The sequence below is a fragment of the Bidens hawaiensis genome, unplaced genomic scaffold, assembly GCF_021521415.1.
Source record: "Bidens hawaiensis isolate Kalapana, Puna unplaced genomic scaffold, B.hawaiensis_p1.1 tig00033876_1, whole genome shotgun sequence".
NCBI lineage: Eukaryota > Viridiplantae > Streptophyta > Magnoliopsida > Asterales > Asteraceae > Bidens > Bidens hawaiensis.
Window position 1 is genome coordinate 110 of NW_027495839.1, and position 107,936 is coordinate 108,045.

General features: G+C 38.0%; 7 protein-coding genes, 4 non-coding genes and 3 pseudogenes across 12 annotated transcripts; 4 read left to right on the forward strand and 10 right to left on the reverse strand.

The window, feature by feature from the left end:
- Positions 1-15,475: 15,475 nt before the first annotated feature.
- LOC143585512 (putative L-type lectin-domain containing receptor kinase S.7 pseudogene) lies at positions 15,476-17,512 on the reverse strand (annotated as a pseudogene).
- A 1,973-nt stretch (positions 17,513-19,485) lies between these two features.
- LOC143585521 (uncharacterized) lies at positions 19,486-26,111 on the reverse strand. The gene is made up of 9 exons (XM_077067290.1): positions 25,829-26,111; positions 23,211-25,051; positions 22,230-22,892; positions 20,924-22,118; positions 20,432-20,778; positions 20,169-20,351; positions 19,808-19,953; positions 19,627-19,718; positions 19,486-19,556 (listed from the first exon to the last, which is right to left on the reverse strand). Exons 1-9 carry the CDS (start codon positions 26,010-26,012, stop codon positions 19,525-19,527), a joined length of 4,683 nt encoding a protein of 1,560 aa, XP_076923405.1. The 5' UTR covers positions 26,013-26,111; the 3' UTR covers positions 19,486-19,524.
- Positions 26,112-33,938: 7,827 nt separating this feature from the next.
- On the forward strand, positions 33,939-36,891 carry LOC143585513 (nicotinamide/nicotinic acid mononucleotide adenylyltransferase-like). The gene is made up of 9 exons (XM_077067284.1): positions 33,939-34,024; positions 34,203-34,276; positions 34,556-34,641; positions 34,831-34,914; positions 35,199-35,283; positions 35,447-35,526; positions 35,785-35,886; positions 36,582-36,640; positions 36,738-36,891. Exons 1-9 carry the CDS (start codon positions 33,948-33,950, stop codon positions 36,835-36,837), a joined length of 747 nt encoding a protein of 248 aa, XP_076923399.1. The 5' UTR covers positions 33,939-33,947; the 3' UTR covers positions 36,838-36,891.
- An 824-nt stretch (positions 36,892-37,715) lies between these two features.
- LOC143585522 (uncharacterized) lies at positions 37,716-40,693 on the forward strand. Its single transcript, XM_077067291.1, has 3 exons — positions 37,716-37,775; positions 37,988-40,028; positions 40,214-40,693. Exons 1-2 carry the CDS (start codon positions 37,716-37,718, stop codon positions 39,866-39,868), a joined length of 1,941 nt encoding a protein of 646 aa, XP_076923406.1. The 3' UTR covers positions 39,869-40,028; positions 40,214-40,693.
- Positions 40,694-41,978: 1,285 nt separating this feature from the next.
- Positions 41,979-48,768, reverse strand: LOC143585514 (uncharacterized). Of its 2 annotated transcripts, XM_077067286.1 has the most exons (12): positions 48,739-48,768; positions 46,511-47,055; positions 46,368-46,401; positions 45,061-45,143; positions 44,615-44,674; positions 44,223-44,327; positions 43,847-43,927; positions 43,683-43,766; positions 43,093-43,582; positions 42,802-42,914; positions 42,525-42,555; positions 41,979-42,407 (listed from the first exon to the last, which is right to left on the reverse strand). In XM_077067286.1, exons 2-12 carry the CDS (start codon positions 47,051-47,053, stop codon positions 42,253-42,255), a joined length of 1,779 nt encoding a protein of 592 aa, XP_076923401.1. In that variant the 5' UTR covers positions 47,054-47,055; positions 48,739-48,768; the 3' UTR covers positions 41,979-42,252. The 2 variants fall into 2 exon arrangements, with proteins under 2 accessions (XP_076923401.1, XP_076923400.1); XM_077067285.1 differs by lacking the exon at positions 48,739-48,768 and having other exon boundaries at positions 46,511-47,266.
- Positions 48,769-55,207: 6,439 nt separating this feature from the next.
- Positions 55,208-61,204, reverse strand: LOC143585515 (ABC transporter C family member 3-like; annotated as a pseudogene).
- Positions 61,205-67,673: 6,469 nt separating this feature from the next.
- On the reverse strand, positions 67,674-71,339 carry LOC143585523 (uncharacterized). Its single transcript, XM_077067292.1, has 3 exons — positions 70,953-71,339; positions 69,677-69,712; positions 67,674-67,748 (listed from the first exon to the last, which is right to left on the reverse strand). Exons 1-3 carry the CDS (start codon positions 71,337-71,339, stop codon positions 67,674-67,676), a joined length of 498 nt encoding a protein of 165 aa, XP_076923407.1.
- Positions 71,340-72,615: 1,276 nt separating this feature from the next.
- On the forward strand, positions 72,616-72,803 carry LOC143585528 (U2 spliceosomal RNA). The gene has a single exon (XR_013144556.1). It is a non-coding gene; the product is annotated as a U2 spliceosomal RNA (small nuclear RNA).
- Positions 72,804-76,549: 3,746 nt separating this feature from the next.
- On the reverse strand, positions 76,550-77,983 carry LOC143585516 (two-pore potassium channel 1-like). Its single transcript, XM_077067287.1, has 2 exons — positions 76,882-77,983; positions 76,550-76,755 (listed from the first exon to the last, which is right to left on the reverse strand). The coding sequence occupies exons 1-2, from the start codon at positions 77,772-77,774 to the stop codon at positions 76,566-76,568; spliced, it is 1,083 nt and encodes a 360-aa protein (XP_076923402.1). The 5' UTR covers positions 77,775-77,983; the 3' UTR covers positions 76,550-76,565.
- A 1,275-nt stretch (positions 77,984-79,258) lies between these two features.
- Positions 79,259-79,454, reverse strand: LOC143585525 (U2 spliceosomal RNA). Its single transcript, XR_013144554.1, has one exon. It is a non-coding gene; the product is annotated as a U2 spliceosomal RNA (small nuclear RNA).
- A 1,769-nt stretch (positions 79,455-81,223) lies between these two features.
- LOC143585530 (U2 spliceosomal RNA) lies at positions 81,224-81,392 on the reverse strand (annotated as a pseudogene).
- Positions 81,393-82,253: 861 nt separating this feature from the next.
- LOC143585527 (U2 spliceosomal RNA) lies at positions 82,254-82,449 on the reverse strand. The gene has a single exon (XR_013144555.1). It is a non-coding gene; the product is annotated as a U2 spliceosomal RNA (small nuclear RNA).
- A 1,791-nt stretch (positions 82,450-84,240) lies between these two features.
- Positions 84,241-85,966, reverse strand: LOC143585518 (small ribosomal subunit protein uS10c-like). Its single transcript, XM_077067288.1, has 3 exons — positions 85,767-85,966; positions 85,626-85,676; positions 84,241-84,666 (listed from the first exon to the last, which is right to left on the reverse strand). The coding sequence occupies exons 1-3, from the start codon at positions 85,959-85,961 to the stop codon at positions 84,355-84,357; spliced, it is 558 nt and encodes a 185-aa protein (XP_076923403.1). The 5' UTR covers positions 85,962-85,966; the 3' UTR covers positions 84,241-84,354.
- Positions 85,967-87,005: 1,039 nt separating this feature from the next.
- Positions 87,006-87,199, forward strand: LOC143585529 (U2 spliceosomal RNA). The gene has a single exon (XR_013144557.1). It is a non-coding gene; the product is annotated as a U2 spliceosomal RNA (small nuclear RNA).
- Positions 87,200-107,936: the final 20,737 nt, after the last annotated feature.

Genomic DNA, 107,936 nt, shown 5'->3' on the forward strand with positions numbered 1-107,936 from the left:
ATTTCTTGCTAATGATTGTCACCAACATATGGCATTATTTTGTTGATATGCTTACTATGTGGAAAGTATAATTGAAAATGCAATATATTAATTATTTATTTATTGTAGTGAAATGACTAAATATTAGTTGAATATCACATTTTGACATGAACTATTATGACACTAATCAAAGTGTTTAATATATTGTTATTAAGTATAGAGCAACTAATGTTTGAAGGTCCACTTGCGGCACCAGAACTACGCCTGTTTTGACTTTTGTAGAGAGAGAAAGAGTGAGTAAAAAGGTTGTTTCCATGTCGTTGTCGGCGGCTTACCGGCCTTCTATGGCGGCGGTGGCGGCTGATGGAGCTTGACTACGGCTGTTGCCGGGTTCTATTTTGGAACTCTAGGCGGCGGTAGTAAGACGGGGATAACCCTCTCTGGTGACTTTAGGTTTTGATCTGACCCTTTTCACATTTGGCTGCTTTGATTTTGGGTGAATATGCTTACTATTATTTACTTATTGTGACCTCAAATGCGGTGCACATGAGGCGTTCGATGAAATGCATGTTTATCCGTTGGGGTTTAGAAGGGCTGTGATGTTTTTCTGAGCCTTTATTGTGAACATTTGCCGAATTAGGTACGCTGCACATAAGACGGAATGATTTGATGATCCTGTCACACCTTTTGGGTCTACGGGGCAATGATGATGATGATGATGATGATGATGATGATGATGTGAAGAAACACTAACCGGACCCCGAATAGATTACAAGTAACCTGGGGGTTAGATGTTTCCCACGAGGGGTTAGACCCTTTGAAGATGGTTCTTCTGATAACCTGCAAAATAGACACCGTGAGCTCGTCACTGAGAAGGGGGGGGGGGGTTCCTCCTTGTGACCACCCTCTGGCGTGAGAATCAGACTAGATTGCTCTTTAAATATAAAAGTATATTAAGAGATTGCTAGAGCAGATATCAGGTATAATATGATGATAATGTGATAAGATATGATTATACAAGATAAGATGAGATGGTCATACCATTTGTGGTATTTATAGCCGAAGGTAGGTTTCCAAGGAGGTATGGCCGGCTGCAACAGTGTTCCTGTTCACCAACAGTAGCCTACGCACGTGCCCTGCTGGTAGTTGGTGGGTAGGTAGTGGCTGATAGCGACTAGGCCTGCTGTATACTATTCCTTTTCCAACTGTCAGCTACGCACGTGGTATGACAAGAGTTGGTGAGTAGGCAGTGGCTAACAGTGACATACAGTGTAGGAGCATGCTGCTCGCCATACTGTTGTCTATAAGCTGTCGTATCTTTAGTCAGATCTTTTTCCCATACCTCGTCAGGTACAGTACAGAAGATCTTCCTGTATCGTACGGACTGGCTTATTTGGGCAGGAGTATTCCCCCTCCCGCCCTTGTGCGGGATTGTTCCCGGCTTCGCTCATTCCTTCAGGTGACACTGAACGATTGAGAGCTAAGTGCCTTGTGCGTGTAGCCTTGCTGCGCGGGTGGCCTTCCCTAATGGCTTGTATCCGAGGCTGCGGGGACAGGCGGAGTCCTTCACCATTGGAGGCATTTCCTGCGGGACCAGCTTGCGTACTGCGCGTAAGGACGTCACGTCTCTGAGCATGGTTGGTCCTGCGGATCCAGTTGGTTTCTGCGCAGACGCCTCTCTTCAAGGTGAGTCTTGCGGGTCCAACTGGGCTCTGCTGGGACCTACCTCTTCAAGTCCCCCCAGTCCAATGTTCTTCTCATGCGTGTTTAATAAAGTGAGGTGAACTTTTGGACTTAAGCAAAGGGGTTTTGAAAAGGGTTTTTTAAGGTTTTCCATGGGGATTCTTCCCGCGGAAGTCCTTGTCACTTGCAGAAATTCCCGAGTTTCCTGCTTGGTCTTTGGGTATGATGCGGGTAGGTCTGTAACCTCCTCGCAAGTCAGGAGCGTTGAGTCCCACTTGTGTGGACTCTCCATGAGGTTTGGTAGTTTTGAACATAGTGATCAATTATGTTAAAACCACCAATTCCATCCTGGAGCTTCAAACAACGTAGTTCCCGACGTTCCCGCTATGCGGGGATGTTATTTCCGTTTCCGCAGGCATTGCCCAGAAGATCCTTCTTGGTTTCAATTCCCAGCGGAGCGCTAGGTATGTGAAGGGTTTTGCCTTAACACTGTACCAGCGCTCGTCTTACGGTTACTTTACTTCCAAGGTATTCCTGGCGTCAATTCCCTGCGGGTGCTAGGTATGTGAAGGGTTTTGCCTTTACACTGTACCCGCACCCGTCTTATAGTTACTTGGTTGCCGAGGAATATTTGGCTTCAATTCCCTGCGGGTGCTAGGTACGTGAAGGGTTTTGCCTTTACACTGTACCCGCATCCGTCTTACGGTTACTTGTTTGCCAAGGTTTTACTTGGCTTCAATTCCCTGCGGGTGCAGGGTTTTGCCTTTACACTGTACCCGCATCCGTCTTACGGTTACTTGTTTGCCAAGGTAAGGGGTATTTTCCCGCTTACTTTTTAATATTTTCAAAATTTGAATTTTGAAATTCGAAGGGTTGGTGGAAAGATAGGAACAGTCCAAACCTCTGAAACGTCGTGCGACGGTTTCTTCTGACTGTGTCAGGACGTGCAGGAAGTTATGGTGACGTGACAGTACATGGTCATTCCAGACGCTTTTCAGGTGCGTGGGCGCGATTTTTCGGGCGCGTGGCCGCGAAATTGCTGGCACACGTCCTGTCAACAGCTGTTGCCAGCCTGCTCTTTGCCACGTGTCATAGTTTCATTGCACCTTCGATTTCTCTCTCCTCCGCATTAAATTCACCGCATTAATTGCGATTACTATATAAAGGGGGAGAGGGTTCTTTGTAATCCACACTTTCACCCTTCTTTTCTTCTTCTTAGTGATTTCCGGCAAATACTCCCCTTTTCAGGCAAGCATTTTCCCGAAATCGTTTTCTTCTTCCTCTGCAATATGTCTTCCCATGATGCTGAAGCTGTAGCCGATGATAGGAGTACTGCTGGCGAGTGCCAGTGTGCTCTACCTGTCGATCAGTACCAGTATGTCGTCAGGAAATTCATGCTTGAGTCTCTCGAGCCTGAGTTTCCTGAACCCCACCAGACTGTGTACGATGCCCCCAGTGGCAAGATCGGGGTATATGCTGCATTTTTTGTTTATGGGAACCTTAGGTTCCCATTGACAAAGTTTATGTACCGTGCCTATCCAGGACACGGTACATAAACTTTGTCAATGGGAACCTTAGGTTCCCATTGACAAAGTTTATGTACCGTGTCCTGGAGAGGCACGGTGTGCACCTAACCGAGTTGCATCCGATGGCGATTGCCAAGATCCGGCACTTCGAGTGGGTGTGCCGGATTCTGGGTATTGAGCCCTATGTGGATCGCTTGATGACCTTCTATACTTGGAGGTGCATCCAAGGGTGGTACACCCTGACGACCCGTATTAAGGGTTTGAAGATCTGCGTGACCGAGCGCAGTCTCCGATCGTGGAAGCGGGAGTTCTTCTACATTTCTGCCCGCGCCATCCCTATTGCCATGAAGTTTAAGAAGGGACAAGCGCTTCCGAGCCTTCACGCTTCCAGCTACCAGGAGGCGGAATGGTTCGCGAAGATATCCCGGGTCCAATCTCCGGTTTACCGGTTTGCGGAGTCCGGGATGGTGATGCTGGGGATGAGCCGGGTATGGAAGGATGCGTCCCGGTTTCCCATCCTTCTTGAATACGGTTTGAACTCTATTCCTTATGGTATGTCTTGTCTTTTTTGCTGATATGAGTTTGTCTTCTAACTGCTTGTTTTCTTTCAGAGGGGAACAATTTGGAGTCGCTCCTGTACCCGCGGGAAGCTGACGGTCCCGTGCGGGTGGGTACTCGTGCTCTTGACGAGAACGAGTTGCCCATCCTGGAGCAAACGGCGGATCGGTTTGTGGAGGTCTATCCGCTGGGCCACGAGATCCTGAGCCAACGGCGGCCAGGTAAGGCGATACTCTATCCTCAACCCCTCAATGCTGTACCCGCTGCTGGAATTCCTTACATCCTGTCTTCTTCTGAGGAATCCGCAGATGGTCCTCCGCTGGTGCGGAAGAGGAAGGCTACCGGCGGGAAAGGAAAGGAGAAGGTGGCCTCCACAGCTGATCCAGTGCTTCTCTCTGACACCGAGTCAGATAGTGAAGAGGTGGCGGGGCACCCCGGTGGTGAGAAGACCACTGCTCCGGAGGCTACGACTGTTACCTCCGGAGAACCAACGATGACGACGGTGACCGGCATCAAGAGACCGGCTCCATCGGGTTTGTCCCCGCCTGTCCGTACGTTCAGGCTCAAGAAAACCCGTAAGTACAAATATCCTTGTTTTTGTAGATTTAACATACTTCATAAATTTATTGTTTTAACACTTATCTTCTTGTGCAGGCGTGGATGTTGACGCATTTCCGGGTTTAGCGCATTCGAGTACCTCTCCGCCGATGACGGTAGGCTTGGTCAGCCTTCCTGAGGCGACGACCCCGGCGCCTGCGCCTGCTTCCGCTGGATCAGTTGCTCAGTCCCCTGAGCCGACTGTTCCAGCCAAGATGACGTCACCGCCGGTGGTAAGTGCGATATTTACAGCATCTTTCACCGAGCCGGCGGTTACGATTGCTGCGGATTCTGCGGCAGTGACTGCGGCGGCTGCCACCATGCCCCCGCCACCCGGCACCGACGGCCGGCCCATCAGGTACGCATGGGAGTACTCGCCAATCTTTGCCACCTTCCCATCTGCCTGACCTTTTGGATGGGTTTCCTTTGGGTTCAGGTGATGGGTTCGGCGGCTATCGGCCTGTTATAGACCCTACAGGTGCGTAGGGTTCCTTTGGCCCTTTTTCACTTTTATTTTTTATCATCTTTTCCTAACTGCTTTTTTGTTTTTGCAGTGTCGAATTCCAATGAAGTGTATGTTCCGCGATGGAACATACGCCGAGGAACAACCCTTCGTACCCCTGTGGAGTGCGTGGAATGGGCTCGCCACGCTGCTCCCCATGGTGCGTTGGGGGAAGCCATGGCTAGCTACCAGGAGGGTAGGCTAACCAATGAGCTTCGGGTTCTCCAGGCCCGGATGCAGCCACGCGTCGAGCTGCTTTGTCGTGAAAACGACAAGTTAAAAGCAGCTCGCGCCAAAGACGTATCTCAAGCGCGGGCTCTTCGGGAGGAGAATCAAAAGTTGGCCGCAGCTGCTGCGGAGAAGGAGAAGGCCTTCAAGGCCCTCGAGGTTGAGGTTCAAGCGCGACTCGAGGCCCGCTCCAAGGCTGCCCAAGCTGTTAACGAACAGCTTCGGCTTGCTAAGGAGACTGCGAGGAACGCGACCGAGAGGGCCACCAAGGCTGAAGCCGTTGCTGAGCCTTTACGCGTGGAGAACGAGGAGCTCAAGGCCAAATTAGAGGCTCTCCAACGTGCTCATGATGCCTTGGCAATGGAAGATGCCAAGAAGCTTCAAGAAATCCTGGACCAGAGGGGCGTGCTTGATCACACCGAGCGGAAGCTTAAGGGCGTTGAAGAGGCTGCTGCGAAGGAAGTGCTACTTGCCAACCTTAACAAAAGCGCAGCCGAACGCGCCTGCACCCAAGCTCAAGCCGCCCTCCAAGAAGCTCTGGTTGCCAAGGAATGGCTTCTTCGAGAGGCGTTGCCTCAGGTATGTTTAGCTTTGCGTCTTCACGCTTTCCTTTGTACATAGAAAAGGTGTTTGACACTTGTATATTTTCTTTGTAGGTTGTGCATCGGGTCTTCTCAGAGACTACTTACGATGATGCCATGAGCGCAGCCCTCAACGCTTCTCACGAGGATGGGGAACGGGCCGGCTTCCTGCTTGGTCTAGGGTTCGTTGAGAAAGGCTTCCCGCCTTCCAACTTCCCTTTGTACAATGTTGATACTGAAGCCATATACGACCAAGCAGTAAATCAATACGCCACCTTCCCGCATCCAGTGGTGGAGAAGGTGAACCAAGTAGCTGCTGCTGATGATGGGCTAGCTATCCTCAAAGCTTTCCTTGAACTGCCACGCTCTACCGATGGGGCTGGTCCAAGTGGAAGTGGCCCTGAAGCCTGATCCTGAAGATCCCTTCCCACTGCTAGGATAGTTTTAGCTTGTATAGATTTATTTTCTTCTTTTCGTAGGCGGGTAGTTACCCGGCCATTCTTGTAATAATTCATTTGTGAAATATAAATCTTTTTACGTATAAGATTGTTATTTCCTTCTTTGGGTTCCTTGCTTTATAAACTTATGACTTGCATACTTAGTTTAAATTAGCAATTTTCCAAGTGTTTAGAATAAGTTAACCTGTTGAACGTGGTTGATAATGGGTTAAAGTTTTGCTTCCTCTTTCGTGATTGTGCGGGTAGAACCGTCACTTGCACTTAGTAGGATGGCTAAACTTTAACCTTTATCTGACCTGCGTGTAGGTTTTCCTCATCTTTTGAGGATAAGTTATGTGACATCTGCCCGATCCGACCCGACCCAGGTACCCGTTTCCCTTATCCGATCTCTTTCTTTTATGATTTAATATTTATTTATACTTATATTTTACTTTTAATAATAATAATATACTTTTCCTTCCCGCCTCTCTCTCTCTCTCTCTCTTTCTTTCCGCCGTCCCCTCCCTCTTCCTTCTCTCTTTCCGCCTTCTTTTCCCTCTTGTCGCCGTCCCGCCCTTACGCCTTGTTTCCCTCTTTTCTTCTAACTCTTTGCTTATCCTTTGGTTCTTCCCGCCTAAGGATGTCTGCAGCTCCACGCGCCAGACTCCTTACATGGAAGCCTGCGTGAAGACATCTTGTTCCTGCGATGCGTGAAGAGAACTCTTCTCGCAGCGCGCTAAGAATGCATGTTCTTCCCGCAATGCGCTAAGAATGTATGTTCTTCCCGCGATGCGCTTAGAATTCCAGGTTCTTCACGCAGCGCGCTAAGGATGTGATTCTTCCCGCAGTGCGCTAAGGATTGTTGTGCCAGCCTTCGCGCTCGCGCACTCAGCCTTCTCGCGCTTGACCCTTTAGTCTAGTCCTGTTTTATCCAGCCTGTATGCTTTTGTGTTGCCTTTTCTTCTGAGCTGTTGACCTAACCTATCTAATGTCTGAATAGTTACTTTCGGCGCAGCATGCGTACCAACCCCATTGGTTGATAGAAAAAGTGACTGACATAATCTTTTGAGATCTGCTTTTGCCATGCTTGACCGTACCTTTATCTGAACCGCCCATGCCTTTTTACTGTTCCCTGACAGCTTTATCTTGCCCCCTGCAGCTGCCATATCTTTTGATATCTTTTGTTATCTTTTGTTTTGTCTTGTTCTGTTTGTCTTGGAATCTTTTCCCTTTTTTTCTGGATTTATGTCTCCTAGGGTTTCTCTATAAATAATAGTATTATTTTTCCTAACACTACACACACAAAACACTTACTCTCTCCTGTTCTCTTGCCCCTTGCTCTCTCTGCCGTCTTCCTCTCTGCCTCCGTCTTCCTCCCTGTTCTGCCCTGCTTTTTCGGTAATATATATATTATATATAATAATTTACTTATTAATTATGCTAACTCATAATCAAGACTTAAAACCAATCATTAAAACAATAATCTTATTTATAGGTTAACTTGTGCTTGTTTAAAGTTGGTTCTTGCTTTATCTTACACCGCATCGTTTATCAAGTGAGTAATCTCGTACCTAATCCCTTTTTGCTTTTAATGTTTTGGGATGTTCATGTGTTCATACAAACTTAGAGTCTTAAACTTGTTTATGAACTTTAGTCGCGCAGTATCCCATGTGTTGAGGACGTAGACTTGGCTGTTTATTTGTATGTGTGGATCATTAACCGTCTTGTCGGTCTATTCCGCAGTTTTCATGGTACCATTAGATGAACACGGGAGAACTATCGTTTATGATTTTCTCTTTTGTTACACTTGCACAGTTAGTCTTGTTTGTGAGCTCAATTGTGAGCACTGGCAGTCTTGTCTCTTAGAGTTGGTCCCGATCAGATTACACCCTTGTTGAAAACCAGACATACACATGTTGCGCGCAGATTTATGATTATCTATGTATTGTATTAAACTTGATTTCTCACCAACACGCAAGTGTTTGACGTTTATTTTAACACATGTTCAGGTTTGCAGTAGCTGTTTTGGAGCTTGTGGACACGTAGGAAGTTTTTACTTTTGGACCTAGAATTAAAATGTATCAAGACAAGTTAATGTTGTTTGAATGTTATAATTTATAATATATTGATTTATGTTTGATTTATGTTCTTTATTTTCCCCGCTGCGCGTGCGCGATAAAATGTGTATTAATAAATATTGACACCAATAGTGTCGCGAGTAATGAAGCAATATGTGGCGCCCCGATGTATAATCCGCCTTTGGTCGGGGTGTTACAAGTTAACCTTTGAACGTGGTTGATAATGGGTGTGAAGTTTTGCTTCCTCTTTCGTGATTGTGCGGGTAGAACCGTCACTTGCACTTGGTAAGATGGCGAAACTTTACCTTTATCTGACCTGCGTGTAGGTTTTCCTCATCCTTTGAGGATAAGTTAACCTTTGAACGTGGTTGATAATGTGAAGTTTTGCTTCCTCTTTCGTGATTGTGCGGGTGGAACCGTCACTTGCACTTAGTAGGATGGCAAAACTTTACCCTTATCTGACCTGCGTGTAGGTTTTCCTCATCCTTTTGAGAATTTTGTTTTGAACCGTTCGACGAGCGGTTGTTAATAGGTTAGTGTCCAGTTTCCTTTCATGATTCATGCGGATAGACCGGCACTTTCATTTAATGGAATAATTGAACTCTTCCCCTTTAACAGACCTGCGTGAAGGTTTTTTCCTGTTATTGGGTTTGTGCGGGTAAGACCGCCTTCCCACGTAACGACTTCACGTAATGTGAATATCGTTACCAGTGTTGCATAGTTAAACCGTTCGACGCGCGGTTGCTGATAGGTTATTGTTCAGTTTCCTCATTATGATTCGTGCGGATAGACCGGCACTTTCATTTTTGGGTGCTGAACCTTTCCCCTTCAACTGACCTGCGTGAAGGTTTTTTCACATTATTGGGTTTGTGCGGGTAGAACCGCCTTCCCACGCAACGACTTCGCATAATGTGAATATCGTCATATTAGTGCAGAAAAGTAAAATCATCAGCTTCGATGTTCTAAAGAGAATCATTTCCATTAGAAGTGGCTCTTGGCCTTCTTTACAAATTGGAATTGATTTACATGCAAACTGTGTAAATGAGCTCCCTTCCATGTTGTTGGGATGGGAGTGCCATCGAGCCGATACGCACCTGGTTCGGGATCTCGTTCTTTACGCAGCATGTAGTCTCGATATTGAAGCTGGAATTTTTATTCGTGTTTTCCCCAGCTGGGGTTCTACACGCACCCGCCTGCTCAGCCTTTATTGCGCCACGAGGTGCGCGAGCGTCCCATCTCTGACAAATGCTTCAACCATGTCTTTTACGTCTATGCATTCTTCAGTGTTGTGGCCTTTTGTCTTGTGAAAGTCACAGTATTTGCTCCGATCAGCATCGTGACGATGTCGGATTATTGGAGGCTTTGGCCACGGGAGCTCTTCAATGGCGAATATCTCAGTGACGCTTTTGGTGAGTGGCGTCCATCTGGAGTTTCGGTGCGGCTGTACATAATCCCTTCCGCCCAATCGATGTTGCAAGCCGGATGTGTCAAAGTTTACCCTTGCCTGCCAAATCCCTAGCTTCCGCTTTTTATTTAATCGGGCGGTGAGGACATTGTCTTCTCTCGTCTTCTGAGTGTAGAGGTTTGTGCTCTGTGGGAGATCTCTACCCAGTTGCTTCTCCGTTTCCGCATAGCGTTTTGCTGCTGTCATGATGGCATCCCATGTGGATGGCATACCATCTTTACCCGTTAGGGTGCGGATGAGCTCTGGGTCATGCGCGCCCTGGATGAAGGCTGCGCGAACAAGATCTTCGCTGATATTGCCCAAACTTAGCTTCTTTGAGTTGAAGCGAGTGATGAAGTTTGGCAGAGATTCATCTTCTTCTCGTATGCATTTGAGGATTGTCCATTGCTACTCGGTATACTTCCGTTGCTGGCTGAAGTGTTGGCTAAACTTCTGCTGGAAGTCTGCCCAGTCGTAGATGTGGTTGACCGGTAGACGATCAAACCAAGCTCTAGCAGCCCCAACAAGCGTCATTTGGAACATGTAGCACCACGTGGGTTCCGTCCAATTGCTGACGGTTGCCCCTGCTATGAATCTGTTCAAATGATCGTCTGGATCAGATATACCGTCATATGTGCCTATGTTAGGCATTTGTTTGGCACTCCTTGGGGCGATTGCTTCCGCAATGTCCCTTGCAAATTTGGACGTTCCTGCATTTGCAACGTTTGGTCTGAACGTTTTGGAGAAGTCTCGTGGACTTCTACTTGTGCTTTTTGGTTTGAAGGCTTGTCCAAAATGCCTTTTCGGTTGGGATTCCATTTCCTTACGCTTCCCTTTTGCCCTATGGCGAGGGTTCGCGTCGGAGTCGGATTCCTCCGAGTCATCCTCCCAGTATTCGAATTCGTCGGCCTGTTGTATGGAACGCAAGCGTTCGTTCAACTCGGCCTGGAATTCCTTTTGTCGTGCCTCCGCCCATGCCTTGACTTCATCGAGAGTTTGGCGGGGGAGTCTTCGTTTCTCAACCTGGGTATCAGTGGATCCCAGTAGGCGATCATTTACTGCACTTGCCCCAGCATGAGTAACTGGGGTAGTGTTCGTAAAATTTACTTCACTTGCCCCGGCTTGGGTAGCCGGGGTAGTGTTTGTAAAAACTGTGTTACCGGTATTTCCCCCAGTAGCTGGGGTTGTGGTTACCGGAATTTCTCTAACCATCTTTGTAGAAGTTTGAAAAAACTGGAGAAAAATGTAGTTCTAGCTTTATGCACGGATGGCGCCAATGAAGAAACACTAACCGGACCCCGAATAGATTACAAGTAACCTGGGGGTTAGATGTTTCCCACGAGGGGTTAGACCCTTTGAAGATGGTTCTTCTGATAACCTGCAAAACAGACACCTTGAGCTCGTCACTGAGAAGGGGGGGTTCCTCCTTGTGACCACCCTCCGGCGTGAGAATCAGACTAGATTGCTCTTTAAATATAAAAGTATATTAAGAGATTGCTAGAGCAGATATCAGGTATAATATGATGATAATGTGATAAGATATGATTATACAAGATAAGATGAGATGGTCATACCATTTGTGGTATTTATAGCCGAAGGTAGGTTTCCAAGGAGGTATGGCCGGCTGCAACAGTGTTCCTGTTCACCAACAGTAGCCTACGCACGTGCCCTGCTGGTAGTTGGTGGGTAGGTAGTGGCTGATAGCGACTAGGCCTGCTGTATACTATTCCTTTTCCAACTGTCAGCTACGCACGTGGTATGACAAGAGTTGGTGAGTAGGCAGCGGCTAACAGTGACATACAGTGTAGGAGCATGCTGCTCGCCATACTGTTGTCTATAAGCTGTCGTATCTTTAGTCAGATCTTTTTCCCATACCTCGTCAGGTACAGTACAGAAGATCTTCCTGTATCGTACGGACTGGCTTATTTGGGCGGGAGTATTCCCCCTCCCGCCCTTGTGCGGGATTGTTCCCGGCTTCGCTCATTCCTTCAGGTGACACTGAACGATTGAGAGCTAAGTGCCTTGTGCGTGTAGCCTTGCTGCGCGGGTGGCCTTCCCTAATGGCTTGTATCCGAGGCTGCGGGGACAGGCGGAGTCCTTCACCATTGGGAGGCATTTCCTGCGGGACCAGCTTGCGTACTGCGCGTAAGGACGTCACGTCTCTGAGCATGGTTGGTCCTGCGGATCCAGTTGGTTTCTGCGCAGACGTCTCTCTTCAAGGTGAGTCTTGCGGGTCCAACTGGGCTCTGCTGGGACCTACCTCTTCATGATGGATTCTTGGCGTTGCAAGTGTGGTGCCTGGAAACAAGCAACGAACTTTGCAGCCATGAGTTTCATCTGAGCCTACATCCAACTGTTTAGAAACCTTCGGACTTTGTGATGATGAACAAAAAATATTTCAATTGTTGTTTGCTAAAACAGGTTAGTGTGTGGACCCCGAGGTTCAAATGAACACAACATTTTTTGATAAACATTGTACTTGGAATAACATTATTGTTGTTATTGTGGTTGCTTAAAGTTTGGAGAAGGAAGTGTGATTGATATGGTTTTGAGACCACACCAAGCTTGACCATTTTTGTGTTCTGTGATGAATAGTGCTTATGACATTTTTTAAAAATTGGAATATGACATGATGAAAGTATGTACAGATTTGCTACTTTAAGATTTATAGTTTTTTCGTAGCCGCGGCGGCTGTTACTTTGTGTTATTTTTCGATTGTCGTTTGAAGTCTTTATCTAGGCTATGATGACACTCCGTTATTAGGAATGGTGGCGTAAGTTGCAACCATAACGGAAATATGAGCCATAACTAATATAAACCACATTTCGTGTTTTTTTTATAGTTTTATTATATATTTGTTCTTTTCATTTATGTGAAACAACAAACATTGAAAACTTTTAAATTATTTTGTTATTTTTCAAAGACATTATGATCAAATTCAAGAAGATTCGTTTGACTCCTGATCACCATGATCTGAGCTTCGGCTATGGTTTCACAACCCCTCACAACACAGGGATCGAAACACTAGTTGTTATTAAGTATAAAGCAACTAATGTTTGAAGTTTCATGAATTTTGATGTAACTAAATGTAAGAACTAAAATGTAACTAAATGTAAGAACTAAAATCATATATTAAACAAATGTTGATGCACCAAACATTTTTAGCCAAAACAACACGAATGACTACCTTAACTTCCACAAAGATGATTAACAAAAGTACAATAATTCTCCTTACTAGTAATGCTGATGGAGTGGTGGCCACAAGTGCCTTGAAGGCAATGGCGGCGGTGAGGGGATGATGATGGTGGTGAAGTGGTTGCAACGATAATGGGATAGGTATTGAAGACAAACAATGGTTATGGGTAACTGTCAGACCCCGAATCCCGGGAATCCTACAGTTGGTAATCATACAAGAAACTTACAAAATTCTTAAACTCAAGACAGTTCATTTCATTTCAAAAACTAGTTCAGAGTATAAATCAGCGGAAAAATCATAATTACTAAAACAAGTTCCCAAAACTCGGAAATTATGCCCAAAACCAAATTTAAATATATTTAGTAAAAATTGAAAAGAACAATGTTTATTATTGAAACTTTCCGACTAGGTATGCCTTCAACCGTCCAAGTAGCCTCAAGCACGTCCAAGCGGTAAGCATCCTCCTCCTAACCTGAAACTCACACTAACATACACACAAAGTCAGCTTAAGCTAAGTTAGTTCAAGTTTTTAATAATTGACATTTATATAAATCATTCCAAGAGTTTAATAACACGGGATATGAACAGTTAGGCCATCATAAAACAATAAGTAGTCATACTTATATATATCTATATAATCACATCCCTATGAATAACATCCAAGTAATAGCATCAGGGTCGAGCACACGTACAACCCAAACACGTAACATTCCATCCAACGTATGCAAACACAAAGTAGGCATACGCAAACATCCTTAGTCGATAACGACTAATTAACATCGCTAATTATTGACCATAAAATAACACATATATAAACATACATCCAGACATACATAAATATCATCCCAAGGCATACTCTATACAAGTAAGCCCATGCAAAATAGTTTAAACGGTTCATCAAGCAAAATCAGTTATGTGTGTATGCTAGCCCAAACTTGAGAAGAGTGAAAAGGGGCATCCTGAACTCACCTGACACGAAGCACCAAGTCACCACGAGCTAGAGGGCCCCTAAGTAATTCCACAACTCATGCGCTGTCGGATTACATAGGATAGTTACTAACGACACCGAAGGGACTCGTTTATCCTACAAGGCGTTCTAATATGGTTCAAGTTACCTAAAGCCTCGACCTCACCAAGTTCGATTAAAACAGCCCCCGGGGCCTTACATTTACCAAAACGACCCATAGTTACTCCCGAGAACAAAGAATTCCCAAATTACCTCCGAAAGCATTAGGTGGGACTAATATGCGCGTTTAAGAGTTGTTTAGGCAATTAACATCCAACTCAGCCCCGTGTGGACCCAGTATGATAAATTCACAGCTAACAAGTCCACACGACGCTACTCGCAAGCACAACGCACCAACTATTCAATAAACGCGAATACTTGTTGTACCGACCCGTTTGAGTAACCGACAACCAATTCAGCCACGATAGGCCGATACTTATAAAAGTAACTTTCCAATAGCCCGTAAACCGAACTGAAGTCACCTGAACTGAATTGGTCGTTAATTACTTCAACACTCGCGTTAAACGCAACAATTCACTATTCTAGACAACCGAATACCAACTTTCAATCTACAACTAGTTGACCAATCAAACGAACACCAATGCACATGATTTTAAAGTATGTTATACTAGACATACCTAAAAAGATTTTGGTGCAAAAATCTCAACCAAAACAGTCCCGAAATTGATCAATTGGACAACCACCCGGTAAGCCTAGAACAAGCGATTTAACGATAAATACGCGAGATATAAAGATGAATTAAGATGTAAAAGACTAGAAGGGATGTAGGGTTAACCTTGAATTGAAGTTTGGCACTTGGAATTGGCTGCAAAAAATGAAAATTGATGGCCTAGCTGTTGCCTCTTGCGCTAATCGAACTAGTGAAGGAGGTTATGGTTCTTTTGTTTTATGATATAAAACACAAGTTACACACTAGTCCCTCATGTATGAAAAGTGGAACATCTTGGGTGGAAAGTAAACAGATTTTACTTACAGAAATGACGTGAAGACCCCCCGGGGAAAGACGGATAATCCCGAAAGATATACATACTCTACATAACTCAAAATCATTGAACTGAAATTAACGGGCGTTACAGTAACCTATTTGGACTTTTTTTAAATCAACTAGTTATATATAGTTACTCCTATTGACTCGTTAGCTAACATGAGGAGACCTGAATTGACATGTTGACTAACGTAAGTTGGCCCGAATTAACTCATATATAATTCATTTTTCCACAAATCAACCCATTATTTAGAGATTGCTTAATGATTGTCGTCTATAAGACCAACTATGAAATTAGTTTCAAAAATTTTAATGGACTTGGGTTGTATAAGGTCGAAACTGTTTACATGCATCAAAACCGAATATGCTAGCACATCATACAATCTTTAAACTTTAACAATTAGTACGGTTTTAGTTGCTATAAACCTGAAGCTATTAAAATTATCGATTTGCTTAAACGTGTAGTTAAATATTTTATATTTCAAGCCAGTTTTTATATTATTAACCTAATAGAGTTTCTACTAAGGCATTCCAACAAGGTAACTTTCAACTACACATGACCATATAAACTCACGGTTATACTATACATGAACAACACCAAACCAAATCAAAGAATAAACCCAAAACCAATACACAAACTTGCTAATCTTCAAACTAATCTATACGTATCTCAAACCTACAATCATCACCGTCTTTTTCTTCATGTTCACCATCTTCTTTCACAAGATCATCAACACTCAACGGCATACTAGCCGAAAAACTCACCTTCGGTTTCACACTCGGGACCTCCATCTCGCCCACCTCCCGGTTCAAAACTTGCAACACCCGCCTCATCGAAGGCCTCATTTCGCTCCTCGGGTTCACGCAACTCAACCCCACCATCAAAAGCCTCTTCCCCTCTTCCTCATCAAACTCCCCATTAAGCCGCTTATCGACCGCACCCAAAACCTCCCCTTTCGCGTGCAAATCCCAAACCCAGTCCACTAAATTCACCATACTCACTCCCCCGGTTTCCTTCTCAATCGGTCTACGACCGCAACAAACCTCCAACACCACCACCCCGTAGCTATAAACATCCGTTTTATCAGTCGCTTTCCCACAATGTAGATACTCGGGAGCCAGATACCCCGCAGTCCCAGCCGTAAGAGTGGACACCGGGCTTTTATCATGGTCTATTAACCGGGCCAGCCCGAAATCGCCTAACCGGGCATTTAAATGTGCATCCAACATCACATTACTAGACTTTATGTCTCTATGGATCACCAACTTATCACATTCTTGATGCAAATAAGCCAAAGCCGAAGCTAACCCGATTGCGATATTATACCTATGAGCCCACTTCAAAAACCCCCAATGTTTCGGGTCCTGATACAACACACTTTCTAAGCTTCCGTATGGCATTAAATCGTAAACAAGTAACAACTCGCCCCGTTTGACACACCACCCAAGTAACTGGACAAGATTCTTTTGGCGTAGGCCCGCGATAGCCGATAACTCTGCGAAAAACTCGGTTTTCACCTCCCGGGACCGCAAGGACCGTTTCACGGCTGCAGGTGTACCCGATGATAATATAAAGGCTTTGTAAACGGTCCCGAACGAACCGTGCCCGATGATACGGCTCGAGTGGAAGTTACCCGTCGCGGTCTTTAGCTCTTTGTAGCTAAATTCTCTCGGTTTTCTTGTAACTTGTTCTTTTATGTTCGTTTGTGTTTTAATTTCGTGCCATTTTTTAACCGAAATGTACCCGAAAACGAGAAAGCCCGCGAAGATGAAAACCGAGCCCGTTACTTCAAGACCAAGCCCGAGCTTGTTACGGTTATTGTAACGAACACGAGAAGTGTTCGGAAACCAAACTGGGACGGTGTTGGTGCTAACGTTATGCGGGTTATCCAACCGTGGAACGAACCGTTTGATCCCGAACGACTTAAAGCTCCATCTTTGGATCGAATGCGTCTCTTTACTCCCTTCTGTCGATCCCGAGAACCCGACATACATAAGTTCTTGAAAATACACCGAAAGATCGATCGACACATTCAAAATCGGGTTCTCGGGTTTGAAACCCGAGCGGGTCAAGAACACTTTCAAACTCCTCTCATCATGATTGTAGTCAATCCAAGAACTAAACGAAACACCCGTTCGTAAATCGATTCCCACGGTACCACAATCGGCCGTCGCAATCGAATTCAAGCTATCGATATCCAACCCGACATGGTTCCGGTTCGGGTCGTTAAAATGCGGGTCGAGTCGGGTATCGAATTCGATCGCAATGAACTTATTTTGTGTCAATTGGGAAGAATTCACCAGACCCAAGTACCCGCCGGGCGACCCGAGGGTCCGATTCTCGGGGGATATGAAGAACGATAAGCCGCCGCCACCCGAAGGGGATAACGGGTTGAGGGTTGTGATTGAGAATGAGAAAGCTGTGGAGAATGAAGTGGTGGAATTGGTGCGGGTGTCGGAGAAGCGAATTGGGGTGGTGTAGATGACGGTGCCGGAGGAGGAAGATGGGAAATCGGAGTCCAGGGCGGCGGCGGTGGTGGTGTGGTGGTGGGAGTCGCCGGAGAAAGTGAGGTTTTGAAGAGGGAGAGGTGGGAATTGGAAGGAGATGGTTCGTGGGTACGCGGTTGATCGGTTGATTATGAAGCTGAGTGTGAGGATTGTGAAGAGAGTTAGAGGGTTTCTTGAGTTCATGGTGGATTACGGTGGTGGGTTTAACCGGTTTGAAAGAAGGATAAAAGCGGGAGTTAGAATATATGATAGAAATACTAAAACGACGCCGTTCTTGATTAATATTGTGGTTTGTGGAAAGGGATGATGACCAAAATGCCCTTCTACTCGTTAACGTCGAAAAAATCTTCTTTCGACTTTGCTTATGAATGTAAATTTAACTGTTTTCGTCTGAAAATTTTGAGTCTGGCCCTTATTTGTGGAAATTTTATATGTATTGTCACCTAGCGTTTTCGTCCAAGCTTCGCCATTGCTTTTGACTAACAAATTCTCAAAATGTTCACCCTAAAACTCATTGACCCGGTCACTTTTTAATTGTTAAACGATGTGACTGTTAACTAACCAGATTCCGGCACGCGTTATAAAGCTAGCGGGCTGTTAAACTTAGACATCTATGCCTTTTGTTGTATTTGTTTGATGGGTGTTTTGTTCGTTCACATTTCTTCTTTTGTGATTTGGGTTGAAACCGACCGAACTGTTTGAACCAAGGCAAATCGTATGGTTCGTCCCTTTGAAATTTATATAGTTCGGCAAACTTTAAGAAGCTGGATTCAATTGTTTGGCCAACCATGCATGTCTAGGAAGGGTTTACGTAAGTGGAACCAATCGAGTTTCGTTCTCTTTTATGTTTTCAAAATTTGTGTATGCAATACATAAAATTTCAAAATATTTATGAACCAAATCAACTTTCAAAAAACAATTAAAGACTGGGTTTCAGTCTCACTTAAGACATAATGAAAATATTAGTTGTTAAAAAAAACTAATGAAAACTGATAATCTTGAAGAAAATCTATCCCAAAATGTTACACCATACCAGTCCTCTCAATTCTCCAATATGTTGTACATTTTTCCAATACTATAGTTAGTTAGTTACTGATCCCATGCATTTCTTTTCAATCTTCATCGAAAACAGTTGTACACAGCAGCAAGCATCTCTATTACAAACTATTTTGAAATAGCAGAGAATAATGTACATTCTACTCTATGATCAATTTGAAAAAGGGTATGAAATATTAAGATAGGTTTAAAACTTCAATGCTATCTACTAGTTTGCAAACTTAGAATATCACATGTTGAAATGTTTTTGAGATTCTACTGGGACATTGTGTCAGTAACATTTATTTAGAGGTGTGCATGATTCGGTTTGGAATTTTTCGGTTTTTTATTTATCTTTTATGTTTATAGTTTCTAGACTTTAAACTTATAAAGATTGATATATATTTATTTAAGCTTGGAGTTACTTATTGTCAACACTTATTACATCTCTCTGGTAAACACAGTAGATCATGAGGTTTGTCACAGTGTCATGGAACACCCTGGGTTCAACAACACTCCAACTGTGCCACAATCAGAAAGACTACATGGTTCAAACACGCTAGCTCCGTTTTTTGTAGCCTCAAAAACATGTTTGGGAGGTTATGTGTTTTTACTTTATAGTACAACTGGAAAAACAAGCTGGCATGTCAGGCAATGTAACAGGTCATTTAAAAATGGTCAATTTGGTTCGGCCCAAAGTAGGCTTTGACAAAAATGGGTATAGATCAAAACGAACTATTTTAAAAGTTAGAACTTCGAATGTGTTATAGATTCGTTAACAAGAATCATGGTCCAAAACACCAGTGGCCAAGATTATGTCAAATGGGAGGATTTATTACACTCATAACCCACCCAGAGAGAATCATTTCAGGAAATAATTACATGCTAAGAATCAGTCATTCTCGTACATTCCTTTTTCACATCATTCAGCAAAAAACATATTTGCTTACCAGCATGAAAACTAGAGACAGAACCCACAATAGCATATGCTTGGCACTAGAGCTGCATATGAATTTGTAAGCACGGTCATAATTTGATACGCACAATAATAAACTGCCGGGTAAGCAAACAATGTCAACGAAAAAAAACAAACAAACCCTAGTGAAAAGGAAAGCTGATACCTTTAATTTCCAGCTGAGTAATTAATTAGCTTAGGTAACCTATTTTCCCTGTAGCCTTCGAGGCAAGAGAACTGCAAGCACATAATCATAAATCATGGTTATCATACATCAATCAACCCTACAAAATATTGGATAATTTACCTTCATCCATGTTGCAAAAGCTATCTGCAGAGAAGATTGATTCAGGGTTGAGTTTCTGTTGTAGTGGTAGAACCATAGCCACACGATTTTTACTGCAGAAAGCAAGTGAAACGGAATATTTACTTACAACTTCACTTAAGGATTTAATGATTAAAAAATATATAAAATTTAAGTTACTCACCTGGCCCATGAAGGAATAAACTTTTTCATGGGCTGGTCGTCCTCTTCATCATCGTCGTCATCAGAACATTGATAAGGAGAAATATCGTATGACTTTTCTTGATTAGTCAACTTCACTACTGGTGACTTTTCATGTACATTTGTTGCCTATGAAAATAAAAAAAGTTCATCAGTGTAGGAAATTAGGCATTCTAGTAAAAGGCGAGATACATTATTAATTTATTATAAAAGAGAATCCCCACATTTTCAAAATTTGTAAATTGTTTATGTATTAAATAAGATTAAAAAGATTATATCAGTAAAAAATGTAACTTCTTTTAAATAAAATAATTTACACAACTTTTGGTCAGCTTCATTCTTACCTTATCTTTCTCACCACAATCATTGGAAGCATCACGAATTTCAGCAACAGATTCAACTTGCTGGACAACATTTGCTAAAATTTTGTTTGTCCCGAACTCGTCTTGTTTTTTAACACTACTTTCATTTGCATTCTTATTTTGTCTCAGATTTTCAGATTTCTTCTTGTTTTCAGCATTTGCAGCCTGTGACAGTATCAATACGGTAAGTATTGAAAGTTGAAACAATGAGCACAAAAAACTACAAGAATTGTAAGAAAACTAACATTTTTGGCATGTTTATCAATCTCCATTTTCCCAACACGTGTTTTTTCAAAGTTTAGTTTTTGATTTTTTTGTGCTTCTGCAACAAGTTTTCGTTTTTTAGCCACTTGCTTCTTCTCTTCTTCCTCCCTTAACCTTTTCCTTGCTGCTATGTCAGCTTCTTTTTTCTTTAATTCTTCCTGCTTCTTTATCAAATTTAATTTCATTTGCTTTGCGTTTTCTTTCTCGATTCTTGCTCGTTCAAGCTTCAATGCTTCTTTTCTCATTCTTCTTTCGTTTTCCTTCTCTTGATCACGGCGCCTTGTGGCCTCTGCAGCCTCCAAAGCCTTCACTTTGATGTCTCTTTTCACTTCAAAAAAAGTTTAATCATATATCAGGACATGTTAATCATCAAGAAAATACAAATACATAAAAAACAGATAAGATGTAAGTAAATTGGTCAAAACTTCCACCTCTATATTTAAGATGTAAACAGATAAAGATACAACTTGTACCTGTGCCAGCTGCTGCTGCCTGTTTCTGTTGAACTAGTGAAACAAATGATGTCATATTTGATACAATATTGTTACGTTTATTGTCCTTTTGTGATGATCTGGGTATTCCACTTCTCATAATGCTCTTAGTTTTACTAATTTCAGATAAGTTCCCCCGAGTACTAGCACGTGTAACAATTGATGAACTACGGTTATTCCCGTCATATGTACTTGCCTTAAACCCATGATGAATTTTAGGCTTATGTTTGACTTTCTCACGAGTCCTAGAAATACCAGCCTCTGTACTGACTAAATTTGAACTATATGTATCTGAATACTTGATGGATTTGGTACCATGTTTTGCATGCTGAGACCCTACTTCAGGAACTTCAACCGCCACCTCATAATCATTCTCGGTTCTTTCAATTTCCATTTTGGGAGAAACCTTAACTGAATTTTCATTTTCTACTATTACATTTTCTTGAAGTTCATCATTCACCTCCTCTATATTTTCATTTTCTTCATTACTGTTCGGATCTTCTTCAATTGGGAAGCATGTAAGATCAGGATTTGAACTCAATTGCTTCTCTGAACTACCAGAACTTGATCCTGATCTGTCCCATAGTTTTCCAGTAGGAGACGAATAAGGGTTTTTTGATTGCCAGTAAAATGGAGTACCATAATTAAACTTTTGATGTTGTGGCAAAACAGAATCAATTTCAGTATCATCTGTTTGTAGATGCTTTCTAGAATCTTCATCAAGAATCCCTTGATTCCCATCTGCCATAAATCCATATAAGTCTTGAAACTGATGTGAAAAATGAGACGATGGTGTCTGCATGCTTGCAGACTTACAAATCTGCTCTATGATGCTAACTCTTTCCATTGTGGTACTTGGGATTTCCAGTGTGTCTAAATCTATTCCACCTTCATTATTCTCAATATTTAAATTCCCAATTTCCTCACCTATGAAAAAACCCTCATAGACAGGTCTAATTTCATCAGAGGCCATAGTTTTGTCATCATTTTGTGAAGGCTGAACTGAGTCATATGAAGACACCCTTTCAGAAAGGTTTACTACAAAGTTATTATTTTCAGTAACCACAACATCATCATTGATGGTTGGACTTACAGGCCCCACATCTGCAGTTGGTTCAAACTGTTTGAGTGTGTCAGCGATAGCTGTGGTGTCATCATCCACTTCAGTAACAGTTGCCTGTGAATACATCACAGAGAAAGTTTGATCAGAATATGATTGCAAAAGAGGAAAACTAAGTGTATTTAACTGAAAAACACGAATAAGTTGCTATCAGTGTAGCATTATTACCTCTGCAGCTTGAAGCGCATGTAAGGACCCTGTCCCTTCTGGCAAATCACAAATGATCTCATTATTAAAACTCTTATCGCGGCTCCGAATGCCATGTGATTGGGAGAGGTTGATCTTTTCAGATGAAAGTATTGAAGCAGATTCCTCAACGGAATTTAAATCATTTTCAGGTTCTGCAGCTTGAGGCTCATGTACTGGCTCTGTCCCATCTGGCAAATCACAAATCATCTCATTATTAAAACTCTTATCGCGGCTCTGAATGCCATGTGATTGGGATGGCTTGATCTTTTCAGATGAAAGTATTGAAGCAGATTCCTTAACGGAATTTAAATCATTTTCAGGTGTCTTCAGATTCAAATGAATAGCATCTCTTTGAATAGGTACCCTAAATTTCCGGGAATCTGAAAAGCAGTTTGGTTGGTACTCAACATTTTTCTGCTGGTTCAAAGGGCATGTGTTAAACTTGGCAGAATTCAATTTCATACTAGGAACCTTTAAGTTTGTGCCATCTTCAAAATCCTTGGATATTGAAGAACCAAGATCTGCATCAAAACCCTTGTTTCCTTGTTTAGTCAAACTTGAAATGAATGATGACTTGCTATTTGGGAATACAGGTATAAAAACACCAGAAGCAGTTTCTTTCCTTTTATGGCTAAGATCACCCTGTCATAAAAGAAATGTATCATGTGAACAATGCTGCTAATAGAAGAAAATAAACATTAAATGTCATATTTTAAAGTGCATCAGAACTTTGATAGCTAAATCCAAAAGTATGGTGAACAACATAAATTCATGTATTATAGATAACTAGTATACATTAAGCATAAATAAATAACACAAAATTGTGGAGGATGACAAATAATTGGTAAAGCCTATACATGGTCTCCAGCCAAACATCAGTATGTAATAAAATTGAGTGAGTTGCTGTATTGAACTGGGTTTGTTTGATTTATAAAAAACTACCATATCAAGTAAAATTACCTCTTTGATTTGCATATTTAATGAGGATGTGTGATCTTCCTTCAAATGAGATTTTCCTGAATGCGTCTCTGTATTAAAAACACTGTCGACTTCTTTGGAAGATATATTTACCTCACGTGTTACATCAATATCATCATGTAGGGAAACCATAGAGTCGTGCTCAACATCATCCATCATCGAGTTCACATTCGTTTCCAAACCATTTTTTATCATCACATCTTTTGCACACCCATCAGTGTTGTTACAAGACTCTGTCCTTGCAGCTTTTGGGCTGCTTGACACAACATTTGCATTTGGTAATTGCTGCTCAAATAATTTGCCACTAGATTTATGATCTATTGATGATGCAGACTCCTTTAAAGGATAGCATTCCAGTCCCAACATTACATCTGACTTTCTCTTATTGGAAAGTGGGCCACCGATTTCATTTAAACCACATTCACCGATTTCATCAAAGTTAAGTTGCTTTGGTTTAACTTTCATACAACAGTCTGAAGTGACCAAATCCAACTTAATACCAGAATTTACAGGCTGCATTACAACGGATGCATCTATTGGCCCGTTTCGCACAACAATTTCAGCATTTTCTTGGTTGTTGCCACCAAATGAAGATCTTTCAATATCTATATTGGAAGAAATGACTGGCTTCAATACCCCTCCGCCTTCTTTTTGATTGCAGGAAACTGATGTGCCCAAATTTGAAGACTTGTTTATACCACTAATCTGTTGCCTTGAACTTCTAGACCTTGTCGTTCTCCCACTATAGGGCATATTTTGGATTTCTGTGCCCTGTTTCTTCCTGGTTCTTGATTTTTTGCCAGCGTAACTTCCCAAGCAGATATGAGAAAAATTAACACCATTAGCATGACCATCTTGTTGTGATGAATCACCTGTCGGCTGCACCTTGATACCACCATCTAAATTTTCCTTATCAGAAGATGACCCTTTTTCAGCAAGATCGTTCTCTAAACTTGGGTTTTCATAACAATTGTTCGGTTTTGTAAGTGTAGCACTATGACTGGTTCTATCATTTGCTCTGCCACCCTTCTCTTCTAATGTCATAGAAGTTGATCCAATGATATCATTGCATTTGTCCACTTCTGAATGATCCTTGTCTTGAGTGACTTGATGTAAATTCGAGCCACCACTAAATGAAATATGGGTTCTACTCTCAATACTTACACAACTTTTGGCAGTCGTTTTCCCACTATTGCGAAGCTCCCGAGCTTTTTGCCGAGACTTGGATCTCTGAATTCTAGCAAGTGACGTATCTGGTGCAGCATAAATGCTTGTTATTCTAGCATCTGTCTCGTTCTGAGGAGATTCCACACTGTCATCATGTTCAGCAGCACGATTTAAGCTACACATTGTGTCATTGTTATGACACTCGAGTGGCAAATCCTGTGCAGCATGTGTGCTAGATACTCTAGCATCCACCTCATTCAGAGGGGATTTAACATTGTCATCCTGCTCAGGAACACAACTTAAGCTACCTACTATTTCATTATTATTACACTCAAGTGACACATCTGGTGCAGCATATATGCTTGATACTCTAGCATCCACCTTGTTAAGAGGAGATTTAACACTATCGTCTTGCTCGGGAACACGATTTAAGCCACCTATTATTTCGTTACTGTCACGCACGGTAGTTGGTTCATTGCTTACATTGACAGCTTTGTTAGGAGCATAGTTATCCACACACGTTACACTTGATAACCGTCCTTTGCCCCCAGCAGCAACAGGTCTGGTAAACAGAGAGCATCCACCAGTTGAATATCGAATAGAATGTCGTGGAGGTCGAAGTAAGAGTCTAGAAATGATCTTCTCTTTCTCCAACTCTGCAAAAAAAACACACCACTTTTTCACAAACTCATAACACTGTTGCATATATAATACACAGAAAGATAAAGGTAGTAAGATACTCATAGTAACCAAACACCAGTGTCGGAAACATCGGGACTAGTCAATGCTTAATTGCTAACAGGCAATCGATCCTAGTTGGCCAAAATTGCAGGCGAATTTCCGGACAAATTTTGTAAATTCCAACTAACCTTTGTAAATTACATGTAAAAATGTGTGTGTGTGTGTATAAAACTGAAAATTACATATAATAATGTGTTTGTCTGTGTGTGTATCAGTGTATATAACTGAGAATTACATATAAAAGTGTGTGTGTATAAAACTGAAAATTACATATAAAAATGCGTTGTGTGTGTATAAAACTGAAAACCAAATATAAAAATTCCAATCCGATTAATTGCTAGTCCCCACCCCACCGGCTGACTAGCGAGTTCTACAACACTGCCGCCAAACACTATCCACTTTAATTTCTACTTTAGCAATTCCGTATAATGGCCGACTAGCGCCTAGAGATTAAACACACTATCAAGAAACCCCTTTTCACCCAAACAAACCAAAAACCCTAAAAAAAAATCAAAACCTGTCCTCTATTCAACACCTTAACCCATAAAACACTAATTATCATCTCCTCCCTATAGCTTCCCATCACATACACCAAATCCGACCATTAAAAAAAAAAACCTAATTTGCAATCTACTAGTTCAATCAGAAATTAACACCATACGTGTACTTAAATTGAACAATTGGATGGTTACCATTGGGATTGGAAGACTGTGAAATGAAACTAGGGCTCAGAAGACATGGAGGAGGTGTGATTCCGTCGATTAGGAGTCTGGAAGCGAGTTGTTGAGTGTATGAGTCAGCTTGCTGCTGCACTTTGTCGATGATACTGTCTTTGCGCTCGTACATTTGAGCAATCATCTTCTCCAGCGTCGACATGTTGACCGGCGGTCAACGGAGTCCGTCAATGGGGCGGTGATTGTTACGGGTTGTGAAGCGCCAATGGAAATTCAAATGTTTGCATCTCGAATCTGGGTTTGATAAATGATAAACTAGTATAATATTTTACGGTCGTATTTAATATTTAAATATTAAAAAAACATTATATTCAAAATCTTAACAGCCTGGTGCCGCTTTGAGTGGATATCGGCAATCAAGTATTTAAGCTAGGCCTTATGAGGTTGTTAGTTCGGATCCCGAGCTTACCCGGTTTTTGTCTCACTTTGTGTTACGTCTGAGAATTCTGCTCTTGTGGCGGCACAACAGCAGTCAATGGCAGTCGGTGGTATGGTTTTCTGAAAGAACGCTTAAGTCAAACTCTAAAGTCAACTAGGACGGGTTAAAACAACATAGTTTGGTCAGAGTGGGGCATCGAGGCTCTCCAAATTTGGAGAGTGCGGTAGCCTAAATACAAGAAAGTTGTCATTCTAAAAAAATAGATAACTTGTTGTAATTGGTTGGCGTTGAAATCCACCACTTGTAGTCTGGTGGTAGGAAGACTTAGGTTTTCTAGTGAAGATCCAAGCTCGATCCCCATTTGTGTCATTTTTTGTAGATTATGGCAATGAAGTATTTGAGCTACGCATTTGTGCGAAGGTTGGGTGGATTATGACAATGAAAGACTTGAGTTATGTCTTGTGCGAAGGTTGTTAGTTTAAATCCCAATCCCAAGCGAGATTTTGTCCCACCGTGTGTTATGCAAAGAGTTCTACTTTTGAGTTGCTGTCACACCCCAACCAATGCAAAAATGTCGGGGTGCGAACCGTGGTTCATAGCTCGCAAAGTATTATCATACAATATAAAATATGACAATATGTAATTAATTATTTATTTCAAAATTCGAATAAAGTGCACAAGTTTCAAAGTATGACAATAACAATTCCAAACAAATAAATAATCTCAAACTAAATGATAGAACAAATATTCTTTATTTTATTTTCTAAGTCTTTCTATGTGTTCTTCACCTAGCTTCAAATCGACTAATAACCTGCATATGCGTAGAAAATAAACAGAGATTTGTCAACAACACATGTTGAGTGAGATGATCACCTGTTTCGACACTAATAATAATATATATAATAAATAGTAAACGATAAATACACAAACAAAATAATGTGAGTAATAATCAATCAAACCATGAGCAAATAATGTGTCAGTTGACCGTTGCCTTGCGAATTGGGCATTGGCTACTATGACTATCATACAAATGTGATTGTCGGTTGACCATCGCCATGCGAATGGGATTTGGCTACTAAGACTATCATATAAATGTGATTGTCGGTTGACCATCGCCATGCGAACGGGCTTTGGCTACTAAAACGGCGTATGATCATACTTACTGCGATATATTATGATGGACCTCTCCGAATGCGATAAAATTAACACTTAAACAAACAGCATTTAACATTTAATTGAAATACACACAATATTTATGTTTGTGAGTTTGTGTATATATATGATATAAAATTATGAATTAAATACGCATATGTCCCCAAAATGTTTGAAAACAGTAAAATAAAGGGGAATGATATCTCTCACCTTATTACTTAGGCGAGCGTACGAGAAATAAGAGTAAAAACACGATTAAACGAACGAACCGTCCTTTAACGTGCTGACTGAGATAAACCAAACATACCTGGAACTTAGAGATAATAAACTATGATTAAAACCGAGAACATAGCCACTGTAATTGATCCAAACGGATGTCTAAAACTCCGATTATGAGATATTTAACGTTTTAGCGATCCGGTACTTACCAGAATCCGAACAGCGAGTCGGAAGTCGGGTTTTGGTCAGTAGCCTTAAAATCTCGAGATAAAAATAAAAGTCTTCTGGACCGAAAGTCGGTTCCAACCAGAAGTGATAGAAATCGATTGGTCAAAGTTATTAACCGATACGCCCTTAAACGGGTTTTAAGCGAATTGACCCATCAATACCCCTCAATCTCATAAATTGATTGAGGGTTATTGATAAGTGAGTAATAGTAAACAATTCATCAGCTAACAACTTACCCGGAAAATGCTTGAGTTGATGGGAAATCGAAGTCAAAGGTCAGAAAGCCGTCGAAGTCAAACTGTAGCTTGTAAACTTCGAGAAATAAAGCAACACAAGAGTGTAAACGTCGGGTTAAGGGTTGGTGACGGCTGAAATATCAATGTTTCAGTAACCTCTAGGGTTCGGAATGATGGTTTGTTTATATAGTTAGTAGGGGTGAGCAACTTAACCGCCATAACCGTTGAACCGAACCATAACCGACATAACTGAACCGATTTTAACCGATAACCGACATAACCAGTAGGTCGGTTAATAAATTTTTAAAAACCGCCAAATACGAGTCAATTTTGGTTAAAGATAATTCAAAAACCGCCATAACCGAACCGACCCATTATTTAACCAACAATATGTTTGGGACTAACTTCCACCAAACATATTATTGGATTATATCATTTTAAAGTTTTTGGTTCAACGTTTGTTATCAAATTAAGTTGAATTTCATTGTTCGATTATATAATATCATTCTTTTTTTGAATATTTGGTATTAATATTTAATATTATGGATCATATACTTTGTAAGATTATGTCATATTGTTTTTTTATAATAATTAGTGCCAAACTTTTAGGCCAATTACATTGTTTTGGTTACGGTTAACCGACCCATAACCAACTTACTATAATCTAAAAAATCGATTAACCAAAAACGCTATAACGGGTCGGTTATGGTTATGGTTATCCATTAACCGACATATCGGTTATGGTTATGGGTTTTGGCTCAAAACCGCCAAAACCGACCCATGCACACCCCTAATAGTTAGTATATCAACTTGTTGAACAAGAAACCAACTTGTTTTGGTAAACGAATAACATATTAATGACGAATCGAGCCTTGTAATCTTCGATATATCGATCCATATACAGAGAATGAACCTAGACGTTATTCCCTCGTATATTAAATAACTTGTTGCTCAATTTCGTGAATTAGGGTCGTTTATGGAAAGATTTAGCATTAAACGAGGATCGAACCCAAATTTGGCTAATCTGAATGCGCTTCGCGCCGCGCGAAGAACCAAGGGCTCCTCCTTCGCGCCGCGCGAAAGGGGGGCCTTTTACTAAATTTCCATTTTTGGCAGTTTTGGTCCCTGAAGTTACAAATATGCATTTTAAACGATTTTAAAAGTTTTTAAGAGCTATTTAGCATAAATGAAAGTTATAAAATTATAAACTAAATTAAAAAAATTAATTACAATTAAATTCATGATTTTATTGATACGAAATATCCGAATTACATTCCCGAATCGGATAAACAAATACGAATACGAGTACGAAGAATCCAAGATGTTACGGTTACTTCTTGTGCGAAGGTTGTCAGTTTAATGCTGTTATGCAGAGCCCGATTTACCCTTTTATAGGCAAAATTTTGAATTCATCGCGTATCATGATGACCATTTTGAATGGTCACCGCGTAGCGCGATGACTCTGCATAACCAAGTAATCTCTTTAAGAGAAGACATATATTTACTCATCTATCCTATAGTGGATAGGCGCCAACTTTTCATTACTCATCTATCCTATACTATCTTGTCGGTAATTATTAGATCTAGGTATGCTAACCCTAATATTCTATTATGCCGATTTAATTATCTTCATTGCTAATTGATTGCTCACAAACTAGCCTAGCTCGGCTCGTTTTGACTTACAAGAGCTCGAGCTTTTGAGGTTTTTATTAAATTTTTTTTTGAACTACGACTTTCCATTAAAAAACTCAGTCACCAACTTCTGCTAACAAGCAACTAACAGAAGCTGGTTATCACAGAGAGCAACAAATTACATTATAGGTACATTCCATTTTAACCAATCTATATCCAAATCTTAATCCATAAATAACTTAGAACTTTAATGTCACCAAGGATGCTCTCTATCTTTATTGGTCTGTTAGAGAAAATGTTGTTATTCCGGGCCTTCTAAATACACCACCAAGCGACCATAATAATAGATTGCACTATCTTCCTCTTGTGCTCTTTTTCCGATACATGTTTATGGATGTCAAAGATGTCCTGAATTGAAACTGCGAGGATGGGAGGAATGTCACACCAAGAGCTAATGCTTTGCCATACAACCGATGCTACATAACAAGAAGTGAACACATGATCCACAAAATCTCTCGACGCCATACAACAGCTACAGATATCTGGCCCGACAAGGATTTTTCTTTTTATTAAGTTGTCTGTCGTGGGCAACCGATCTTGAAGTGCCCGCCAAGCGAACGCATTCACCTTCAATGGGACCCAGGAGTTCCACTACAAAATTCTCATTGGCGGGAGGGGAACCGCCTAGTATAAAAGCTTATTCACCGAAGCTAACAAAAATAACCCAAATTTGTCTCCGCCCCATTTCCATTTGTCTTCACCTTCTTTGAATATGAAATAAAACATCTTATCTAATAATCTCATCAACTCGCTTACCGTAGACTTGTCCATAGGGGGCTTCCTCCAATTCTAATTCATCATGATTACCCCATCCTTTTGTTTACATCTATTTGCCACTAGACAACCTTTTGAGGCTTCCAAAGAGAACAAGTTAGGATACAAATTTTTAAAGGGTGTCCGTCTAACCAAACATCCAATTAGAACCGAATCTTTAACCCATTCCCGACTAAACCTTTGATTTCTTTAATCAAAGAAACTTGAGAAGACGCAGGGAAATTATCAATTTTCGCAATGGTGCCCCAAGTACCATTTAATTTTTTGTTATAAGGGAGAGCTGACCACGTTCTAGGGGTATGATGTATAGACTCTATAACCTTTCTCCATAACCTACCTTCTTCCACTTTATTCCTCCACCACCACCTAGCCAGAAGAGCTAGATTTGAATTTCTATGCGAGCATAAACCCAATCCCCCATTCTTTTTTGCTGAATTCACACGATCCCAGGTAAGGGTGGCAAAACAATCCCATTTGGGTTGTCTTGGGTCAATATGGATAACTTTTAAAATTGAGATGGGTCAGAATGGATCAAAACAATTTTGTAAGAAAGTTAAGATGGGTTGGAAAAATGTTAGTGACTTTTGGTTATAGGTTAGAATGGGTTGTGTTTATGGGTTATAATAGACTAAAACAAGCTTTATCCAATTGTATTTCAAACAAAACACACAAAACCGAATATAAACCGAGAAATCGAAACCGAACATATGCCGAAACGACTGAAATGAAAAAAAGCAAAATCGAAGCGAAAAAAATAAATAAACTGAACCTGAACCGAGACAAAACCGTTTTTTTTAACGAACGAGGAAGATGGGGAAAACATTTTAGTTTTTTTACTTTTTGCGTTTTCGATTTATATTTTGAGTTATTATTTGTTTATTAAATTTTTTGAATATTTTTTGAGGGGTTTTTTAACCCTTTGTATTTTAACCTTTACTTAGTTCAAGATGAGGGTTAGCTTTACCCATCTTGACCCATATCCATCCTACAAAGAATGAAAACGAGAAATCAAAACCAAACAAAAATCCGAAAACATTGAAACCGAATAGATACCAAAATGAAAAAAAGCAAAAATTAACCAAAAAAAAACCGAGACAAAACCGAGTTTTTTTTAATGAAATGAGGACAACGGCGAATACATTTTAGTTATTTTACATTTTGCGTTTTTGATTTAGATTTCGAGTTATTAATTTTTTTGTTATTTTTTTAAGGGGTTTTTCAAACCCTTTGCATTTTAACCTTTACTTGGGTCAAGATGGATTATCTTTACTTATCTTGACCCATACCCATCCTAACCCTCTATTTTAAAAATCCATCCTGACCAAAACCCATACTAACCCATCACCCAAATCTAACCCAACCTACTCATATTGCCACCTCTAATTATTCCCAGGCAACCCAACTAGTCTTTTTGTTAACATTGTTTTCACCCCACAAAAACTTTCTTCTCTTTGTCTCCAAAATCTGAATAATCTTCACCGAGGCTTGGTAAAGTGAGAAATAGTAGCTCAGGAGGGTCTCAAGAACCGATTTTAACAAGGTTATGCGACCACCCATGGAAAGTGTATTTGCTTTCCATGACAAAAGTTTTCTGTTGAACGTATCGAGAACCGGTTGCCAACTATTAATCTTCTTCATATTTGCTCCCACCTTAATACCTAGATAAAGAAAGGAAGCTCCTCCGGAGCACAATGTAACACCTCCGCTATCGCCTTAACCTCTTGTGAAGGTACTTCAATACCGAACAAGATAGATTTACTAAGATTTATATTTAGCCCGGATAAGAGTTTAAAAACTCTTAATAGCCTCGCCAGAACCAAGATATTATTCGTCGACCAATCACCTAAAATAAGGGCATCATTTGCAAACAAAATGTGAGAAAAAAGCGGGCTGACATTCGGAGATTGGAACCCATTAAATACTCCCATTTCACATGCTCTATTTATCATTACTGTCAAACCTTCCATAGCTAAGATAAAAAGAAATTGCGAAATAGAGTCACCTTACCAAATACCTCTCGAACAATTAAATTCAAATGTTGGCGACCCATTAACAAGCATAGAGGACCGAGCTGAGGAAACTATCTTCATTTATAAACAATTCCATTTTCTTTATTTATTTTGAGAAAAACCTGAATAACCTTAAACAGGCCATAGTTCGGCGTATAGGTGGGCAAATAAACCGGTTAACCGACCCGACCCGAAAACTGAACCGAAACCGAACCGGTTTGAAACCGATCATGTAGAAACCGGTTTGGAACCGATTGAAATTTTAGGTTCGGAACCGGTTTGTAATTTTCTCCACAAAAACCGGTTAACCGAACCGAAACCGGCCAAAACCGGGCAAAAACCGATGAAAACCCTAACCGAAACCGGTCGTACTATGGTAAGAAACCGGTTTCAACCCGAACCGAAACCGATCATAAACCAACAAACCAAACCGGTTTTGAATTTTAAACCGGTTTATGCAGCTCTGGTTGGGCGTCAATATAGTGTGAAAGTAATACATACAAGTCCAAAAGAGTTCAAAGGGCCCAAAGAAGACTTTTTTTAGTAGACATGCATGCCCAAAAATAAAATGGGATTGCGGCAGTTTGATCATCGGTTGGAGATCAAGGTGTGTAGCGATCATCGATTAGCAGGCCAGGCCAGGCCAGGGGAATCGAAATCGAAGGAAGGTATGAGCTCTATTTGTTGACCTAATTTTTCTTGCAATATTGAATCTGCCAATCTGGTCTCTGGATAGTCCAACTGTATGATTTCAATGTTAATGTAGTATTGATGATATATTTGATACACTACTTTTGTTTTGTTTTGTTTATTTTATAACAATTGTATTCGTATTGAGGTTTATGGCTTTATGATATATAACTGATGAGCTTATATTATAATGAGGAGGCCCAAAAATTTGTCTCCTAAGTTTTTTATGTCATTCTCGGAGACGAGCCTGAACATGCTTCCCGTACAAGACTCGTGCCTGGGCTTGGTAACTAAACGAGTTTTATTTGAGGCATGGGTTCGATAAGGCTCTGCTCTTTTCAAGCTTTTTATCTATTCGATTATTTTCGAGTAGCATTTGAGTGGCTCGTCTCGTTCGCACCCCTATTTGGTGCTACTGCAATTTGAATAAAAGAACATTTTCAATGTAAATACGAGTCTGGTCATAAGAAAAAGGTAAAAAAAAAGTTAAAACTAAAAGCTTCAATTGAATCAAAAAGAGGATCTTACTAAAGTTGTTAAGGCCGGGTTTTTAGTTCCTTTGGTAGTTGATTAGTGACATAAATTTAAAGTTATAGATTACATATTTATCTTATGCTAATTCTGAAAGTTGCAATGATCACTTTAAAATGCATGTTTTTTTGGTCAGGTATCAGGAAGTAGGAATAAGATTTGAGTAAATGGACATTGCTTTGCCACGCGATAAGTTATCGTTAGAGTTCGTGAATCAAGATGGCTCATCAGATTTTAGCACAAAGTAAGTTTCACCACCTCTGCACTTCATTTTTCACAGAGATTGCAATTAATAGTTAGCTTTAGTCAAATTTGAACTTTTGAATATTGGATTGTGAATTGTGAATTGTGAATTGTTCTTTTCTGAATAATGGCAGTGCACGAACAAATATTTTTTTTTATCTTCTATCACACTTTTGCAGGGGGCAAATGCATGTAGTTTTGGTATCAACTGGAAGCTTCAATCCTCCTACATTCATGCATTTACGTCTCTTCGGTATGTGTTTGTGGCTGCTAGTTTTTGTCATATGTTTGTTTTAATGTTTTTCAGAAATGATTCTAGGTAACATATAGACAACTGCATAGTTTAAGAAATTTTCCTTTACATGTTATGCATTTACTAGTTTTTTATTTTTACATTCCGAGCAAATAAGCTGTTGTGATTTAAAGTTGTAGAAAATTGGAATAATATGTTTACACAGGTCCAGAATTGCAAATTAATATAATTTGGAATTTTGGATATATACTAATCTTATTGTTTTTTTGGCATGCTTAGAATTGGCAAGGGATGCACTTAACTCAAAAGGATTTCATGTTGTTGGAGGTTATATGTCACCTGTAAATGATGCATACAAGAAAAAGGTATTTGATTTCTTGTAACATTACATTCTCCGTACCGGAAAAAGAAGTTTTAAGACATTTAAAATGAAAAGGAAAACCTAATTTGCTTCATGTATTATTTGTACTTATAATAAAATTAGTTCATTGCTCTCCTGCAATCAAATATTAAATAATTGGAGTGCAAGAGCTGAAATTTTTATCTTTTCTCAGGGTCTCTTACCAGCTGAACACCGTATCTCAATGTGTCAACTAGCTTGCAAAAGTTCTGAGTTCGTAATGGCGGATACCTGGGAGGTTTGCCTCTCTCTCTCTCTCTCTCTCTCTCTTACACACACACACACAAAGTGGTTAAAAATGTTGAAAACAATTCTGAATGCTTAAAGAATTTGATGTGGTGTCACAGTGTACTCATTGCAATGTGCTTTTAGGACTAAACGTAGAACACATCCCTTTGTATTGAACAGAGCACACGTGGTTTTGATTCTTGTTTCTTTGAAATGAGGAACTTTTTTGTATAAAGCCCTCAGCTTAATTTTTTCTCTTATGTTTATTGATGCAGAAATATTTATTTGTGTTAGGCAAATCAAAGTTCATATCAACGATCATTAACTGTGTTATCAAGAATCAGGAGCTTCTTTTGTGATAATGGGCTGATACCTAGTGGTATGCTAGTTTTACTTGTTCCTTAAATTGCCAAAATAACTTAATAATATGTTTAGTGTTTTGACCAAATTGTCTTTCCAAAACTAATAACTGTCGAGTATAAGAAGGTTTAAGATTGAAATATCTCTTGCTACAAACACTAATGTTGTTCATGCAATTGTAGCATTATTAAAGGTTATGCTTGTTTGCGGCTCTGATCTGCTAGAATCTTTTGCCAGACCTGGAGTTTGGATACCTGAACAGGTAAAATTCTTCTGCATATTACGCTCTTTTGTGGAGATGGCACAAAATATTAATCGGATAAATTGTGAATCAGTTAATAGAAGTTGGTGATTGTTAGATAATCTTACACTAATTGTTTTCCTAAATCTGATTATCTTGACTCAAAACAAGCAGAAAATCATAATCATAATCACTTTTTGCCAAACACTGTTATAATAGACAAGCACATCCGTATGAGATTACAAATTCATGATTTTCATGACCATCTGTTCGTTTCAGGTTAGGACTATATTCAGAGATTATGGTGTGGTTTGTATCCGTAGAGAAGGTCAAGACATTGGAAAAATCATCTCAAGTGATGAAATCTTGACAGAATACAAGGTAAACCAGTTGACATTCTGTAACTAGAAGGGTCTCAAATGAGCCGAGCTGCCTGTGAGCTACTTGAGATCTGATTGATAAAAAGCTCGATACGAGCCAAGATTTTTTTGAGCCCGAGCCTCAAGTAAAGCTTGCTTAGTTATCAAGCTCAAGCTCGGGCTTAGTATAGGAAGCTCGTTTAGGCTTGTCGAGCCTTAACGAACCTTGTGTATTTTTAAGTTTTACCTCTTTTTGACTTCTATGTATTAATTTCACACTGCATAGCCAAGCTCGAGCCGAGCTTTGACTCGTTTAAGGTACTACACGAGCTTAGGCCGATCTTGAGCTCGTTTAAGGGTTTTCTCAAAATAAAAAAACTAAATACAAAAGCGTATGTAAACGAATTAAAAAATAATAAACGAGTCGGGCCCGAGCTTGAAATCATGACTCACGGATCGAGTTCGGCTCGTCTCGGCTCGGCTTTTTTATAGATAGACTCGCTACTCATTTAAATACCTTTTATGTGACGTATTTCATCATATTAAAAGGAGATTCAGTCGAGAACCATCCATTAATAGTAACCAAACGAACCACTTTTTAGCTGTTAGATCATATTTCTATTAGTGACTGATATCTCCCTCTATTCAGGAGCGTTTTAATGTTTATCATCTGAACTCACCCGTTAAGATATTAATGTTGTTTTATAAATCTTGCAGAGTAATATTGAGGTGGTGGATGAAATAGTACCAAACCGTATCAGTTCAACTATAGTAAGGTAGTCATTAAATTCTATACTTTCGTTTCTATTTTCGCTCTTAACACGTACAACTAACAACTTAATTATTTAACAATGTTTGTTTACGTAACTACAGAGATTGCGTTTCACGGGGTTTGTCGGTGAAATATTTGACGTCAGATGAAGTTATTGACTACATTAAACGAAACCAACTTTATACCAACACTGCATCTTGACTGGAAGAAAGCTTGTTAGGTGGTTATATTCCTTTGAATAATTTCAATGTGGTTTGTGTTTAGGTAATAAATAACCACTGTATTATGTTTTCTATAAAATAGTGTTTTGTTCGGTTTTGATTTGGTTATAAACCATGGATTGTGTGTAGAATGATAAAATTATTACATTTAAATCTACCGATCATAATCATTTTTATTGTTTCGTGTAGTGGATGTCTTGAACAAGGGTGAATATTTGTTTTATTTCTAGTTTTTTTAAATTATTTTAAAACTCATAACAATTATTCTATAAAATAAAATCATGAAATTTGTTTTGTAGTCTTTTTATTCGACAATTTGTATAAACTTTAGTACAATTTGTTAAAAGAGGGAGATTCAATATTGAACCAATTATGGATTGACAACTATGAAAACATATACGCACTTCAAGAGATGTTCATTATAAAAAATAGAAAGTTCAATTTTGATAATGTATAATACAATTTTAGTATGATGTATAATCTATTAAAAGGAGAAAATTAAGACTTGTAAAAAAAAATTAAGCATTATAACATATGCTCTCAAAAGTAAAAAACCGTTCCACGACACCACTCACCAGTGTCCTCGCCTTGTCCCTCTTTGAAGAAAAAACCACTTATCTTCCCTCATTACAAAGACTTTTTATGAATAAAGACGTCACTTTTCCCATCTTATTCACGTCAGCTCATCGACTACGTCTCCTTCGCTCTTTTTTACGTCAGCCAAAAAAGACAATTGTATACTCTTATACTTTTGTCATAAATCATAATCCATACTTTCTGAAAAGAAAAACATTAATTGCAAAATTAAATAAATATGGACTTATTTAACTTATTTTAAGTAAAAAAAAAATAAAAAAAATGAGAGTTCCGGATACAAACATTTTCCATTATATTCCAGAGGCGACAAGTGTCCTTAATGTATCGGCTTATCATTATAAAAAAACTAGAAATGAATAATAATAATAATAATAAAATTTAGGGTTTTTGTAATTTCTAAATCTCAAACTCAATCGATCCAATCCATATCTTTCAGTCTCACCTTCTTCAAGTTTCTGGTAAGCTCTTCCAGTTTCACCCTTCAAATCTAACTTCTTTCATTCAATTTCATGATTACTTCGTTTTAGTTTTAGTTACAATTTAGCCCTAGAATTTGTGGGAAGAAGATGGATCAAAACGAAGCCATAGGCGCCGTCGTAGACGAGGGTTTTCTTGGGGAGGAAGATGATGAGGATTACGAGGATTTGTATAACGATGTTAATGTCGGTGATGGGTTTCTTCAGTCTGTGAAAAAAAATCAAGATTTAGGGTTCAAGAATGAGGATGAAGTTCAAAACAAGTCCGACCCGGTTCCGGTAGATGATGTTGAGGGTAAGAACAATGATCTTGTTTCTAGTAAAGGGAATTTGAATATAGGGTTAGGAGGAAATGAGGTTTCCGGTGGTCTTAGAGTTGAATTAGGCCAGTCGTCGGTTAAAGTCGGTGAAGCGGAAAGCGGGCCCATGAATAATAATAATGGTATGCAAAACATAGGGATGGGACAACAACAGCAGCAGCAGCAGCAGCCGCACCATGTAGGCAATGCTGGCGGTGATGGTTTAGCTGCACACGGAAGTGGAAATGGTTACGGAAATGGTGGTGGTGGTGGGATGGGTATGGCCGGTGGTGGTGGTGGGGGAACGATGCTTTTTGTGGGAGACTTGCATTGGTGGACGACTGATGCTGAGCTTGAGTCGGAGCTTTGCAAGTATGGTCATGTGAAGGAGGTTAAGTTCTTTGATGAGAAAGCTAGTGGGAAATCAAAAGGGTATTGTCAAGTTGAGTTTTATGATCCGTCCGCTGCTACAGCTTGTAAGGAGGGAATGAACGGGCACGTGTTTAACGGTCGTCCGTGTGTCGTTGCGTTTGCGTCGCCGTTTAGTGTGAAACGGATGGGTGAAGCGCAGGTTAACAGGAACCAGCAGTTGGCTCAGGGTTCTGCAGCTCAAGCTAAGAGGGGACCGGGAGATCCGCCTGCTAAACCAGGTGGTAACAATATGCCTGCTGGCGGGAGTTTTCAAGGTGGCGGTGGTGATAATAACAGAGGATTTGGAAGAGGGAATTGGGGTAGAGGTAATGGTCAAGGTGGGATGGGTGGGCGTGGGCCAGGCGGACGTGGCGGTGGAATGGGCGGACGTGGTGGGATGGGTGGGCGTGGTATGATGGGAAACGGGTTTGGGCCACTACCTATGATGCATCCGATGGGTCAAGGGTTTGATCCTTCTTTTGGAGGCCCAATGGGCCGAATGGGAAGTTATGGTGGTTTTCCTGGTGCACCAACACCGCCATTTTCGGGTATGCTGCCTTCCTTCCCACCAGGTTTACCGGGTTTGGCACCCCATGTTAACCCGGCGTTTTTTGGGAGAGGAATGCCTCTGAACGGGATGGGTATGATGCCAACGGTTGGTGCGGATGGGCCCAACATGGGAATGTGGTCAGATCCGAATATGGCTGGGTGGGTTGGTGATGAACATGGTGGCAGAGTAGGTGAGTCTAGTTATGGTGAAGAGGCCGGTTCTGATCAACAATACGGTGAAGGTAGTCAGGATAGAGGAACTTGGCCCAATCCAGCAAAAGAAAAAGATAGAGATCATGAACACGGGTATGAGCGAGACCCGCCAAAAGAAAAAGACGTGGTTTATGAAAACGAGTGGCCCGAAAGAAGGCATCGAGATGAGAGGGATCGTGACCGGGAGCGGTCACGTGACAGTGACCGGGACAAGGAACGTGATAGGGAAAGGGACCGTGAACGGTCACGTGACCGGGACCGTGGTAGGGGCCGTCATAGGGATGAGAGGGACAGATATGCTGATCACCACAGGTACAGAGAGGCTGAACCAGAATATGATGATGAGTGGGATCGTGGGCGGTCTTCGCGGGCCCATGGGAAATCAAGAATGGCTCAAGAGGATGAACACAGGTCTAGATCTAGGGACGCTGACTATGGGAAGAAGCGGCGTGTGGCTGCAGAATGACAGTTTGTGGTGGTACTTGGTTATATAAAGAATCAGATCCAGAAATCTGTGGAACTCAAGCTTTTTATTTGTGGTTTATTTGCACTCAGGTGGATTCGTTCTGAACTTAGTGACAGTTATTCTCTATATCAAGTTGGTGAATGAGGTCTTCTTTGAAAATGTAAGGTACCAACTTTATACTAGACCATTTTACCTGTGCTAATATTATAAATTTGCTGATAGGTTTATTTTATGCTTTCCTTACATATTGTGAACACGGTTTCTTATAACCTCGTCATCTTATTATTATGTTAACAGATAATAAATGTATATCAGGCTGCTTCAGATGGTTTTTAGCATTGGTAGGTTTGATAGGGAATTGAAGCTGTTCAGAGTTGTGTTTGCTTTTGAGATGCAAGAGAGCCCCGGGGTTTGAGCTACGGATATACAAGTGGAACATTGTGTCATCTTATTAATTAGAGTATGTTTGGAATTATCATGTATTTGAAACTATGTTGTGGCTTATGTTTGTTTGCCGATTAACCTAGACTATATGCTGTGTTTGAATGTGAGTTGTGTTAGGATTTTTGCAGCTTGTTTTGGAGGATTAACCTCCCTTTCTGGGTGGTTGTTTTGTATGTATTTTTTTGTTGTATTTTTCGGTTTTTTTCTGTATCTGTATGTATATATGATGCCGGCTTGTGGCTCTTAGGTTTGTAGAGAGTAGTAGTGACTAGGCTTAACTGACCACTTGAATGGGATGTCCACATTGGAATCCCATGGTGTACATTTGGTCAACCACAGTATGTATATCTTGATATAGATAATCAATCCCACTGTTGATTATGTTGCTTTTTAAATTTTAATCTGCCTGCTATAGTTTTATAAATCTGACAAACAGGGTGGTTAGATAATGTGGACAAGTCAGAAATGGTCGTCTAGGAAATGGTCATTCTGGTTTGGATTAGAACGAGTTTTGTTTTGACAAATACAAGTATTGGTCAAAAAAGGTTCTGGCGACTGACGAGTTGAATGAAAGCCTCTTTTTTAAGTCTGAGAATGCAAATATCAATATTTTTTATACAAAAGAACTTAAACAGAGTTTATATAGATGATGTCTGGTAGAGATGAAAAAAAAACCGGTTCCGGACTTGACCCGACGGTTCCTACCTGGAACCGGACCTGACCCTACCCTACCCGCTGGTATAAACCAGGCTTTGGGTTTACCCCCATAACTGTATCCGGAACCGGTGGAACTGGTTCCATCAATACCCGGTCAAAACCCGACCCGAGCCAACCTTACCTAAAACCCGAAAAAAACCCGGTGGAACCGGTCAAAACCCGGTCGAATACCCAGACCCAGTTTTGACTTTTGTTGACCAACCCGGAACCGGTTTCCTGCCCGGATCTGATTCCTGAGAATACCCGGTTTGTGTACCTCTAATGTTTAGTGTGTTCCCATCTATTCATGCACCTCTTGTATAGAGTCTTGACTGTTAGTGGCAAGATGGTTTATTTCTCTATGTTTGTATAATTTATTAACAAACTTGTCTATTTATATCAAAACAATACACTTATGGTTTGTTCAATGTCACAACTGATCTAGACTTTTATTGTTAGCTAATGAGAACATCCAAAGCATTTAAAATGGGCAGACTATGGATTGTTCGATCTCCTTTGGATGCTTTCTCAGTGATACAAATGTGATTGGGTGAGTCACACTTTAAGTAGCTGGCTGGTTTGAGTTTGTGTCCGCATCTGACTTGAACCTCGTGATTTAGTTCGTCAAACGTGGAAACTACTACCAAAAAACTTCGCAGTATCTAGAAAATTTATCCTTAAAGATCATATAACCAATGTTTTAACATTCAATTTCAAGCTCACTTCCTTGCTTTAGTCATGGTTAAATAGACTTGTACAACGTATAAATGATCAAATCTCCATATCCACACCTTACCGTGTTGTATAAGACGAGAAATGGGATCCATGCAAGAACACTAGATCACCACACTACGAGGCCCTAAATAATTCTCTTTTTCGACAAATTGTACAAACCATAAAACATGATGAACCAATTCCCATCATTTACACAACCCTGAATAAAAGGTTAGCCTTACAGGTTGTTGGACATGAACACAGACAACACAAGCATTTGAGTCTAAAAATATAAACCATCAACGGGTCAAATTATGAGAACATACAGGCAAATTATCCCATAATTTATACTCTCATGACACGTATTATGCATAAAAAGCACAACTACCATTTACCACTGCACTTCTACTCTTCTTCTACCTCTACAGTGAAAACCCTAATCAAATAACTAACATTAAGTTACATGTTTATACCACAAGCAACAAGAAAAACAAAAACCTAGTGAAACGAAAACGGTTTTTTCTGCATGCTCAGGCCTTGACCTCTTGCCCAGATGCTTCTTTTCCAGCAGGTTCCTTTTCATCCTCCTCGTCTTCAGCTTCATCAGCTATCTTGGATAACTCTTCCTGGATCATGAACTTTATGGATGCCTTTCTTGATGTCAGATCTGTATTAAATCTCTTGGCTGAAACAAAAACATTACAAACAATAAAATCAAAACCAATATTGACTGATCTATTTTATAAATGGATGGTCAAAATTGCCACATCCACTAATAAATAAAGGAATAGAGGATGCTTACTGAGCAGCTTGACAATAGCAGTAAAGGTTGCCTGCAAAACACAAATAGTGCAAAACTTGTAAGAGAGACAAATACTGGATTTTATATATTGCATCAACCTCGAACCCAAATGAAGCAAGGACGGATCATGGAACAACCATGTGCGCTATTTTCTTTCAAAACTAATTCTCAGGAAAAGAGGTGTTTTGTAACGACATCACCCACAAATTGTGAAAAGTGAAGACTAAAATCATTATGCGATTAATCTGAGTGAAAATTATTGGTAACAGATTCTCACCGTATTGAAGTCAACTTCCTTAAAGATCTCACAGATTGCAGTTCTAAGGTCACCATCACTTATCTTCTGTTTTTCTGATTTAGGCTTCGCTTTCTCTTTCACCGTCCTTTTCCCTTTGTTAAAAAAAGTAGTTATCAGCATATAATGAATAACCATATGCCTTTAGATATTTATTTGTTATTGACTGATTAGCCTAGCGCAACATTTGACCCGAACCCGTTTTCCCAACCCCGCCCATTTTGCCACCTCTAATAATCATGGTTAAGAAAAAGACGGAAACATGCAGAGTACCATTTTTCTCTTTCGGGGCAAGTTTCTCTTCAACTGCATCCTTCTTGTTCCTCCTTGAGAAAGTCTTTGTACCAGAATCAGTTTGATCCGCAACTTTAGAACCACTTATAGAGTTAACTGGTTTCTTCTTTTGAGGTGAGCTGCTAGTCCTTTTGGATTTAGTAATTTCTTTCTTCTCTTTAGGTTTCACACCCGATTCCTTTTTGGAAGATTTAGATTTGGTTGAACTTCTTTTGCGTTTCTTACTAAATTCTTCTTCAGATTCAGATTCAGATTCAGATTCAGGTTCAGGTTCAGGTTCAGGTTCAGACACATCTTCTTCCTCACTTGCAATATCCTCTGATTTCTCATCCTCAGATTTCTCAGTAGCACTGTTCACATCTTCATGTTCTTCATTGTCCTTCTCATCTTCATCACTCTCTTCTTTTGAATCATTAGTTTTGGCCGCCCACTTCTTGTCCTCTTCAGAAATGCTTTTAGTTTTCTGCTTCTTCGCAAACAAATTAAGATGTAATCTATTGTGATTACCTTCAAAACATGATTATAACTTATAACTATTGTTAACAGAGCTTATATTTTATAAGAGATACCTTAGATGAGCTTTTTGAAGGTGTAGCCTCAGAGGTAGATATGCTTTTCTTGCTTTCACTCTTTTGTTTTTTACCTTTGGTCGACTGAATAACATGACATATTATAAGCAGGCAGTGATAAAAGTTAAAAAAGAATACTAAATATTAAAACTTAAAATGCAAACCTGCTCTTTCTCTGCAAGCAGCTCACTAGTTGTGGCATGAGGAGTCAACATAAAATCAATCAGCTTTACCACAATATCTTCCTGATTTTTTTAGCAAAACAAACATAATGTCATACTATGTTTACAAGAAAATATGAACTTCAAACAGCGCCAAGTTCAGCCTGAATCTTTTTGAACTTAAATTAGTAATTGCATTCAAGAAAGAGTGATGGTTTTTAAAAGAATGTTAAGTTGGGATTAGAGCAAAAGCCATAAAATTAAAAGTGTTTTTATCTTTTTTTGTCACAATTACCCCTCCTCTAAGAATTGCATCAGCAGCCATGTGATGAATAATCAACATTAAATTTATACAATAACATACAATAACTAAAAATACCTTATTAGCTCTGCTGACTGTCATGTCAAGTATATCACAGAACTCCAAGAGCTTCTCTTTATTAAGCCTGTCAAGCTTTTCTTTAACTTTCAATTTATGTTTTTCCTGCAATGACAGTAAATGTATCACACTCAACACATGTCATGTATTTATATCAAATTAGCTTTAGAAGCAACAGATCATGCATATTTTTCTAATGGAATCACATAGTGACACACAGTCACATCTCTGAATTACTACGAGTTTGAAAATCAATCCATCTAATCTTTTAACCTTATTGTGGTTCTATTTATTTTTCTCTACATATACATGCTTAACCTTGTAATTTTCTTGAAGTTTAGCCAGTGAGAAAATGAAACCAACATTCTACTGTTAGATGAAATGATTATTACCTCATTTTCAGGCCAGACAAAGCCAGAAAACTGCAAGATATTACTCTTGACCTGCGCGGCCTGCAATTTTAATCCAACGCTTAATATTAGGTATCCACACATTTATGGTAGCTCACTAAAAAATAATATCAAGATCAAAGTATAGCAGCATTTAGTTTAAGCCCAGAAAATACACAAGAACATCAAAGAAAATGAGAGCTAATATATCTATATAACTATTAAAAAATGCTTCCAAAGTCCATACATAAAGAAAGCTTATTTATGTATGCGTATGACTAACTACAAATTATATGCATGATTCAAACCACCGATGTCGGGGCGTTTCTACTTCGTCATGATAAACATTAAGCATCAACAGAAAAAAAATATCAAAGAAGATTAAAAAAATAATACCCCTAGAAAGATCATACAGATTCATAGATATTCATGAGCTGAAGTTCAATTACCTTTCCTCTTCTCCCAAATAAAATAGTATGGAGCAGTTTGAGAGTGTCATCAACCACCTTTATCTTTGATAGCTTGTATGAAACTGAAAAGTAATACAGGATTTAGACAGGAAACCCAAGATATGCAGCATATGAAAAGTATATACACATATATAAGTTAAGGCTAGTGGCTTTGTACACATATAAAAATGATATAGTTAGGTTTATCTCAAAAAATAATGAAGCAATTAACCTCACTATCCATAGCTCCATAACTTCAAATTTCAAACATTTTATACATGCCTAATCCTTATGAATCACAAGTTCAAAGAGTTCACATTAGTAGTTAATAAGCTAAAAAGTGAAGTCAACAGCTTTCCTCCCAACCAGTACTGTTAATATTAAAGCCCTAACAAGTGACTGAATCAATTCAACCCCGAAGCTGTTACGCTTCTGAAAAGAGTTCAGCGGGCCGTGCGCAGTAACTTTTCGACGCTGAAGAACTATAACTTTGTTTTCAGTAGGATCGGTTTTGCCATTCAAAAGGGGGTGGCGGCACAACTTGTTGCCCACTTACATGCCCCTCTGTTGTAATTGAATCCTTTTGTTCAGTATTAGCCGATGCGTATACAATAAGTTATATAAAAGCATATCTTTTACATTTTATATCACTTTAGATCAAAAGTTTTCCTAACAGCAAATCAAGGGGTGTTTAATGCAATAAGAAAATCATCATCATCATCATCATCGTACTCAGTATATCCCACCAATAGCAAAGCTATAGTAGGGTCTGAGGAGGGTAAGATGTAGACAGCCTTACCTCTACCCCATAAGGATAGAGAGGCTGCTTCCGGTGAGACCCCCGGCTCGATAGTAGTTTTGCATCAAGCCTTGGACATAAGGCACATAGCACTCAATCATCGGGACACCGGCTGATCGGTGCATGTACCCTTGTCTTTCGGCTATCAACGCCACTACATGATGCCTGATTAACCGTCCGTCACTTTTAACGTTATTTTCACGAGATTAGTAAAATAACGTCAAAATTAGTGCAATTTCACTTTTGCCCACCCGAGGGTTCACACATATATACATCATATGTGCGAAAGACAATGAAAAACAATAAGAAAATGAATAAGAAAATGAAAAACAATAAGAAAATGAAATTGCTTATACACATATATACACATATATACATCAATAAGAAAATGAATAAGAAAATGAAAAACACATATATACATCATATATACATATATACACATATATACATCATAATGCAATAAGAAAATGAAAAACAAAAATAAGAAAATGAAAACATAAGACCATACCATTTGGAATATCTTTCAGTACAGTACCACGACCCTGCAGACCATTATAACAACAATAAATCAGTAAAAGTAGAAAGATTTAATTGAGTTATTTAAAGACAAACAACAAGAAAAGTCTTGAAATTCAACACGAAAACATCCACCTTTAAAATATGGAATTCCTTGGTGGCGTCATTCTCAATGACCGCAACCAGTCGTTCTACAGATTTCCGTACCCGTACTGGCCGTTCAATTGTAGGAGCAACAGGAGTTGTCGATTCCTTTACTTTTTTCCTGCTGTTGCTTTTTTCTTCACCACCCTTCTTTTTTGCACCTTTTTTCGATCCCTTCTTCTTTGGGATCTCTTCTTCCTCTTTTGAATAATCAGCTTCTGTATTATTATTATTATTACTATTATTATTATTATTATCAGTCTCCTCGTTTGCATCTTTCTCGCCATCAACTTCCATTGGCTCACCCTCAGGTTCATCATTTCCTTTATTTTCCCCTCCTTTATTATCTTTTACCTCTGCTTCTTCATTAACATCATCTTCTTTAGTTTTCTCATTCTCATTATCCTTTACATCTTCCTCCATCTTTTCAACCGCCTCCTTTTCCCCATTCACATCATTGGCTACTTTCTCTGGAGAGACAGTACCATTCTCCACCGTCTCCGCAACTTCAGAAGTCGCACCTTCTTCCCCCATAACTGAACATCTTATCACAAACAGTTAATTAAAAGCTCATCAAGAGTCAGCACTCAACCAGGCAAGTTCAGTAAAACTATAAAACTAGTCACCTTTAACAAATCAATAACATCAGCCGCATGCATCAACACTCAAACAGCAAAAAGCTGCCTAAATAACTAAATCCTAAAAGACAAACCCTAAATATCATAAACCGAACAAAAATGTGCACTTCAGCTAAAATACACATGCATTGATCTACATACATAGTTACAAGTCGCAAATACAATGATCTCAGATCAACACATGCACACACATAACTGTCTGTGAGTCCAGTAATCGCAATATGCATTCCTGTTATTTATAAACACAAATGTGCATTAAAATTATGTAATTATGCCTTTATATAGTTACAAATCAATGAAAGGTTCTTGGAACAAAGGCAAAACCCAAAATCACTTACATTAAACAGATGAATTCCTGTATGAGCATCAACCGCGCTAAACGGATCATCAAAAAGATGAACATTGGAATCTTGATATAGAGCCCGTGCAATTTGAATTCTCTGCTTCTGACTACCAGCCAAATTTAGTCCTTGCCCACCAATAACCGTTTGATCACCAAACGAAAGAACTTCAATGTCTTTCTTCAAAGAACATGCTTATAGAACCTTCTCATACCTCTCTCTATCCATCTACCTACCAAACAAGATATTTATCTTCAATCTTCCCACTGAGTATCAATGGAGATTGATATACATATGCGTTTGATCAAAGATATCAGGATTATCTTCAATCTTCCAACTTCCTGATATATTTGATCAAACGCATATGCATATCAACTTCCATGGATACAAAGTGGGAAGATTGAAGATAATATCTTGTTTGGTAGGTAGATGGATAGAGAGAGGTATGAGGAGCTTCTAGAAGCATGTTCTTTGAAGAAACATCTTGAAATTCTTTCGTTTGGTGATCAAGCAGTTATTGATGAGCAGAGACTAAATTTGAGTGGTGGTCAGAAGAAGAGAATTCAAATTGCACAGGCTCTATATCAAGATTCCAATATTTATCTTTTTGATGATCCGATTAGCGCGGTTGATGCTCATTCGGGAAGGCCTTTTTTCAAGGTACCTGAATTTGGGTTATCATTTATGTTCTAAGAAGTTTTTGTAGTTTTGAGAGTACATAAAGGTATAATTATTGCATAGCTTGAATGCACATTTTGTGTTTTTAAATAACACGAATGCATCTTGCACCTTCTTCCCATAACTAAACATTTTACCACAACCCATTAACTAAAACCACATTATAAGTCTAGCACTCAACCGGCAAGTTCAGCAAAATCATAAAACTAAACAAGTCACCTTTATTAAATTCAATAACATCAACCACATGCATCAACAACACTCAACCAGCGAAAAGCTGCGTAAATAACCAAATCCTAAAAGACAAACCCTAAATACCATAAACCGAAAGAAAACGTGCACTTGAGCTAAAATACACATGCATTGATCTACATACACAGTTACAAGCAGTAAATACAATGATTTCAGATCAACATATGCACATATATAGTAGTATAACAACGAAACTATTAAACAAAACCCTAACCGAATAATAATACAATTGAGACGTATTAACATCGAATTAAACCATGTGCTGTTGCAAATAATAACTAATACAAGTAAAATTGAAAAAAAAACGTACATGAATTAGGGCTGAGTTAAAGGTTTTTGGTGAGAAATTGGACTCGCGTTGAGAGTGAAAGTGAAGTGTGTTTGGACTTGAAACACGGAATTTAAAAGCAGTTAATTAATTATGTTGCCATGTCACCAGTGAACGGCTGAGATGTGGTTGGTATAGAAAACGGACGGTGGATGTAACCGGCAACCGGAGCATCTTCCCGTTGTTGTTGACTTGTTTATGTATGGTTTGTGGTTCACTGACTGCACTCACGAGTGAGTCACGTGTTGTTTTAAATCATATGCAAAGTGTATGATTTAAAAAAAAACAAATACTTTAACGGTCACGTTGGATCACCAACAGGCCACTAACCCACCCATTTAACTTCAAGAGAAAATCCATTAGGCATAGGTTATTCTCACACCACATAGGTTATTCAGACACCAGGTGCCTCTATACGAGTCGTATAGGGGGCTATACGAGCAGTATAGGGCAGAACTATGTCATAATGTGTCGGAGCGTGTCTCGGTCTATACGGGTCGTATAAACCTTATACGGCTCGTATAGACTGAAAAAGCTATCATAAAGTGCGTTTGTCAATTATACAGGGACTATACAGCTCGTATAGCCCCTATACGAGCCCTATACACTTGTTAACACACCATGGGGGTGATGTTTGAATATAACGACCCAATCCACTATATAACACCCTATCTAGGGGTGTGCATCTCGGCAGACCGACCCGAATCGGGAAATGACCGACCAGGACCGAAACCCGAAAATCATATATACAAGAACCGAAGACCGACCCGCTTGACTCACTTCGGATATCAGGTACCCTCGGTTTTGGCGCTTCGGGTAGACCGAAAAGGACCGACCCGATGGTGGGAATCATCTCAAGCTAGCTGTTAATGGAGTTATGGTAGAAGATGGGGTGGAACTATTTGATGACCTCATAATTTTCACTATATATGGACAATAAAGAGAAGATAGTTTGTTGGGAACATAACTCAGTAATTTGTAGAGGTAAAAGACTTTTTTTTTACCATCTTTTAAAGTTATAGGCATGCATCTTTATGATTCCCAAAGCACTGTAATGATTATATTTTATCTTAATTACTAATTATATTTTATTACTTGTGACTTTTTATTTTATGGGTAAAGAAATGCTACTTATTTCACTTTCTCTTTTCAAAATATAATATATTTTTTCTTTCACTTTTCAAAACAAAAGGCCATGTCTCCTCCGTTCATGCATTTGTACACCTTTCAGAGTTCAGATAGTCATGGAAGAAAGCTAACAATTGGAAATGGAAGCTTGTGATTTTGCATCTCAGGTCGTTCATGTTGTTCCTGCAAGATTAAAGTATGAACCCATCGGAGCAAAACCTTATCAGCGCCGTCACCAAGAGCCATGTAACCATATATGACCTTTTAATATCGGTCTCTCTCAGTTAGTTGGGTTTTCACTGGATCTGGGCCCGAACCCGACCTGAGACCGAGTACCTGCAAATATCAAGACCGAAAAAAAACGGGAAGTGTAGGGTTGGTTCGGGTTCGGTTATTTTAGGGTCGGTTATGTTAGGTTTTTCGGTCTGGGCCTAAATCTGTACACCTTTAGCCCTATCCACTATAGATGAGAAAATCCACTGGTCATGAAAACCCTATTTATTTATTTTCATAAGTGAGATTTGAGCCTAAGACATTTCCCTTAAATTAAAGTTTTTAGGCGTCTCAAATCAACAACTTTGACTGAGATCACTAATTTGTAAGGTTTTTTTAACGACTAAAATATAGGGTTTTATTGGCTAGTATAAATCATAATTATAATTATAATTATATTATTATATAAAACTATAATACATTAACCACTAACCGTCTAGTGTATTGGTTAGATTAACTTGATTCAGAACTCATTCTAACTTAACCTTTAATAAAAATAATATCTCTCTTCCACGTATGCAACACAACTTTAGCTTTTATTCTCATTTATACTTAACCTAAACCAATTTTTTTATTGCATATATCTTGTTTTGGTTTTAATTTATTCGATAAAGTTTATTATAAATCACAAAAATGTTTATTTTTACTGTAACAATATTATTTTAAACATAAATATTATTAAAAAAATCCAACAAACCAATAGAATGTGGACAAGTGACAAATAAGATAATACCATATTTCTATAAAATTAAAAAAAAAACCTCTTATTTAAAAAAAATATTTTCAATAAAATTTATATCTGAATGTTCAAAAAAAAATAATAACTAACAAAACCGTGTTTTCAGATACTAAAAGAATATACACTTCAATTTTATTTCCAACCTAATAACTTATTCAAGTTTTAACACAACAAAATCTTACAAACTCGTATTAAAAATTATATATTTGAAAGTACTCCGTTTTTAATAAAACTGATATCATATTGTTCATAAAAAAAAAACTATACGTTTTTTGATTTTTCTAAAAAAAAGTTAACTATATGCGTAATTAAACAAAAATCAAAATATATATGTAAAATAAATTGTTTAGAATGAAAAAGGAAAAATGAAAACCTTAGCCACTAGCAAAGTGCCATGTGACGATAAAGGGGTTGTGTGACCTGGATTGTACAAACGACCAAATTGTGGATTGAAAATTAAATTTTCTATTTTTTTAGTTGAAAAGGTAAACAACCCAACATTGGTAACAAATAAACATAGTGTTAAGGTCTTGATTGGTTATTTCATAGACGTAGGATTGGAAGATTTAAATTCTTGTATATGTGCATAATGATGGATCTAGAAACTTTTTCATGAGAGTGGAAAATTTTTGGGGTTGGATGTGCTAAATATTAATAAAAAATGGTATCATTCGGGTCGGGTCGGGTCGAGTCAGATCATATAATAAATAGATAAAACTAAATTAATTTCAAACGCACAATACAAGTACGTTAATCGTAATTAGAAATACAGCATCTCTATAGCCGCTCTCTACAAATTTCTTATGGAAACATAGCCATTACACTTCATGGCAAAACTAGAAAACATTAACTTTTTGTTAACAGTTTATTTTTTTTATAATTAAAATTGTTATTCATAAATCACTAATAGAAATACAACATATCTATAATCTATCTCAACGAATTTCTTATAGAAACATAGTCATTACACTTAGGTAGCGTTTGGTATGCAGGAATGAGAGGTGGAATGGAATGGACCATTACGAAGGAATGAAGAAAAGTGTGTTTGGTTAGTTAAAGGAATGTAATCACTCATTACCTTGTCCATTATATTCCCTCTAAAACACCCCAAATTCATTCCATCCACCCCCTTTGTTTTTTTTTCATTCCATCCTCTCTTTCACCCTACTCATCTCCATCACCCTCCCACTATTACCATCGATCACCACCGCCACCCACCACCAACGCCGCCACCTCCACCACCAGCCCCACCCCCGCCGCCGTTGACCACCGCCGTCGCCTTCAACCACCGCTGTCTCCGCCGACTACCGCCGCCACATTAACCATCCACAACCACCACCGCCACCCACCATCACCGCAACCTACCCACCACCTCCCACTACCACCACCGCTAATACCCACCACCGCCCCCTTCTGTTATCGCCAACCACCGCCACCGCCACATCACCTGCCACCGTCACTGACCACCGCCAACCACCATCACCAATCGCCTCCCACTCTCGCCACCGCCTCCCACCACTACCGCCACCATCATCACCTCCGCTTACCTCCAATTTTATTTTATTCCCTTTTTTTTTGCCTAACAACATTAATTAATTATTCATTTCATTTTTAGCTTTATAGATGGTAACCAAACAAGACAATGGAATAGTAATGATCCATTCCAATCCTCCATCCATTCCATTCCCTTGTCCATTCTATTACCCCATACCAAACAGCTTCTTAATGACAAAACTAGGAAACATTAACTTTTTATTAACAGTTTAATTTTCTTATGATTAATATTCTTATTCGTAATTTTACAATTACTATAGGCGGTATTTAACAAATCTAATAAATGTAGACATTTGGTTTGATTTTTTTATTTTTGTCTTTTTTTGATTTTATCAAACATCGTTTTAAAAAGACATGTATACTTGAAAAACAACTAGTTACTAGTCCTCGCGTGTTGCGCCGGTGATCTTTCTAGCTTACATGAAGACCATAATGATAAGTTTTACATAACTGATTGACCTAGGAGATAAAAAGTTATATACAACTTAGCAATTTACTAGAAATTTATTTCCTAATAACTTGGAATGTGAGGCTGAGGGGTGTGGGGCTTCAACGGGGGCGCTAGAGCCCCTCCGCTCGCGCCCCCAGGCGCTAACACCACACCACCAGGGCGCTAACGCGAAAAACAATGCAGGCGTGAGCTGGTTAGCGGGAGAAGAGAGAGAGGAGCACACCTTTTGAGGTATTTTGGACCGTTGGGAGCCGAGAAAAACAAAAAAAAAATATATTTTCTATATAGGTTTACGGAAAAGAGCCGTTGAGCTCATATTAAATTAAAAAAAAATATTTTTTTAATAATATTTTGAGGTATTTTGGACCGTTGGGAGCCGAAAAAAACAAAAAAAAAATATTTTTTCTATATAGGTTTACGGAAAAGAGCCGTTGAGCTCATATTAAATTAAAAAAAAATATTTTCTTAAACTATAAATATATACCTTTATAAAATATACTTCATTTCACAATTATACACCTTTCCTCCTAAAATCCTCTCAAAACTAACACAAAAAAAATGTCGTGGTACTCGTCTGATTCCGACTCCTCCGAAGAGGATGATTTGCTTCTTCATGTAGGGGGAGTTTTGACCGCAACCGTGGTGGATCTCTTGCAAAATCAAGCCCATCAACCTCGAGTCCAGAGAGTTAGAGCACCACCTCGTGATCGTGATCGATCGGGTGCTAACGATACTTTAATTAGGCATTATTTATTAATGTGTGTTTTTTTTAATAATTTATGAGTTTTTTTAATAATACTTTGTTTGAATATATTTATAAAAAAATAAAAAAAAAATTCGCTGGAGCCCCTGCTGGAGCCCCTCCACACCAGGGCCAGGGGCTCCAACGGGGGCTCCAACACCCCCCTTATCCAGTTTCTCTCTCTGCCACACGTCATAATATTATTGGTTGGAGCCCCCATTAAAGCCCCCATTAAAGCCCCCCACACCCCTCAGCCTGATTGAGGAGAATTTAAAGCATGTATAATTTATTATTGTCATAAAATTTCCTATTTTATACATTACATGTATTTATTTTACTTTTAAGTTTTAAGTACGTATCATCTTAATATTTTCAGAACTACAAGATCGTCTAACATACATGTACATTGTGTTTTAATTATATACATTTACACAATATAGTAATTCTGTTACTATTTCATAATAATCCTCTGTTAGTGGTAGTTTTATAAATAAAACCATTACCAACACGCTGGCATATATATTTTTGTCGAATTGTCGTTGATGGTATATCCTAGAGTCAAGGCTCATCCCTATGCGACAGTGAAGTGTGATATTGTATTGCAAAATGTAATAGTATATTAAAATGTAATCAATTAAAAAAAACTTTAATCATTTCAAAACCTGAAGGGAATCTATCATTTGAAGGCTTTTATCATTTATTATTTCCTGGCCATCATAAGAAGACTCCAATCAATTGTCATTCATCGTGGAATATGATGAACCTTTAGGCTTTAGGTAGCAAATGGTGGCATGTTCAACAATAGTACCCTATCTTAGGGGTGTGTTTTTAACTGTACCCGAATACCGAACCCAACTTGAAACGACCCAAGGCCCGAATAAGTTGACCCTAATGTACCCAACCCGTTTAAACTTCTAACTCGAACCCGAGATGAACTAGTTGCCGAATAACCCGAACTAATAGCCGTCAACTTAAATATATACTTGAGTGGCCAATCTCTCCAAGATTAGACAAAACAAACTATGAAAACACATGCATGATGGTTTAAAACCATAGATGTCATAACTTTTGTACAACAAACAGATTGTTTGTAGTTAACATTTGAAAGTACTACACTTTTAATACATAAACAGAATCATTTTATAAATGTAACCAAATGAAATTATCACTTGTTTCATTTAACAACCAACTTTCAACACACATCAACATTCAACGCTTCCAATATCCTTGGATGTAGGCGGCTACAATGAGGACTTGCCAATCTACCGCCCGTGCTAAAAGAAGACTCCAAGGCAACTAGAGCTATAAGGATCTCGAGCTATCCTTTGGAGTATCGGGTACTTCAAACCATTAGTTTTCCACCATGCTAGTATATCCAGATCTATGTTTGGTTAGCAAACTTTCTCTTCAAGGTAATGGTTAAGCTCCAACATATTTATCCGGTAATCGGGCCAGGCCTCGCCTAATCACATGCCCGTACCTGAACCCAATTTTTAGTCTCATACCAGATTACCCTACCCGGATGTTTCGGTCTGACCCATTTCACAGCAGTACCTGCAAGGCTCTAAATGTTGGAATTAGATCTCATGCTATACTCAGCTACAAGCTTTGCGAATGAAGACGAATTATCTTCTAGCAACTTCGTTGGAGAGTCATATTCGTCAACCAGACCTGCATACAGAACAAAAGCACACATATAAACACTTTGACTCGATAGAAACGAGAGCCACAGTCAACAGAATTATACTAACCGTCTTCTAGTACCAAAACCATGTCACTATCAAGCACAGAGGAGATCCGATGCGCAATCATTATCACAGTTGTGTCAGTAAAGTGTTTCCCGAGCGTTTGCTGAATCATGGCATCAGTTGCAGTGTCTACTGATGCGGTAGCTTCATCAAGAACTAAAACTTTGGTTTTCTTGAGTAGCACGCGCCCGAACACAGCAGCTGCCTTTGACCAACACTCCAGTTCCCTCCATTCTCGGTAACTAATTTTATATGAAAACTAACAAGTAAATATCATGTGATAAACTGACAATGTAATGTGTCAAAATGGGTTAATGCAGGTCAAAGCAAATTAATGGGTATGTTGGGTTGACCGGACCTGGTGAATCAAGCCTTCCTTCCTTACTCCTCACTTCGGCTCCAAGTTGGCACTTATCGAGAGCCGTAGTAATAATAAATATTTTCAGATTAGCATACAATATGGGGCTTGAATGCATATATGAAACTAAACTTCTGTAATTCAATTACCTCCCAAATTTTTTCATCTCTATACTCTTGGGGATCCATGTTGCTTTGAATAGTTCCTTCAAACATGGTCGGATCTTGAGGAATTATGCTCAATCTTGATCGGAGGTCATGAAGTCCGATGGTGGATATGTTGATTCCATCTATCAGAATCTGTCCAGCTGCTGGCTCCACAAGGCGGAAGAGTGTTTGTATCAAAGTAGACTTACCGCTTCCGGTTCTTCCCACAATCCCACTTTTCTTTCCGCCACTGAAAGTGCACGTAATACCTTGCAACACAAGTGGCAAATGTGGCCCGTACCGAACCTTCCAAAAGAAAACCATGAAATTCAATAACAAAAACAGACTAAACGGTTCTGGTTAGATGAACACCTGAAAAAAGTATGATTTAAGTACCTGCAGATGACGTATGCTAACTTCTCCTTGTGAGGGCCATTGATCACCAGGCCTATTTGTTTCTATAACAAGAGGTGGCTCGCTCGGAATAGAAGAGTACTGAAATATTCTTTCAACTGAAATAATCTTGATTTCAAGGTTGGTAAGAGCGTATAATATCCATCCTTGTAGATTACTCAAAGAAAGCCCGTATGTAACAGCCACTCCCGCGATACCTTGAGCATATAAACCAGAAGCTTCTGTCCATCAAGTATTCTTCATTGTAGATCAATATAGTATGCATAAAGAAAGAACAACTTACTTGGATCGATGGTTCTCTCGGGGATCAAAACCAAGAAAGTTAAAAATGCAGCAAAGGTTAAACAAGACAGCATATCTACACGAAATCCTAACCACTCCTTAGCTGCAGTAAGATGAAACTTCGGCCTTGAAAAATCATCATTTAATATCAGATTCGTGTTCTGGAATAGGGATTGTTGATCAAAACTCCGGATGGTTGTTGATCCTGATACTGTTTCAGCAAAATTTTGTATCACTGGACCTTTACAAACTCCAGCTAGCTGTGCCATTTCTCGTGCTGAAGGCAAGTAATAATATTGTAGCGAGATGCACAATCCTGCAACCAGAACAAATATGATGACCACCTCCCAAGCCACCTGTGACATTACTGCAACGACACCAAGAATCTGAACTACAGCGAATACAAGTGATCCAAATTGGTCAGGAACATCCAAATCCACCATACTTTGGTCTGTAGATGCCTTATAAATATAAAAACGCCATTAGAATAATTGCAAAATCTGAAAAAAAAATTTTCATGCATATATTTAAAAAGTGTGTGAAGATTGCATATTAAAAGTGAGAATACAACTGCTTACTCTAGTCAGTATTCGTCCGCTTGGAGTAGAGTCGAAGAAAGACATGGACGACCGGAAAATCGCCAAGTGCATTTTGCGGAAGAGAACTGTTGCTGCCTTATATGAAAAGGTTGCAACAAGCAGGCCTCTAGCAAGTATGCACAGTGAACATCCAACTGCTAAAGCTGCATAAACAATTATCAGGGTTGAGCCTGTAACCGAGGCTGGATCACTTGGTGACCCTGAAGATGCCCAAGCCATCCAATAATTGCTTATGATCTCTAGCGTTTGGAAGAGACCTTGTGTCAATATTATCAATGGTACTAGTGCACCACCATAAGCCATTGTTAGGTATTTCCAGTAGACTGAAAAACCCACTCTTCCTTTTTCTCGTTCTTCCTCTTGAACAAGCTGTTTTGAACCCGAGGCATCATCTGCTTTACCATTTTGACCATCATTAGTGTTCTTCTTGGAGCTATCTGTTTGTTCTTGAACAGTTGTCTCCTTGGAATCAATGGCTGATAATGCTTCTTTATGTGCCTCTACAAGGTCCATAAAATCGCTTCCTGAACTGAGGATGTCATTATACTTTCCGGCTTGCATGATTCTTCCATTTCTTAAAACCTGATTGTGATGACAACATATTACACAACTAGACTTTAACATATATGAAACAATGGATTGCCAAAAATATATTAACTTCAAACAACCATGATCTATTTTACCCAAGTAGAGTTAGTGGGCTTTTGACCAATTTGGCCCTAATATCAGACCAAACTCTATCATACAAACTAAATAAAATAAAAGACTTAGATGGCTAACCAGGACGAAATTTGCAGCAGGTAAGAACTCAATTTGATGTGTGACATAAATAACCGTCTTTAAGTCCAGTAATCGCAATATGCATTCCTGTTATTTATAAACACAAATGTGCATTCAAGTTATGTAATTAAACCTTTATATAGTTTCAAAACAATGAAAGGCTCTTGGAACAAAAGCAAAACCCAAAATCACTTATATTAAACAGATGACTTCCTGTATGAGCATCAACAGCACTAAAAGGATCATCGAAAAGATAGATATCAGCGTCTTGATAAAGAGCCCGAGCAATTTGTATCCTCTGCTTCTGACCCCTGCTCAGATTGATCCCTCGCTCCCCAATAACCGTTTGATCACCAAATGAAAAGGTTTCAAGATCTTTCTTCAATGAGCATGCTTCTAGGACCTTCTCGTATCTCTGTCTATCCATCTCCCTTCCAAACAGAATATTTTCTTCAATCTTTCCACTTTGAATCCAAGGAGATTGAGCTACATATGCCTTTGATCCTTCAACTTTCACACTTCCTGATATCTTTGATATTTCACCCAAAATACAAGACAGTAAGCTCGACTTCCCTGACCCAACGGTCCCACAAACCGCAACCCTCATACCATGATTCACTCTGAGGTTTATATCTTTCAAAGTCGGGCTAGAAGATGCATTTAAATCCCAAGAAAAATTACCATCTATGATCTCAACAGCACTTTCAGAACTGCCTAGTGCAACCTTATTAACAGCACTAGAATCAATGTCGTTGAGGCAAAGATATGTGGCAATTCGGTCAAGTGAGACTTTCATTTGGAAGAACACTGATATAGATTTGGGAAGATTGTAAATCGGCCCTTGAACTATCTTAAAAGTTGCAAGTGCAGAAAGTACTTTCCCTGATTCAAGGGGGATGCCAGCAAATAAACATGTTGCAAAAGTGGCCACAGCAACAATAATTGGAGCACCCCAGAAGATAAAAGTAGTCACGGATAAAGTATATGTGCACTTCTTCAATGCACCTTCTTCTTCATCTCTAAGTTTGATGATTTTGGACAAAAACTTCATTTCCCAACCTTGAAGTTTAAGAATCCTCATATTTCTTAGGATTTCAGAAGTTGATTTCATCCGTTTATCTTTGGACTTCATCAAGTCTCTTGAAGTTCTTCTTGGATGTTTCCAAGTGGAATATTCGCCAACAACACAAGAATTGTGGCGATTAATGAAGTGATGAAGGCTAGTCCTAAATTTTTGTACAAAAGTGCTAATCCAACACCTACCTGCACTAGTACTAGCCACAAAGCATGCATATGCCAAACGAAGGTACATATCCTCTCAACATCAACAGCCATAAAGTTTATGATTTCGCCACTCGAGTTCCCTTGCTTTGACTGACCAGAAATGGTCATACCCTTTTGGTAAATCATGGCAACGATGGCGGATCTCGCCCTAATTCCGGCCTGCTGGAGCTTGAACCACCAATGTCGTTGTGCTAAGCAGCTGATAATTTTTGAAATGACAAACGCAACCTCCAAAACAAAACCTTGGTTTTCATAATGTTGATATCCATTCAGATATTGAACAAATGTGTCTATGAGGTAAGGACCAACATAACTAGACAAAGTATACGTTAAAGCAAGCACACCCGTGATCACAACGTCTTCCCACATAATGCAGAATAAGGCTTTTGAGAGACTAAATGTAGTGATTTGATTCTCCCCATTGCTAAAACCAGGGCCGTCTTTGAGAATTCACGTGCCTCGGCCGAGCTGAAAAAATATGCCCCCTTAAACCTTAACGTACTAAGTAATGTAAGCGCATTTTTTATACGCGGATTAAAGTTATAGCGATAACATAACAATTATCGAAAAATCATGGTATTAGAATGAGTATATGACATACTTAAATACTTAATAGCTAATGGATTTGTGAAGCTCTCCTAACATTTTTTATAACAAATTGGTGAATCAATTCTTCATAGTTTATGCTCTCTAACGTTCCGTTCTCGATAGCTATCATCACCAACTAGTTGTTGGGGGCATTGTAGATCGTAAATAAGATTTCAATAACTATAATTTCGAAAAACTCACTTATGCATATGCTACCATAACCGTTGGTGTTCAAAGTTGACTTTTAGTTATCCCGACTATATATTTTATTTATTTAACTTATATTGATTAGTTAAAAGTACTTGGCCTTTTTCAATTTTGAGTGGGCCTCTAAGTCTTTGTGTAATTAAAATAAAAAATTGGTCTAAAAGGTGTTTGAGTGTTATAAAAATATTGGGATTATAAACATTCGGGTATTTTACGTATATACCATCGGGAATTTTTTTTAAAATTGTGCCCCCGAGAAAAACGTACCCCGGCCGGTCGCCCACTTGGCACACCCCAAGAGCCGGGCATGGCTAAAACACTCTACTTTGTTTAACAAAACAGGAAATACTTCTCCAACCTTATCAATACTTGCAATTTGAGGGACATCTTTAAGGTCTAACGGCCTTTTGTTCCCTTTTGCAATTAAAGAACTCACCCAAGAAAATGTCAGCAGGCTAAGGAAACTTGCATTTTCATAGGTTGACGCAATTTCACCGCTAGACACACCAGCATTCAAAAGCAGTTCTTCAAGATTATGAATTTGAGACACTTCTTCTGGTTTGTGGAACAACCCCACAAAACAAAGAAACAAACCCATGATACTAGACACGGAATCAGACACAAAGAACATAGAAATTGAATCATGGGTTCTGTTGTAATAAACATAGTCTACCACAACGAGATAACAAGAAACTGAAAAGAACAACACCCACCAAACCCTTAAAACAAAGGGGTATCCTGTAGACGAATTCGAAACAAATGTGTGCAAATAAACCGAAACAAAGGACCAAACAAGTGTTCCAAGAACAACATGCAGAATGGTCACACTGTTTCCAACAGACCAGCCATTTCTATACCAATAAATAGTACTAGCTTCCAAGATACACAAAACAAGATTGAACAGTGAAAGTGCAAGAGAACATAAAAGAGCTTGTTTGTAAAACAAACACCTAGAAGCACTCTGTGTTGGACCCACAGTTAGATCAATTCCAAATCTTTTGCAAACCCAAGAGATTAATATGAAAAACAGGACACAAATTGTACAGAAGCAAAACACCCATGTATAAAAATTGGGTTCAACAAGAAATCAGCAGTAGCAGGGTTCATCAGAGACTCATAAAGCATACCGAATCTTGAGATAATGTAGATCGCCATTGTTTATGGAGCAACTGAGTGTAGTAAGATGTTCTTGATTTTGATCTTCTTGAGATGTAGGAGACTAACAGAGGCTCATAAAGCAGGATGGAGTGTTCTTTTTATAGTAATTTTCCGTTAAGGAAAAGGTGGTGAATAGAGTGTTTATTTTTTTGCATTATTAAGGTATAAACAAGCTGAGCCGAGTCCGAGCTTGGACTGTTTTTGATTTACGAAGGCACGAGCTTGGCTCGTAACGAGCTCTTTTCTAAAGCTCAAGCTCAGTTCGTGAGTTTTCTTTAAGCTCGGGCATGGCTCGTTTATTATTTTTTAAATAGACATTTTTTTATTATTTTTATATATTTTGATGAAAACCTTAAACGAGCCTAGTATCGGCTTGAGCTCGGTTGTGAAGTTTTAACTTAATATATAAAAGACCAAAATAGGTGAAACTTAAAAATATGCAAGGCTTGATGAGCCTAAACAAGCTTCTCATACAAGGCTCGAGCTCGGGCTTAAGAACTAAACGAGCTTTATTTGAGGCTCGGGCACGGCTCGTTTTGAGCTTTTTATTGATCCAAGCTTGAGTAGTTCGCGGGCACTTTAAACCCCTACTTGTATAGAATAAGGGTTCATGCCATCATACTTTTTCACAAAATATGCTGATGTTGTTTTGACAACAAAAAAAAGTAAAAATTTGAGAATTATTGACTAGAACGGCGTTTAACCAAATTCGGATGGTCGTTCTGACTTCTGACCCACTGGGATCAACTTTTATAATTATTGGTTGAAACGGTCGTTCTGACCATATGCGGTCAAACTTTAGAAATTTTGGGTCAAAACGACCGTCCAACCTCCGTTTAAACGACCATTTGAAAATTGAAACAACCTGATATCAGATGTCACATAGTGTGTATAGACTACAGATGGGCCATAGGATAATTAATTAATTACCATTTCAAATTTTAACTTTGAATGCAATGACTTGAACAAGGGTAGACAAGGGTTTCTAAAATAAGAAATGTTGCTACCAAACTCTAATAATATCATAGTCCCATCCCATCTCATTCATAAAGTACTAACAAAAGCTGTCAAAGGACCCTCTGACCGGTCAAAGTACACAGGGATGAAAACTGAAAACAGATGAGTGAACCTGGGATGACCCATATTTTTTCTCCGGTATGACCGAAGCAGTGGCTGCAGGGCGGTAAGGGTTAATTTAGGTTAACTGAATGCTTTTAAATGAAACTCGGGAATACAGTGTTACAGATAAGCATTTGATAATAAAATGCACAACTTTAATTATAGTTTTAATCTTTATACATTTGAAAGGGCGTAACGCATTTTTCTTTTTACTTAAAACTAAAACAGATTTGCCATCACACCAAATGATATGGGTTTTTTAAATACTTTTGTTTTATTTCATATTTTTAAAGGCTAACAAAAGCAGTTTATTAAAATAACATACCAAATACAAGAAAAGACGGACTAGCAAGAAACTAGCCCACCACCACAACCGACCAAACCTCCATAAAGACTAACCTACTACACTTTAAATCTACTCCGGTCCTTTCAAGATTACAAACACTTTCTTGATCTATTTTTAATCCAAAGATAACTAACACCTTTAATTTAAGAAAATGACAATCAGCTAATTGATTTCTTTTATTATCATACCCAATACATATATGATTACAAAGAAAAAGAAAAAAGAAAAGAATAACAAACTTTCCTAATACATGTTTAACGTGACAAGGAAATAAGAATATGTTTAGGAGATAATTAGGTAATATGATCCTGGGTATGATTTCATAATATCTTCAATATTAATGTCACTCACTACATTATTCATCGTAATTATCATACCATTAAAAACCATATTGTTTCACGCCTTCCATAAATACTACAATTAGACTAGACAACTAGTGTTAAGCTCCCACGGTCCCACCCAATTCGATCATTACCCTCCACCAATATTACATCCCAACATAAATAACATAAGCCTGAATTCTTCCACCTCCGAAACTGACCTTGGCACCCTCATTCTTTTAGTTTATTTATTTACATTTTCAAGTAATTTATGATTTATTGATTTTTACAAAGTTTTACGTTTTTTTTTATCTTTTTATCTTTTATATGAGTACCATATTATAATATAAAAATTAAAAAAAAATTAGTGGTAAGCTTAATATTTGAACCTAACCCTTATAAATAATATATTTTTCTTTTTAAATTGGATATTAAATTTTAGTATATCTCTATTTTATAGGATTTTCATATCAAATAATTGGTAAGCTTAAATTTTTAATTTCATGAGATGTTATAACCCGTTTAAGAGCTATTTGGTTTTGGTAACACTCACAACCATGAATTTGGGTTAAATCAATGAGAGGCCTCCATTTAAAAATCAAGTACTCTGATGACTTCCATAAAAAGGGATAGCAACCACATCGCGACACATAGGATTTTATGATTTTCGTTTATATATATTATAGATATCATTCATCTTTTCTATCCTCACTTGAGATGATTGTAAATAATAATTTGACTCTTAAAAAAAATATGAAACATGTTTTTTTAGAGTGGTTACAATCATTTCTATCAACCAATACAAGTCCTCATTAAAGCCATTTTAAAAGCTTGGTTTCCCCTTGTATTAAAGATTATTTTTTTTTTAAAAAAGTTAATTTTTTAAGTAGGCATGCCAATTCATCTAACTAAATTATAAAAATAAAAAAAATAAAAAAACCACGTCAACATCTCCACTAATGGTGTTAGCTGTTGATTAGCGAGGGGGTGATAAATACAAATAAAGTGAAAGTTGGGAGTAGTGAGAGACAAAGTCAAAGTTGATAGTAATATTAAATTAAGGGAAAACACTATAGAATAGTAACCAAGCTTCAAGTTTGTTCTAAATAAGTCACTCATATTTTGTTTTGTCCCAATCAGGTCACTCAACTTTCAGTTTGTCTCAATTAGGTCACTTGAATTTCAATTTGTGTTGTAAAACGAGAGGGACAACTACAATATTACCGTAAGTGATACATTTACTGATAAAACATAAAAAAAAAGTTGGTTTTAATAACGTTTAAGTTATTTATAAACATATAATATGAAGGTAAAAAAGATAGTATTAGAACAATTATTGAAATTTGAGCTAAAATTGACAGTTGAGTGACCTAATTGAGACGCATTGAAGGTTGAGTGACCTAATTGAGACAAAACTGAAAGTTAAGTGACCTAATTGAGACAAAATAAAATATGAGTGACTTAATTGAAACGAACTTGAAACTTGTTACTATTCTACAAAGTTGTCCATATTAAATTAACCAACGAGTGAAAGTTGAGATTATTAAAAATCAATATCCCTTAATTTAATTTATTTATAACAATTGAGTGATAGTTGAAGGAGAGTTTTCTCACTACACAACTTTTTGCAAAACTCTTCATTGCTGACCAAGACGCCACGTGTTACAAAAAGCCTCTGTGTGGAGAGTTTTGACTACACATGGTATGAGTATTGTTGCTTTTTTTCCCTTTACCATGCTTCTTTTCTTTTTCTTATATATATATATATATATATATTTTTTGGAAATTCCCATTTTTTCCTCTTTGTAAATAGAGATTAAAAAAATTAAAAAAAAATCCTCCAAATGAATTTAATTCCCCAAATGAAAAGTTCGTCACGAGTAAATTCGAAAGCAAGGCTAGTAGATTTCGCAGCCACTTAAGAGAAGACACGCGACACCAATCTACTCATCCCCACAATTTTGATATCAAAGTTTACTCACACCAATCTACTCGTCCCAACAATTTTGATATCAAAGTTTACTTGCCCCCGTTAGATTCCATACCAATCTACTAGTTTCTATGTCTTTAACTATAACCAACTCGTCCCATCCCATGCATTCTTCCCTGAAACCTGCACATCAAAGGAGGAAAATGATAATATTGTAGTTTGTTATTGTGTAATGGAAAGACACAAAAGGAGCTTATGAGTATGCTCTGTTTGATTGTGGACGACAAGGTGTACCTTTATCTTCAATTTGGTAGCGGCGAGTATATTGGATTACGAGCAGCGACTTGTTTGGTGCCACACGCCCTTATCTAAGTGGCTGCTAAATCTACTCGTTCTCCTAAACAATTTACTTGGGCCGAGCAAAAAGGAGAGGACATGTCTGGAATTAAAAGGATCTGAGAGATTATTTTTGAATCTCTCTCTTCAAATATGACAATTATGGAATTTTCCCTTCCTTTTCTTTTACACATTTACCCAATATACGAAACACTTGTTGTATATCTAATCTAATCTAATCTAAGTATTCTAATAAACAAAAATAATAAAGATGATGTGTACTAACCACAATCATTCCTAGCTTTAATTTCCCTCCTATTTTTCTAATCTCTATTCTCCTAAATCCATGTTATCCATAGGTCATGAATTTTATTTGGTTTAATTTGTATAACACATCAGTTCTAATCAAATATATTATAATTTAATTAATTTTGAAAATCATGCTATCTAAAATTCAAATTTTGAATGTTTCCAATAACTTTCTCCCATCTTTTATATTGTGGTTATTTGCTTAAAATAATTTACTTAATTATAGTAAGTATTATTTAATAATATATGTTATAATAATGGTGGGTGTTGTAAACAAATTATGTTTCTTAGTTGATTTCGAAATTACTTAATATGCATATTCGCTGATTTGATTTCAGTAAGAGCTTAATGTGCATATTTCTTAATTTCATTTCACAATTTATTTTGTCTTTCTTTAAAATAACTAACCATATTAATTTTTATTATTTGAAAAGTCCCGTGTATTACACGGGTTCAGACACTAGTATAGGATATGCTTAATTTCCCGCTTTTTATGGTTACACATGTAATGATGTAATATGTTCTTATTGACGTGAACTTGGTGTTTAACTGTTGGGTTAATCTGGGGAAGTCGGTTATGGGCCATGCAGACAGGCCAGCAGAAGAATTGCCCCATGTAGACCGAGTTATATCAGGTTAATCGTGAACGTTGGGCTAGTTGCTGAAATAGAGGAGACGTTTATTTCTTTTGCATGCCTTTTGTTTTGTTATTGACTAGGTTATTGACCCGTGCATGACACGGGTGGAAATATTGAAATTTTCGAACAAACATTTGTAATTTGAAAGGGCAACATAAGTTTTTATATTTTATTGGGGACAGCGTACTTTAAGTTGTAAGTAATATTGGTATGAAAACAAATGTTGTGAAATATAAAAATAAACCCGAATAACATTTATATTACAATCTTTGGAAACATAATCAAAAGTTGATAATGCAAAATTCATAAGCTACTAAAGGCTTCCTTATAAACCATATTTCTTGTTTTATTTATAACTTTGTCTTCCTTGTCTAATATAATGATTTTAACACGGTCTCTACTTTTCACTCTTAATAAAGCTACATAAAGTTATCTATGTGTAAACACTGGTTCTTTAATATATATGCAAATCTTACTAAAGATTGGCCTTGATTTTTGTTAATTGTCATTGCAAAACAGACTACAACTGGAAACTACATTCTCTTCAATTTAAATGGAAGTTTTTTTATCTGAAGGGGTTAGACCACTATGAGTTACATAGTGTAATAACCAATATTAGTATCTGAAATAACTTTTACTTCAATAGAAAGCCTACCGAAATTAATTACTCGCAATCTAGTTCGTTACACAAGCCATTCTTCTGATCAATATTCCTTAGTAACATTATTGGCACACCGATTCTTAATACTAGCTTATGAGTCGAAGTATTTTTGGTTTTGTTGATTTTATTTAGCATAAAGTGATTATGAAAATTTTAATTCAAATTTAAATATTAGAAAAGTAATTGGTATTATCCCACTTAAAAGCAAAAAATTTGGTTTTTTATATGGACCTCATCTAAATTTGTGAATTTTGTTGCTAAGTATGGAAACAATATAATTAAGTGAACCGAATATAAGTAAAAAAAATTATGGAGAGATATCTTTGTGGCTCTAATTAACATAAATTGATTCGAATATACATCTTAATTAAACCATGTATTTTAATTGGTTTTAAGAAAATAAAATAGTATTGGATAGATGAAAATAATGTTCCATATCATTTAAAAAAAAAAATACAAAAAAAAATTATGAAAACATACATTCAATATTATTAAAAGTCTGCTTGTCAAAAAGGTAAAAAGGTATAATGTAGTTCACAATAAATATATTAAAAATAGTTTAAAATTTTGTGTTACAAGTACCTAAATTTTAGTTAATAACAAACTAATTTGTATTTATTTTATATAACTTATTTTAGTTAATAACAAAATAAATTTAAATACAATATACTGTATTAATGCTTTTAAAATAAATGTTACCGTTCAAAATGCTAGTAAGTGGTTTTCTTGGCGCTGAAACTGCACGCTTACAAAAAAATGCATTATTAGAAAAACATTGAAAGGATAACTAAAAAAATATCAAAATGACTAACTATTTGAATTACTCTTCTTATTGGAATATGCTGATTGACCAAAATTATGGTTCTTTAATTGTGAAGACATCTGTAATAAAATATAATATGGTTAGCATATGAAAAAGATAAACAACATTTGAAAGATATAATTTGACTGAAAAATCAAAATCAAGACAATTTATTCTTATTTCCATAATTTCAATATGACCGCATTACATTTTTCATCCTCGGCCTCCTTTAATCATTTCTGTTTGCTTGAACTCACCTCACCATTACTTTGTAAATTCTTGATTCGAAAAGCTTTTAAGAGTTTTAAATTAACTAATGTTAGTAGCCCCTTTGTACCTAAAATAATACCAAACTGGTCATTTTAATCATTTGATTATGCATGAAACTTAATTTCAAATGTACACAAAACTCCACATTTTAACCAAAACTTTGTACTATGATCCAAATCTGATATGAATAATAGAAACTTTGTATAATGTGACACTTTGTTGGCTTTTTTACCAAACAATCAACATATTAAAAAGATCATATATGTGTTGAGTCAAAACTAAAGTATGACCTGCAGATTTGACTTTTAAAACAAAGAAAAAGAAATGTTTATAAAAAAATTTTACATTAAGAACATTAATGCTTGGAATTCCATGTCATTAAACATATAATTCAAAATTAGGAAGTAACTAATTATAAACTTTCAAGATTTGAATTACTAAATCAGCATAATAAATTGTGATTAAGAAATATTAGGAAAGCCAACTCAAAATTAGGAAATAATAAATAAAATTAAAATGCTAATAAAATGTGATTGTGTTAAATTAAGTAACTAATAATTTATAATCATAATCAGTTACCGTATTACCAGTATAATAATATGATAATTTAATATTCAAAATTAAAATTACTAAAACCTATGATTGTTAATCTGAAAGTGCACTAAAAAAATCACATGATGAGGTTGCGTTTTATCTTTCCTAAGCAATCCTTCATGGCCATTTGCAAATCCCTTAGTGTCACCCTTTTATTAAATATATATTATTAAAGGGGGGAAATTAAACAATAATAATAATATAAAGAGAAACAACAAGCTTTTACTCAGTTTAACAATGTTAATCCCGTGTTGAAACCTAGCAATTGCAGTTTCATTCAAATTCAAATGAAGTAATTCCGTAATAAACTTGGCTCATTTTATGAGTTAAATCAATAATTTTAAAATGAATATAACAATTCTCATAAAGTCCTGATTTTTTTATATGAACCTCAAGTTGAAACACTGCATGAATTTCAGTCAAATTCAAATTGAGCAATACAATACCAAATTTGATTCATTCTAAGAGTTAATCATTAAATTAAACATGAATATAATAATTGACATAAAGTCTTCAGTTTAATTCTATTTCAGCTTTGCATATATACAATTACCTGTAGAAAATATAACGAAATGTTCATGTAAGCTAAGTAGCACGGGTACAGCAACGATACGGCAAAAAAAATATAAAAAAAATACAAATATATTAAACAAAGTCATATATATATATATATATATAATTAAAATGTAGTGTTACAAATGAAATATACAAACTAGAGAGACTAGATTAAAGAAAAAACACCATTTTATGTAAAAGTTTAAATGTTTTAGGATTAGATTCATACAAGTGAAACATAAAGGGTTTAAATGTAAAGAAAACCTAAACTTAGTTTAAACCTAAAAACCTAAAAAATGGTTAATAGCCTTCACATTTAGCTTGTATCTTCTTCCTTCTTTTTCCTACTGCTCCGGCGCCGGAATCTCCGTTTCGGAGACTTCGAACACGCCGTACCCAAAGCCTAGATACGTATTACATCCCGTCCCTAATTTTTGAAAGCGGCCGGGAAACGTTTCGGCGGCGTTTCCGTCCCCGGTTCGTCCCCAGGACGGGGACTCCACCTCCTTTGGCGTTACGGTGCAACATAGCATGTAAGTTTACAACCCAAAAAAATAATGAAAAAATATAAAAAAAAAATTCAACTTACAATAGCTACAATTTTCAATTTTCCATATTCATAAATCTGCATCAAATAAAATTCAATTTACAATTAGGAATTAAAAAAGAATAATAAAATTACAAATATAATTCAAATCAATCAACCCGCTAATGGAGATTTTGGAAGCTCCAAAAGTTGTAATTAATGGAAACATATATTGAAGCAAAGGTTCGTGAAATCCGTTACATACCTCAGATTTTCGATGATGAATTTGGGCACATGTCTGATTTAGTCTAAATCGAAAATGTAATCTGTGATTCAACATAAGGGTTTGTTAAAATAGAGTGACCAATGCTAGAATAGAAGGATAGAATCCAGAAATCTTTTAACATACCTGGTGGAATTGTCCGAACGACGGTGATTTGTTGAAGAAGCTCTTAAATCGATTGAGAGAACAGTTCAATTGAAAGGGAGAAAAGGTTTGTAATATGATGTTTTAACATGACTTGATTAAACAGTCAAGAAGGAAGTCGAAAATAATCGAGGGGTGAGAGATTAGGGTTTGAATTTTGTGAAACGGTTTATTGACATTTATTTAATATTTAATTTTTGATTTTATTTTTGAATTATTTAATTGTGAAGAAAATCTAACAAGGCTTGATATATATGGAAATAAAAGGGATTAACCAATAAGAATAGACCATTTGTTCATAAATCCAATTTTTTAAATAGAATATATAGATATATAGATATAGATACGTTAGTAAGGCTGTGTGCTATGTGGGGGGCTTCGAAGCCCCTCCACAGTGCCACGTCAGCGCTACGTGGGCACTGGGGGCATCGAAGCCCCAGGGCATAATGCCCCTCTATGGTGAGGGGGCTTCGAAGCCCAACCTTTTCTCTTTTTTTTTATAAAACAAAAAAACCAATACAATAATATATAATACAATAATAAAAAAATACAATAATACTAAAATACAAAATAAATTAAATAAAAAAACATGTAAAAAAATTAAAGCTATTTTTAGTCGTCGTCCTCGCCGTCATCTTGCTTATTACTCCAAAGATGTTCAACCAAATCCGATCGAAGGCTGAAATTCATTTTCCTTTTTCGTGTTTTTAATAAATTAGCAAGTTTCTCATCTTCGTTTAGTGTACAGATCGGCTCTGGCTCATCGTTGTATTCGCCTTGGCAAACTGCTATACCCGAGTCCTCCAATATCATATTATGCAAGATAATGCAAGTGTACATTATGTTTCTTAACTTATCCATTTGTAGAAAACGACCCGGTTGTCTAATGATAGACCAAAGTTTCTTTAATACACCGAATGCCCTTTCGATGTCTTTTCTTGCCGACTCGTGTTTTTTCTTGAAATACTGACGTTTTTCGTCAGTCGGGCACGTAAAGCTAAGAACCAACGTGGCCCACTCCGGATAAATACCGTCAACTAGATAATATCCGTATTCGTAGTTGACATCGTTCGTGGAAAATGAGATGTCGGGTGAGACTCCGTCTGTGAGGCGGTCAAAAATAGGGGACGCATTAATCACATCTACATCATTGTTTGCACCGGGCATCCCAAAAAACGCATGCCATATCCAAAGATCAAATGATGCAGCCGCCTCAAGAATAATTGTTGGGCCATCATGATCACCCCGATGATATTGACCTTGCCAAGCAACAGGACAGTCTTCCCATTCCCAATGCATGCAATGAGGCTACCAAGCATCCCGGGAAAACCGTGTCTTTGATGATGCACCTCGTATATTTTTTGTACGTCGTTTTGAGTCGGTTTCCTCAAATATTTTTTATGATATAGTTGTGGAATACCTAAGTTTAACAAATTTTATGAAATTCATGCTTAAAATGTTACGGTTTTGAAATAAATAATTAGAATATTAATACTCACATTCGCAGAATGTGTGAAGCGCTTCACGAGCCACTGTCGCCGACATCTATAAGTAATCTTCCATGGCGTCGCTCGCAGTCCCGTATGCGCTAGTTGACGAATTGCCGCCGTGCAGTTTTGCATTGTTGAATATCCCGGTTTACCTCTCGTGTCCGCCCGTTGTTGGAAGAATGCATAAACGCTTTCTAAATCACCAACTATTCGTAAAAATAGTTGGCGACTCATCCGAAAACGTCGCCGAAATCGTTCCGAATCAAAAGTCGCGTCCGGCGAAAAATAATCTTTCATCAACCGGTCATGTGCACCTATGCGATCCCGTTGAAGATGAGGCCGTCTTTTAGTGGTTGTGAGCTTTCGCAATGCTGGACTGCAAGTTGGGCGGCCTCTAGAATGGCACTAAATATCGCTTCATCCTCTGAATCCGAGTCGGAAATATCGTCCATATCGGGCTGGAAGTCGGGTGTCAAAGATGAGTCGGAAGACATATTTGGGGATAAAGTTTTATAAAGTTTAAATAGGAGAATGGGATGTTTGTAGAGATTGGGTGAATGGTGTATATATATATTTTATATTATTTAATTTTTTTTAAACGGTCTTATAGCCGTTGGTGGTGGGCCCCCCACCTCACCCCCCCTTCCGCGCCCATCTTCCCCTCCACCGCTCCCCACCCATCAGCGCCCCCGGCGGTGTTTGGAGCCCACCGCGCCCCTCTCCCTCTTCCTTCCGCGCCCATAGTGCATAGTCTAAAGATTTTTGTACACATTTCAAAATGGATTTGGCAGGTAATGTGTCAGTCAATTGTTGAAACTTGAAAGCTTTATGACCATAACTCCCGAACTTTTCTTATTTCTTTTTTTGAGGACAGTTTATCAGACATTAATCTGCACTTCATTAATCATTATTATGTTATTAAATTCTGAGAGACGAAAAGCCAATGGGAAGGTTTCTACATAGCCAAGACACATTTAGAAAACCATAGGGAAAAAAGTCTTTATCACTATCCCGCATTGGCTGTGTGAAGGAACACAAATATTAAAGGTCAGATATATAAGCAGCGGCCCAAGAATGTGAAAAACATACCTTTCTCGGCTTTTTGGCTAAGATCAAGTGTAGTATCTGTTCTTAATATCTAATATGTGAGCCATCGGCTCACTTGATATTAATCTTATTTTTTTATGGGGAAGACCCGTCAAAGTAGTTTGCTGCTTAGGTCTTCAAGCATCGTCTTGGTCTTACACTACCACCAAGGCCTGGCGCACCCCTCCAAAACATAGTCAAGTTTAGTAGCCCGGTATCTGATTGGTAGTATTCTATGTAACATGTTGAGTTGGTTCTTTTCTGTCTTCATGCTCTTTGCTTAAGAATTCTTCCAAATAGGATACTTGATAATATCCTTCTTATCAAGTTGATATGATAGGAACTTCAAGACTACAATATTGTAGTAAGCTGGTTTCTTTAAGCATGTCTTGTTTGCGAATATGTTATCCCGATCATAAATTAGAAAACTTTTCTCTAGTTCTCTGATGAAGAGAGAGCTGTCACAAGGGGCTTATGACTGCTGAACCCATAAATAGTATTTCGCTTTCTTGAGCTGATGCTGATATAAAACTCTTAACGCATGCTACTTCTCGGTCATTATTTTTACTAAAAGAATATGGCATAGGAACTCTAACTGAAGTTTAGTTATTGAGAAATCTATGTCTCTCTTTCTATATGGCATCATTATCCATGCTGAAGTTCTTGATCATTTTATCCTAATGTATGCTCTCCAAATGGATTGTAACTCTATAAATGTCACTCATTCATTATTATGCAGCAACAAAATCTCTCCTTTTGATGTTGAAATTTGTGAGAAAGAACTTAGATATACATGTTACGACGTTATGAAGTATTTACAACTTTTGAAGTAGATTGTGTAACATTTGAAGTAGATCGGTCTCCTGTTATAAAATGTTTTTTATCGAGTCAACATTGGCTTGGAACAAAATTGTCAAGTAACTTAAACTGATTATATCACTGCTTAACATGCAGGTGCCGTCAATGGAACTTGCACGTCTTTCCATCCATTTTACCTCATTATTAGTATGCTCCATTCTTTTGATAAACGCTACGTTCATAACTAGTGCAGGTGGATGAACCGAGGCAGATATACGACCTTGTGAGTAAATTTGGATGAACCGAGGCAGTTATGGGTGATGCCAGAATGAATCAAGTAAGTTCCCAATAGTCCTATTTGTAGTGTTGGATGAGGGTCAATCAAATGATCAACATTTTACTCTTTTCACAGTTTATTAGACATATATAAGATATTAATCTGCAATACTTGTTTCATATAATTCTGGGATGAAACTAAAGGAGAAAGGTCAATCAACATATCCACCATCGGACTTCATGACCTTCGATCAAGATTGAGCTTAATTCCTCAGGATCCAACCATGTTTGAAGGAACTATTCGAAGCAACATGGATCCCCTTGAAGAGTATACAGATGAAAATGCTTGGGAGTAGGGCTGTAAACGAACTGAACGAACACGAACAAGGCCTTGTTCATGTTCGTTCGTTAAGAAAATAACGTGTTCACGAACGGTTCCCGAACACTTACCGAACGAGATTTTGTGTTCGTATTCGTTCATTAAGGAAATTAATGTGTTCATGAACACAAACGAACACAAATAAAATCGGCAGAGACTAAACATTGAGACCGATGTATTCATCAATGTAAAAATGAAAACCTGTAAACGAATCGAATGAGCACGAACAAGGGCATGCTCGTGTTAGTTCATTTAAGTTTAAAAGAACATAGACACTTAATCGAACAAATATTTATGTTCATGTTCGTTTATTTAAAAAGGGAAATTTGTATTCGTTTGTTTAAAATCTAAATAAACATAACTGAACAAAGTATTTAACATACATGAACAGATGTAAATGAACACAAACAAACATAAACGAACTTAAATGAAAACACTTAAATAAACACAAATTAACAAATATAAAACCTTTAAGCAGATGACCTATCTAGGTAATATTTAATTTTTTTCTATTAATACATAAACGAACATAAATAAACAGATATAAACGAACTTAAATAAACGAACATAAACGAACGTTCATGAACATAAATGAACGAACGGAACATGTGTTCATGTTCGTTCGTTTAATTAAACGAACACAATTTTTTTGTTCATGTTCGTTCGTTTGTTAATAAACGAACTTCCCGCCGATCGGTTCACGAATAGTTCACCGAACGTTCGGTTCGTTTACAGGCCTACTTGGGAGGTAACTGAGTCATATAACGTCTGTTTTAATTATGCATTCAAACGCCATATCGCACCACAATCTAACAATATTTGTAACTTCAGGCTCTCGATAAGTGCCAACTTGGTAACAAAGTGAGGAGTAAGGAAGGAAAGCTCGATTCACCAGGTTCGTTAAACCGAACATAATCATCTGGTGGTGTTTTGGCACGTTACAATGTCAGTTTGCCACATGATATTTTACTTATAGTTTTCTCTTTTCATACAAAATGTTATAGTTAGCAAGAATGGAGAGAACTGGAGTGTGGGCCAAAGGCAGCTGGTGTGTCTTGGGCGCGTGCTACTCAAGATAAACAAAGTCTTGGTACATGTGAAGCTACTGCATCAGTAGACACTGCAACTGATTGTATGATTCAACAAACGCTTCAAAAACACTTTACAGACTCTACTGTGATAATGATTGCACATCGTATCACCTCTGTGCTTGATAGTGACTTGGTTTTGGTTCTAGAACAAGGTTGGTTTCACAAAGTTGTTGATCAAGCGTGTGTCTTTCGAGTTGAAGTCTCTATATGTGTACCTTTTGTTCTGTATGCAGGTCTGGTTGACGAATATGACTCTCCAAAGAAGTTGCTAGAAGATGACTCGTCTTCATTTGCAAAACTTGTAGCTGAGTATAGTATGAGATCGAATTCCAGTATGTAGAATATTGCAAGAACCTAATAAACGTATTTAGTTTTATGTGTAATTTTTATTTTAACGTCAAGTGCCACGTTGAATGCAACAGGATCCATGTTAGTCGGTAACTTGTAACATGCCACAGAATGTTGTGTAACTTGTAACATGTCACACTTGTTATATGGTATGTTACTCTAAAGGTTTCTATTAGTTTTTTGAGTGTGGTTCTTCAAGTCATCTTCTTACATGGTTGTGTGTGTGAAATCCACGGATGTGTGCTTATGGAGATAACCTAACACTTTGTTTAGCTTTACTCAAGGTTGGCTCAAGGGAGAGTGAAATAAAGCAATGGAGCCTCCACTTTTTTTGGGCCACAAATTTTAAAAAGTAACAATTACATGTAGGTAAATTTGGTGTAGGTAATTTAAAAGGTAACAAATTATACATGCACATTGATGTCATGTGACCCTAATTTTATTATGCGCTTTAGACCCCCAAAAAGATTGAGAAGACCCTGACTCTATAAATAAAACCAATGGACATTTGGTTAGGAGTTTTAATTAAAGTATTAATTTGACGTCTGGTTACAGTTTTCCAGCGTTTATACTTAATAGCTTATTCGATATCAGGTTGAAACTGAAACTCTAGAAACATTGAATTTGCATAATCCATCACCTGTTTGGATAAATTTGATTTAGGGATTTCACAGCAATGTCGCGAACATCCACAGAATTTCAAAATAACCGAATCTCGATTATGCTGTAATTTGAAACATAATTTAGTCAACTCATTATTAAACAGTCGTTAATTCACTGATAGAGCCCTAAGACAACTTGCTACTAAATTTGTTTGATTTGTAGGTTAGAAGTTGATTATCACATTAAATTAGAAGTTGTAGAAAAAAAGTCAAAAACAATTATTTTGCACAACTACTTGATAATTTTACAGTTATCTCACTAATCAGTTCCTTATGACCATGATTAAGCATAATCCACTTCTACCCAAACACCAAGAACTGATTAATCAGTTCAAACTCTCATCCAAACATCCCCCTTAGGCTCCTAATGCTTATGTTCAAGATACTTGCACACCTTACACTGATAACCGGGGAGCTATACTATCAGAAACTGATAATGCTGTCTGGGATAACCGAATATCAGAGACAGATAACGTTCCAGTTTTATCAAAATCCAGTGATTCAAACTCATCCATGATCGGTGTGATGTCATCTTGGCTGATCTTTCCCATCTCTTTTAACTTGTACACAACAAACTCAGCAGCCCTGTTCAATACCAAAAGATAATAAAAACATATATCAGAACTCATACGCTAATTAATTATAAATTTATAAATTAATTCTTGTTATTTTATATCTATTTCTATACTTAATAGTTAAGACTATACTTACATGATGACTCCATCGCCATCAAAATCAGCTGCCTCGAGGTCAGAAGCCGTTGTTTTTCGTTTAAGAACCCATTTAACCAACGATCGTTGCTTTCTTTCGGTGTACAACAGAGCAAAAGTAAACAACAACTGGGCTACATAAACCGTACCCAATAAAATCCAGAACAAAGCAAACACGCGCCCGCCTGTTGTTGAAAAACATTTATTAATGTACCCGAGGCCCGTAAGTGTTCCAACAACACAATAAAACGCGTGAAGGAAATCCAAATCTTCAACTGAAAGTAACAGACTGGTTCCTACAGCCATAAGTACCAAAAGCAAGACCACCAAGATTATACACTTGTTTCTCGCTGCGTTTGTTTTGATCTTTTTAAGGATTTGTGCTTCACTGATGGTTTCATTTAGATGTAACGCCTTTTCTAGCATTCGTTCTTGTTTGACCACTAAAATCTCGGCTGCTTTAACTAAAACCAGCCCGACAATTATCATGCCCGAGACCACAAACAGACACGCGAGCAGGATTGTGAGCGTGCTAGCCGGAACAACGTCTCCATACCCGACAGATGTCATTGTTACAACGGTGAAGTAAAGTGCATCGAGTATGCTGTTTGTTTTCTTTCCTGAAACCTGGTGTTGGGTTAGACTAAAACAAAGTGTGCCTGCAGCTAAATATGCAAATAATATGACAGCTATTTTCCAGTAATTCGGGTAGAAATTATCAAAAACAGACTTGGGACATTGTTTAACTGCTTCGGGATTTTGGTCATGATAAGTGAAGCAATCTGTCAGCGGGGCGCTTTTAATTCTCCGGAATCTTTTTCTCTTGGCGGAAGCTATTTGATCGGTTACACGCAGGTGCGTTGGTGAAGCTTGTTTCAGGCCATTAGTTGTCATGGCAAGAAATTAGTGAGCAATAATAAGGAAACTTTAGGAACACAGAGTGGCTCTGCAGGGGTATGACTATGGATATCATTTAAACTTATTTACTTAATATTGAAAAAAAAAACATGTAACGTTATTTTTGTGGCCCCTATAGCATCTCCAAAGTCATAGGTCTAGCAGGCTGCTAACAATGACTTTATTTGAAGTGGATGGGACCTGTATTCATTATTTCATTGTGATTGTTTTGTTTCTTGAATTTTATTGTGCTAAAAAGATATACAATTATATTTAATCACAGCGCATTTCCGTTCGTTTATATCATATGCATAAGGTGTTTCACTTTCATTTCAGAACTTCTAAACGAAAAGATTGTGGTGTAAATCCGTTTTACGTCAAGGGGCGAACAAGTATTGATAGAAAAAATATGGTGTACCTGAGGATCCATCTAATTTGACCCATGTATTCTAAGAAAATGAACTATATTTATTGAAAAGATGTGTGAAGTTGAGTTGCTTTCCTAAGGTAAAGTTAAAAACATAAGGGCCAAAGTCCAGAATAGTACACACCACAATAATCCACATATAAATCGCTTCAATCATAGTCACTTCTTTTTCAATCAACTTGTGAGAATTATTATTATTATTATTATTATTATTATTATTATTATTATTATTCACACATTTACCTAATTTATGGCGCATGTGCTGCATATAGAAATTTAAGATCCACTTAAAATAAACCACTGAAAAGTGGTACATGTACATATAGAAACAACCTTAAAAATTTTGGTATAATTGGAAACACATGTTCTAACCTAAGGCTTTTGTTAATGGACCAGGCTACCACTAGAATCTAGTATATAATAATTGGTTATTGATTGCTTAAAATAAATATCTAAACTTGATGTAACATGTTATAACATAAGCTTTCCTGATCATCATTTAATAATTGATGAATATGTTAATGATTAATAAGAGAGTACCTTGTGTGGGTCAGAAGACCTTAAAGAGAGGGTCATGACACTTAACATGTCTAAACAAGGTTGATATCAATTAGAAAGAATAATACCTTCTAAGGTCGACCGGGAAAAATAAAACGAACAAAGACAAATCACCATTAATAGCATCGAATGTTACCTTTTTCTTCTACCGGTTCTTGTGATTTGATTCAAAAGGCTATAGTTAGTATGAACAACCAAATAACACAACTTGTCACCTTATACTGCTCATCTTGAGCTGTTACCTTTTCATCACATGCTTGGTCCATAACTGCATTCGATATGTACGTACTTAGTGGTTGCATCTAATATAAGTTCCGCTGTTATAATAACTTATTGAGGAATACCAAAGAGATTATATAATAAATTGGGTACACCTAACAGACTCAGTGAAGACCTTAGGCATCTGATTGACACTCAAGTATTGCCTATAACAGACTAAAAAATGCCAAAACAAACAGCATAGGGGTGACAAACTGATAACTTTGACTGCAAATTGGAGGGGTGCGCCAGGCCTTGGTGGTAGTGTAAGACCAAGGCAACGCTTGAAGACCCAAGCAGCAAGCTACTTTGATGGGTCTTCACCCATAAAAAATAAGATTAATATCAAGTGAGCCGATGGCTCACATATCAGATATTAAACTGATAAGAACAGATACTACACTTGATCTTAGCCAAAAGGCCGAGAAAGGTATGCTTTATATCTTCTTAAGCCGCTGATTATATATGCAGCTCTTTCATATTTGTACTCTCCACTCAGTCGATGTGGGAGGGAATAGGAGTGACCTTTCTCCTTTTGAGTTTTCATCCCAGTTATGACACAAGTAATGCAGATTAATATCTTATCTATTAAAACTAGCTTTTCAAGATTTTTTAAATTAATGTCGACGAATGTCTAAAAAACTGTAAAAGCATAAAATGTTCATTAATTGATCGACCGCTACTCAACAATCAAAATCCATTTATAAAGGACTAAAGATAACTTACTTGATTCCTTCTCGCATTATTCATACCTTCACCCTGAAACTTACTGTTTCAAACTTAATATTGTGTTATTGTTGAAGGAAATATAAGTAGATGCATACAAATTACACTGATATTAAACTGTTAAAAGTACAAAACTACAAACTTTAGATATTGCTAGGAAGAACGAATTAGCTTATACGCTACAATTTTCCAAAAACCTTATCTACCCGACTAATTCCAGCTATGTTTTAACTCAAACAAGTAAACCTCATGGTTACATACAGAATGCAAAGTAATGTAAGAACACACATGGGGATCATATCATCTTTTCTAGGCATGTTTTTTCTTTTTCTTTTTTTTTTCCCCATTAAGTGCAAGTGAATATCGAGCATGGTAAACAGTGTAACAAACCTATTTTATTTATATAAACAACTTGTGGAAGCAATTTGTCTCTAGACGTGCAAGTTCCAATAATGACAACAATTAATTAGTGGTATAATTAGATTCGAACTATATATATATACAAAGTTACTTGATAATTTTGCTTCAAGTTCCATTGTAGACTCATTTGTTAAACTCAGAAACAATTTGCAACAAGTTCAGCAGGTCGTGCATAGTTATTTTTCGGCTTCTAAGACCCAAAACTTTGTTTAATAGAATCGGATTTACTATTCGAAAGGGGGTTGCAGCACAACTTGTTGTCCGGTTACCTACCACTATATTGTAATTTTTTCACTTTATTGAAGTTATTCCATGAATATATATATATATATATATATATATATATATATATATATATATATATATATATAAAATTTGCAATAGGAATTAATGGCACCACCTCTAAAAATTCTGGCAATTCTTCATATATTTGCCTCAGTTCATCCAGCTGCATCTTATTATGAAGAAAAGCACTCTCAAGAAAATGGAACACGGATATAAAGAAGTAAAAAGGGTGGTTAACGAATTAGCTTAATATTGTCCTTGACCTCGTCACAAAGTCCATCTTTCGCAGTTGTCTCACAAACCTGTCTTTACTTCTAATTACATAATTAACACCAATTATCTACAAAAATTACAATAAGAAAATAATTGTTAAAACTACAACAGATGTTGATCATTAGGCATAAGCAACATAAGTTGTTGATCATTAACATTCATGTCAATAGTCAACAACTAAGCAGATGCATAAAACGCAGCCCAATTGCTACAGTACATACTGACCTTAGGGAGTTGAATTTCTTCCATGAGAAAGAAATGAAAACAACAGACAAATTACATGATAAAGATGCAGAAAGAATAAATCTTCTGCAGTAAAATAGTAAATCATACTGACAAGACAGCAAAGTGACCAGCTTAAAGTTGATTTAAAATGCATTCATCAAATATTCTATTTGGATACACATAGCAGGCAACCCAACTCAAGCTACAGTAAATTTATGATTAACACACACCATTAAATAAAGTCACAAGACAATCAAAATTGAACTTTAATTTGGGGGGGTGTGCCAGGCCAAGGCTTTAGTGCTACACCAGGGCGACGCTTGAAGACCCAAGCAGCAAGCTACTTTGATGGGTCTTTCCCCATAAAATATAAGATTAATATCGTGTGAGCCATTAAGAACATATACTACACTTGATCTTAGCCAAAAGGCCGAGAAAGGTATGCTGTTTATATAGGTAGTCCTTTCATCTTTGTATTCTCCATACAGCGAATGTGGGACAGTAATTTCCCTATGGTTTTAACTCTTTTAGTAACTCTAAATCCTAACTAATAAATTTGCATTAAACTAAATCATTTTCTAAATGTGACTAGAACTTGTCGTCTCAACTAAAAGAAGCTAGCGTCGGTCGGTCATTCATACTCTTATCAATAGACCGTATTCCTTATCTTTGACCCTGATAACTATCGGCCATATAAAAACAAAACCTATGACATGTCTATTCGTATCTAAATATCAACACTCTTAATATGCAGGCACCTCACCTGCACCATTAAGAGTAAATACAAAGTATACTAGCACAGTATTCATCAAGGAAATAATGAATATTACCATTTAGTTATCAAGCAGCTAAGAGATATTATTCACTCTCATCAATAAACAAAATTCTTTCTCTAAAACTTACAACTTGTGTTGGCTACAGAAACAATCACTTGTGAAATGTTATTAATAAAATCAGCATTACAAGCCAGTTATATTCTCAAAGCGCTGTCAAAATCTCAGGTCTATGCATTGCAGTAGTAGATTTATTTAACATCGCCATCTTAGCAAAAGAAAGTAAAACATCAAGAGACATTAAATTCAACATTAAGGGAAAAAAAAAAGAATAGCCTGTTTGAAAGAAAAGCACACCAGCTTAAATGAAAAATTTACACAAAGGGCTGAATGCAAAGAAACATCTGTCAAATAAAACATTTATAGTTTTTTGTTACCTGTTTTATCAAATAAGATGTAAAATCCATTTATTAAGACAATCCAGAAACAGGCAGCACATTTTAATATAAGCAAAAATTCAACTTTAAATTGGAGGGGTGCGCCATGCCTTAGTGGTAGTGTAAGACCAAGGCGACACATGAAGACACAAGCAGCAAGCTACTTTGATGGGCCTTCCCCCATAAAAAATAAGATTAATATCGAGTGAGCCGATGACTCACATATCAAATATTAAACTGATAAGAACAGATACTACACTTGATCTTAGCCAAAAGGCCGAGAAAGGTATGCTTGTCATATCCATGGGCCGCTGATCATATAGGCCAGACTTTCATATATATATTCTTCACTCAGCCGATGTGGGATTGAGGAGAATGACTTTTTCCCTTTAGCTTTCATCTCTCCAGTTTAATACCATAACATAAAGCTAGCCAAATCGATAACCTCACTCTAAAAATTGTTGATTCAAACTCAAAGAACCCAGTGTTATCACAATTCAGATCAAAAGAAACAATTAAATGGAAAAAAATAAATCAAATGAAATTAGAAGGCAAAACCATCAGTATAGATGCATGTTATAAACTAATAAATCACCTGATGAGATGAATAAACAATGAATGTATGGCACTGCTTATGTACCTCGTTCTTAGCACAATGCGAGCGAATGATGATTCAGATGTTCGCTGTGATAGACAAAGAGGTGTGTTTGGCAGGTATGGTGTGGCGGGAAAACGAGTCGGCCCTGCCACGTAATTTTTATGGGATTAAACTAGATAAATATGCTAATCTCTATAACAAATTAACTAGTTGTTATGAAACCCCGCGTTGCGATGGCGGCATGGCGGAAACTCAGACATAAGTTCTGTTCGTTACGGTACCATCATAAAATATCCCACTCTCCAACACGCTGACTGGACGCTTACTGTACACTTGATAAAACCCATGTTGAAACCACCTAAGTCTGTTGTGGTTAAGGTGAGCGGGGGCTTCATCGACATTCCTTTTCTTTTCTTTTTTCTTTTTTTTGAAAATGTAAAATAACACTATAAAAGATATTTTTAAATAAAAGATATAAATTATATACTAGTTTTATATAAAAAAACAGCTCAAACTTATAAATATTATAAATTATATAAAGAACCCCAAATTTATACTAGTTTTATAAAACAGCAACCCAAACAATACAAATTATTATTATTATAAGAAACATAATATAATAAAAAGACATCAAGTAGAAAGAAAAATAATAATAAATCCCAAGTCCACCAAAAATTTGTCACTAACAAATAAAGTCCAAGTCCACCAAAGATTAGGCCAAGTGGGCTACCACCCATGCTCGCTAGAGGCCGTTATGGTGTTTGCGGGTAACGTGGTACTGGTCAAGGCTGAGGGATAGCGCCCCTGTTCACATGTGCACAACGGACAGTCTTATACGACACATTGACTGCTTGCATTAATGAGTTTTTAGTTCCAGCCACTGAAGGGGCTTATTCTCATGTCGAAGTTGGGCTATGGCAATGTCACGACGCTAACGGTTGTTCAAATAGTTCAAAGACAACACTCGTTGTCAAGACTAGTTCATCATCGTAACAAGCCTCCCATCTAGAGTTGGAGATTTTTTGTAGTTAGATTGGCGCCATTCCTCATGATCAGAAACGACGACGAGTGGCAACAATAACAGATATCTAGTGTAATTCACGATGTCACACCTCACAAAGAGTGCTCTAAACTTCTAATGCAACTCAAGCATTGAGTCGGCAGCACCGACACTCAAAGTTGAAAAAAGGAAGAACCAGACTTATAGAAAAAACCGACCAACTGTTGGTCAATGACAGAACATTAAACGTAAGAGAAAAGTGTAAAGTAGATGCAGTAACCTTTGTTCCCTCACGATCATCACCCGTCCCTTCAACAGATAAGTTGTAAAGTACAAAAGCTAGAAGTGATCGAAGAAAAGTGTTGTTGCACAGAAACATGAATGCTGATTTAACAGTCCATCTATAAACCACCAAGACACTCGCTTGTGGTCCAAAAGCCGATTTAAAATGCATGAACCATGATTTCAAGATTAAGCATTACAAACTACTTTACCAAGCGTCATTCCTTTAATCAACAAAATGATACAATTAACAAATTCACTACACAAAAGTGTCAAGTTGAAGAATTTATAACAAAAGGAACTCCAAATATGTTTTCAAAGCTTAACCTCAACATCAACACCAGCAGGAAGATCAAGCTGCATCAAAGAGTCAATTGTTTGTGCAGTCGGGTGTAGGATGTCTATGAGCCGTTGATGGGTTCGGATCTCAAAGTGGAATCTTGCATCTTTGTGAACATGAGGAGATTTAAGCACACAGTATATTCTCTTCTTGGTTGGCAATGGAACGGGCCCCATGGTCTTTGCGTTTGTTGTTCTAGCAGCATCCATGATCTGCTTGCACGAATCCTCGATTAAAGGCACCCAGTATGACCTCAGTTTAATCCTGATTTTCTGTTTTGGTGCTACCTAAGAAGCAATGAAGCCATTAAAAGTTTAAAACTAACATCTTGTTGAATGCTTGAATCATTTTAGTCACTACTCGTTAAACATGTTCATCTTTTAGGTCCAGTCTATACCGTATGAAAATTAAAAAAAATGGAACCACAAAGAATGTAAAAAAACGGAGTTTTCTTCTTACAAATGTGACTAGCAAATGTGAACCACACAATAATATGTGCTCGATAATCCATTTCTACAACGATCAAGTTCAATCACGTCCCAAATGCTCTAACTACATGCTAAAAAGCATGAAACAATCTTAGAATGTGGTCTGACAAATGTAAAATGGTGATGGTACTTATCATGATTCATTCATTTATATGAAACTCACCTTTTTTCATAAGACGTATTTTTTAATAAATATAACTAACCAAAAGACATCCAAGATTTTTTGCAGCAATGGTATGTCAAATCACCAATAATGAAGAATATGCAATAACGCCAAAGTTTTGAATATTGAATGTAAAATATGTAACTATGGGAATTTTGAATGTGCATTTTGAAGGTGATTATAGCCAACTCGAATGATCAGAATCAGATAAACAAAGTTTATCACAATTAGCCTAAAGTATGTAATTCGACATTTATCCCAACTTTCGGTTTTCTTCTTGCATTTATCTCTCCACATTTCACCGTAAATAATCAAAAAAAATCACAGCCCCCTTTCACCCAAACAATCAAATATAATTTTTGCAAAAATATCATTTCTTGACTCAACCCCATGAACCTAAATGCCAAATAAACCTAAAAGGAACACGGACTAAGGACTTTGTTTGCTACAGTTTCTCACACTTTTTTCTTGCATAAACCACAAATTCTACATAATTAACCTAAAAATAACCAACTAAACCACTTACATTGTCAAAAACCTACTCCATTCTATATCAAATCCACAACACCTTTAACATTAACCAGCAAAAACATACCTTTTCCGAATCCGAGCCCGCGATCCCAGTCGACGATTCCGGACCATCGGCCTAACAAACCAAACAAGCTCACATCATTTCAACCAACATAAAATAAAATAGTGCAAAAACATATACGGCAGCAGTCAAATTCAATTATACCTCAAGGGTTTGTTCCAAGGCTTCAGGAGCAGCAAAAACCCTTGTCGTGGAACAACGTTGTGGTTGAAACTGAAACTGAATCTTGGAGGTTAGTGAGGAGGCATTTGGGATGAAATGTACGGCAGAAAGCTTGGGTTTTGAAGAGGAATTGCATAAAGGAAATAAGGGTGCTGCTAAAGATGATGAAATTGACATATTTTTGAGTGATAATTTGAAGTGATCGGTGAATGTTTTGCAGACGGAGGAGAGTTATCCACAAAACAAAAGAAAGAGGTTCGGAGTGAGATAATGGAACCTATGGAGGGTGACAAATATCATCGGACCCGGGCTGGTTTGATCAACTTGGTATATGGGCTTGTCGTGAATATAAGCTGGATTCAGAGCCCAATATAGGATGAGCATCGGTAGCCCGACCCACTATCTCATTTTCTGGGATATGCTATAGATGCATAAATTGGGTATTTTCAGAACTGAAACCGGGTAGAAACCGTAAGTCAAGAACCGGGTCAGGAAAGAACTCCGGGTTTTGACCCGGTATTGGTGGAACCGGTTCCAGCGAGTCCAGCTCCACTTCCAGGTACGATTTTTCTTAGGAACCAAAACCCACGAGTCGGGTAGGGTCGGGCCCATAACCGGTTTATTGCCCACCTCTATTATGGGAAAAATGCATCGCCCAAAGGACCACTACTATAAAACCCAGTTGGGATCGGATTTGAATTTGAGACATTGTGGCCTCCTGCCCAAATCTTGATTTCTCCTTCAATGTCAGTTGGCAAGCTATGTGTTCTACCAATAATTCACTATTCACTTATGTTAAAACCCTTCTCTCATATTTTTTAATCTATACTTCAATTCAATTATTGCACATGCACAAGCCTTCACTAACTACGTATATACAAGCCCCTAATGTTAAAGAAGAAAGTGAACAAGGCCATCATTTCCACGAAGCCAAAGTGAGTGATGAAGGGGTTGGCCAAGTGTCCCCCGCTCACCATTCACATGCCATGTCACTTCCCATTTGATCTTCTTGCGACCATAGCACATTGCCTCAGAAGAAAATAAGAAAATACTTAAAAGTTTGCAATAAGAAATTAGAGATTGGTTAATTTTAACATAAAACATGATTTAAGAAGAACTTTTTTCATTGTGTGGAGAAATTACCGTCCCACATTGGCTGTGTGGAGAATACAAAGATGAAAGGACTACCTATATAAACAGCAGCCTAAGAAGGGAATAAGCATACCTTTCTCGGCCTTTTGGCTAAGATCAAGTGTAGTATCTGTTCTTATCAGCTTAATATCTGATATGTGAGCATCGTTTCACTTGATGTCAATCTTGTTTTTTATGGGGAAAAACCCATCACAATAGCTTGCTATTGGGGTCTTTGAGGGTTGCATTGGTGCTGCACTATTCCTTGGCCTGGCGTGCCCCCCCAATTTAAATTTAAATTGTAGCTCATGTTTATTTTTGTTTACTATATTAATATAATAATGCTATAAATGAAGTTATTATAGATGTTGAACTTGAGAATGTCTCTTCATGCTCTACTTTCTTTTGCTGAGATGGGGGATGTTAAAATAGATCTACTACTGAAATGCACAAACCTGAGATTTTGACAGCATTTTGAGAATTGAGGACATGCATATACTAGGAAAAAAAGAGCCTTTTACTGTCATGTAGTTAAATGCAATCGTTAAATGTTAATACCTACGTTATCAGGTGACTCCCTTGATCGTATACGCAAGTTCAAGAGTGAATAATGTTGCTTCGCAGCTTTAAAACTACACAGCAAGAGCATATAATTTCCTTGTATTGTAAGTTTGTAACGCAAGTTGAGCATGCGGACGATTGCCCAATAAGGTTTTACTGAATACCGTACACGTTACAAACTGGTATCTTTAATGGTCGTGACCCTAACGTGAACCCTCGATAACATCGATCCATTGTCATGAAGATCTAACCAAAGTTTGTTTTTTAGTGTCCTAGTTTGATGAGGTTAAAGGCCTGATTTTGGTGATTTTAGAGGCTAAATCATGCTATATATTTCACTATTTTAGTAATTGGCAGTTTTGGTTGGTACATGTCTTGCATTGTCTTAAAAGTGTTGTATAGGAGATCTCCATACTTTAGGTAAACCTGGAAATGGTTTTGGTTAGCCCACGTACGTCTTGCATTGCCTCTAAAAAATAAAATTTAGTTATACTTTATTGTCTATTCTCGGTTCTTAATCACATGAACAAAAGTGCTGGCTTTTGGGGAGATATTTAGGTTAAGGGTCGGGAACAAAATCATTTTCGATGGTGGGTTATAAAGCCACCACTGAGAATAAATGGCATTCATTATGTGTCTGTTGACTTTTTCAATGGTAATAAACAAGCAGTTCAATCAAGTTGGAAGGAAAAATGATGGTGGTGGACCTGGTGGTCCTTAGAAGAGAACATGAGGGGTTGGGGCCAAGTGAGTATGTTAAAATGTAATTTATTATTAATAAAATATTGTTTTTTAATGTAGAGTTGAAAGGTCTAGGTAATATTGATGGGGAATTTTTCAAAATGGTAATGAGGTTGGGTTTCTTAAGTTTAATTATCACTTACAATATTTTAGGAGGCTATGAGTGGCTCAATGATTGAGATCTTTGTGATCTCAAGTTCAATTCTAAGTGTATCCGGGTTTTACCATCAGTGGACCTTTGGGCGGGTGGGTTTTCTTTGGAATCGAAGATAACTTGGAGGCTCTTAAGGGTTCCGTACGGCTGGGTTGGACCAGCTGGCGGTGGCCTTTAGCCATTGGGTCACCCCCGTACGAAGTAACTAGACATTCTATGTTTGTTGGCCGTTCAGAAAAAAAATATTCATGGAGAATTTTTCAAAATAGCCAAGTTTTTTTCAACTTTAGCCATTAAATAGTCATCACAAAGACACAAACTGTTGGATCTAATGGAACTCATTAAAAACTGTCGGATCTGACGGAATTCGTTAAAGAACCATCGGATCCAACGAAAATTTTCATCTCCTACCTCTCAAACCCTAAAACACTATAACCAACCTCAATCTCATGTATCTTATTTCTCCAAAAAATCAAACAAATTCATGGTATAAATCGCTTAGTTTTTCAAGGTTAAGATAACCATAGTGTCTGTTTTCCTCAAATCACATCTATTGTTGAGAAATTTGTGCAAGAAAGTGACGAATCTTAGATTTTCGGTTTGGGGTTTTTGATGTAGTGAATTGAACACTATGATTGTGTTCTCCTCGAAAAACTAAACGATTTACACTATGGATTTGCTTGATTTTGTGGAGAAAAAGGAAACATGGAGATGAAGGTTGGTTATGGAGGTTTACGGGTTGAGAGGTAGGAGATGAAAAATTCCGTCAGATCCGACAGTTCTTTAACGAAGTCCGTCGGATCCGTTAATATGTTTACACAGTGAAATTTTACAGGTTAACAAATTCCGTCGGTGGTTGATGAAATTTCGTCGGATCCAACGGAAAAATGGTTGTTTTGGGTATTTTTTTCAAAACCATGGCTAAAGTTGAAAAGGGTCAAAAATGGTTATTCTAGGAATTTTCCCAATATTGATTCCCATATTTACAAAGTTTGTGTCAAAGACTTTGTACCGGTGCTAGAAGAGGGCGGATCCAATTAAGATCAGTCTTGGTAACGATACAATGTCGGTTTTCCTTTTCTTGGATCATAATATGAACTACAATCACATAAATTCGTTAGAGGGTTTCTAGGCTTAAAGCCTCGTTGATACCCAACTCATTTGAGACACATCATAAACCAAAACCCATATGTTTGTAGTGTTGTAAACTTACTAGGTGCTAATCGGGCGGCAGGCTACCGAGTATGACAGGTTTATATATAATTTTTCAAATACGTATAATTTTTTACATACTTCAAAGATTTTGACCAAATATGACTGATTTTGGCCATTTTCACCCAACTTTCACCCATTTTCACTCGAGTTCAACGGGTCACGCATAGTAATGCTATCCTCCAAGATCAGCGAATGTAGTTTTTAAAACATTGAGTTTTGCAATTCAAAAAGGGGGTAGCAGCATAGCATGTTGTCCGTTTGCCTTCTGTTTTGATGTAATCACTACTTTGCTTATTACAAATAAGCCAATTATTAATTTATGTCATATTTTGCTGAAATTTAGTCAGTAGCTCACCGATTACAACTGGTCACCGACTAATACTGATTTTTACAGCACCATGCGTGTGGATTGCCTAATTTAAGTTAATCTCTTTTATATATGAGCTAGTTTGGTTTTAACTTTAAATAGCTTGGCTTTTGCCTACCAAAAATTGACCCATTTGGCTTGGCTAAAAAATATAGCTATGGTTTCAATGGTAACTTAATAATAAGACTATTCGCAACCTAACAAATGCACTCATAACATGCAGGTCTAGTCAGCATGCCACATCATATTTTCACTCATTCTTCTCTTTGCACTACCATACCCATTCTTCCCATATGTAATCATATTATTTTCACGCCATCATTACTTTTAAAATAAATTAAGTAATTAAATAGTTAAATAAAACTATTTTTTATAATGGAGATTATTAATTTATAATTAAATAATTATGTAGTTAAATAGTTGTATTTCAAATTAAGTATAACGTATTTTAAATCACATAATTAAACATATGTCTATATAATATATAATTAATTTATGAACTATTTAAATATTGACAGTGACGGATCTAAAACAAAATCTCAGGGGTAGCGTTTAAATTTTTTTATTACCGTGTTTTATATAATATAAATAAAACAAAAATAGAAACACATTAATAAATTTAAGCACATGGGTTGCAGATTTCTCTTATTCGGTTTTTGAACGCTTGAAATTGAGCCACTACAACATCTTCTTTTACTTTATCAAACGTTTCTTTTTCGACCGCACAAACTAGATCATTGTTCAAATACCCATCACCCATTTGATTACGCAAATCCGTCTTGATAAGCTTTATTTTAGAAAAACACCTTTCAACGGTTATGATTGCAACCGGTAAAACCAACACTAGCTTCAATGTACGGTAAACCGGAAAGCACGCAACTTTTCCTTTGGTTTATCGAATATTGATGCTAGCGTTGGTTTTACCGATTGTAACCGCAACTGTTGAAAGGGGGTTTTTTTTTCTAAAACGAAGCTAGGGAGTCCAGGTTTCATTTCAAACTAGCCTCCTGGACTAAACCTACAATCTTAATAGAATTTGCGCAATTGAATGGGTTATTAGTATTTGAACAATGCTTTAATTTTTGCGGTCGAAAAAGAAACTGTGACATTCGTCAATTTCGGGTCTTGTTTGTATTCGTTTTTGTATTTGTTTATTATGTAAACCGACCCGATTTGTAAACCGAAGCTTATGTTATAATCAAAATGATGGATTTATGTTACAATATTGTTTCACACTTGTTGGGTCTTGAAAACATCCTATTTTTATTTTTATTTATTTATTTATTTATTTATTTTTTTGTTGTTTTGTGTTTTTGTCTTTATCCATTTTGCATGAAAACTCTTGTGTCTCACACCCATATTTGACCACCAACAGTACCCTATATACACACCACCTTTCCTCTTCATTTTCCCTTGCTACAACTCCAAAAAAAAAAAACTCTCTCAAACATCAAAGATTCAAGGTTATCTTCTTAAGTGTTTTTGAAGGATTTTGGTCTTTCATCTTAATTAGTGTGACAACTGCCCAATCCGACCCGACCCAGGTACCCGTTTTCGAATCCGATTCTTTTTTTTATAATTTAAATTTGATTATTAATCTTTGTAAAATTAACATTAAATAAATTATATATATTTTTATATTACTTACTAATAATAATAATTCCTTTTCGCCGTCCCGCCCTTTTCTCTCTTGTCGCCGTCCCGCCTCCCTTTTTCTCTCTTGTCGCCGTCCCGCCCCTCTGCTTAACCCTTGCGCCTTGAACCCCCCCTTTTCTAACTCTTTGCTTGTCCTTTGGTTCTTCCCGCCTAAGGATGTCTGCGCAGCTCCACGCGCCAGACTCCTTACAAGGAAGCCTGCGTGAAGACCAACTGTTCCTGCGATACGCGAGGCGAACTGTTCCCACAGCGCGCTAAGAATGGTAGTTCTTCCCGCGGCGCGCTAAGGATTATAGTTCTTCCCGCGGCGCGCTAAGAATTGTAGTTCTTCCCGCGACGCGCTAAGGATTGTAGTTCTTCCCGCGACGCGCTAAGGATTATAGTTCTTCCCGCGGCGCGCTAAGAATTGTTCTCTGTCTGCCTCCGCCCTCGCGCGCGCTCGAGTCTTCTCGCGCTAGACCTTAAGTCTTTTCTTCTGTTTAAGTCAGCCTGTATGTTTTTGAAATATCTTATCTTTTGTAAGAGCACTGTAGGTCAGTTCCGACATCTGTCCGAAAAGCCACTTTCGGCGCAGCATGCGCACCAATCCTATTGGTTGACAGAAAAAGTGACTGACATAATCTTTTGAAATCTTCTTTTGCATGTCTTGAACAGTGTTTTATCTGACACCTCCCATGCTTTGATCTGTAACCTGTCAGCTTTTCCCCATCCCCTGCAGCTGCCAGCATATCTTTTGATATCTTTTGCTTTTGTTTTCTTGTGCTTTTTAGTATCTTTTGCTTGATTTGATAAGATCTTTTCCCCTTTTCAAGGGATTGTGTTCCCTTGGGTTTTTCCTATAAATTAAGCTAATTTTATTAACACTTCACACACTACACTTAAACACTCCCCAATTCTCTCTCCCTTTGCTCTCTGCCGTAGTTTCCTCAGCAGCGCCACTCCTCTCTTTGCCTCCGTCTTCTCTTCTGTTCTGCCCAGAATCTCGGTAAATATAAATATATATATTTTGTTTTAATTTGTTTAACTAACAAAAATCGATACTTACTGCATATATTCAAGACATAAAAAAAAACAATCGTTAAACCAATAACCTCTTATTTATAGGTTAACTTGCGCTTGTTTAAAAGTTGGTTCTTGCATTATCTTTCAACACACCTTTTACAGGTGAGTAATCTCGTACTTAATCCCCTTTTATTTTTAACGTTTTGGGATGTTCATGTGTTCGTACAACTTGAGTCTTAAACTTGTTTATGAAATTTATGTGCGCAAAACCCCATGTGTTATGGATGTTTACTTGGCTGTTTATTTGTATATGTGAATCATTAACCGCTTTGTTCGGCCTATTCCGAAGTTTTCATGGATCCATTAGATGAACACGAGAGACCTATCGTTTACGGTTTTCTTGTTTTGTTTACACATGCACGTATGATTTCTTGTTTTGGTGCTCGATTGGGAGCACGGATTGAACTATGAGCTATGATCTATTTAGGCTTGATCACAATCTGATTACACCCTATGTTAAACCCCAGTTAAGCACATGTTGCGCGCAGTGTTTGTTATTATCTATTTATATCTATTAAACTTGATTTCTCACCGACACGCAAGTGTTGACGTTTTATTTTAACACATGTTCAGGTTTGCTGTAGCTGCTTTTGGGAATCTCAAGGACACGTAGGATGTTTTCTTTTTCTTTGGACTTAGATTAAAATGTAACAAGACAAATTATGTTATTTGAATATTTTAAGTTATGATATGATTTATGTTACTTTACGATTTGTGTTCTGCGCTGTGCGCAATGAAAATGTATTTATTAAATATTGGCACCCAAATAGTGTCACGAGTAATGAAACAATACGTGGCGCCCCGATGTATAATCCGCCATCGGTCGGGGTGTTACAGATTGGTATCAGAGCTCCGTGACTTTAGGATAGGTGGTTAGACGTAACGACCTAGAATACCTAAGAGTCCCTTCTCGCACATGAGAAATATCTCATGTTTGCGCGCTAATTGTTAATTACTCGATATTTATAAAATATGCTTGCGCATACGCAGCACATGATTTCATGTTTTATTCGCGATCTTTCGATTTTTATTGTTAAATTTCAATTCATTTCTTTACTTGCATATTCGTTTGTTGTTGAGACTTAACATTGAAAATCCGAAAAGTCATGGTGATACATGAATAGTTGATTTTCAATCCCCATTAACTTTATGTTTTAAATTGAAGATTTGAAAAGTCATGGTGATACATGAATTGTCAATCTCCAATATTCATTTACTCGATATTTTAAATTGAAGATTTGAAAAGTCATGGTGATACATGAATTGTCAATCTCCAATATTCATTTACTCGATATTTTAAATTGAAGATTTGAAAAGTCATGGTGATACATGAATTGTCAACCTTCAATGCTCATTTACTCGTATATTTTAAATTGAAGATTTGAAAGGTCATGGTGATACATGAATTGTCGATTTTCAATTTGAATTCATTACCTGTATTAAGTTTGCATTTAAATTCATATTTTACTTCAAAACTTGATAGCATTTAACTCCGCGAAACAAGTTTTACGACGATATACTTTGCGCTAAAACGATTTCCCATACCAAGATATTAACAAAAAAAAAATTAAAACTTTTATAGAATGCCTCCGCTATCAGCTCGTTATCAGAGGAGAGAAGCCTCGCGCAGACGTATGCAGCGTCGTTCCCAGGAAATGGCCGCCGCAATAGCCCAAGCCTTAAACCAAAATAATACCAACCCCTCCGGATACAATATTAAATCCTTTAATGCGGGTAACCCTCCGAAATTCACAGGGCTTGAAGGAGCCACCGTAATACTCCAATGGCTCGAGAAAATTGAGAACACCTTCCTCCATACCCAATGCCCTCCAGACCGACGAACCTTATACGCCTCAAGTGTCCTAGAATCAAGGGCGCTTACTTGGTGGAACGGAGTAGCTCACGCGCGTGGCGCAGAGGCTGCTTCTAGCATGCTCTGGGAGAAATTCAAGGAACTTTTGACTAGAGAATTCTGCCCTCCCAACGAAATAAAGCGCCTTGAGGAGGAATTTTGGAACTTGAAACAGTACAGTGGCGAAGCGCGCGAGTACGCTACGCGCTTCCACGAACTAAGTTTGCTTGTCCCGCACCTAGTTACCCCTTCCCGCCGAGCCATCGAGAAGTTTCTTGGGGGTCTCCCCATAGAAATTCAAGATTCTGTATGGGCCAGGAACCCAGCAACCCTCTCTGACGCCATCGAGTTGGCCGCTGTGCTCAGCGACAACCATGTCAGGGCAGGAACCCTGTTCCTGCGGGGAGCCGAGAAGACCAAACTCACCAAGACTGTCCCAGAACCAACAGAAACCAAGCCAGAACCCTCAAACCGTAACAACCTCAAGCGCAGGCGCAAACATCAAGCCTACGCGCTTACCAACCCGCTCGTTGTCCAGCAACCCGCCTACCAACCTCCAGTATACGCTCCTAACCCACTGTCAACCTACCCAACACCCCCTGTAGTCCATAACTATGCCTTAACCAATCCCGCACTCCCTACCCCGTCAACTAAGAAACCTTACACAGGAAACCAACCCTTTTGCCCAACCTGTAGACTTCACCATCCAACTCAAGTCCCGTGCCGACAATGTAACCGATGTGGCCGTACTGGTCACACTGCTGAGAACTCTAGAGTCCTTCCCGTCAACCCAATCTCGCAAACACCACCAACCTACCCGCTAAACCCACAACCAACATACCCTAATCCAAGACCCAGGTCGTGCTATAACTGCGGTGACCCCAGTCATTTCCGGAACGCGTGCCCGAGACTGCAAGTACAAATTACGCAAGCTAATCCGGTTAACCAAATTTCAAACCAAGTGACGCGCGGACGAGCTTTTAATATAACCGCGCCCCAAGCGCAAGCGAATAATGACGTGGTTAATGGTACATTTTTACTTAACGGACAATATGCATCTATACTTTTTGATACTGTCGCCGATAGAAGTTTTATTTCTCGCGCATTTGAACAAAAACTTGCGCGACCACGAGTAAACTTAAACGAAAACTTTTCAGTTGAATTGGCTAATGGTGAAACTATTTTAATAAACTCCGTGATCAAAGATTGCACGCTTAACCTTAATGAACATGATTTTCTAATCGACCTCATTCCCATGCCCCTTGGAAGTTTTGATGTGATTATTGGAATGGACTGGCTCTCGCAAAATCGCGCCGAAGTAATCTGCGCCAAGAAGTTGATTCGCATTCCTCGGAAAAATGGTCAAGATCTTATTATCTACGGCGAGAAACCATCTAACGGTCTTAAACTTATGTCATGCACTGAAGCCCGAAGACTTTTGCGGAAGAAATGTGTAGCGTTCTTAGCTCATGTGGTCAAACCCGATGAAGGAAAGAAGAAACTTTCTGAAATTCCCATCGTGCGTGACTTTCCTGAAGTCTTCCCCGATGATCTTTCTGGTTTACCTCACGCTCGGGAAGTCGAGTTTCGTGTTGATCTTGTCCCTGGTGCATCTCCCGTAGCCAAATCTCCTTATCGACTTGCACCCGCTGAAATGCAAGAATTGGCAAGTCAACTTCAATAGTTGACCGATAAAGGATTCATTCGCCCTAGCTCTTCGCCGTGGGGTGCTCCGGTGTTGTTCGTTAAAAAGAAAGACGGTTCGTTTCGCATGTGTATCGATTACCGCGAGCTGAACAAGCTCACCATTAAGAACCGGTATCCCTTACCGCGTATTGACGACCTCTTTGACCAACTCCAAGGTGCCTCTTGTTTCTCCAAAATCGATCTCCGTTCTGGCTATCACCAGTTGCGTATCCGCGAAGAGGATATTCCCAAGACTGCTTTTCGAACCCGCTACGGTCATTTTGAATTCTTGGTCATGCCCTTCGGTTTAACCAACGCACCCGCTGTCTTCATGGATCTAATGAACCGGGTGTGTAGGCCTTTCTTGGACCGATTCGTGATCGTGTTTATCGATGACGTTCTGGTATATTCCAAAACCAAGGCCGAGCATGAACAACATCTTCTGTTGGTGTTGCAAAAGCTTCGAACCGAACAACTCTATGCCAAACTCTCCAAGTGTGAGTTTTGGTCGGATGAAGTACAGTTTCTTGGTCATGTTGTAAACAAGATGGGTATTCATGTCGACCCATCCAAAATTGAAGCAATCAAGAACTGGATTACACCGTCCACTCCTACCGAAATCCGTTCCTTTTTGGGCTTAGCTGGTTACTACCGGCGATTCATCTCGAACTTCTCAAAAATCGCCTTGCCTTTAACAGCATTAACGCACAAAGGCAAACCGTATATTTGGGGCTCGAAGCAAGAAGAAGCCTTTCAAGCGCTCAAGCAATTGTTGTGCGAAGCTTCTGTTCTAGCGTTACCTGAGGGTACTGATGACTTTGTCGTTTATTGTGATGCCTCCAACCAAGGTCTCGGTTGTGTACTTATGCAACGAGGCAAGGTTATCGCTTACGCGTCTAGGCAACTCAAAATTTATGAAAAGAATTATACGACTCACGACCTCGAACTTGGTGCAGTTGTATTTGCCTTAAAAATATGGAGACACTACCTCTATGGGACTAAGTGTATCATTTACACAGACCATAAAAGCCTTCAGCACATTTTTGATCGAAAGGAACTTAACATGAGACAACGCCGATGGAACGAACTTATCAGCGATTACGATTGTGAGATCCGATATCACCCTGGAAAGGCTAATGTGGTAGCCGATGCGCTCAGCCGCAAACCCAGTCAACTCAACTGTATCTTGCCGCGCACGCAGCTTCACTTCGCGCCGATCCAAAGCGATCTTGAATCGCGCATTCGCGACGCGCAGCGCGCATCTATCAGCAAAGGCAACCTACGCGCCGAGTTAGCGTGTGGTGCAGAAGCGCATCTAGTCCCTAACCTGAACGGAACTCTCTGTTATCTCAATCGCATCTGGATCCCCAATGATGAGAATCTTCGCTCTGTCATACTGAGTGAAGCGCACAAAACTCGGTATTCCGTTCATCCTGGTGCTGACAAAATGTACAAAGATTTGCGCCTTTCTTATTGGTGGCCTGGTATGAAAAAGGATATTGCTGTGTTCGTAGCTAAATGCCTAACTTGTTCTAAGGTAAAGGCTGAACATCAACGCCCATCTGGTTTGCTCGAACAACCTGAAATTCCTACGTGGAAATGGGAAAGTATAGCAATGGACTTTATCACCAAGTTACCCTTGACCGCAAGCAAACATGATAGCATTTGGGTAATAGTGGATCGATTGACCAAGTCTGCCCACTTTCTGCCCATTCGTGAAACCTACCGTGTTGAACAACTTGCGCATCTTTATGTCAAAGAAATTGTCTGCCGTCATGGTACTCCCTTGAGCATCATATCCGATCGCGATGGCCGTTTTATATCTCGCTTTTGGAAATCTCTCCAATCTGCGTTAGGAACTCGTTTGGACATGAGTACTGCATATCATCCTCAGACTGACGGACAGTCTGAGCGAACCATCCAAACCCTTGAGGATATGCTTCGATCTTGTGTTCTTGATTTTGGAGGTAATTGGGATTCACACCTACCTCTGATCGAGTTCTCTTATAATAACAGCTATCATTCCAGCATCGGTATGGCCCCATTTGAAGCACTTTACGGTCGAAAGTGCCGTTCACCGATTTGTTGGAACGAAGTGGGTGAAGTTCAAATCACAGGACCCGAACTAGTTCAAGAGACAACCGATAAAATCGCCAAGATCCGTGATCATCTGCTGACTGCCAGAAGCCGACAGAAGAGTTACGCAGATCGCAGGCGGAAGCCTCTCGAATTTCTAGTTGGTGATCTTGTTCTCCTCAAAGTGTCGCCCTGGAAGGGTGTTGTCCGCTTTGGGAAGAAAGGTAAGCTTGCACCTCGTTATGTTGGTCCATTCAAGATTCTTGCGAGGGTGGGAAAAGTTGCCTACAAACTGGACCTGCCGCCCGCGCTCAGCAATGTGCATCCAACTTTCCATGTATCCAATCTCAAGAAATGTTTAGCTGACGAGAACCTCCACATACCACTGGATGAAGTTCAAGTTGATGAGTCTATGCATTTCGTTGAGAAGCCTGTTGAGATTATGGATCGCGAGGTAAAGCAAACCAAGCGCAGTCGCATCCCTATTGTCAAAGTTCGTTGGCAGTCCAAGCGCGGAGCCGAGTTCACTTGGGAAAGGGAAGATCAAATGAAGATCAAGTACCCGCACCTTTTCTCTGCGCATCCTACTTCGAGATAAATTTCGGGACGAAATTTCTTAAAGTAGGGGAGACAGTGACAACTGCCCAATCCGACCCGACCCAGGTACCCGTTTTCGAATCCGATTCTTTTTTTTATAATTTAAATTTGATTATTAATCTTTGTAAAATTAACATTAAATAAATTATATATATTTTTATATTACTTACTAATAATAATAATTCCTTTTCGCCGTCCCGCCCTTTTCTCTCTTGTCGCCGTCCCGCCTCCCTTTTTCTCTCTTGTCGCCGTCCCGCCCATCTGCTTAACCCTTGCGCCTTGAACCCCCCCTTTTCTAACTCTTTGCTTGTCCTTTGGTTCTTCCCGCCTAAGGATGTCTGCGCAGCTCCACGCGCCAGACTCCTTACAAGGAAGCCTGCGTGAAGACCAACTGTTCCTGCGATACGCGAGGCGAACTGTTCCCACAGCGCGCTAAGAATGGTAGTTCTTCCCGCGGCGCGCTAAGGATTATAGTTCTTCCCGCGGCGCGCTAAGAATTGTAGTTCTTCCCGCGACGCGCTAAGGATTGTAGTTCTTCCCGCGACGCGCTAAGGATTATAGTTCTTCCCGCGGCGCGCTAAGAATTGTTCTCTGTCTGCCTCCGCCCTCGCGCGCGCTCGAGTCTTCTCGCGCTAGACCTTAAGTCTTTTCTTCTGTTTAAGTCAGCCTGTATGTTTTTGAAATATCTTATCTTTTGTAAGAGCACTGTAGGTCAGTTCCGACATCTGTCCGAAAAGCCACTTTCGGCGCAGCATGCGCACCAATCCTATTGGTTGACAGAAAAAGTGACTGACATAATCTTTTGAAATCTTCTTTTGCATGTCTTGAACAGTGTTTTATCTGACACCTCCCATGCTTTGATCTGTAACCTGTCAGCTTTTCCCCATCCCCTGCAGCTGCCGGCATATCTTTTGATATCTTTTGCTTTTGTTTTCTTGTGCTTTTTAGTATCTTTTGCTTGATTTGATAAGATCTTTTCCCCTTTTCAAGGGATTGTGTTCCCTTGGGTTTTTCCTATAAATTAAGCTAATTTTATTAACACTTCACACACTACACTTAAACACTCCCCAATTCTCTCTCCCTTTGCTCTCTGCCGTAGTTTCCTCAGCAGCGCCACTACTCTCTTTGCCTCCGTCTTCTCTTCTGTTCTGCCCAGAATCTCGGTAAATATAAATATATATATTTTGTTTTAATTTGTTTAACTAACAAAAATCGATACTTACTGCATATATTCAAGACATAAAAAAAACCAATCGTTAAACCAATAACCTCTTATTTATAGGTTAACTTGCGCTTGTTTAAAAGTTGGTTCTTGCATTATCTTTCAACACACCTTTTACAGGTGAGTAATCTCGTACTTAATCCCCTTTTATTTTTAACGTTTTGGGATGTTCATGTGTTCGTACAACTTGAGTCTTAAACTTGTTTATGAAATTTATGTGCGCAAAACCCCATGTGTTATGGATGTTTACTTGGCTGTTTATTTGTATGTGTGAATCATTAACCGCTTTGTTCGGCCTATTCCGAAGTTTTCATGGATCCATTAGATGAACACGGGAGACCTATCGTTTACGGTTTTCTTGATTTGTTTACACATGCACGTATGATTTCTTGTTTTTGTGCTCGATTGGGAGCACGGATTGAACTATGAGCTATGATCTATTTAGGCTTGATCACAATCTGATTACACCCTATGTTAAACCCCAGTTAAGCACATGTTGCGCGCAGTGTTTGTTATTATCTATTTATATCTATTAAACTTGATTTCTCACCGACACGCAAGTGTTGACGTTTTATTTTAACACATGTTCAGGTTTGCTGTAGCTGCTTTTGGGAATCTCAAGGACACGTAGGATGTTTTCTTTTTCTTTGGTCTTAGATTAAAATGTAACAAGACAAATTATGTTATTTGAATATTTTAAGTTATGATATGATTTATGTTACTTTACGATTTGTGTTCTGCGCGTGCGCAATGAAAATGTATTTATTAAATATTGGCACGCAAATAGTGTCACGAGTAATGAAACAATACGTGGCGCCCCGATGTATAATCCGCCATCGGTCGGGGTGTTACAATTAGTTTATGTAGCCTTATTAATACTTGTTTATGGTTGTGCAACATATATATAATATACACCCCTTGTTTACCTTTGGTAGTTACTTCTCCGATTCCGGTCGGTGAGGTTTCGGACCCCATTAGGCAAGGCTTCATGGAGGACTTCGTGTCCTTGATATATATACATCTATATAACTTGTTCATACATATTAATCTTGCTTATTTTAGTTTGTTGGTCATGTTTACAAGTTCCATGGTTATGGGTTTTTAAAAGTCTATGCTTCGGTTTAACCGTAAATAGCTCTAAACTGTAAACCGAACTTTGTTACTAGATTTGTTTGTTTAAACATACTTAGTGTTAGATCTAAGTTTCTAAAATCATTTTTACAAATTCTATGGTTATGGGTTTGTAGAATCTTACCTCGGTCTTAACCCGAAACACGATCCGAACCGAAAACCGAACTTTTGTTTAAAGACTTTATTGTTAACTTTTGGTATTTTTTTATTTGTACATTATTATACAAGTTCTTTAGTGTTTGGACAGGTGGAAACCATCTATGAACTTGTTGTGAGATGGAAACCGAACCAGACCGATTCTTGCTTGCTTAAGACACACAAGTGTGTTTTTTTTGCCATCAAGACTTGTATATTTCTTTAAAAATAGTTACAAATTGATTTTTAAATATTTTCTTAAGTACTTGGAAATGTTGGATCCAACTTGATCTCATAACAAAGTTTGGAACAACAAAACCGAACACTCGCTTAACGTGCGTTGTTAGTTCTAAAACAATGGAACTACATACTTGGTTAAGTATTATTAAATTTTATTGAGTTATCTCATAACATTCAATATTTTGGAAAGTTGACTTTGGGTTTGACCAATTATCAAGACCCGAACCAACAACCCGAACACTCGATTAAAAAAAAACCGTTTTAGTATCTTTATTCCAAAGGGATTTGCATTCTTGCATTTTACCCACCTTATTACTTAACATAAGTTGAGTAAATATTAAGGTTAGATACTTTAACCCGGTTTCGAGCAAACTTACATTTTTAAAGGGTTATTATTATAAATTATTAAATAGTCACATTTTAAACCTTGAACTTTAATTATTTACATTTCTCAACATTTATTTTGTTTAAAGACCTTAAAGACAATCTTTCTAAATTCAAGACTTCTTTTCTTTTTAGGCATTGTGCGTTAAACTCGTCGTTCCGACAAATCTCCAAATTATCATCTTTCAAGTTTACCACTTGTGAGTGAGTACTTCATACCCCATTTTCCATCTTTTATTTTGGGGGTGACATTTCATACTTATTCAACAAAATGCTTTATATTTGAATCTTAAACCACAAACGTAGTTGTATAATTTACCTAAATAATTGCTCGATTTGGTGTTCTATGCTTATATGCCTATGTGTTTATCGCTTTTGGTTGGTGGAACTATAAAATCCTAGACTATTTGGCATCCCCTTATAGCAAGGTGTCGTTAACGTAATGCAATTAACGATAACTATAAAATCCTAGACTATTTGGCATCCCCTTATAGCAAGGTGTCGTTAACGTAATGCAATTAACGATAACTATAAAATCCTAGACTATTTGGCATCCCCTTATAGCTAGGTGTCGCTAATGTGTTTAGCGATATCTATTTATCCAAATTACTACTTTTATTTATCGTTTCGTATGCAAGTTTTGTGGCTATCTTTATTATATACTAATATGATTAAACTTATGAATTGCTCACCGGCCTTTGTGTTGACAAACTTTATTTTATGAAATGTTGCAGGTTTGCATCTTGGTTGATTTATGATTGTGAAGAAAACGACATCAAAGACCTTAGGATATTAGTAAAAATGAAAAATATCAATTTGCCATATTTTGTGATATCTTGTTTATGGTTATTTTATGGATAATTGTTATGTGACATTTTCGATGTTGTGAAATGAGTTTATTAAATACTGTCACTTTAATTAGTGTCATGTGCTTATGGACAATCGTTACACCTCGGCATGTTCCACCGCCTTTGGTCGGGGTGTGACAGAAACGTTTGATAAAGTAAAAGGAGAGGTTTTAATGGCTCGATTTCAAGCTTTCAAAAACCGAATATGAGAAATCTGCACCCCATGTGTTTAAACTTATTTATTATTGTGTTTCTATTTTTGTTTCGTTTACATTGCATAAAAGATGGTTAAAAAATAATTTTTGAACTTTAAACTAAACAGCGAACATAAAACAAATATGGTTAATGGGTTATTGGGATTTAACTGGTTTGTGCTTGATAGGGCTTAAAAATTAGTTTGAACTTTTAATTTGGTTGGACTTAAAACAATAAGGGTAACAATATAGTTTTTTAGGGATAGCGAAATACAAAAATCGACAAAATAATTTTTTTTTTGCATTACCGACGTAAAGTTGAGGGGTAGCGGAGGCTACCCCTGCTAACCTACCGGTCCGTCCCTATATATTGAACATGTTCTAATTTAATGGCTATTTTTTTTCTAACGGCTATTTTGAAATAATCCTTTAAAAATCTAAGTGTGAGATTCTCAACCCTTCTTAACCTTCAACTAAACTAAAAAATATGTCGTACAATGAGGGATTTACTAGAAAACCTTTCATGGCATTTAAACGTGTCGCCTCCTGAAAACCCTTTGGTACAGGAAAACCTGGTCAGGGAGTTTTAACCCGTACCCTGCTCGGTTTCCGAGTACTAACGCATCACACACCAGTCAACTAGGCTGGTGCTTCAACCCGTATAAAGAATGAAATCACACATATTGTCACACCCCGACTAGCACAATGCGGAAGCGTAAAACGGGAATGTAACAGACACCTCTGGTATCAACACATTGTTTATAAAGAAACATTACAAACTAATTTACAATATATTACATTTCTTTGTTCTATCATTGTTTTACAGTCTAGGTGGTACAAACAAAACTAATTCGTTAACTAAACGTTCTTACTACTAATACCCTTGCTTCTATTCACATGGCATCGACCACACACTTCAGGCAAGTAACAGATCACCAAATTACTCCGATTTAGGTACACCTGAAAAGCAGTTTAAAACGGGTCAACTACTAGAGTTGATGAGTTTCACGAGTTTCAAGAAAACAGTAATGAGTATTCACAAGTTAACACTTGTAATCATGAAATAAGTATGTATGTATGTAAATGATGTAATTATGCTAAGCTACAGTGAAGCCTTGATTGTATGTGCTGCGTGCATCCATTTCCCACGCTCAATCAACCACTGTGGCTCCCCTTCCGCCCACAACATGCCCAGGTAGCTATGTCTAACACTACATAGCCTGTTTGTATAAATATGGTCATGTGCAAACGGCGCTATGTGACACGGCAACCAGGCCGATTCCGTTTGGGTTTGTCAAACCAATAGTACTATTCACAAGCCATCGGCTCGAAGTTAATCACTGTGATCGTGGGGACTTTCGTGTGTTAGCACTTAGATAATTCACATCAGTACATGTGTAGGTCCCCCCGGGGACGTCGCCGATCGATACGAGATCCGCACGAGGTCTAGGAGTGCGGAATCCTCCTAGACTCGTTAATGGTGTACAGACGAATAACACAAACACGTACACGATCAAATACACAAACAAATACTAGAACGGGATAAACAAATCTGCAGATTCATATATAAAATAATCACGTTACATACCGTAACAAAAACAGAAAACACGACTGACCCGAGGTGAGCTCTACCTCGGGTCGTCTCACACGACTCTAGTCTCTTACTCTCTCTCAATAAACAAGCTGCTCAAACACACACTGATTTCTTGATTCCTAAAACTAAACAAGACACAACTATATATAGACAAACATTCACGGGCCTGGGCTTCAGTAGGCGAAGTTGTGCTAACTTCGTCTAAGGCGAAGTTGTGATAACTTCGCCTAAGGCGAAGTTGTGCTAACTTCGCCTGTGGCGTTCCGCTGGTCAGAATTGCATAGCGACGGTCACAAAATGCACCAACAACATGTTTCAGGTATGTATATGTAATCAAACATGCTTTTCACCCCAAAAGTTCGTAAAACAGTTTAAAAGTGGGGTCATGAAACTCACGGTTTAGTAGATAATCAGTACTGTATCAGCTAGTGGTTTGTTCGGTCCGCTATCAGTAGTTCCTATAATCAATATTATAATAATATTAATATTTTAATATTATTATAATCTCAATACTAATCTGGGCTGTATAACTAATCTGGGTGTAGCTGGAACGCCCAGAAAGTGGCAATAGGCTTAAGTTGTGATGTTGTTCAATGTCTAATACTTAGAACTGAACTTGGCTCAGATTCCCGTTTTCCCAGCTGGGCCAAGTTGTTCGTTTACGTGTTCAGAAAATAGTTATGGAAAAATAAGCTTGGGTAAATGTATTGGTTAATAACATGATTAAGTTATAAAGAAGGATCACATACTGGGGTCCCGGATTAGCCACGGGGCCCGTTTCCGTTTATTCAGTTTGATTTGAGAAGAAACGCGCACAATCCACCCGGATTGTCCAGGTTTCTCATAAAAAAGTTCATTTTCATTTAATTAGTCCAAACATATGATTTTTGATCACTCTTGGTGTTTTGATTTTCCCGCAGGTTCACTAGTCGCGAACTTGCCGGTTGTTATAAAAACTGAATTTGTTTGATATTCAGATTAGCATAATTAATTAACCGTTAATCATTAAATTATGAAAATTTAACCACTTATCAATTAAAATATGCATATTTTTATAAAAATATTTCTGTAATTTATTTACTGATTTATTAATTTATAAAAATTCATTTTATCAGCTATATTTCGCCTGAAAATTGTCCGTTAACCCCAAAAAATTTCCAAAAATTCCACAAAATTTCCTGAATACTCAAATCATGTCCCAAAACAACCTGTATCAATTCCAGAATGTAAAAGGCTCGTGCAATATTCTTTTCGGCCCAAATTCGGCTGTAAAAATTCACACGAACGCAAATAAACAAAACACCTTTAAACTTCTCCAAATGATCCCAAAATTCATATGTGATCAAAATACATCAAATCTGAGTTCCCAGAAAAATTTCATAATATTTGAAGTATTTTAGCTATTTTTCCCAAATAAACGTCCCAATTCGGTAATAAATTCGCCAAATATTCTCGGATGGTCGAAAAATTACCAAATTTGAACAGGGACTCGTTGACATGCTCCCTGATGTCTCTACAAAATTTCAAGTCCTAAAAATATGCACATCACAACCTTAACCTAAATAGCCCGTAAGCGAGTGTTTCGGTATTACCTTAGCGGGTTTGGCTCGTTTCCGACTTTTTAATCAAGTTTTCAGGTTCTTGTGCTTCTAAGCAAGCAGGTACAAGTCCTATATCACAAACCAAGCAATATTTCATCAACATAACAGTCCTTAATTTAGGGTTTCGGCTAGTGCACAAAAACGAACTTTTGAACCGTAAAAACGTCGTTTCAACCCTTTAATCCGTGTTTATGGCCAAAAAAAACTATCAAAACAGGTTCCTTACCGTTTTTATGATCAAAACATTTTTATGGACTATTTTTAGGATTTTTACACGGTTAGGAATGATTTTTAGTAACCAAGACATGTTTTTATGGTATTAAACAAGTACAAAAGCTACTTATTTAAGCCTCTTACCTTAGGGTTTGAAGGTTTTCTGGCTGGAACAGAGCTTATGGCCAGAGTTTTCAAGAAATAATGTTGAAAATATCTTGGATCTAGTTTAAATTTGAAAGAATAAAAAGGGGGGGTGGCTGCTGGCCGATCGGAAGTCCATGGGCCCATTTTGGGCCCATTTTGGCCCAAGTTTCTGATTTTTCAAGTCCAAATACGAAAAGCCCGGTCCAAATTTAGTTCGGGTTCGGTTTTTTTGCGCGAAAAACTTATCGGGTGCGTTAAACAGCACGAAAACGAGTGTTTTTCGGCTAGTTTTGTGTAAAATTATAAAAGCATACTATATGTTTGTAAAAATCAAAAATATTTTCACGGATTGCTTAAAACATTTCAAATAAGTGTTTGGTAAGTCTTTTTCGACTTAACGGATGATACAATGCTTGGTTTGTAACTATCTTTTGCATTTAAATCTATAGCGGGTAGTTAAATGAGCATATTTTTGTTTAACTTGTTTGCTATCAAACTAAGGCCATATTTCTAATGTTTTAGCTTATATTAAACGTATATCACTTATAGATGGCCCCCCCAGAGATATCTGGGTCATAACCCGACCCGTTCGGTTAATCGTTCGTTTGTTATGCAAAAAGCGTTTATTTGCTTAATCGGTAAATACGTACTGAGGTGTACCTTGTTTTGGCTCAAATGTCACACACACACACACACACACACACACACACATATATATATATATATATATAAAGATATTCCAATTGGTTCCCAAACTCTTTAGAACCCTATTTCGTATTTCCCAAAATTGAGGGTCGATTGCCCTCTGTCAATTGAAATTTACAGAGGGCTTTGATTAACCATGCAAATCCAACCAAGAAAGGTATCTTGATTACCTGTTATGAGCATGAATTGAAGGAGAACAATAGACTAGGGCTTTCGGCTTGAATACAGATTCAATAACGATGCTGAGTTGCTTCCAGGTGCAAATTGAGTTAGGGTTTTGTTTCTAGATGCTACAAGGAGTATGTGTAGCCATTCAATTTTATTATGGACAAGTTTTTATAGGGTATTAATGTCAAATTTGTCCTTGTTTGAGTTAACAAAAATTGGTTCAAATCGTACAAATTAGCTGTCAATTAACCAATGTTTACCATCTAGAGTGAAGGCGTGTCGGTTAAGAATCAATAAATCATGTCACTCCCTGATTTAACAGCTTGAATCGTGGATCAAAGTTGAGATAGGGGGGGGGGGGGGGTTGTCGGTGACGGGTGGGAGGAAGGAGGAACTTTTTATAATTTTTGCAAGTTATTCCTTAGTGTTTGGTTCATTGAGCAAAAGGTGTAAAATCTACAACTTAGGGTTG

Excerpts from the sequence above, each read along its gene's own strand:
- LOC143585522 (XM_077067291.1), top strand. The coding sequence starts at position 37,716 with ATGAGAGTTCCGGATACAAACATTTTCCATTATATTCCAGAGGCGACA. Across the intron at positions 37,776-37,987 it reads AGGCGACAAGTGTCCTTAAT|TTACAATTTAGCCCTAGAAT; the intron begins GTATCGGCTTAT and ends TTTTAGTTTTAG.
- LOC143585516 (XM_077067287.1), bottom strand. The coding sequence starts at position 77,774 with ATGACAACTAATGGCCTGAAACAAGCTTCACCAACGCACCTGCGTGTA. Across the intron at positions 76,756-76,881 it reads GATGGCGATGGAGTCATCAT|GGCTGCTGAGTTTGTTGTGT; the intron begins GTAAGTATAGTC and ends GGTATTGAACAG.
- LOC143585521 (XM_077067290.1), bottom strand. The coding sequence starts at position 26,012 with ATGTCGACGCTGGAGAAGATGATTGCTCAAATGTACGAGCGCAAAGAC. Across the intron at positions 19,954-20,168 it reads ATTGTGGTGAGAAAGATAAG|GCAACAAATGTACATGAAAA; the intron begins GTAAGAATGAAG and ends TTATTTTCATAG. Across the intron at positions 19,719-19,807 it reads TTTATTCCTTCATGGGCCAG|TAAAAATCGTGTGGCTATGG; the intron begins GTGAGTAACTTA and ends TGCTTTCTGCAG.
- LOC143585523 (XM_077067292.1), bottom strand. The coding sequence starts at position 71,339 with ATGCATTGGGAATGGGAAGACTGTCCTGTTGCTTGGCAAGGTCAATAT. Across the intron at positions 69,713-70,952 it reads ACATCGAAAGGGCATTCGGT|ATTTATGAATATGGAAAATT; the intron begins GTATTAAAGAAA and ends TATTTGATGCAG. Across the intron at positions 67,749-69,676 it reads AATTGAAAATTGTAGCTATT|ATGTCTTCACAATTAAAGAA; the intron begins GTAAGTTGAATT and ends ATTTTATTACAG.
- LOC143585513 (XM_077067284.1), top strand. The coding sequence starts at position 33,948 with ATGGACATTGCTTTGCCACGCGATAAGTTATCGTTAGAGTTCGTGAAT. Across the intron at positions 35,887-36,581 it reads AAATCTTGACAGAATACAAG|AGTAATATTGAGGTGGTGGA; the intron begins GTAAACCAGTTG and ends TAAATCTTGCAG. Across the intron at positions 36,641-36,737 it reads ATCAGTTCAACTATAGTAAG|AGATTGCGTTTCACGGGGTT; the intron begins GTAGTCATTAAA and ends ACGTAACTACAG.
- LOC143585514 (XM_077067286.1), bottom strand. The coding sequence starts at position 47,053 with ATGGGGGAAGAAGGTGCGACTTCTGAAGTTGCGGAGACGGTGGAGAAT. Across the intron at positions 46,402-46,510 it reads AGGAATTCCATATTTTAAAG|GGTCGTGGTACTGTACTGAA; the intron begins GTGGATGTTTTC and ends AATGGTCTGCAG. Across the intron at positions 43,928-44,222 it reads CAGTCAGCAGAGCTAATAAG|GAAGATATTGTGGTAAAGCT; the intron begins GTATTTTTAGTT and ends TAAAAAAATCAG.
- LOC143585518 (XM_077067288.1), bottom strand. The coding sequence starts at position 85,961 with ATGTCAATTTCATCATCTTTAGCAGCACCCTTATTTCCTTTATGCAAT. Across the intron at positions 85,677-85,766 it reads CCTTGGAACAAACCCTTGAG|GCCGATGGTCCGGAATCGTC; the intron begins GTATAATTGAAT and ends TTGGTTTGTTAG. Across the intron at positions 84,667-85,625 it reads CGGGCTCGGATTCGGAAAAG|GTAGCACCAAAACAGAAAAT; the intron begins GTATGTTTTTGC and ends ATTGCTTCTTAG.